The following is a 144,179-nucleotide window of genomic DNA, read 5'->3' as shown; positions in this document are numbered from 1 at the left end:
TTTTTTGAGTATGTTTTTCTTTTTTTAACAAATACAATGTAGTTTTTCTTCTTCGGTATAAAGTTGTGTTGTTGAATATTTTATAACTTTTTTTGTGTGTTTTGACTTTTTAACTTGCAGAAATTATTCATGAATAGACGATATTCATGAAGATTGAATTATGGAAAGGAAAAAAAAAGTATAGTTGAGATCCAAAGGGAACAAAAGACAAACGTGCTTCTTTATTCTTTTAATTGGAACTTTTTATTTGGCATGAAAGAGATAACTATGATAGTAGCTATACTACCATTTTAGTTGGAAGATAGATGTCAATTATAATTATAATAGGTGATGACATTATAAATTGAATCAATATTTTATATTTTTAGGAATTTGTCTTAAGGATGTATCTAGCAAGGGCAGGAACAAGACGATAGAAGACAATACTACTATTGTAATTGATCACACATTAATATGACAATTGATTTTGCACTTAAGTTCATCATCAAAATAAAACCTATTTACTACGTTAACTACCTTGCCTTAACTATATTAAAGTAAATAATTGTAATTACTGTTTATTAGGGTATTAAATTATTTTGATATTGATTGATTTACATTTATTAATGTATATCTTTTCATTAATGTGCACTATTTTTATTAGAGAAGGAAATTTGTATTAATGATGTAATTGTATTATTATCTTTTTTTTAAGCAAAGAAAAATATATTAAATAAAAGCAAGTATATAAAAGCTGAGAGTATATCAGCAACTAAATTAAATTGATTTTTTTCTAAAAAATTCTTGAAAAAAAAATCAAAATACATCATGTCTTTTAGTAGGATTTGGATTCTCTACATTGAAAATTCTCTCAAATCTTCTTCAGTGTAATCTCAACAATTAAACATGAGAGAGAAGTTGAGAATTAAATTATAAAAGAATGGTTTTCGTATTTTAATCGTGTAGATTGGAAAATGGATAAAAATTGAGAAAATTTTCAATGGAGATAATCCAATTCCCTTTTAGTAGCATAGTGCACATAAAAGTCTTTTATAATACAAAAAAATAATAATACATTTATGGTTAATTTTATAAAGAAAAATATAAATGGAATAACACCTTAATTATCATTGCACAGTAATGATTTTTGAGGTTTAACATTTAATGTCGTTATTTAAATAAAATCAAAAACCACAATGAATTTCTTTCTACCAAAACCATAAAAGACATAAGTTATATTGGTCACCTCACTTATATGTTGCCCAAAATATACTTTTGAATTTAATGTTGAACTTTAACTCATACTTGACACGTGAACATCCTTCCCTTCAGTGTGAGACTCTTTATGTCTGTGCTATAAAGATATAAACAAATAAGATCAGACAGAGACACAACATGCTAAAAAAGGTGGGTTAGCTGTGTTTTCATGCAAGAAGATTTTCATTCCTTTCTTTCATGAGAAGAGGGAAATAAACTTAGAAAATATAACAAAATGACAAATGAATTTACACCTAAGAAAAATGATAAAGGAAAAAAAAAGTGTGTGATATGTTCTTAAGAGTATAGGAAATAGCGTGAGTTGCTGGTAATTTTATGAGTTTGTCGAATAAGCTGGAGATTTATGAGTAATTATTTTAACAAAAAAATAAGACTCATTTAGAAAATGTGACATCATTTTGAAATATCTAATGGGCATGTATTTCGTCAAATCAACATCATATATATGCCTCTTTCCATTTTCACATTCACCAAAGACAAAATGTGAAAGAATTTGAACTAATGGAGGTTAAATAGAAAAAATAGCATAAAAATGAATGACACTGAAAGACTTGATTTTAAGATCAATGAATTAAACAAATGATATACAATCTCACTAAGAAGTCATAATGTTGGGGCTTCAGGGGGAGCCTCGATCATCATATTAGGCTAAGAGCAATCACACAAGTGAGATTAATACCACATTTCACCTAAAATGTCTTATAAACATGTATTTATGAATTCAGCACAACACAACTACATTTTGCCATTGTCAGATCCCACTACATATAGGTAATTATTTTATCAAAAAATTAGATCTAATTAAAAAAAACTCACATTATTTTTAATGTCTAATAAGCATATATTGTCAACTCAGCATAACATGTCTGCAATTTTCCACTCTCATTTGCCACCAAAGACAAAAATTGAATGAATTTGAAATAATAGAGGTTGAATAAAAAAATTCACATGAAAGAGGAAGACATCAAAAAACTAAATTTAAAAAAAAATAAACAAATGACATCCAAAAATAAAAAATAAAATACTGTTCATCGTAATGTTGAGACTTTCGAGGGATGCTACATTGAATTTGATCATTACATTAGACTAAGAAAACCCACTTAAGTGAGTTTGACACCATATCTTCATCCTAAACCTTAAGACATTAGGTATATAGATCACATCACTTATGTGTCGCTCAACATACACTCTTACCTCCAATATGAAACTTTAACTCAGACTTGACACATTAACTTCTATCCCTCAAGTATGAGACTATCCACTGCAGGGATCTACCACTAGGAACCTCTTCTGCTTCCTCACAGTCCAATCGGGATATGATGCCATCGTTGAACCTTGTGGGGTAGTCAACACTGGTGTGCATTTATCCATTGAACAAAGATCAACCACACAAATGAAAATGATACTAGACTATGCTTGGTGCAGGTGTTCATACTAAAGAATAAACATTTAACTTACAAAAAATTTAGGCTCGATTAAAAAAAAACATTTAAAAGTGTCTAATAAACACATATTTTGTTAACTCAACAAATCACATAAGAGTTTATCCATGATTAAATCCATCAAAAACCAAAAGTGAAGGGATTTAAATTACTAGAGATTAATTAAAAAATATGGCATGAAAGTGAACAACATCTTAAACGTTAACTTTAATATAAAACTTAAACATCTACTCTTATATTGGTCATTTTTTTTTTTTTTTAGCATAAAGAGGTAGCAGGATGACTGCTAACCTCTAAACTTCATTAAGAAAAGAGAAAAAAATACAAAGAGACTTGATGCATCGTCTATGAAACTTTTTTGATCATCTCACTTATATGTTTGTCAACATCTACTCTTGAATCAACTATGGAACTTTGAGTCAAAATTGACACATTAACATATTTCCCTTATGTGTGAGACTGGATGCATTTTTGATTTGGTGACATAGGCACAACATGGTAAAAAAGGTGGATTGATGGTGGTTTATGTTCCCATATTTAATGAAAAGAGAGAAAGGAAATCAGAAAAGGAAAGAATATGAAAAAGCAATTTGAACATGAGAGAAATGATAAGGAAAAAAAGTTTGTATTTTGTCTGTGGAGGTATTAGGAATAGAGTGAGTTATTGGTAATTTTATGGGTTAGTTGAAGAAATTGGAGATTTATGAGTAGTATTTTACCAAAAAAAATAGATTCAATTAAAAAAGTCCCACGTCATTTTAAAATGTCTCTTTGTAAACTCAACATAAAACATTTGTGTTTTTCATTGTCAGATTCCACCAAAGACTAAAAGTGAAGGTGCAATAACAACCAACAACAACCAAGTCTTATCCCCACCAAGTGGAGTTGGCTATAGAGATTCAATTTTTTAATTTTTTTTTTATGTTTGTTGTAGATGCTAACACAACCCTCTTTTTTTTTTTATTTGGGATTGGGACCAAGGCTACCATAAACAAGATTTAAGTTCAAAAGTGGATGTATTTGAAAGAACATAGGTTGAATAAAAGCAATTGCATGAAAGCGACCGTCATCCAAAAATTTTTCTTTAATATAAAAAATTAAGCAAAGAACATCCGAAAACTAAGATAACAATTTATCATAATGTATGGAGCTCCGAGGGAACCTATTAGACTTGGATCATCACATTTGGCTAAGAGAAACCCCATAAGTGATATTGACACCACATTTTCATCCAAAACCTTAAGACATTAGGTATATTTGTCATTTAACTTATTTGTTGCTCAATATATACTCTTGCATCAAATGTAGAAATTTTACTTGCAAATGACACATTACCATCCCTCCCTTAAGTGTGAGATTCTTTGTGTCTATGATATGGTGAGATAGCAAAATAAGATAAGAGGACCAACATGGTAAAAAAATGTGAGTTGGTGGCTATTTTATAGACGGGTGTCTTTGTTCCTTTCTTTAATGTGGAGATAGAAAGTAAATTAGAAAAAGAAAGAAGAAAAAGGAATTTGAACAAGAGAGGAATGATAAGAAGTAAAACTAAGGAGAGTGTGTTTTATCTATGACAATATAATTAATAGAATCAATTGTTGGTAATTTTATGAATTTATTTAAGGAATTGGAAATTACTGGGTAATTATGCTACCAAAATAATAGATTCATTAAAAATGTCGCATCAATTTAAAATGTCTATTAAATATGTATTTTGTCAACGTAGTATAACACGTCTACATTTTTCCATTGTCAAATCATACCAAAGACCAAAAGTGAAGGAATTTAAAATAATAGAGGTTGAATAAAAAATTGCTTGAAAGCGAATGACATCCTAAAACTAAAATTTAAATAAAAATTAAACAAATGACACCCAAAAACTAACAAAACAAATCATTATAATGTTGCGATTTCCATTGGAACCTACATTGGGTTGTATCATCATATTTGTCAAAGAGCAACAACACAAGTGGATCGACATCACTTCTTCACCCAAAGTCCTAAAGCATTAGGTATAGGGATAATCTCCCTCATATGTTTTTCAACATCTAATCTTGCATCCAATGTCAAATTTCATCTCATAATTGACAGATTAACATATCTCCATTAAGAGACTCTCCGTGTCTGTGACAGACCACCAAGAAGCACTCCATCCGCCATCTGCAATGTTGAACCGGGATATGATACCACCTCTGGGCTTTATAGGGGAGTCAACATTGATGTGATTCGACACATTACAGAAAGGGAAACCACACAAGTGAGAACGATACCACATCTTCATCGAACTTATTTGTTGTTCAACCTCCACTTTTTTATTCAATATTGAACTTTAATCGACACTTGATACATCAGAGCATTTTCTCCCTCAAATATGACGAAATTATATCCCGTGCTTGACACGGGTGTCCATTTGGAGTGTTTGACACTTGATAATGCATCGTTATTGTTTTGAGGCGTTTGACAAAACCATGCATGATATAATGTTTTATGATGGTGTCGATAATACAGACAAACCATTTGGGGGTCTTTCTGTGGTTTTGGGCGGTGATTTCAGTCAAATTTTTCCAGTGATAAGAAAAGGATGCAGAAAAGACATACTTGCTTCATCCATCAACTCATCAAAGTTGTGGAGTCACTGTAAGGTTCTCACACTTACAACAAATATGTGTTTACGTGCTTCAACCGTTCGTGTCGAGCAAGATGAGATAAGAAAGTTTGTCGATTGGATGCTTTCAATTGGAGATGGAATAGGATCCACCAACGAGAGTGGATAAATTAAGGTACCCATTCCTGATGAGTTGCTGATAAAAGATTCCTCTGATTTGTTGTGTTCTCTGGTTGATTTTGTATATCCGGATTTTTTCGCAAAACATGAAGATCTCGGATTTTTTTCCAAACGCGAGGGATACTTGCTCCCACACTGGACGCAGTTGATCACGTAAACAAATTCCTTCTATCATTGGTTCCAGGAGACAAAAAGGAATATACCAGTTCTGATTAGGTTTGCAAATCAGACGAGAATAGTGAGGTACAAAGCGAATGGATTTACCACCAAATTCTTAAACAATATCAAGTTTTCTGGTATTCCAAACCACAAGTTGAGATTTAAAGTTGAATGTCGAGTTATGTTGTTGAAGAACATTGACCAAGCAACTAAATTGTGCAATGTGACTAGGTTAATTGTAGACAATCTTGGGAAGAACTTTGTCGGTGTTACTGTTATTACCAAAAAAATGCTGGTGAAAAAGTAATTATTCCAATACTGAACTTAGTTCCGGGTGATCCAGAACTGCCTTTCAAATTTACTACGAGACAGTTCCCGCTGGCTGTGTGTTTTGCAATGACAATAAATAAAAGTCAGGGTTAGTCGTTGTCTCATGTTAAAATCTATCTTTCCAAACCGGTTTTTACTCATGGACATTTGTATGTCGCTGTGTCGAGGGTCACTTCCAAAAAGGGATTGAAAATGCTTATACTAGATGAAGAAAATCGCATGTGTATTGAGACCACTAATTTTGTGTACCGTGATGTTTTTTGGATTGTTTAACCGGTCGTTCCTGATGACGCAGGTGGGTATTTTTTTTTGTTTCTCTTTTAAACTTCGTTGTAATATATATTTTTTATTTGGATATGAATTGGTTGTTTCTACTTGCAACCATTCTAATAGTTGCGTAAAGAAAGAGTAATGGATTGGTCATCTAGATAAACTACAATTCTGGAACTAACAATTAAGATCACACTTCTTATTTCATTGTATAAAATCCAATGACATTTATTGTTGTGCAAAGAACAGGCCGAGTGATCAATTTTTATACAATTTGCTATATATCCGTCTTTTTTTTTCTTTGTTCTTTGGAGCGCCTATGTCTATGTGCATGCACAGGACAATTTTGTAGTCCTTTTTCAAGCCTTTTCTGTTGTGTTTTTATAATATGCTTAGTTAAAAAATGTGATAGATAGTTGGTGTCTTTGTCGTTGTTTGTTATACTTATTTGTTACACGATTGAATAATTACAAATTCGTGTTGGATGTTAACATGAATCAAGTGTATGCACGATATTAACTATGTATATATAACGGTATCCACTATAGAAATCATGGAATTTGAAAGAAACTATATATAAGGGCATCTGGTAGAGACGATTGGTTGGGTTGGGACAATTAATTGTATATGCAGCAGTAGGCCTCGAGACTCCAACACCCCCAGTTATATGCAGAACATAAAAAATAAAAAAAAAGACTCACGTCTCCGTAATAAATTTTAGCCATCTTAGCCATCCATGTAAAATATTCCGGCATTAAATACTAATGTTTCGACGTTACATCCGTTAAATCATTCCTGTTTAACGATACGAAAATCCAAATAACTATATACATGTTGATATTTGCATATATATGCAATCGAAAATCCGATAACAATGCGTTCTATTTATATATTGTGTATAAAATAATGAATTTGCTATTTAATTAGATTTTATAAAAAAAAAAAATAGTCGTAATTCTAGTCCGTGCTTGGCACGGGTTTCCAAGCTAGTATATATATATATGGAAATGTTAACAAATACCCTTAGGGCACTTGATAAGAAGTTAAAATTAGAAACTTTACTTTGAAATTTGTGTATTCAACACATTGAAACATCAAAAAGTAATTTTTTCTACATAAGAGTTATCAATTGTTTTGCCTTAAAATTTGTGTATTTAATACATTGAAACATAAAAAAATAACTTTTTCTACATAAAAGTTATCAATTGTTTCCATTTTTTGACAAGACCCATATATATATAAGGAAATGTTAACTGGTGCGCACTCGTTAAGAAATTATAAAAGGAAATGATTCCTTGAAAATTGTGTATTCCAGGTTTTAAAAGTTTAAAAATTGCACTTTCCAATACAAATTATATATTTCCTCCATCCCATAATACTTGACACAGTTGACCTTATTACGCATGTCAATGCATAACTTTGAGCTTAAATATCTTGAATAATATATTAGAAAAAATTATGAAAATTTGATATTTTGAAAATACTCATCGAGACGAATCTAACGACATCTTATATGATATTATTTATCTTTGTATATTAGTAGAAAAATACGGTCAAAGTAAATTAGGTCAAAATTGCACATTTTTAAATGAATCATCTATTGCAGGACGGATGGAATATTTTCTTTATACTTCTAGCTTCTTAACCAATGCCCTGGAGGCACCGGTTAACAAGACCCATATATATAGGTAGTCTACTGGCTATGCTCAAGGGAACATGTGAAATAATATTTTAACAATCAAGTTTTTTTTTTTTTGAAAGAAACAATCAAGTTTTTATGTTTTCTAACTTTTTCTCATTCGATGTTCATTTATAGTCTTTGTTTTAAAATAATTTCAACTCTAAAATTTGAATTAGAAAATTCTAAATTAAACAGAATAAACTAGTTGAAGTTTTAAGATCTACAACTACAACTTCTTGACAAAGATTAATGAAACTTGATGTTCACACATGTGTTTAAGTTGAAATACACCAATAAAAGACCAAAATATCTATCGACAGCTAATTGCTGTTGGTTTCATTATTCCTCGGCAGTTAACTGTCGCCGGATCCATCGGCAGTTAATTGCCAAGGAAATCAAATTATGCAAACAATGGCTTCTGCATAATGGATTCATGCCATTTTCGGCCTATTTTTACCTGTAATTCAACCAGAGCATTTCCAGAGGCAATCCAACTCATACACCATTTATAATGAGTCATAAACAAGAACAATACATGATCTTTTACAATTGTCCATAATTAAATCAATCCGACATTTCGTTAAAATTACACGAATATTTGAAATTCATCAAAACATTAAAGAGTGTTCATAATTAAACAACATGTTACATATCATTGCATAAAATATCTATCGACATTCTACGCATGTGCAGATGGAACGAACACATATATAATATATTATCTTCAACCATATTCCTAAACATAGATTGGACGTCGCTATCGTCGCGAATAAGCCAAGGCACATAGATCGTCGTATTGGACTATCCCTCATTCTGAGTTCTTACGCGTATGTTTGAAACCTATTGTGTTTGGTGGCTTGACTACTTTGACTCTCTGATTTTTACAGATTTACTGAGATCTGCATGTTTCAAGTCGTTTTGTACGCCTGCACTCTGGTACTTGGTGCTCGAAAGAGCTTTTATGCTTGCTGCTTGGTTCAGGGAGCTGTTGGCACTTGGATTTTGTTATTGTGCTGACGGGCGATCCATTCGCCGAAATTATACCATAATTGATCTTTACAGATGTTTACTTTTCATATTTTTTTTAATAATCTGGTTTCGTTCCCGTCTGCGGGTTCACTGGGTTGCGCCTGTGACAAGTGAATTTTTGTTAAGATAAATTAGGGATGATGTGTTACGTCTTTTTCATATCTTTGCATCCCCTTTTGGGTTTTACTTGGGTCAGGTCTAATGTCTCTCCAGTCTTTGTAGCTCTTTTGTTTTATTTTATATATTCATGCTTTTGCCTAAAAAAAAAAAAATTGGAGACAAAATTAATTCAACTTGAGAGCAATCATAAATTTCATGATCAATTTTACACCTATAGAATCAACTTTGGCCCTCTAACAGTGAAACCAAATATACACTTGGTTTTTTCTACCTGACATGGGAGATGTCATTCCGAAGGTGTAAAATTGATTTTGACATGTTCGATTTCTATCGCGTAGAATTGATTTTATCCTCCCAAATTGATTCTAACTTGAAGTTCAGGTTTATAGTTTTTGAATTTGTGTCCGACTCACTTTTATATATCTGTACACAATATAAACCACTTTAGATTCATCTAATCTTTAAGTAAAATCAATTTGACAAAATCAATTTATTCACAATCCGTTAATATCGTAGAATCAAACATTTAGTTTTACCGCTCATTAGTTATACCCATTTTTAGTTGTCCTTAGAATGTCGATAACTTTTGAACACTTATTGACATTATTAGACTACATAAAAATTTATCAAGAATTGAATTTGCCACTTTTTTTTAGAGAGAATTTGTCATATTTTGTTGAAGTTAAAATTTGACTTCAGTTTAATCCTTAATTAGTCCATTGATTTTATAAAAACTGGCAAATGCTTTTGGACAATCTTGACTAGATGGAGCCCACTCAACGGAATCAGACATTCACTTTTTTGATTATTAGATGGATGGATGGACTTAGATGACCTTATCATCATCATGATAATCATGCAAATTGTCTATGATCAATATTTTAAAACCCAGACCGGCGGGTTGGATCGATCAGACCGAGAACCAAAGGGATGAGCAGTTTAGACAGGCTACATGACCAAATATGTAATTAGCTTGTGTGACCTGCCTGGGTCAGTGTTCGAACCACTGAACTGGTTAAACCTAGTGCAACTTGCACTAGTTTTTTTAACCCCAAACAATCGTATACATCATTCAAACATTTTTCTAACTTATGTATTTAGCTAGATAACACACCTCTTTATAAATGAATGGAGATATTTTAAATTTTAGATTTTCTTTTTTTGAATTTCGGAATTGGTTATATCTCGTGATGTTCCTTCTGCGTAGAATTGCTATTATGCTCTCAAATTTATTCTAATTTGAAGTTAAGATTTGAAGTTTTCGAATTTTTATTCAACTCGATTTTGCATAACTGTTTACAACATAAATAACTTTAAATTCAACTCATTTTTAAGTAAAATCAATTTGACAAAAACAATTTATTCACTATAAATTAATATCGCAAAACCAAACATTTAATTTTAACGCTCATTACTTAAACCCATTTTTGAGTTGTCCTTAGAATCTCGAGTAACTTTTAAATACTTATTGACATTATTAAATTACTTAAAAATTGATCAAGAGTTAAACTTGCCATGTTTTTGAAGTTTGAATTTGGCTTCACTTTAATCCTTAATTAGTTCATTGATTTTATAAAAACAGACAAAAAAATAATTTGAACAATGGTCACTAGATGGAGCCCACTCATTAGAATCAGACAATCACTATTTTGATTAGATTTAGATGGATGGATAGACTTAGATGACCCCATAATCATCCTGATAATCATGTGACCTATCTATGATGACGAGGAAGGGAGAAGAAAACAATGGATCTCATGTCATTTTCTTTTTCTTATTATTGATGTTTTTGCAACTAATATACACATATTTAAAGACATCTCATATGGAGGACCATATCCCATTACATCTCATAATTTTTCCCAAGATAACCATAAAATATATTATATAATAATAAAATTTATAAGTTACTCCCCCTATAGTAGTTTAAAGTTCAGGTTTTTTTTTTTTTTTTAACTTTTTAAAAACTTGGATGTTCTCACTTCTTCTTCTTTTCTCTATCCAGCATCACCAATTTAGCATCTCATTTCTTCACATAACATTGCAGCTTGAAGTATTTTCTTCATCGAAATAGTTGGAGTATGGATCATGAGGATGTTGAGGTGGAGGAGGGTAGCTATAAGGTGGAGGATACATGTAATTAACACCCATTGGTGGTCTTGCATAAATCATTGGTTGAAATACATCATTTCCACCGGCTGGTATCGCCCTTTGTTGATTCATCATTGCAGCCATGTATTGTTGTTGTTGGTATGGATTTCCACCCATCATCATTTCAGGACCTACATATGCACCACCGATACCGCCTCCTCCTCCTCCTCCTCCTCCATTGTCCTTCATTGCAGCTTCTGGTATGCCTGAAACAGCTGGCATGTTACCTCCCATTTGGCCCATCATTGGCATGTTGTTTCCCATTGATCCTCCTCCCATTAGCATACCACCCATATTGTTACCATCGACGTGGCTTGCACCAGGATGACCAAAACCCATGTTTGGGAGACCATTGTTCATCACACCTTGAACACCACTTTCTCCCATTGCATTTACCTTTTTACCTATATTGTTATTTGGAATCCCACCAATACCACCACCTCCTCCACCACCAACATTCTTATTTCCATTTTTACCTTCTGGCATTCCACCTCCATATTTGTCACCATTGTTATTGTTACCTCCACCTTGATTCTGACTCTGATAATTTCCACCGCTGCCACCACCACCTTTCTTTCCTCCATTCCCATTTCCACCACCCAAGGAATGAACTTGTACAGGCACAAGTCCTCCACGACTTCCGCCACCACCATTTATTTCATTGCTTCCACCATTTCCAGCACCCTTTTGAGCATTCATCATCATGTGAGCAGGACCATTACCCCCCATAGATAGTTTCATTTTATTCAAAGGATCCTCTATTTCAAAATCAAACTCCTCATCAGAATACTCATCATCATCAGACTCATCCAACTCATCATCAGTAAAATCATCACCCTCTTCAGGCAAATTGAACTTAACACCTTTCATATTTGGATTTTGATTTGGTGGTGGCATCTTCATGTTCATGTCCTTGAATTGAGGCCCCTTAAGATCTTCAAATCCTTTCATTTGCTGCAGTTGTTGCAGCTGTTGCAACTGTTGTTGAAGCAGTTGTTGAGGATTCTGCCCTTGTTGGCCACCTATCGTTGGTTGGTTTAGGTTATTTCTAGGATCCTTTTGCCCATTGTTGTTATTGTTTTCTCCACCACCTTTTCCAGTTTCAAATTGAATGTTCTTCATCTGGTTTGCCATGATGTTATGGTTGTTATTGTTGCTGTTCTCCGTTGGAGTGCACCAAAGTTCTGCATGTTTCTTTGATTTTGCAAGCTTCTTGATGAGAACATTTGGGTCTATATTCCCAGCTACAGTCACCTTTCCTTGTTCAACATCTATGTCGACAGTAAAAACCCCTACAAAATGAAATTACATAATAAATATAATTAAATTATTACACAATAAATAAACGATACACTTCAGTTGATTCATTATATAATTAAAGTATTACACAATAAATAAACAATATACTTCAGTTGAAAATAAATCAATAAATAAAGCTTTTAAAGAGTAAGAAATAAAATATGAATCTAATGGTGGTATGAGTTTTGTGTTATTTTTCCCTTTCATATAATAAAAGAATTTTTAAAATAATATTGAGTATCAATGTGAATGAAATAGGGTAAATACATATTTCTAAGAGTGAGAGAGAAAAAAATCAAAGCTTTTCTTGAGTATTTTTTTTTCTTGGGTTATCAAAGTAATAAAACAAATGTATGTAAATCAATGGTGGTAATAATATTTTTATTTTTTTATTTTTCTCTTGATATAAAAGAGTTTTTTTTAGAGTATAAATGTGATGAAAAGGGAATTTTTTTTTTTGTTGGCCAATTCGGAAGAGTGAATAGAAGGATTTTCTTACCATCAATCTTCTTCAAGGTTTTCTTAACTTTTTGCTTGCAACCTTCACAGTGCATGTTCACTTTGAGAACACATTTCTGCATGCATGAGCAATCCCAACACCAAAAACAGAAGAAAAAAAAAGTGAAAATTTCATCATTGTAAAATAACAAGAATTAGTATTGCATAAAGGATAAAACAAAACACCTTACTTTATTGTAAATGACATATGCATATATACAAATACATAGAAACATACATGGCAAAATTAAAATTAAAACAGAAAAAGTTCAACAAGTTAAAAAGCATTAAGAATATTAGTTCAAAGTTGATGCTATGAAGAATTGTTTTGTACCTGTATCTTCAAAATCTCTTCTTTACTCATTTTTTATCAAAGGGTTGAAACAAAGAGGGAGAGATGTAGAAGAGGTGAGAATGTATCTAGGAAATTATGATGAGAGAATATTGTGTAGAATGTGTTTATGATATTTGGTTTTTATAGATGAAGGTTTAAGAAGCAATGGGAGAAAAGAAATGAAGGGTATGTGAATATAAACCTAGAAAGGGAGTGTGAAGAAGAAGGCTTGGAGTTGGAGAGAAATAGGGAGAGAAGGGAGGTTAAAAAATAATGGGTAGTCACTAAACGAGACCTGTATTTCAAGGTTAAAGGGAGAGAGAGAAATATGATAAATGTGACATGAGTGAGAATATTAACAAAAAATGAGACCGGAGGGAGTATTAATTTTACCATTGAAATCAACACAATTAATCATTTCCTTAATAATCGTGCACAAACCTTAAACGACTATAATTTAGAGACGGAGGGAGGATATCGGGGGGGTGGTATTTGGCAACCATGAGTGTCTTCAAAGACTTCTACATTTTCTAAGACCTTATTTTAACTATGCCATGTGGCATATGCTAACTTTTGGTTTGACTGAGATTCTATGAGAAGCTTCCTAACACACAATCTAACAAACTTTCGTGTTATTTAGACACACAAAATGCGGCACAATACTTGATATAATGCAAAATGCACTTGGGTTAGCGTGTGTTTATTTTGGCGTTTGAATCCCAAAACTCATGCACAGTTGTATTGTTGTCGTGTTAGAAGCTACAACACGAAAATTCTACTTGTAAATTTTGCTCTGCTGTGATATCAATTGAATTTGAGTGAATTAATTATGTTTAAAAGCGAGTTGAAGGTAAAATAATTTGTGTTTGAATACATTTATGCAAAAGTAAATTGAACCATAAATCTGAATCTAGCAACAAAAAAAAAAGTTTGAATGTAAAAATCAATTCTAGAATAAAAAACTATAAATCATAACTTCAAGTAGAATCCATTATACTCAAAAGAAATCAAACATGTCAAAATTAAATTTGCACTTCTATAATTAATTTTGCCACCTCCAAAAGTGGAACCAAACAAAAACTACTTAAAACGAGAAATACCTGACATGTTTTCGAGCTAACACAAAAACTAGCCGCAAAATCAAACATAACATTAGTGTATGTTTGGTTTTGCATTGATGAAAATGGATTTTGTGTGAATTGATTAATTTACATTCATTATGGCTAAAATTGACTTGGAGGTAAAGTGATTTATGTTTGGATACATTTATGTAAAAGTGGGTCGAACAAAATATTTGAGTGTTAGAATCAATTATAGAATAAAAAACTCACATATCTAACTTCAGGTAAAATCAATTTTGGAGGAAATATCAATTCAACTTGAGAGTAATAAAAAATGTCAAGATCAATTTTACAATTTAAGAATCAATTTTGGTTCCTCTAAAAGTGAAACCATACCCTTGGTTTTTCTCTTTCTATATGCCATGAGAGAAGATAATGATTAAAAAATACAAATTATACTCGATTCCGGGGAGTTGGATGTGAATTGTGTGTTAGCAAAATACTTCCTCCGGTCTCAAATGTAAAAAACTTTTCACTTTTCAAATTCATTCAATAGATGATGTATGTGATCTATAATATGAATCACATACATCATTTATTAAATGAATATAAAAAGTGAAAAGTTGCTTATTTTGAGACCGTATATACTTATTGTGTATAATTCAAGTCATTCTTTTAGTGGGTTTAATATGAGACTTAACATAAGATAGAAGATTTCACTTTAAGAAAAAGTGAAATCTCTTTAAGAAGTTGGAAGGCATGAGTTCAAATTCTAATTTAGAAGAAAAAATTAATCTAACAAATAATTTGTCATTCAAAAGATAAGAACCTCTCTTGGTCTGGTTACGTATGGTTGGTTTTCTGGAGGTAGTTTTTTTTTTTTTTTTTTTTGTGGGTCTTTTTGGTTACATCTAGTGTTCCTCAAACCATGTACATCCGTTGTCTTTATCTTATACTCCATTGTCCTTATCTTATAATATTAATATTATATCTATCTGGCATTTATAAAAACTACTACTTCCTCCGTCCCAAATTATAAGTAAAAAAAAAAAAATCACATTTATTAAGAAAACTAAAATATTGTAGTTTGTAGTATAATTTTTTCGTGTTATCCTTGGAATAAGTTTTATAGAAAGATGTAAAAACAATTTGTATTGGTTATTAGTAATAGATAAAATGAAAGAGAGAGTATAATGAATGCAAACTGCATTTAATTTCTCCTTGGAAAACAAGATTTTTTGAAAAAACATAATTAAATATGATAAAAGTTAAACTTTTTTGCTTATAATATGAGATAAGAAAAATGAGTATTTTTTGCTTATAATTTGGGACGGAGAGAGAGTATATTTTATTAACATCCTAGAATGACATAATAAGATGAATTTTTAACTAGACTAACATGTATTATGGGATGCATGAGTACTTGGAAGAGATACTCTCACACTTTTTCAATGTAGTCTTCATTGTTGAATGAGAGGAACTCATTAAATTGGGTTTCATATAAATTTAATGAAATCCTTAGAAAATTTACATCAATTAAGAGTCGTATTTAATAAGTTCCTCTGAAAAAATGTCACTAAATATTTTAAGCAGAAAGTCATATTTGCAATAAATACTTTCATGGGTCAAATATTTGTCAATATAAGCAAAACTGTAATGTATTTAATTCGAATTTAAAATCATTACTATTGGGAGATGATAAATCAATATTAGAAGCATTTTTTTTTGTCCTAGTGAGCTTAGCTCAACTGGTAAGAACAATCCATTATATATGCAAAGTCCGATGTTCAGATCCCGGCCACCACAAAAAAAGAAGCATTTTTTTTTTATACATTTATTAAAAGCATCTATGTGCAAATGATAATTTTGTTAAGCTTTAATGCTCTTCATCACGAGAAAGGTTATAGCGAATATATATATATATATATATATATATATATATATATATATATATATATATATATATATATGGGGGCTGTTAACTTGCACCCACCTAAAAACACTAAGGTGCAAGTTAACAAGCTGCACCTACTAGTTATTTACCAAAACACCCATGTTTTTCTATTATAAACAAATATTATTTATGATATTTACAAAAATGTTCTTTTAATTAAAATAAAGTTTAATAGAGACAAAAGGGTGTTTTAGTAAAGTACAAGTAGGTGCAGTTTGTTAACTTGCACCTTAGTGTTTTTAGGTGGGTGCAAGTTAACAGCCCCCTATATATATATATATATATATATATATATATATATATATATATATATATATATATATATACACACACACACACACACACACTCCATCAAAGTTTAAAAGTAAGCAAAAAATCAAATGAATTTAATGAAATTTAGATAAATTACATTTAATTTTTTTAGTTATACTTCAAATCGGTGTACATCAACTGAGGTACAGTGTGTGTGTATATATATATATGAAAAAATGTGAAATTAATTTACAAATAGGGTCAAAAGTATATATATTGCTTATAGTCTCTTTATTTCTTTTTAATTTTCATTATTTAGAAGATAAATTGTTTTATTTTTTTTGAAGGAGAAAAATTGTTTTATTTATTACTCCCTCTGTTCCTTTTTAAGTGTTTTTTTAGGGTGAATTTTTTGTTCCTATTTAACTGTTTTTTTGGTATTTTAAGGGTACGATTTGTCAATTATACCCTTTGTCAATTACTTTTATCTTTTTCAGTAAAACTAATTAATGTTATCTATTTGGAAAATTAAAGTTTGTTTTTTTAAACAAAATTTGTTTGTTTTTTTAAACAAAATTTGTTTCTTGTTATCTTCAAATTTAAACAAAATTTTGTTCCAAACAATGGTTTTAAGAAGAGTTAAAATTCTATAAATAAGAAGAGTAACAATTGTTAAAAATTTTAAGTGTGACTCTAGCATTAGTTGAAGCATTAACTTTGATTACAGGAGTTGGAAGAAAGTTAATTTTTTCTTAACTTTTGATAAATGTGAAGTTGAAATAATTTTTATATTGACTTACAATAATTAAAAAATGTGCACAATATTTAGAAAATAGACAATTGTTTGTTATGAGAGAGAGTGCGCAAAAAAATTGGAATTTTCAAAAAGATAATAATTGTTTGTTACGGGAGAAACATAACATATTAAATTTATTGGAAAGATAAAGTGGATGAAATATGAATTTATCGGTGGATGAAAATGAGGGTATAATAATAGGAAGAAAATGTGAAAAAATACACATTGCTATTTTGGTATTAATTTTTTAAAAAGACACATAAAAAGGAACGGGAGGAGTACTTAGTTTCAAATTGTAAGATTTTATTAACTCTTTCTTTTGTCAATTATACACTTATCTTCTTTTTTTTTTTTAGAGAAAGTTTATACTTTATTTACTAAATAAATTTTATACTTACACCGATATTACTGAACCACCAAGAGTAAACAACGTACCAATAAAAAGTACTAGTATTTCATTAATTTTTTTTTTAAGGATCGTTAATATTTTTTTGAATTATTTTACAGTAAAATAATTCAAAAATGATGATAAACATATAGTGAATGAGTGAGTATATCTTCATAAGACTTTTTTATTTTTATTTTTTTCCATCTTAACTCTCTTGCTGAATATATGTGACTTGGTGTGAGATTCCATCAGCATTCATCACTCACTCCGCGTCAACAGGTTCCTCAATGAAAAATGACAAACCAATTTATCGTCACTACTTCCTTTGAAGAAATATCTTTCTTATATTCAAAGGCATTAAAGAAAATAAATACATATATTGACATACATAAATGACTTTAATGTGCTTTCTATATGTGTGTGTGTGTGTGTATATATATATATATATATATATATATATATATATATATATATATATATATAATAAATAAATGAAATGAAGTGATAAAAAGATAAGCTCAGTGCCATTGGCAACTTTTGAGTTTTTTTTTTTTTTTTTGTCAAGTAGTCTAGTGGCTAGAATTCACCTTATAAAGTGAATAAGTGGGGTGTCCAGGGTTCGAACCCCGGCCCCTGCATATAACAATGCATTGTCCCTGCCAACTGAGCTATGCTCACGGGGACAATTTATATCTTAATATATGTAATGTTTTTTATACATTAATCTAATGACGTGTTGTCATATCATTTGATGCAAATTTAAAATAACTTTACATTGATAATGCATACTAATTAAATTATATGTCTTATAGCAAGTAGAGTCATAGTTATTCGATTTTTACCAAGTCGAGTCATAGTAAGAGCAAGTATAATGATGAGTATTTCACCTATTTAACACCAACTTAAAAAGGTACTCTCACTTCGGAATAAAAATTTCGGATGTGTGTGAAGAAGGATGACTATATAAGCATCTTATCTCTCTTCGCTTTTTGTAGAATCCACTTAATAAATCATATTCAAATAAATGATTTTTCCATGAAATTTATTGATATGGAGTAATTTGCAGAACTTATTTATAATTTTCTTAGGATTTGGATTGGAGATTTTTAAAACTTATAAAATAATGATATTAAAAAAATTATAGAATTAGTGATGTATACACGTGAGATATAGTTAAGCACGAAAAATCGAGAGCTCCAATGTGAATTAAAGTTAATGGCTAATCTTGCACCATAAGTGCCAAGTAAAGCCACTAAACAAACACTAATTTCACCTTATAATTTGTGAGACTCTTGCAAGGCAACAAAGAGGATTGGTCGCTCATTGATCAAAGTCATGACTAAAATATTTGATTTTCACTTTCTGTTTTTTTTTGTCGGAGTGGTATTCAGGGTTTGAACCCCGGTCTTGCATATATTATGTAATGTCTATGCCGACTGAGATAAGCTCACGGTCACATTTGATTTTCACCTTTTAACAACCCCCAAGATTGAATTTTGATGGGATCAATATGTTGCAAGGAAACTTTCTTTAAGGTAAAAAAAAAAAAGTCGATTTTACGCTCTCCAAATGCTTCAAATGCAGATCAACCAAATTACTTACTTTTCCATAACTACATTGTAGAAAAAGTATGCAAAATGTGAAACGTTCTTTGTCTATATTTTTGAACTAAAAATATTTTACTTTTGCTTATTTTGCTTAACTTATGCAAAACGTGAGATGTTCTTAGTCTATATTTTAGAAAAAAGTATGCAAATCGTGAAACTACTTACTTTTGCTTATTTTGCCAGGGAGGAAACATCTCTTTTCATTACTCCCTTTGTCAATTTTTATAAGCACAATTTGTAAAGTGTTTTTCTTTTGCATATATTAAGGATATATGACAAAAATTCGTATTAGTATCTGCCTCAGGGAGCATCATGTGAACTTTATCAAAGCCAAAAATGAAGTTATGCTCCCATGTTTTCAGTCAAAGTATGTGAAGTATACGTATTACTTCAATCAATCAAGTGAATGGCTGAATTGGGATTCAATGAATTTTACATATTTTGAATTCATATATATATATAACGTGTCTATTTTAACTGTAAGTATAGACATGCAAATTAAAGTAAACAAGATATGTTTTCTTTTGCAAGACACTATATGGTTAACATTAACTTTTCATAATCCAAAACACTTTCTGGTATTCATAAGGATTTCATCTGAAAAAATAACAACAACAAAAATAATAATAATAAATTTTATTTTTGACGTGAATAATAATAATAATAATAATAATAATAATAATAATAATAATAATAATAATAATAATAATAATAATAATAATAATAATAATAATAATAATAATAATAATAATGGAAATATATATAGTAATTTGAAAAATACCTTATATTAGAGACAATTTTTCTTCTCAAAATATGTTTAGAAAAAGGAATGAATGGTGTGCTATTTTCATAAGGTACGCCTATTTTTATTTAACAAACACATTACTACCTCATTGTCAAAAAAAAAAAAAACACATTACTACCTCCGTCCCTAATTATAAGACCCTTTTGAAAAAAATTGTCCCTTTTTATAAGACCCCTTTAGTATTTCCAAGTGCATTAATTATTTCTTTACCAACATACCCTTGTTTATTTTACATCTTTTTCTTCAATCTACAATAAATATTATGTTGAAAACATGAATTAACTCTCTCTCTTAAGGATAAAATTGTAAAAACAATAGTAATTATATACAAATTTAATACTACAACCAACTTTCTTAATCTCCGTAATTTTTGCAAAAGGCTCCTATAATTAGGGGCGGATGTAGTATTTCTTTGGCTTAATAGCAGTTTTAGCCCCCTATGTTTACAGAAGTTGCGATTTTGGCCCCCTAAACAGATGTGGGTTTTAGCTTTTCATAAAACAAATTTGGACTTCGAGACAATATCAAAGAAACTTTGATTATGATAGAAGTCAATTTTTTTGAATCAGCAAAATTTATTAAGGTTAGCATGTGTAAGACACACTCGGCCGCACAAATAAAAGAAAATACACGGTTAATGCATATAGACGAAACACTCAACCGCCAAAGAAAATAAAACACCTCATCTAACCACACAAACAAAACCCATATTGCACCCCAAACCAACCAAACACACGCCACCCCAAACCAACCAAACACACGCCAGCCATACCACATAAAACCAGAAGCAAATGAAAATAGAATTAAAACTATAACACTAGTAGGTCAAAACACAACCACAACAGGTTATGAAAACTACACCCAAACTCAACATTGCAACATATGAACTGTTTGCCACCCAAAAGGAAAACAGAGGCAAAACCATTCAAAAAAACTGCACCGACCACCAACAACTTACAAACTACAACCACTACAATCTGTATCAGATACAACCAGAACAGTAGCCGGAACTCCACAACCCACCAAAAACAGCCCCCGCCTCTATATAGTCATCGACAATCGAAACAGTTAACTAACGAGATAGTCTTTATAGACACGTCCAAATTTTTAACCTACTCAAACTCTATTTTCAAGATAACACTTTAATATCCTCCACAATAGTCTCCACATCCCTGATCTCATTCTTGAAAATTTTATGGTTCCTTGCTTTCCAAATTTCCCAAATAGTCGCATGCCAAATTAACCATAAACCCTTATGAATCCTCTTATTCCTACTTTCCTTACTCCAACACTCCCAATGAACAAACATGTTTAATGACGTTATGAATTAAAATTCTAGCCACCTCAGTATTTCTCCCCAAATGTTATTCACCACATCACAATGAAGTAAAAGATGATTTGAAGATTCCTCCATCCTATGGCATAAAACACGTACAACATAAACACCCGGCGGTAAAATATTCCTTCTTGCAAGGTTTCATCTTGATAGAATTCAGTCAAGAAGAAGTTTTCAAGAAAATACCACCACTTTTAACGATGTCAGGCTTCGCCAAATGCAATCAAACACTCTCTTCTCTTCACCACTCTTACCACCCTCCAAAACCATCATACTTTCAAACGTCTTGTAATTCGGCTTGACCGAGAAAACACCCCCTCGCCTGCTTTCCAAACCCATCCGTCCTCATAATTCTTCAATATACGCCCCTACAAATCCTCCATCTAATTAATAAGAAGCTCCTCCTCCGAAACTAATAAATTCCTCCTCCACAAGAACCTACACTCGCCATCTCCCTCCCTCCCCCCTCCCCCCAACCACTACACTCCTCTACAATTGATTCTTTTTGGTTTAAAATTTCAAAAAGTCTCGAATATTTTAAACAAAAAGAGATCTCCCCCTCCAAGGGTCCTTCCAAAAACTAGTTCTTCTGTCATTTCCCACTTTTATTACCACCTCCGAATTAAACCAATTCGAACCTACTGCCTCCTCTAGCTTGAGGATATCCTTCCACCAACTAAATTTATAGCGCACCCACACCCCATTCTCGTCCACCACCAAGTTACCAATGCCATGCCCATATTTTTCCCCAAGAGTGAAGTTTTCGGGTCATTTGCTCCAATAATGGCTCCCATGTTGATATCAACTTCAAATTCAAAACTAGCTAACCCTTTGGACTCTGATGAATCACGTTTCATGCTTCTTGTTTTTTTCCTTTTATTTATGCATCTATCCTTTCTCCTAGAAATTTGTATTTTGCCCTTTTCAAAGCTTACACCATGTCTACATTAAACATGTCGTGTTACTAGTCAAAGAGTTTTATATTTGTGGCAAAATAAGAAGCTATAACAACTTGATTTTTTCTTGCCCTTAGTCTGAAGAAAGAGACATTAGAGTTAATTTTATAAAGCATTGTTCATATGTTCTTTATGAGACCCAATTGTGTATAGTTCAAGAGGTTTTGGTACTTGAAAGTATAAGGCTATAATAATTGAAACTGGGGTAGTTGAAAATGAACCAAGTATGTCTATTATATGTCTACTTGTCCTGTGGTGCTTATAGCCTAATTTGTACAAATAATGCAATACCTTTTAGATTGGAATGGGTGATCGCATGCTAAGGAATAGGTATGCCCTTCAAACACCACCAAACCCACGAATGAAATATAATAATAATAACAACAATATACTTTGAGGAAATTCTGCTACGGACCATCATTTTAAGTGGTCCATGATGAATTATATTTTCATTGCTAGATTTTGTTGTCTTACCAAATCCTATTGTCTAGCTTGTTTTGTTACCAAATTATTTTTCCATTCTATTCTCCCCTTTCTGTATGCTGAGCCTCCTTGTTACCAAATGGTGTCGCTGCAGCCAGAGCTAGGCACTCGCACAGCGCGAATGGGTCACACTTCTCCTCGCTCGAGTTTCGCAACGAAGATGTGACTTTCCGCTCGACAATCGCTCATTCCTCTCATCATGTACTCTCCTCTATCTCCCTCCCCCACAAATGATCCAGAAAGAAAACCCTAATTCAAGAAATTAGTGTTTGTAATGTATGATAAGGTGGTCCGTAAACTTATTTGATCTAACGGCTCTGAAACATGGTGTTTTGTGGATAGTGGTCGTATCACTAGCCTAAACTTTGCTACACACATGATTGGCACAGCTATGATATAGCATAGATCTTATATAAGAAGTAACGGTGGCTAATTCTTACTGAGTTGAATAGGACATTCCATATTTGGGGAGATGATTTTACACATTTTGTCTTAAAGGTTCTATTGAGGAATGACTTGGGTAACCATGCAAAGCCATTGCTATTTACACTGAAGGCTTCAGAAGAGTACAACATATTGCCTTAACTTAGACAGTGATTGATGACCAAGAATAAGAATTTTGCACATATTAAGAGAAGGAGAAGGGAGTGTATTTATTGAGCCTCATCTAGAAGAGTACAGTTGTAGTTGCATCTAGCACATGGCCTGTTCTTTATGGCAAGGGAGTGTATTTATTGAGCCTCATCTAGAAGAGTACAGTTGTAGTTGCATCTAGCACATGGCCTGTTCTTTATGGCATCAGATTTTAGCATATGTTATATAAACTAGTATTTCCACCCGTGCAACGCACGGGCAAAAGTTTTATTGTGGTGTTGATAAAGTTTACTTTGAACATATCACAAAATAAAAAACATTATACAATTCATAGATAAATCAAATGTTATTGTCTTTATGAAAATAAATAAAAAAATAGAAAATAATTTAAATATAAATATTATGTTTGGAAATAACACGGACCTAGTGAAAGAATATAATACACAAAACCATAAAATAGATCATAAATAAGTTTCGAAGTATCAACCAAAAAGGCCAAGCCAAGTAACATTAGTCTAACATTGGTTGTCAACACAGTATATGCCACAAATTACTTAGATATATAACCAAATTTTTGAATATATTGAGACATATGTTGATGTCTTCATATTCCTTCTCATCATGAGAGACACTTTTTGACAATGAACCAACATCATCAAGTTTGGCTCCGTTTTCAATAGTAACATATCCGTCAATGGCCAATTCCTACATAGTATTTTGTCAAAACTGGTTAGTCATGTTGCAACAAACTCATCAATTTGAATAGATGTGTCACCAACAAAGAACCAAACAACAAACTATGAAATAGATTTGTCCAATTACAACCTGTTGGGTATTTCAACAGTGAATTTTGTAAATACATCAGTAGTCCAAACTACAATCTTGGGTTATTTCAAATATGCAACCTTAGTTGAATCTTAAGAGATCGAAGCAACAAAGTTTCTCAATATTAAGTCTTAGTTGAATCTTAATATGTCCAAAGAAAAGTCTAAATAAATTCAAAAAGTATGCCTCAGTTGAATGTTAATAGTTCCATAATACTCTAAAAAAATTGAAAAGAATAGTAAAAACACGTTACCAATCTAACAGATTTGAAGAGTTAAATATACATAAATCTGCATCTTAGTCAAAATGGCTAAAAGAATAAAGATACTAAATAACAAAAACATGTTTCTCAACAATGATAGAAAAAATAATCTTATAACTAATTTTTGCAAGAATCACTTCTAAGATCAACCTATCTTGCTATATGAATTGAAAAATTATAGTAATGTCTCTTTAAGTTGGACTTTTGTTATTTAAGAGAGCAGCGTGCACAATGTGCATGTGTGTTACAATGATGTTTATTTTCAGATGTGTGTACAATTAAATTCAATCAAAGACTACCCTTTTATAGCAAAATATTCAAACACAAAGATTATCAAAGAAAAAACCAAAAGAAATAGTCATATTTAGATCAAATTTTGAACTTCAACATTATGCAAATATTTAAATTTTTGGCTAAATCGCATCAAGAAAATGGTAAAAAAATTCTAAACTCAGTTGATCAACTTAATACAAATGACAAACATTCAAATTAAAACCTTTGAAATAAGGACATGGGATGTGAGATAGTTGACTTTGTTAGGCTTATAAATACTCATGAGTTTCATATGACAATTTCACATAACCAAATTCATATTTGATGGTCTTAATAAGTCAGTTACACATACATGTAAGGTCAAAAGATGGGGATGTAAATTGTTAATTTTTCTAGGCTTATACATACTCATCAGTTTCACGTGACAATTTCACATACTCATCAGTTTCAAATAGGTTTTAATAAGTCAGCTTCACAGTTGCTAGTAGTCCCAAGAATTTGATAAGTCATTTTCAAATTCATAAGAAATTAAACTTTGATAGATATAGGAAACATTAGACATGACATTGATAGATATAGGAAACATTAGACATGACAATCAACTTTAGTTAACAAATTTTTAATACAAATTATAATTCAAAAGTATATTTCAATTCCTTTTAGAAAAGATTCAGTTACTAATTAAACTTCATAATAACTTTCAAGGGTATATGACATAATCTTTAAGATAAGATTCTATGAATTATTTGCAAATCATATACAAAGGAAAAGTAATCACTATTGTTGATTACAAATTACGAATCTCATTGAATCAAAAAAGGTAAACAAATTACCTTGTGAAACTGATTGCATTGAGAACAGGACTATATGCCTATCCTGAAAGGTAAGACAAAATTGGTTTGTAGTCAATAAAAGTCTAGCCAACTTCAATGGTTAATGCAGCAAAAACAGCAACATCAATTTGCACTGTTTGATCCTTTATTTGTCAAGAAAAACTATCTCAGCAAATAGAGCTTTGCATTATTCATGCAGTGAGGTAAACATGTTTAGGTCAAATTTAAAAACAAAATACAAAATGGAGGTAACAATATCCATTATATACCTTTGAACATTTGCCGACTTATAATTTGATACTTAAGATTTTTTGATAAAATATCCAGAAAAATTGATGTAGTTAAGTACGGATCTTAAAAAATAGGTGTTAACAAAATTTTGAGTTGAAGGCAAGTAAAACAAATAATACCATTGAACTGCATATATTGGATAGAGGATATGTTTTGATAGTTTTGATTATAATTTTTTTTCTTCATATAATAAACACATGATTACCTTTCAAGTAAGTTGCACTTTAGTTTGTTCCTCAATTATTTGAAACCTTTCGTTGTGGCAGAGGTTTTGTGGAATACCTGATGATAACAAAGAAGCGAGTACATATCACTTGAAAATATATCTATTCAACCTCAAAATTTAAGAATCCCATGTAAACAAATATAATCAAAATATAGATAAGTTTAAAAAGATTATGCATGAGAGTGACATTTCCAATTTGACCCAAGAGATCATGGAAAGCCTGCATTCATTTATCTACAACATATCCATGTTAGATTAGAAACATTTTGTCATAAAAGACTTGTGTAACAACGATTGTGAATAGCCATATACATAATAAACTACACAATCTAGTAAATCAAATATTACTCAGTACTCAAAGGCATAATAATGTCTCGTAAAATTTAGTGGAAATGATAGTTCTAGAAGTTCAAATAAGTTGCAGCAATTAATAACCTTTTGAAATTACTGTCAGAACAAATTGCAATTAAATTAGATGTATTGAAGCAAAACATATACAACTTTAAAAAGAAAAAAAAAATTGCAATTAATAATCTTTTTTAATTACAATCAAAACAAATTGCTTCAAGGCCTTCAATGTTATCTTTTATGTTGTAGTATGAACCTTCATATGTGACTTTCCATTCTCACATATTATGGATTAGGCCTTGAAGCAAAACATATAATCCCTCATATTCATTATTACTTCTTAAAATCACAAAAAAAAAAAAAAAAAAAAAACCTTTATTTTCATTACACAGTTTTCTTTGTACATTAAGTTGTACATGTCATGCAACTTAGAATCTACTACTTTAGGAAGCTACAGAAGTGTGACTTTTTTGAAGCCACAAATCGATGAAGACATGGAGTATGTAGTAGGAAAATGTGTAAGTAATCTGAAAAAACAAAGGTACTATTATTATATTAATTAATAAGTTTGGAACAGGATGACCTTATAATATGGTTCACCACATGTTTTCATAAAGAGAAGGTAGTAGTCTAGTCAAACTTTTGAGGTAGATGAACAATAAAACTTGTATGCTATGCTAAAACTAATAGTACAATATGAGAGCAATCAATGTTTGATTTGCTCTTGTACAATTATATTCAATCAAAGACTAACCTTTTATCGCAAAAAATCCAGACACAAAGATTATCAAAGAAAAAACCAAAAGAAAGAGAAGTGTCATATTTAGATTCAAGTAAAAATTATATGCATAAGAAGTTGCACTTTGAAAGAAAAAATTAACAAAAAATAGTTGTTATTACCGTTTCAAAAGAGACAATATTACATCAAATTATATGCATAAGAAGTTGCACTTATACACAATATGACAGCAAAATATTTCATTAAGAGACATCAAGTAAAGTAGAATCAAATTAAGGTGGCAAACATGTGGACTGTTTTACACATTTAACTTTTTTTAGATTTTCCAAACATAATTTTATGACCCGTCTCTTTGATTTATCATTTTGTTGAGGTAAAAGTGATCTCCTATCTTACAACTCCATACATGTTCTTATATATGTTTTTTTTTTTTTTTTTGCTTATTTTTATGTCTTTCCACTTAGTCTACTGCCATATCATACTCTATTGTATAACAAATAGCTTCAAGAAATAAAAAATAAAAGAATCTGAACCAACCTTGTAAACCAGATATTACTCACTACCCAAAGGCATAACAATGTCTCATGAAATTTAGTGGAAAGGATAGTTTTAGAAGTTCAAATAAGTTGCGGCAATTAATAATCTTTTGAAATTAGTGTCAGAGAAAATTGCAATTAAATTAGATGTATTGAAGCAAAGCATATACAACTATAGAAAGAAAAAAAGATTGCAATTATAATCTTTTTTAATTACAGACAGTTTCTCTCCTTAAACCATCAAAGTAATAAATATGAAGTTACAAATAAACTGAAACAGAAAGTGATGAACCATTAGTGGGCGTTTGAAATTGAAACAATCTTTGGACAACTCAAGGTTCTTTTCTTATTTTTACTCACACTATATTCAACTAATTAAGTTTATTTTTAAAGGCAAGTGCACATGAGTAGAGGTAGACCACAAAAATGGTAGCAAAAGGAAGAAACACAACACTGTAAAGCATACCTTGTGATTCTTTGCTCCAACAATCAGTCAAGCAAATCAAAATCTCCACTATTTTCAATTATCTCATTCACTGAATGATAAAAACCAATCAAAAAAGCAAAATATAGGTTAGTGTGAGTATCAATTGTCAACCACAGGAGGATATAAAGTAAAAACCAATGAAATTGTTCACCTATGAATATATTGTTTCAGAAAGTCAAAACAATGAAAAATCAAATGGATTTAGAATACAATGGATTTAGAATTCTTACCTTCGCAGCCAGTCATTCTCTTTTTCATCAAATCGAATCTTCATAATCGCATTTGGCTTGTGATTGAACATTCAATTTAAATCAAATGGCTTCTTATAAGAGAAGGTAAAAACAACAAATTTAAGAGAAACAAAACCACATAAAAATAGATAAATAGCTACTTACTTTTAGTTTCAGATTATGTCATTTTGTTCTCCCAATCTGTTCCTCATCAATCCAATAGAACCATTTCTAATTTTGATCCACCTTTTTACCACCTCAACAAATAAAACACAAACAAAATCATCGGGACCATGTAAAACTAACAATATCATCCATTTTCTTATTGAAACATTTTCGCAAAGAACTGAATAAACAGTTATTTGTACCCAAAGAGTAGAAAATGTTATATTATTTAAATTTAAATTAAATAAACAGTTTTGCATAAATATTGAATGCCAAGCATTTCAAAACCCCATTGAGATTTGTTAAACATTTGGAAATTAGATAGCATGGCACATTCATAAAACTTAGTGTCAACTTAACACTACATGCAATCTGGCAAAATAATAAAGTAAAGCTTAAAAGCTCAATGATATTCCAACAAATTGATATATTAATGATAAGAACAAATTGATTAACTAAAAAATAAAAATAAAAGTTTGATACTTACAATTACAAACGACTGGAGACCAAACTATGATTCTAGGGGTTCCTCTGGAATCTGTATCAAAAACAGAGGAAAAAGAATTATAAAAACTCAATAAATCAAAACTCATAAAATCTAAGGCCAAGAATGAATGGATCAAAATAGGTAGAGATAACAAATGTCTTCCAGATGCATAACCCTAATACAGTTTAACCCTAAATCCTAATTTAAATAACTCATTCAACATTTTTAAATTAATTATAATTATATTACATAACAAATTTGAAATAAAGTAAAACTAAAAAATAAGATGGATCTTACTTACTGAAGAGGATATAGAACAGCCACTCTAGTGATCTTGTTAGATGATTGTGAGACTTAAACTAATTTACCTTGACACCCACAAATTATCCCTTTTTCACGTGCTTGCTGAATACCACAAATTTATCAAATTGTGAAACCCATAAACTGATTTTCGAAAAGGATTAAAGACGTGGGTGGCTGAGAGGAAGGAGGAATCGGTTGAGAGATGAAGAAAGAGGGAGGAGGAATCGGTTGAGAAATATGTTTGAAAATCGGTAGCTAATTTACTTGGATCTGTCGTAGAGAGAAGAAAGAGGGAGGAGGAATCGGTTGAGAGATGAAGAGATGAGAGAGGAAAAAAATAAAATGAGAGAATAAATGTTATTTTAGTGTTGAATAGGAATAAGAGAGAAAAAGTAGGAGGGAAAAAAGGGTTTGATCAATTTGAATTTTGAATTGAAAAGGAAAAATGAGAGAAAATAATATTTTAATGTTTGTTGAAAAGTGAGTTGAAACTTGAGAGTGATGTTTGTTGGGATAAGAGAAAAAGTAGGAGGGAAATAATGATTTGAAAAATAGGGAAATTTGAATTTTGAATTGGAGAGGGAAAATGTGTTATAATGATATTTTATTGTTTGTATTGTGTAAATGCTTAAAATGGCAAAAGTAAAATTATTTTTTAATGATGATGTGACATGTAGTGGCTTGAGGATGTGACACATTGGATTGGTGCAAAATTTGTTGCTATTTGTTGCTTCACATTTGTATATTATTAAGATATGGAAATTAATAATGGAGTGCAGGTGTGGGGAGCTTTTACCAGAAGGGAGAATTCATGATTCTTGTACTATTAATTTCCAATCGTTCTGTTATATACTTGTAAAGTACTAGTTGGAAGAGCTAAAGCAATGCCTTTAATTATTTACCATCATTCCAAACATAGTAAAGAAGCAAATGCTAAAGGCAGCCTGAAAATATCTAAAGACATTAATTTTCTAAGGTTCGTGCACTAAGTTAATTAATTTCTTCTTTATTTGCAAATGATTCCATAATATACCAAAATGTATCGAGTCCCTGTCTTAAAGATTGTAGGGAGTTTAAATGATCTTTGCGTGGTTTGGTACCTTGCCATTACTATTGCCCTTGTCACACATGTATATTTTTCGAAATATAAATGACTACATGATTAAATATAAGCAATAATTTACAAACACGAATTCAATACGGACCAAGCCAGGTGTCATTATATTTCGCCCTTGTTCGCTTCCCTTGCTCGGCGAACATTAGGGAAATGATCTCTCAAACATCACTATGAAAAATTACGACCTATACAGTATAGATGACACGGGCGTAACATTCAACCACTGCAAAAGTGTACATGGCCAAATCTTCCCTCAAACACGTACGCACCCAAATTATAGACAAATTATTGACTACAGTTAACGAAAAGGGAATCGCCATATATTACCTTACTGCAGACATGTAAAAGGGGGGGAAGTTTTCTTACAAACAAAGAATTTCTAAGTAATGTCATGCAATTCAACTTAACATGGGGAGAGAAAAAACTGTCATGGATCGCTACTCTTCACCCTGATCTCCATAAGTTCCTCAATTGGCTGACGGCATATAGGGCATTTATTGGATTGAAGCCGCAGAGCTTTTGCACACTCACTGCACAAACACTGTAAAGTACAAAGATGTAATATGAGAATAGTCACAATAGGAAATGAAATATGGAGAAATGATCATCAATCATCACATATCAACTATATGTAATGCAAGGATCTCTACTAAGCAATTAGTATTCGCCACTAGCCAGTGGAATATAGAGTGACACTTAACCACTTTTCCACGGTCTATAAGTTCTGACATGCAATTTTATGCAAGTTCTGACATGCAATTTTATGTCCCATGATTTTAAACAATACATGTATGATGACATGACATACAAAGAGTTCCCATCGCTGAAAATAAATTAAGATTATACCGCAGGAGATGAAGAAAACAAAAATTGAAGGTAATATAAAGATTAAGAAACAAAAACCATCCATTTTACACTTTTAGTAATATTAGCAATGACATTGGTTTTCTATAAGCTAACCCATCCATACAACTGATGCTACATCAGCGATTATATACGTGTATTAGTGTTGTCATTCGCATATGGCAGAAAATAGCACTTGCGCTCAAATTCTGCTAATGCAACAGTGCTACAGCGTTGTTTGACAATATTTTGCACTAAATAGCGTATCGCAGAACAATTGAGATTTCTCCAAATTCTGCTCTGCTATAACACTACGACGCTATTTAACAACTCTGATGTGTATAACTATGAGCCATAATGAATATTATTATATTTAAACATAATGTGCAGTAGAAGTGCCAAGACCGTAAAATGCATTTATTCCAGGTAATTGATTATCCACTCTATATATGTGTACGTAGCTTTGACATAAATCTTACCATATGTCGACAAGGTAAGACAGCTGTATCCTTTGGTTCAGTCATGCATATTACACACTCCTTCCCAGGATCACTGTCATCAAAGCCTGCAGCTTCTGAGCTTCCTATTCCATATAGTTCTCTTAACTCATAACGAACACCATCAATCCACAGAATCTGTCTAACTACTTTTATCTGGAAAGCACCACCACCATTACTTTTCTCCAAGACAGCTTGAGTAATTTGCATGTGAGGGGATGCATCTAGCACGGAATCATCAGGAGTTTTAGGAGTTTCGTTTTCCGAGGGAGTTTCCAAACATGTTTCAGCGCATATTACAAGAGGAAAGACATCTTCCCCAGGTGAAGGCTTTGAAAGATCATCTAACTCAAAGAAGCCTAGGTCAATCCCTGTTCCTGAAGGCTGAGCAAATTTCTGGCCAACTCCTTTCTTAAAGGGGACTTTGACTGGTACAAATGCATCAGGAAAGAGTGGAACAAACCTACATTTATCTTCTTCCTTCGCAAAGTAAAAGACAGTAATGCTGCAAATTACAAATACAATGAGTAAAGAAGTTAAGAGAAGCAAAAACATTCCATTATACAATTATACTTATCCATCTTCAAACGGTCTCATTTTAGTACAAATACAATCATTTCATACAATTAGCCAATCAAACTAATTGCAACTTCAATCCATAAACTGTGGTTCTATTTTGTTCTTCTGTTAGGAATGTAAGCTTACAAGTTACATGAAACTTCTCATAGCCAGAACACAGGTAAAACTAATTTGAGAGATCATGCGGTTGTTATACAGAATATTGCTGTGACGAGTCCTTTACAATGAATGATGCATACATTATTAAATTGCCAATATGGCTACATTTAGACGTATGGACGGATCAAGAAATTTTAAGTAGTGTAGGCCATACATATATAACATTTCATTTCTAAAAGCATGAATATACATTATAATCGTTTTCTACCGTTTTTTCATATTCTTGAAACATTGAATGATTTTGTCATTTGCAATGTCAATAAAAACATCAATCAGTATAAGTAATCAAACAATTTCCTCATTTTACCATTCACCTCTCTTGTGATTTCACATCTGATTCTTGATAATATTCATAACAGAAAAAAGTTTTTTAGTTGTTGCAGTTGTCACAGTTAACTCTAAAAGCAAATATATCAACGAAAAATAAGCACTACCAAAACTAATAATATAAATTCACTCAAATAATCAGAACTCATACTCAAATGAACACTACCAAAATAATTATAAATATATATATATATATATATATATATATATATATATATATATATATATATTGTGTTATTAATCATTAAAATAAATAGTATCTTACCCCTTTCTCTGCCGTGCATTTTGTATATATAATAATCTATACCCTTCTATTATCTATGAACTCGTTATTTTAAGGCTAAAAAGTTAGAGAGTCTGGAACTACACATACATGCAAAACGTAATAACAAAAAAAACTCTATCTTACCACCAACACAATGGGTACTAGTTTTCTATTTTATTTTCCAAATTTAGCGAGGGCCCAGGCCCACAGAAAGCTCTACCTGGGTCCGTGCCTGTTTAGACGTCAGCAACGTAAAGGTAATATTTACATGGACTAGTGTACAGCTAAAATATGTATGTTATACATTTCAAGTTCATTCAACCAATAATTCTAACAGCAGTGGATTTTTTTTTTTTTTTTCAACATTTAGTAGCCTAACAAGAAGATAATTTCGACTAAATTCACAAAAAAAAAAAGATTAATGAAGATAAACACCAACGAGTTATCTCAGAGTCCATCAAACATGTTTCTTGTAATTTTTAAAGGAAATGCCTCTCACAAGAATAAAACCATGTTTATAATGCATGTGATGGAAAAGCCGGAGAAGCTTCTAGGTGCAAGGAAAAGTGTCTATTAGACACAACTGTCTATCAGTTGGTTATTTTGTGACTTATGAGTCTACCAATATGGTTCAAAATCAAGAGTTTACTGAATCAAGAATAACAAGTGGAGTTCTTGCTTATGCAACCATATATTGAAACCATAGCAACCTTCATTCAAGTTAGAAGTTCTTCCAACATATACTTGGTATATTATACAATATCACGAAACTCCTACTAAGGAACTTTCAAACTCAGCTAAAATTAATGCTTACCACACTTTCACTAAAATCTAAAATAACGAGGAAGACATAAATCCTAATTCAAAAGTGACTGTAGAAAAATTCAAATTCAAACTATAAACAGCACCTCAGCCCCTTACGGATATGTTAGAGGGGTCTGGATCATCCTATTGTTAGAGGAGGGAAGTCCCTGCCATTAACTAACCACTTTAAGTCTCTTAAAAAAAACTAACCACTTTAATTCAAGTTGAGAGTCAAAGGTATGAGTTTCAGATTCAGAAAGAATCTAATCAATTCTTCATATTGCTAATTGATATAAAATAGTATCTTAGTAGGTTCAAAAATTGAAATATAATTGCATAAATTATTTGTAACCATGATTTTATCTTCTATCCTGCTACCTTTTTTTCTTAAAATATCAGCACGACAACTACTTTTATGTTCTAATTAAGAGACCGAGAGAGAATATCACATTTGCAGAAGCATAAGAGTAAATGTGGTCGGAAAGTCGATAACTTTAACGTGATCTTGAACTACAGCAATTTATCCAAAAGTATCAAAGAAGTACAAGTATCAATATTTGTATTAATGTTAGACACAGAAGACAAAATATGGAGATATTAGATTCTAATCTTATGAATGATGGTAACATATCCTATTATGCAAGTTGCTCTAGAGATCTCAGGTATTAAGTGGACTCTAAAACCCTCCATCATCAGCAGGGAACTTTTGAATTACATGGATGAAAGCAACGTTAAAACACAATTTCATTAATATACTATGGTCGGCAAAATAACTAATATCCAGCCAATCCCAGATCATGTGTTTCCCTGCTTATAATCCCCACTCTGAAAATCATTTTAACTACTCTCTATTTTAACACTGGAAAGGGGTGTCGGTTCATTATTAAGATCCTCACATTTCTTAACACACGAACAATGTTTTACCCAAACCTGACTCGTGGCTGTACATTTGGTACCTCGGAGAACGACTTTGGACATGGCTTTGATAGTCTCTTAAGGTTAGTGGCATCAAAACTGTCTCCTCTCATCAATTTTGAAGTGTTTGAAGATAAATACAGTTATACAAGTATATTTGCAGAGCCTTCCTGTTTGTTCTGCATAATGCATGACTGTATATAATAAATAAACACACACACACAAAAGAAAGGGGTAATGTTTGTTTATGAAAATGGAAGTTTTGTACTAATTATTATGATCATTATATAGCTGTAAGACCAACAATGTTGTATGAGACAAATTGTTGTGTGGTAAGATACCAATATGAGAGAAAATCAAGTGTAGCAGTGATGAAAATGCTACGCAGGATGTCTGAAAATACTAGGTTATAGGATTAAGAATGATAGTGTTAAGAGAGAGTTGGGGTAGCACATGTTGTACAAAAGATGAATGAGTATATTGTAGGAGACCCATGGATTCTATAGAAAGGAGAATACATCAGGTCGAGGATAGTCATTGCTATAGGCAAAGGAAAACCAAGAAACCTATTGGAGAAACTATCATGAAAGACCTAGAGGTCAATGGTTTGGATAAACATATATAAGTGATAATACAATATAACGTCGTTTGATCCATGTAGTTGACCGACCTAGTGGAATAAGGCTTGTCTATTTTTGAATTGTAATCATCACATAGATCGAAGTCATTCTGAATTTAGGATCAAGACAAAAATCCCTATAATGACAGAGATATTTGAAGACTTCAACAACCTAACATGTTAAAGAGGATGTAAAATTACAAAACAATTCACATGGTTACATAATATATGGGTACAAAACAATTCATATTATATACCCCACCCCTGTGCATTACAATACATTCCACACCAACTTTTGTATTGGTTCAGTGGTTCCAGATAAGAATTTTAAAAACTTAGTTATGGTATTAGTATGACCTACATAATATATGACTATATGTAATTTCTCAACTCTCAACTCAATTGATGAATTGACAAACAAATGCACGAAATTCCCTAATTCATAACATCTTATCCAGTATCCTATAACACTAAGCTACACACTCCCTTGCAGATTACCTAAACAATTTCCTAGAGTTTTGAATCAATTAGAATTAGTAGCTTGATACTACTTAGAAACAGTGGCGGATCTTCCTTGGGACCCATGGAAGCCATGTTACCCCCAAGGTTTCTATATATACTAGATTAGGCATGATAATAACATCATGTTTACGTTGGTGCAGTGGAAAGTTAGTACATTTTTCTTACGGAGGTCGCGTGTTCGACTCTTTCACCTTCTTCTTTTTTATGTTTTTGTTATCTTTTTACGTTTTTGTGCAAAAAAAGTTTCTCGCAGGGAATCGAACACGTACCCCCTACTATGCAATCAAGCAAAATCAACCACCAAATTAGTTAACAACTCTGATGATTGTTGCAGCTAAATATATAATTCATAAACTTTTGGCACCTCAAGAAATTAACTCAAGATCCGCCACTGCTTAGAAACATGTCAATTCTTCTCCATCACATCACAAGGGTTACAAAACTATCAGTGTGTGTTTGATTATGCGTTGACAAAAATTAATGTTAAATGAATAGATTTTGCAAAATTGATTTTAGTTAAAAGTGAGTTGAATTTATAGTGGTTTATGTTTGGATACATATTTGTAAATTTGAGTTTTGAACAATAAATTTGAGTGTAAAAATTGTCAAAAGCTACAAATCCTAGTTTCAAGTTAAAATTAATTCTGGACACATGGTGCATGTTTGGTTTCCCTTCTAGTGGTGCTAGCCGCCAGGTGTATAATTGATTACAACATGTTTGATTGCCTTCGAGTAGAACTGATCCTACTTGAAGCTAAAATTTGTAGCTTTTCAATTCTAGAATTGATTTTCACAGACAAATTCAAATTTTTAGTTCAACTAATGTATCCATACATAAATCCCTTTACCTTCAATTCACTTTTAATCAGAATAAATTCACTCAAAATCAATTATTGTCACCGCAGATCCAAACATACACTAATTCTACTAAAAAATATCGAAACATGTCAAAATCAATTCTACTTTTAACCAAACATACATAAACAAACAAGTGAACTCAGTCTAAAACGATGAAACAAATTGACTTACCTTCCATCAAAGACGGCATCGAAAACAAAAGAAACAAGGTAATGATCAGGGTTAAGCTGATCAATCTCAAGGCGAAGCGTATCCTTATGAACATTAACATTGTTTCTAATCTTTTTAGCAGTTTGATGATCAACATAAGGAGGTGGAGTGGAAGAAGCAGCAGCAGGAGCGTAAAAAGGGGGAGGAGGTGGAGGCCATGCATATTGCGGTTGTTGTTGTTGATTGAGATGATATGAAGGATGATATTGAATACGATTGGTAGTAGAATTGGGAGGATAGTTATTGTTAGGGTTGGAGAAGTAGAATGAATGGGGCTGTGGTTGAGGTTGTGGGGTGTAAGGAGTAGTTGAGGGGGGATAGTAGTAACTTTGTTGAGGTGGTGGTGGTGGTGGAGGGTGTGGTTCTGTTGAGTAATAGTAAGGTGGTGGTGGCGGTGGTGGTGGAAGGTGTGGTGGTTGTGGAGGTGGGTTTTGAATGAAATTGTTTCTTCTTCTGTTACTCCACGTAATACCCATTTGAGTGTGATAAGGTTGAAGAAGAAACGGTGCAAATAACAAGATGGGAGTGGTGGTGGTTGTGGTGGTGGGTGAGAAATCACGGCGGTGAAGTAGCTTAGACTATTCCCTTTTTTCTATGAGAAAGAAAACAGAAAAGAGTACGACTCGGTGGTTAAACAAAGCGCGTAACGTATTGTTGTCGTCGTTTGCCTTTATTGAATTTCCTTACGGTGTATTTTTTTAGGGTCTTGCTAACAAGTGCTCTAAGGGCATTGTTTAAGGAATCCAAAAAAAGAAACTATATCTTAAAAATATAAGTCAAACACTTTCTAAAGTTATAACCGTACAATTTTCAATGCAAAACTTGCTACTTTTAGATGCTTAAACAATGCCCTTAGGACACTTGTTAGCATTTTCATTTTTTTAATAGAAATATATCTACATAATAATTGATATAGCAGAATCAGATGTTTCTAATGTGGTTTTAGCATTGAATGTTCACCAACAATCTTCCAACTATGCTGACTCTATTATTCGTGATTGTATTAGTTTTAAGGGTCTTGCTAACCATTGCCCTCAGGGCAATGGTTAAGGTAACCAAAATTAGTAGTTTTACATTCGAAACAACAATTTGTAAACTTTTTACAAGTTGACTTGACCACTTTTTATCACTTTCCAACACAAAATTTCTATTTTTGTTCCTTTATCCAATGCTCCAAGGGCAATGGTTAGCATTTCCTTAGTTTTAAGGGTAGTTTTCGTAGTTTAAATTTTGTGCATGTTAGACGTGAAGCCAACCAAGCTGCTCATTATTTAGCAAAATATGCTCTTAAGAATTTAGATTGCATATGGATCGAAGAAATCCCGCCTTGTATTTCTGCAGTCTTGACATTTGATTTATTGCCAGACTTTTGTTAATGAAATTGTCTTTAACGTCAAAAAAAAAAAGGAAAACATTTTTCTTGGGTACTATTTTTTTTTATAATTACCTTCAACAATTTTCACCAATTCATTCTCTTATTTGTAAAAAGTTATTTTCTTCTATTGTTTTGAAAAAATAAGTTCAATGTATTTCATACACAATAACATCAACAATATAAGATTGATGTGTCTCAAAATCTTATAGTGTCATAGAAATTAATCACTTTGTTATAATAAGATAAGACTAAAGTGCAATATAACCTGAATTCTAGTTTCTAATAAAATAGATTGTAGATTCCGTAAAGAAAAATACATTATAGATTTTGAAATAAGAGGGGAACAAATTTCAATTTAAATTGTGGCAAGAAAAAGTGTAGAAATGTTTTTTTTAGTAACCAATTGATAATATAAATACTTTTCACAAATATGTTTATACATTACAATGTGATTTTGAATTCTAACAAAAAGAGAGTACAATTTTGTGACTCCATCCCGCAAAGCTATCTACACTATGAAGCCCGGATACTCCAAAATGGTGCCGTACCCGTGTCGGATACGTATCGGATACCGATACTCCGCGGATACGCCCGGATACGTATCCCAGAAGTATCCGAATGATTTAATTTAATTTTTATTTAAAAATATATTGGATACCTTAAGGATACGTTAAGGATACTCCCGGATACGTATCCCAGAAGTATCCGAATGATTTAATTTAATTTTTATTTAAAATTTTTCTTTGTATTTTGATCACAAATATTAATTTTTGTAAATTGGGATCATTATATTGGCCATTACTTGAAAAGGGTGACTATCTTCATACTACCTTGGTATCATCATAGTGCAGGTTGTTTATATGGTATGTTTTGGTTTAAAGGATATCTTAGTTGGTGAATGGTCCATTGTATTTTGACTTGGTGTAATTAGTTTTAAGATTTCACGCTATTTATTTTTTGTGCGTTTATGTCTAATATATATATATATATATATATATATATATATATATATATATATATATATATATATATATATATTAAAAAAAATTGTAAACGTATCCAAGCCGTATCGTATCCTAAATTTGAAATTTTTGACGTATTCGCGTACCCGTATCGTATCGTACCCGTATCCGTATCCGTATCGGGGCTTCATAGTATCTACATAACCTTAAATACGAGCATCACAATGATTAATTTATAAGCATATCTTTTGATCCAACGATCTGAGAGTCTTTTAAATACTTGATTATATATCATTAGTCAAAAAATCATTTATTATATGACATAATCATTTTATTTTTAGAACTTTGTAACATCAAATTAATCTAATAAAATTTTTAAAAAAAAAACATCAAATGAAAAGTCATAATCTTTGTTATAGTTCACATCAAATTAATGTGACAGAGATAATAGATACTCCCTCCGTCCCGGAATATCTGACCCATTTTCTAAAAAAAAGTGTCCCAAAATAACTGAGCCATTTCAATTTTCAATACAACTTTCATCATTCCCAATACAATATAACACTAAATAATACTACTTTTATCATTTCCAATACAATATATTCCACTTTCCCCTTTATTTATATATTTTTCTTAATATGTGTGAAATGAGCCAATGACTCAGATAAATTGGGACGGAGGGAGTATTAAGTTACTCTCTCCGTCTCGGAATAACTGACCCATTTTCTAAAAAAAAGTGTCCCAAAATAACTGACTCATTTCAATTTTCAATACAACTTTCATCATTTCCAATATAATATAACACTAAATAATACTACTTTTATCATTCCCAATACAATATATTCCACTTTCCCCTTTATTTATACACTTTTCTTAATCTGTGTGAAAAATCAAAGTAGGTCAATTAAATTGGGACGGAGGGAGTATTAACCATTTGTGTTAGAGGTCAATCTCGAGGAGTATGAGAAAACATTTACCGTAATATTAATTTTTTTTAATAACCGAAATATTAGTTACGTGTAAAGATTTTTTCTTAAATTAATTTGAAGCACCTAAAAATTAAAAAAAATTAAAAATATGTTTTAAAGCACGAATAAGGGCTTTTAGCCCTTTTGTAATAAAAAAAAAGTTTATAATTTTTTTTTTGAGGAATAAAAAAGTTCATACTTATTTTTCTTACGTTAATCGCTGCGAAAAATAGAGAGCTTCGAGAAACAAAATCGAACAACACCTCCGATCCGATTCTGCCGTAATCATCGGATCTTTCTTCAACCACCGTCTACCGCCATCATTGCCACCGTCGCCGCCGGTAACACAATTCTCTGATCTGTTTCAACTGAATCGATTCTATCGAATTTCCACTGTTTCCGATGGCACCGCTTTCTGATTCCTTTTTTTTCATTATTTTCACTGTTTTTCATATCTCTATTGGGAGTTTATGGAAATTCGATATTCGTATTTCAGTATTTGTATCATGCATGTAGGTATAGGTAGTTATGTGAATATTTGAATGAATTACACTAAGATCTAGCGTAGGGTAATTGATACACCGATGCATCTAGCTAATCAAAAATCTCTTGATTGAAAATTTAAGTGTTAGTTTGGTTCTCGACAAAAAATGATTTTGAGTGAATTGATTATGTAAAAGTGAGTTTAACAATGTATTTGAGTGGAAAAATCAATTCTAGAATCAAAAGCTACAATGTCTAGCTTCACATTAGAATCAATTATGGAGGCAACATCAATTCTACTCTAGAGACGAATCAAAATGTCAAAATCAATTTTACACCTCGAGAGTCAGTTTTGGATGCTCCAATCGTGGAACCAAACATAAGCGTATGTTTGTTCTTGATGTGAGAAAAAATGATTTTGAGTGAATTGATTCTGTAAAAGTGTGTTGAATGTAAAGTGATTTGATGTTGGATACATTTATGTAAAAGTGAATTGAACAATATATTTGAGTGTAAAATCAATTTTTGAATAAGAAGCTACAATTTCTAGAATCAATTTTGGAGGAAAAATGAATTCTACTCTAGAGGAAGTGAGGAACCATACATGACAAAATCAATTCTACACCTCTAGAATCAATTTTGGCTCCTCCAAATGTGGAACCAAACATACACTAAAATTGAGAGAAAAAAACTTGTTTTATGGTGATAATGTTTTTTGATCAAATTTGTGCATTGCTAAATTGAACCTATGTAACTCTTAAATTGAAATTGTTGTGTTTCTAATTAGAGGCATTCTTATTCAATGAAGGTTACTGATTTTATTTTTTTTTTCTGTAGGAGTTTTTTATGCTTATGAAATTGTGAACCGATGAATAGGGCTCTAGCTTTCAAGTAATTTGGCATGAACTCCATGTTCTTCTATCCTTGAAGGCTGATCTAACTTAAACAGGATAAGGATGTTTTCGTTATTTTATGGACTTTGGCAGTTCATGTTCAGCAAGTTAGAGCTTCGTGTACTCATTTTAGGGATTGACAAGGCTGGCAAAACGGTAATATATCTTTCAATCCCTTATTTTTTAAGAAACTACTGAACTTTGTCTTGTGGCTCTGAGTTGTTTTATAATTGCTATATAATGAATAATTGTGTAGACTTTGCTTGAGAAGATAAAGTCGGTGTACACAAACGTAGAAGGTCTTCCTCCTGATCGAATTGTTCCAACTGTGGGATTGAATATTGGTCGAATTGAAGTGGCAAATAGAAAACTTGTGTTCTGGGACCTGGGCGGCCAGGTATCATAAATAGATAGTCAATACTTATCTTTGTAAATTCTATAATTATGATATTTGGATGAATTGTTAATTTGACTTGGCAAAGTAATTTTGTTCATTGACTCTAGCTTTATGGGCTGCTTGTCAAAATCATTTCATTCTACTTCAATGGCTAATATAATAAACATCTACATTACATAGTTCCCGAGGTCTTATTTTTTATGTTTCTTTATAAAGTTAAAATGCAATTAATTAATGAAAGAACAAGAAACTGTTTTTCTCTCTGAACAATTCTTTGGGAAGGCTACTCCACTAACCTAATTGGCTTAGTGTGTGTTTTTTTATTTTAAATTATAGGTTTGTTATTTTATCTTCAATCCATAAGAACTGTTACTTTATATATGCATACGAACTATGTTATTTGGACCATCTATTTCACCCTTTTTATGGCTGAAGTTTGAATTTACAAGAGATTTTGCGTTTACAAAATTAGTCCAATATGCACGAACATTTGATTCAGTACTTCATTTTTAACTGAAATATAAGCCTGCACACTTGTAGTAGCAGGAATAGAATGTATCATTTTGTGTACCTCTGCACATCTTGCTATCACTATGTCCCTTTTCATATTATAAGATAAAATGTTAATTTAATTTCCCCGCTTATCAGCTTGGTCTTCGCTCAATCTGGGAGAAATATTATGAAGAGGCACATGCTGTTGTATTTGTTATAGACGCATCTTGTCCGTCACGATTTGAAGATGCAAAGTCTGCACTTGGTTAGTGAGACTTGATTTTAGTATTTGTAAATAACTAAATTTATACTAATTTAAGGAGCTGGCTTGCAGTTGCAAGTTTGCAATAGTACTATATATGTTGAAATTAAACAGCACGGTGATAATTTAATAAATGATCTGTTTACCAGAAAAGGTGCTTCGACATGAGGATCTCAAAGGAGCCCCTCTTTTGATATTAGCAAACAAGCAAGTGAGTGTGACTATTCACTCCCTGTCCTATAAAATGTTCGGTTTCCTCGTTAGTTGTGATCCTATTTTTTCGCCATCTTTGGTGTGTGTATCAACAGTGATGGCTGCATGCTGAACATTCTTCTTATTGCAGGATCTTCCTGAAGCAGTATCATCTGAAGAACTAGCTCGGTATCTAGATTTAAAGAAGCTGGACGAAAGAGTCTACATGTTTGAAGCCGTGTCCGCATATGATGGGTAAGTGAGAAGTTGTATAAAATTTTCAAATCTTAACCTGTGATGATCCATTACCATTTCATTTTCAATAAGGATCGAGATATCTGATGTAAGAAAAAAATAACCATTAAGGTACATAATGAAGTACTTACTGAATGAACTTTATTCTGATATGTATGTCACTTGAGGGAATTAGTTAGTTAGTCTGTTTGTTATTATTAATTAATGAGTGATAGGAAAAATAAGACATGTTGCCTATAAATAATAAGTGGGGTTGAAAGGACCGCTAAACATTTGAGTCAATTGGGGCCTTTGGGCATTGGTAGGGGGCACAGGACCCTTGAAGTTCTGTGTTATTCTCCTGTAGTCTAGGGGATTTTTTTTCCTAATTCTTTGTATTACATTTCTAGTTCACATCACTTTATCCTTTGAAATGTTGCAGGCTGGGGATCAGGGAAAGTGCAGAATGGCTTGTGGAAGTGATGGAGAGAAGCAAGAGGACTGAAATGTTGAGATTGCGGGCAGGTGCAATGGGTCCAGGTCCTGCCTAGAGGTCCTGACATCAAACTAAAAGGACTACTCCTTTCATTTATAGCTTTGTATATCCAAATTGGAAAGTACATGATTAGAAGTCATTGAGAAAAAGGAGACAAACAACTCGGTGCTACATTAAACTGAGCCTTGAAATTATGTCAGCCTTTGTAATTCAGCTGTTTCATACGAGGCTCAGTCTCCAGTATCACGTAAAGCAAGTTTTCTTCAGACATGCCCTTTATAATCGATCCATCAAGTGCTTGGACTGGAGGGTTTTCTGCTTCTGCCTCCTTCCATCCTTTTGTCAATTATAGATTTAAATTTCCTATTTGAATAAATTTAATTTACTTTCCTTTCTGTAGCATTATATGTACACTGCACTGCCATACAGATATCATATAGCGATGTGGTATTCTGTAATATACAAAGTTCTGAAGTAGTTAAACTTGGGGTGTAGCTGAACTTTTGAGAAAGGAGTCTGATTAGGTGAGCTACATATGTTTGATTATTATTTTTACAGTAAAGAAGATTGATTTCCATGTATGCTTGAGGGAAAAACAGTTAAGAAGATTGATTTCCAACATCAAGGAGTAACTATAGGACAGAATGTAAAAACAGTCTGAAACTTTATTTATTATCAGTTACAATTTTATCTTTATTTTGTTGTGTTTCCCTAAAACATAGATTCTATGGAAATATGGGGTGATTTATTCAGTCTTAAAAGTAAAAGAGAACTAAGTTCTCAAAAGCACAAGCTAGTTGCAGGGGGGGTGAGGGAGGGGGATACTTTCCCTCAACAAATGTAGGCATATTTAGACATCCCCCCACTACATGATACTCTCAATATTACAACTAACACATTATCCTCACCCCATGGACCACATTTACATGAACAAACTCCAAAACTGGCATTGAATAAGAGCATCCTCCCAATTCACTTCATCTATGGACTTTGTTTACCACTGCACTAACTAGTAACCATGGGTTTTCCTTTGAATATCTTGCTGCATGCGTACGATTGATTTAGCATGGACAACTTGAATATTTTCCATCTTTTTAATAAAATAAAAAAACTTGAATATTTTTCATCTCTCTCTCAGTTTTTCTAATTACCTTTACTCGGACTAGCGGAAAGACAAACACTAATGCGTCCGTATATCTGCCTTTTCTATTTTATTTCACAAGTATATTTATTTATTATTTTTAATTTTATTAGTTTGTTTTTATTTTATAGTATATTATCTAAATCTGAAGAGAAGTAAAGTTCAACACTAAAATAGGTGGTTAGTTTACAAATACTCTAATTATAAGAGTGCAATTATACATTGATGGGGAAGATCATGGCCTAAAATAAGATAGAAACTGAACTTTAGGGTTCATCATCGAACTTTATAATTCATTTGCAAAAATTATGATATGATAAGGTGGGTCAGAAGGTGATAACTTTTAATGACCTCTTGGATTTTATTACCTTCCTACCAAACCTTGCTAAAAATGATGGGTTAGAAATTATTTGTGGCATTTTCTTCAAAAAAAAAAAAATTTTTGTGGCAAAAGCCAAATAATCTAAATCACAATCTTATAAAAATTACATGTGTAGGGTGTTTGAGAAGTATGAAATGAGCGAGCATACTTTGATAACTTGTCAAGCACTACTATGATAGCCTTGAATATGTGCAATTTAGGAAGTGCAGTTATGAAAGTCATTGTCAAGTCTTCCAAAACAGCATCAATTATAGGATGGAATTGTATCTGTAGCAACCCAGCAGGTGACTTTGTTTTTGTTAAATAATACATGAGCAATGAAAACTATCAACTAGAATCATAGATCTCTCTAATCACATTGTTACAAATTGTAGCATGCTCATCATGTTATATCAATGTGATTAGATCAAGATTGTCTACATACAATCAAAATAAAATCTATTGCTTTTGAACAGGGAGGTTACTGCCACATAGATTTCAGAGAAAAATGAGAATAAAACCATTCTTTACCTTTTTTTGAAGGAAAAACCATTCTTTACCTGATGTGCATATATGTCAGTATGTAAACAACATATAATGTTCATCATCAATTGGTCAAAAGTTATACATAATTAATTAATGTTAATGCATGTAATTTTAATATTTAATATAATGTGGCCTTTATTATATTTCTCAGAAAATTCATATTGTAACACAATTAAGCATGACAATGGATAGGTATGTTCTGCAATTTAAAACACACCTACTAAAGGAAAATACACACAAGATAGACTAGAGTTACATTCAAATTCAGCTTAAATCAGGCCTAGTTCTCTTACAAACAGAAATGCAACCTCTGTGGTGATCCCTTAAGATCCTAATCTCAGATGACATCTTCAAATCTTCAAGGCTAATATACTGTTGCTTTACCATCCTTAAGGAATCACCCTCTATATCATGAATCCATATATAAGGGTGACAAGTCTCATCATAGTAATACAACAAACTCTTCATTCCCACATTATTGCTTCCACTTCTACTAGGCATATATGTCTTATATATGCGTTTACTTTTCACTCTCTTTGAAGACCCTGGCTTCAAAATATGAACCTTCTTCAGTATTGATCCCACCCTTATTTGTAGCTCCACTGGCCTATCACTGAGGTTCCAAATCCTTGTCCCTAATCCATAGGCTTGAGTTTGATCATAGCAGCTATCAAAGCAACCACCAAGAGATTGAAGGCTCAAACCTTTCATTTTCCCCATGAGGGACTCCAACTGATTTTTAGTCATCTTAAGCTTCCTACAAAAAGTTTGTGTTATAGAAGCTTTATTTATATCTATATATAAGCTTCATCAAATCATTCATGCCCTTGTAATAAAGATGATTTCTTTGACTTGTCAATATGTTTTAATATGATAAGAATTCAATAACTAAGCACCAATAATATGAAACTCTTTAAGCAAACGTCCAATCATATTGTTTTATTTTTGTTGATAATAACGTCCAATCATACCTTATCAATATTTATTTCAGATTTTTTAATGATATTTGACATACTAGTACGAAGAAATATGACTATAATTTAGATTATATATACATATATATATATATATATATATATATATATATATATATATATATATATTTAATTTCCACATGTTCTCTATCTATACAAGGTAATCTTGTTCAAGACATGAAATGTAAGAACCGCGCTTATGGATCCAATTTATGATGACATAGTCATATGATGAAATACATATTGTTATATTTTTTGTTTTATAATAAGTTTCTTCTATGAAAAGTAATCATGTTTGTGACACTATTGGACATGAAATGTGAACATATCTCGGTTAGAATTTGAACATTAGTATGTTACGTTGTAGTAGACTAGCTTTTTCCACTAAACCTAAACCCTAATCCCTAATTGATTACATAATCTTTTTATCAACTACTAGCGTAAAGACGGGTTTTGCTATTTTTATATTTTCAATGACAACAACACTATAGCATTATTATGTTTCTAGCTTAAATTTATTTAAAATGTATTTTTCACCAAAGAAAGAAGTCGCATAAAAAAGTAAAATCCCTTTATATACTATAGAAAAATACACAAAAAAGTTATTAAACTGGTATTTTGAAATTTTTTTAACTCTTTCTTGTGGCTCACCCTAGTGGTTGGTTAGTGTTTTCTACTGTTGTGATCATAAAAGAAAATAAAACAGATTATGTAGAGACGTGCACTTTAGAACCCTTTCCTTCACTATGATAGAATAATTCTTATCCCTTCCATTAAGGAAATGGTAGGACCCTATGAACCCCCAAATTTCAACACAAGAAAACAGTGGAAAAGTTAAGTTAACTTGCAATGACAAAAAAATTAAAAATTCCTAAGAAAATTGATTCTTCTTTGATTCTTTGGGGTATGAAAAGATGCCATTGGCACCCCATATAAGGGATTCACAGATTCATGATTACGCAGCATATGGTGTTGCCTCACCTTTTATCACAAGGGTCGTCTTTTATTCAATTCAAGTTTCAAAATAAATCACTTTCCCCTCCAATAAGAAATGCGTTTCATTTTCTAAGGTAAGCATTGAGCTCCAAATTTTTTTGGACTATACATTATAGTTAGTTTTAGTGAAAAATATTAAACAGGTGCCATGAAAGTTACAAATGTGAGAACTATTTGTAAGAACTTGTGAAAACAACTTATGACATTTTTATAAATTGTTTATTAGTAGCTTATTTCCATAAACTCTTAATAATAGTTTATGAAAACAATTTATTAACTTATACAAAAATAATTAGACTTTATTTTATCTTTAATTATAAAAATAGCTTATACATAAGTGTATAACATAACCTCTAGTTATTATACACTTAAGATCAATAAACGACTTGTTAGAAAAGAATTATTTGATTATGTAGATAAATAATAATATTTTAATATACGAGAACTAAAATAGATACAAGTGTCCCAAGTCATAACCAGAAAATATAGATTTTTTTTTGGGTAGATAGATGAGATGGCAAAACCATCATAAACTCACACATACAAAGTGGATGTACTGGGGTTCGAACCCCGGTCATGGCGTCCGACCTAACAATTTCGACATTTTGCCAGTTGAATTAGGACTTATTGGACCAGAAAATATAGATTTTAACCTTCACTATGTATAATGTATGAAATCAGATTATTATTGCTGATGTGATATATTTTTTTTCTTTCCTTTAACCATGTGAGCTACTACACATAGAATGTGAATTAATATACATAGAACATAGGAAAGTACAGACATGCATATTTATTCTGATTTGCAAATTATGCAAACACACATGCTATGATATGTATCTTGTGTCACATGAAATTTTACTATTCTATAAAAAACATAGTGAACTAAACTGTTCTCTATCAGGGCAGGACAAATCTTGTAGCCATCTAACGACAACCCAAGTTACCCAACCCTCAGGAATTGGCTTGGGGTGTAGAAACTTTGGAGAGTATTTCTTCAAGTCTTAGATTCAAATCCTTCTTATGTTAATAGTTTCTATGTTGAGTTAGTCCATATATAGTTTTTTTTTTTTTTTGGTGCAAGTCCATATATAGTTTTATTCTGACTTTAATTGAATTCCCTTCAGCGAACTGTGATATTAATCTCTTTGAAGTAGTTGGTCTTAAATGGGATATTGATTTTTTATTATTTTTTTTATAAAATCTAACGACAACCCAACTTTTTTGTTGTGACCTACTCCACATTTTAGACAATTACCTAGTGGCCAGTGGTCCAATTGCACAATATTTGCTACACATGTAACAATGGAAATGTTGTCTCACACTACCAACTACCCTTTTCTTAAAATTTTGCAGATTTTCAATATAATATTACATTTATCATTTGATTTTTTGTTTTCAGGATTTATCATGTGTTAAAATCATATATATTGTGGAAAAAAATTGAATAAAAACTTAACATTGATATTGTGTGAAATTAAAAGAATAATAAATAAATCACACCTTAATCCGGATACCAAGCCACTTTATTTTTTTACTGCTGTTTTTAAGCCACTTCAATGAGTTCAAATGAAAATATTACACACATTATTTATTGAATTATTTAATTTATTTTCATCCTTTAAATCCAACTCCAAGAATTACATATCATCCGGTGGGATTTTCATGTAAAAGTGCTGATCACAAATGAAATAATATTGGAAATGAGTAGTTACTTCGAAGAAAAACTTATATGGTCACAATCATTTAAAACTATTAAGCACTCACACATAAATAATATTGTGATCATGCCAGATATGCAAGATTTATCAGAGAAAAGGAATTTTTATGACACTATTTTTCTATGACAGTAGAACAACTAGCCAGGATAAAAGTCCCAAAATGGTGTAGGGTTGAAACTTAGGCACCTATATATGTAAACAAAAACTTCATTCTGCAAACTGGTTAGTTATTTCCTGTGATGTCATGGTTGGTGACAACACTATAAATAATGAAAGATCATGTGAATGAACAGTGCCACATGTATGTATGCAACTTGGTACAAGGCAAATTGACAAGTCACTTTCAAAGAGTACAATTATTGTATCATATACTTCTATAGTATGACAAGGCTTAATAGTAGTTTTGGTCCCCTATGTTTTAAGAAGTTGCGACTTTGGCTCCCTAACTAAAATAATTCGATTTTGGCCCCCTATGTTTTGCCCCCTTTGCACTTTTGGCCCTTTAGGCCAATTTTGACCAAGTCAATGCTGACGTGGCGCCACGTGTGTAATTTTTATATTTTTTTAATTAATTTTTTTTTTAAAAAGTATTTTTTTTATTTTTTAATTAAAAAAATAGTATTTTATTTATTTATTTTATTTTTTTAATAATTAAAAAAATAAAAAAATTGCACACATGGCACCACGTCAGCATTGACTTGGTCAAAATTGGCCTAGGGGGTCAAAAGTGCAAAGGGGGCAAAACATAGGGGACCAAAATCGAATTATTTTAGTTAGGGGGCCAAAATCGCAACTTCTTGAAACATAGGGGGCCAAAACTGCTATTAAGCCGTATGACAATTCATTCTTGCATAAATTTTGTTTAAAGGATATGTGGGAGAGAATGACTCATGAGATTAAGAAGGTGGCAAAAGAGACGTTGGAAGAATCTAGAGGTTTTGGACCTAGGGGTAAAGAATCTTGGTGGTGGAATGAGCGTTCAGAGTAAATTTCGGATCAAGAGAGATTGTTTTAAAGATTGGTCTAAGTGTAAAAATGCCGAAACTTGGGAGAAATATAAGATAGCTAGGAAAGAGGCTAAGAAGGCGGTGAGCGAAACGAGAACTCAAGCATTTGAAGGATTATACCAATCTTTAGGTACCAAGGAGGGGGAGAAATCTATATACAAGTTTGCGAAGGGACGAGAACGAAAGACAAAAGACCTGGACCAAGTGAAGTGTATTAAGGATGAAGAGGGTAGAGTTTTGGTTCAAGAAAGAGATATTAAGGATAGATGGAAGAAGTATTTCCACAACTTATTTAATGAAGGATATGAGATCTTACCAGACTCTAACAGATTACACATCAGAGAGGAGGACTGGAACTATAACTATTATCGTCGGATTCAGGAGCACGAGGTGAAAGAAGCGTTGAAAAGGATGAGTAATGGCAATGCAGTTGGGCCGGACAACATACCTATCGAAGTGTGGAAAAGTCTTGGCGATAGAGGAATTGTGTGGCTCACAAAACTTTTCAACGAGATTATGAGGACGAAGAAAATGTCAGACGAGTGGAGAAGAAGCACCTTAATTCCAATCTATAAGAACAAGGGGGATATACAACATTGCGCAAATTATAGGGGAATTAAGCTAATGAGTCATACCATTAAGTTATAGGAAAGGGTGATTGAGCGAAGACTAAGAAAAGAGACTCACGTTACGGATAACCAATTTGGTTTTATGCCTAGGAGGTTGACTATGGAAGCGATCTACTTACTTCGACGCGTGATGGAGCGATATCGGACGGATAAAAAAGACTTACACTTAGTTTTCATTGATTTGGAGAAGGCGTATGATAGAGTACCTAGAGAGATTTTGTGGAAAGCCCTGGAGAGGAAAGGGGTGAAGATTGCCTATATTAGAGCTATCCAGGATATCTATGAGGGAGCTTCGACTAGTGTGAGGACTCAGGACGCAAGATATGTATGAGGGAGCTTCGACTAGTGTCAACCCTAAGTCCTTATCTTTTTACTTTAGTTTTGGATGTACTGACGGAACACATCCAATAGTTAGCACCGAGATGTATGCTTTTTGCAGATGATGTAGTCTTGCTTGGTGAGTCGAGGGAGGAGTTAAATGGGAGGCTAGAGACCTGGAGGCAAGCCTTAGAAGCGTATGGCTTCCGCCTGAGTAGAAGCAAGACAGAGTATATGGAATGTAACTTCAGCAAAAGTAGAAGTCGGTCTACCTTGGAGGTGAAAGTTGGAGATCATATCATACCCCAAGTTACACGGTTTAAATATCTTGGGTCCATAGTACAAAATGACGGAGAAATAGAAGCTGATGTATATCATCGTATTCAAGCTGGGTGGTTGAAATGGAGAAGAGCCTCAGGTGTTTTGTGCGATAAGAAAGTACCACTTAAGCTGAAAGGAAAGTTATATCGGACAGCAGTTAGACCGACAATGTTGTATGGTACGGAGTGTTGGGCGGTTAAGAGCCAACACGAGAGTAAATTAAGTGTAGCGGAGATGAGGATGTTGGGATGGATGAGTGGTAAGACTAGACATGATAGGATTAGGAATGACACCATTAGAGAGGGAGTGGGGGTAGCACCTATAGTAAAAAAGTTGGTAGAAAATAGGCTTAGATGGTTTGGACATTTAGAGAGAAGACCCGTAGATGCCGTTGTAAGAAGAGTAGATCAAGTGGAGGAGAGTCAGGTTAAAAAAGGTAGATGAAGACCTAAGAAAACCATTCGAGAAACCATTAGAAAAGATTTAGAGGGTTGGATCCAAATATGGTTTTTGATAGAACACTATGACGTCATTTGATCCATGTAGCCGACCCCACTTAGTGGGATAAGGCTTGGTTGTTGTTGTTGCTGTAGTATCAGTTATCAAAACAAATAAATAAATAAGGTTAAAAGATCATTTAATTGGCCCTCTAAAGAAGCCATGTGATTCTTTATTTTATTTTCATTTTCACTTGACACACTACTTGGAGAACAATTCGGATCTTCTCATTCATTTTTCTGTCATTTTCTCTTCTAACTCTATATCTAACCCACGTGGGTTGGTCTGATGGTGTTGACTTGAGATCTTGGAGTATGCTCCTCCTCAAGGTCTCAAATTTGATTTTTCCCAATGTCAACTTAAGTGGACTATTTAGCTTCTTCAAAGAAAAACTCTCTCTCTCTTGATTATATTTTTACTTTTTAATTTAGAGAACGGGTAAGTTTAAGATAGATATAGACAATTAGGGGGAGAGAGAGAGAACAAGAGAACAGTGAATGAGATGATTTATATCCCTTACAGAATGAGTTTAAGAGTTATGGACAATTAGGAGAGAGAATTAGAGAAAAATGAAGGAGATGATTCATATCTATTACAGAACTTTGGTTGACAAAATGTGATATCTCTACTCTAGACTACATTAGTAGAAACAACCATATACTATCATACATTTAGACCTAATGATATTGCAACAATAATAGCTGAGATTCTCCTAATTGCATAATTAGTATATTCTAAGCCTAAATGGCCAAATAGATGGAATTCCTACATTTCAGAGTTGCTGAGAAACCCTCATATTCAAATGAAAAACTATGTTGAACAGTGCAGCACAAATTAACAGTTCGGATATGGCTGCACGACAGAGAGATGCTTATAAAAAGGAACGGAAACACCAGTGTGGAAAGTACAAAATGATTTAAGAGAATCAGGAATCGTTCATAATATCATGAACTCCTTCGACATAGTCAATAATGTAATCTTGGTTGTAGGATTAAAAACTCCTGTCACAAACTATATTTCTAATGTAGGAACTGTACAAATCACAAATAAATAGGTGGAGCTGGTAACTATCTCGAGCATCAATGAAAGAAAAAACATCAACTATGAGGAGAGGAAGAAAGAATTTACACAAAAATGAATTTACTTTTCATGATTGTCTTCAGTAGAATCTATCTTAATTATGAGTGGTTGGTTCAGATCTGATGGTGGTTCGGCAACAATTGGTAACTCCGGTGAGGATGTAACCCCATCAATATCTTCGTTTTCGGCCAAGGCTTTATCCAAAGCAGACTTGGCAACTTTAGTAACACATATCATAAGAACCACTGCACATAACCCAAAATAACCGAGAACTTAAATTAATGCTTAATTATACTTGTAGCTAATGAAACACAGTATATTAAAACATAAATTCAAAATGACAAATATGAAAAACAATGTAAATTACCTGATACTATGAGACCAATAATGATAAATGCCTGCATCAGCAAGAGAAAGAAATGTGTATCATGATTCATATCTACTGAAGATAAACAAGCACCTAATTGATCTGATTAAGAAAATTGAAAGAATGTTTCTAAAACATCTTAGATGTTCATCAGTAAGTATAAGGTAAAATATAGTACTTGAAAGACATAAATATAAGAAATTCAACAATAGTATCTCATACCCAACGCGACTTCGAGAATTCGTTCCAACCATGTGTTACGTCAGAAAGATCCTTAAGAGTTGTTCCAACATATACAAGTGCCAGCGTTATTGGCTGCAATAATAACAGTATCAGGTATTAACATATTGCTGTAATTGGTATGCTAGTGAGCTGTAAAAACATATGGACGGTGGTTTACAGTGCAAACTAGATGATTTCTAGAGTCAAACCCAAATATGCAACAAGAATAATGACAGATAGGCACACTAAGAAATAAGAATTTTATGGTTGTATTTCTACTCTTCATATAGATTTATTCACACAGAGAAGTTAAAGCGCTTCTTCAAACCCAACTTAAATTCAACCGACACACAATCATATATACCAACAATAAATGCACTTCCTTGCAAAAGCTAATTGAATGTTATGTACCATCTATCTGCCTAAAAAATATGCCACAGTCATATCAATAACGGATTGGCAATAGGTGGAATTCATCTATATTTTATGGCTCCCATCGTAAAGCAAAATCCAAAACATTTCACAATATGCATTTGTAATTTATAGTTCAAATTGCATGATTTGACAATTCAAATCACAATTATATTGATTAGATATTAGAAAGTTGTAATATGTTTGTTCACAATTCAAGTCATTTGACTATATAACTCAAACCATAATTTGCGTTAATAGTTCGGAGTTTGAACTCTGGGTTACATGATGATAAATTTAGAATGAAATTCAATTTATTGTTATGCAGAAGAAGCATCTATGCTATTTTTGACATTTGAGTAATTAATCTTAAAATTCATGATTAATCTTAAAATTCAAGATTTCACAACCATGACATGCACATCCATGAAATATGTGTAATGTGTTTTTTATGCGACACTGGCTCTTTTTTATTTAGGTACAAAATGAAAGGAACAACTCCGATAGATATAAGAGATTTCAAGATAGCTTTCAAAGGTTTCAAGATCATAACTAATCCTATGCATCTTTTAGTAAACAGCTAGCACGATTGATTGCTAAAAGAAATCCAATCAGGTATAAATGACCTAGAAATCATAAAGCACAATAGAAGTTTATCATTTGGAGAATTCTCGGATATATAATTGTTCAAGGGAGAAGAGTATACCATCATTCCTAACCAGGAAGCCAGCATGTATTCCACAAGTGAAACAGGAGTCACCGACAAGAGATAATTTAACATGTTAAATGGTAGCAGCGGAACAAGCCGAAGCAGTAATACAATCTGTAAGGACAAATAAGGAAATTTTGAAAGAAAAAATATCATATGATAAAAAATAACTGATAGGAATATTATTATACCAAGTCATGTACAAACAAAATGAAGAAAAGAAATATCACAATAATAGACTTAAGCAACGTCAATAAAATGTCACAAAATAAGCCATTGGCAGTGTAATAGGGATAAATAGTTTTATAAAACCTAGGGAAAAGACACAATCTCTTATTTAACATCTATACATTCTAATCCCCAAACCATATAGCTGGATAAGATAAAGGTTGGATTATGTTGCCTCAAATCAGATGCATGTTATAATTACTCCCCCAAAGGATCCTTATGACTAATAGATATATAGTTCCACTAAACAATAAATAAATATTAACAATTAAGATCTATAACTTGAGTAATAATTATGACCAAATAAAATATAGTATAATTTTGTGCAGTGGTCTACAGCACACCAGAATGAGGGCATGCACGATCAAACAAATTATACACTGCATGGTGCTGCCACCAAAGAAGGGACACCACAGATAATTTCTGGTTTAGGTGAACCTCAGTAACATTAACCAACATACCTACATGCCCTTTAATAGAAAGTATTCTTGCTAATTTAACATCCGATCACGGTTTTTTGTTAGTTTAATTGCCAATCAATGGTCCATTTAGATCCCGTTAGTTGTGGATTATAAAAAAATTGATTTTGATACTCAATAATTTAGAGATTTTTTTATTAAAAAAAAAGGTTGTTTCGTGTTTGATTACCAAAATGAAAAACTATTTTTTATAAAAAATCAGTTATCAAAAATGATTTTCTGGAGAAGCTACTAGACACAGTTTCTCATTTGAAGCAGTTTTTAATTTGTTTTTATTTTTGAAAATTCGTAACGGATGAAAACTTCTAAAAGTGAATATTTTGTTTCAAGAAGTGATTTTTTAACGATTTTTTTTTTTGTCACAAGCGGGTTCTTAGGTGACACCACCAAGCGGCTTATGCTTAGTTTTTATTTTAACAGGCCATTAAACAATACTACTTTAATTATAGGGTTAAATATGTCTATAGTCCCTACAAAATCATGAGCTTTCAAGTTTAGTCCCAAAAAAAAATTATTCACATTTAGTCCCTATTTGCATTTTATAAGGACTATTTTGAGGACTAAAAGTATCCAGTTTTGCAAAAAGTTTTCAAAATAGGTACCATTCTTACAAACTGCAATATTATGGAGGACTAAACTTACCATTAAAATTTAACAGGGGCTAAAACTTGAAAGCTTGCGATTTTGTAGGGACTAAAAACATATTTAACCCTTAATTATACACCAAATTCACAAAAACGGTTTAGAGTTCTGAGTTTGGAAACAAGGATCCTATGTACAAGGTAAAATCAAGACTAAATTTGAAATGGAACACCAAAAGACTTGAGAAAATTAACCAATAAGAAGTCTACAAACCTTAAAGCCAGATCTCCGTATTGCAATTGCCACTGATTTAAATTTTGGATAATCCTTCAACCTAGAAACAACAAACGGTCTTCCAATCTGTAGAATTTGACAACAATTTAAATAAGTAACCTCACAGGACACAAATAACAATACCGTTATATAATGAAGACCACCCTGTTTTAATCAAGAAAAACCTATCATTTAGCTATTCAGCAGCAAGTAGTGGGACAAAACTTTGTATTATTTTGACAAAAATCGTAAATGTTATGCCTGAAAACTTACTGTTCTACCGAGAAGAAATGCAGCTCCTGCACCAACAGTTGCACCTATAGAGTCGGCAACAAAGCCAACTGGAAGCCCAAAAAGATAACCACCACCAAGCTGAAAAGAGAGTACAGTGAAACTAGTAAAGAGACTTGAATTTACTTTGCTTTTAAAAGCTTTCTTATTCAAAATGCATTGTAATAGAGATGGAAAATAGAAGTGTGAAACGAATAGAAGGGTGAAAACCGAAAATAACGATATCAAAAAGTCGTAACATGAAGAAAATCACAAAATCTATATAGAATGACAAAATGCAAGTCCTTGCATAAGGAAATCATCTCTCTGATTACTTATTTTGCTAGCATCATTGATGCATGCTTCCTTTATCCTGAGTTACAAACTGAATACAAATATCAAAGTTCAACCATTGAAGAAAATGATTGACTTTTTAGAACTTATAGTTAAAGTTAATACAAGGGATGGTAGCTCTGCATTGTTCATTCATGTTGTCCAGCGACCATCTGCTTCAGCAGAAGTAATGATAGCAGAAATAATGTAGAACTACACATTCATTCCCTCTCTGTTCTCATTATTTAAACGACAGCATGCTTTGATGGAATAGATAAAGCACATGTAGCATTTAAATCCGAATGACATTGAGTTCCATGTGATAAGAACCAGACATTATTGGAACAACAAGTACTTTTTGTATCTATTGATAGTTTAGAAATGTCAGTGGTAGATTTCAGGACCGATAAGTGTTATTGTCTGTCATAGTTTCAGTTATAGTTGTTAATGTTATTTATTTTTCATACTTCTTTTGACAATTTCAGGGGCCCAGAGAAATCTGTGAAAAGCCAGAAAACAGGGACAGGGATAAATTGTAAGTCCATAATACCCTATGACGAGGATTAGGGACAGGTAAGAATGGTGGCAGAGAGCAGGTTAGTACTCCGAACCCTCACCTTGGAAGGGTGCCATATCTCAGCAACGTGATGTTAGACCACATATTAGTAAACATTACGAGAGGCAGCCTAGAGGTTCCAAGTGAATGGTCTGAACCAATCAGACAGTATAATGTTATTAGGCGGCAGTAATTTTATCAAATGGTAATTGAATAAATAGGGAATTGTTTATTTGGGATCGGATATTTATTGAGTGGTTATGAGAGGGAGTGACCAAGATCTCTAATTCTTGGAAGGAAGCGACCAAGACTCTAGAATTTCTTGGATAGGAATAGCCTTGTAACAGTAGACTATCTCTTTCCTTATCTTATGTTTTATTTCCTAATTTGTTATATTGTAAAATAACTCATTCTCTGTTCTGAGATAACGGTATAGAGATTGTTATAAATAAATAGTTGTGTCTACTAATTTTATCACTATAGATACCCGTTTCTATATGATAACCCATGATGAATTCAGTTTTGAACTTAAAAAAACCTAAAGAAGATACAATACAATTATCTAACAATCCAAAGCAACATTGTAGGCAGCGGATATAAACAATTTATGCTGGTACTTGAGAATATTTTTCACAAAAAATAAACAACTTTTGCAAGAAACGCCAAAGTAACAATAGTTCTTAGTTCTTACAGTAAGAACTGAAGCTGGAACTGCCAAGACAGTCAAAGGAATGTAAGCAACAGCCCTGAAAACCACCAAAAAATATTGAGTTATGAATTGTGCCAACTGGTCACATAACCCAAAGAACCACAATTAAGATCAATATGTTACACTCCTCCTACTTTTTTCCAAAAAAGAAAACCTACAAAAGCCTTTCCAAATTTGGAACAATACAATCAAGTATCAACACACATGACAAGGACCTTACAATCTAAAGAACGCTCAACTCAACATTCATACAAACCAATAACTCTACTTCAAGTATACAGCAGAAAAGAATATCTCCCTAACAAATTGAAGATTGAATCATCACACTTATCAATAGAAAAGAAACAAGATATAACAAACAAAAAATAAAAATGTCATCCTTCACCTAGCCAGCTTAACCACGTCAAAAATCGCATTGTTTTTCAGCACTACCATAAAACCTAAATGATGTTAGAACTACAACATCCTTATGTTAGCTACGGAACAGTATCAGAGCTCTAGCAACACATATTTCAACCAAGCTAGTAAGTTACGCCGCCACACAATATTTCCTCTTCACAAAAAACTCCATCAATTGCAATTATACTAAACTTCACAAATTGAAACAAGGTCTCACAACTATATACAACAACAACAACAACAACAATCAGGCCTTATCCCACTAAGTGGGGTCGGATACACGGATCAAACAACGCCATAATGTTTTATCATATACCATTTTCTATCCAATTCATTCATCTCTAGATCTTTCTTAATAGTTTTCCTATGTCTTCCTTTGCCTCTCTAGTGATCTAATTATCCTCCATCTGATATACGCTCCTTACTAAAGCATCTACAGGTCTTCTCTCTACATGCCTAAACAACCTAAGCCTAGTTTGGACCACCTTTTCTACTCTAGATGTTACCCCAACTCTCTAATGTAGTAATTTCTAATCCTATCCCATCTAGTCTTCGCAAATAATTCTACCAATTACAATTATTTATAACTACACAGATTGAAACAAGGTCTCACAACTATGAAACACCAAAATCTCCGACAATATGTCAATTTTAGAGCTAAAAAACTGAAAACTGACTTACAAAACAAGTGGCCCCCATGCCCCAAGATCACGATCAACCCATAGTAGAAAGTCCTTCATAATCTACACACCGAAAAAACATGAAAAACATCAAAGTATCAATAAGGGCTATAAAATAATCAATAAATTTGATCTAAAAATCTCAACGACCCAGAATCAAAATCGAATAGAAAATCCAAAAGGGGTAAGAGAAAAAGCAAACCTTTTCAATAGGAAGAGTGAAACAAGCGACAATAACAGCAAGAAGAAGGAGAAGAAGAAGAGTGATCCTGAAGGCAGAAGCCCAGGAAAAAGCCATGGTGAATCTTCGACGCCAAGGACGACACTCTTCGTCTTCGTCGGTTAAATCAAGGGAAGGTTGCTTCAATGAAGAACGAGCCCTTAATCCTCCAAGATTTGCCAGGTTTGAAATTTTCTCTTTCTATCTTCAACTGAAAAAAAAATGCAGTTTTTATTTAAGGTTTATGTTTTAGGATACGACATTGATTAAGGTTGTTTTATGATATGAAAATGTTTGTTTGTTGAGAACAGAGATTCGGAGAAGAAGAAGATGAAGAAGATCGGAAAGGGTAGGAGTGTAATTTCATTTGGTTATACGCGTTGGTTTCACTCGAACATAACATGTGCCCTGAACCGACGTACTTGGAATGGATATTGGATTTGGATACTTACTCTCAAAAAAATGCAAACTTAGCTTCTTTTTTTTTTTTTGACAAAAAAATGCAAACTTAGCTATTAATCAATTAATCACAAAGTTAAAGAAAACTTAGGTATTTTATTTACACCCAACTTTTTTTACTTTGGATTTTTTTTTTTATAAGACCTACCTATTATTTAATCTGTTTTAGTGTAGATTACAACACTAGACCATTGACCCGTGTTAACGCACGGGTCATACGGATGAACAAATAAAGCGCTAATATGTATGTAAATAGTTTAGTTGAATAGAAATAATAGTATAATTCAATTCATAATATTAATTGCCACAAACGTTTGTACTGTACAATATTAAAATATTTCCATGACATCGACCCTGGTGCCGTAACATAACATATAAATTTAATGACATTGTTTATTGAAGAAAAGAAAATTCAATGTCTGTCGACATATAAATAGTACCAATATGCAATAAAAACAATACTACAAAATAAAGTCCTACACATTACGGAAAACTTCTCTGTAGACCACATTTGATGTCACATGAGTATCTTCGTCGTCCTCGTCATTGATCAATATCTTTAAACCATCCCTTGAAGTAACCCTTGATATTGCGACGTACAATTGTTCATGTGAAAAAACAGGAGATGGTAGATAGACACCAACATGTCTCAACGACTGACCCTGACTCTTGTTAATAGTCATTGCAAATGAGACAGATAACAGAAGTTGTCTTCGTTTAAATTTGAAAGGAATTATATTTTCAGACGGTGTTAGCGATAACCTTGGAATAAACACATTTTCACCTATATTAGATCCAGATATTACCTCTGTCTCGAGCGCAAATTTACCCATCTTTGTAATAATCAATCTTGTACCGTTACATAAGCCCAAATTTTGATCTATGTTCCTCAGTAACATCACAGGTACTCCTACTTTTAATCGCAACCTATGATTTGGAAATCCGGACGCAACAATGGTGTTGAGAAATTCAGGCATGTGGATGTCGTCTACTGCGTCACCGTCTAGGTTTTCATGATAAGATGTATCATAACTCAAATAAATTTTTTCTTCACCAAGAATCAAGTCTAACACATAATCATTAACCTGATCAACAATTGTATTCTTTGGTGCTAATATTGCTCTACTTTGAAAATAATCTGTTTTACCAATGTTTCCTAACAAATTTGGGTAAGTGCTTTCAACAATTGATGCAATAGGATTACATGAACTTGGAATAAGCAAGTCGGACGGGATATCAACGAATATGTCGACATCATTGATTTCCCCAGTTGTTTGTGGAAAAATATCACAAATGTATGCTAAAGAATATTCTGAAGAATTGAGAGTTGAAGGTTGGATTAAACCACTTCATGCTTGAACCAAAATTTTATTTAGGTGTATTGTAAAAAGTTTCCAGAGCTAAGCAAGTACAGCCAACACAGCAATACGATGAAAATTAAAGACCAAATTCTAAAAAAAAGAAAGGAAAAATACGGAATCTTAAATGTCTGATTCTTGCAGATTGAGGAAAGTAGATAACACAACAGATAGTTCCAGCATTCAAGCAAGTTAAACAGCTTTAGTGTCTTTAGGCTCAATCTTGACACGAACAGCACTATTAGGTTTTGTTACCGATGCCTGACCAGCTTGACCATGTTCAACAGCCACAGAGTCAATGCTATCAGAGGACCTCTTAGCACCTGTTTTGCTGTTTGGTGTGTCAATCACCCAGGTATTGCTGCATGAGTCCTCAGCCTCCGATACATCCTATAGACATTTGCGTAAAAAAAATTGTTTAAATTTGTTACAGATTAAATTTTCATGCATTTCATCAGTAGTCGTAGATTATATATAACTAATCAATTAAGTACCATCTGGACATTATAATTGTTTGCTGCAACTCCATCCACACTAAGCTCGTCGACAGATCCATCGTTGGGTTTCTATCACACATACATCAACAAAAGAACCAATTAGTCATATGATGATTTCCTTATGTGCATTAATCCAAAAAAATTATAAGATTGTAATATTAGATATGAACTACCTCCAAAGACATGAATTGTTCGATGACACCAACATCATCATATGCCTTCTTAACTGCATAATTCCTATACTTCTTTACGACATTTCCTTCACCAACCTCAACTTTTAAAAGAACTTGCTTGTCAATAAGCACATTAAAATCAGTAGGATAATCACTGGCTCCAACTCCCTGTTGAAAAAGTGCAAGATGTTAGTAGAAAATTCTTTGCATAAATAAGCGTCATATATAGACCATGCATTTATCCATATAAGAATAAATTCATAAGTCACTAAGTTGTAGAAAAATAAAAGTACTAACACATAAGTTTCAAGAGAAAGGATTTGTGGTTTATTATAATGAATGAATTGGTCATGAAAACTATACAGGCGTGGAGTATATGTTCAACGATTGATTGATAATATTATAAAGATATTTTCTTAAAAGCATGTCAATAAGTAATTAAATCTTTATTGCACATCAAAGAGAATATTCAAATAAAATGTTAACGTCTTTATTTAAAAAAAAATTACAAAAACGTGAAGTATTAAAAGTATACTATTTGATCCATTGGTTACAGTTTTATACTGCAACTAAATTAAACCGAACATATATTACTATTAGATTATATATTTTTTTCTCTTAGTTGAATGGAAGTTGACTATAAGCAGGCATTGTTTATACAAACAACGAACTATAATTAAGCAGGCATTCACTATAAGCAGGCATTGACTATTTCACATATCTCTTTCTATCTGTATTCACTATTATATGTCTTTATTCCAAAGCATACAAGAACGGAAATGCTTACCCTGTCATGTAAGCAGCAACATCAAGTAAATCTCCATTAAGTATCAGCTTAGTCCCAAAAAACGCATTAGCAATTCCCATTGCACCTAGTTTTAACAAAGTGAACATCAAGTGAACAATATTTTCCTATTTCATGGGTGGATATTAGTAGAAAGTAGAAACTAAAAACCATGAAATACCTAAATATTTGTGTGTCTTGAGAAACTGCAATATCAATACAACATGCAAAGAGTTGTCGTGGTTACCAAAAGAGCTCACAATTTTGTCAGCATGTTCACCCCAAAGAGAGCAATGCAAACGGTTGTTTCTACAATCAAATATTAGGTAATAAGAAATTCATCCACATAAGGTTTATCAAAATTATATTACATGAATGAGCCACAAATGAAAAGACAAATCTTACTCGAGATGTTGTAAAGTGAGATCAATCACTTTGCTCTTCCTGCCCTCCTTTTCAGTTTCCCTTACGTGACCTACTTTCAATTACATAACCAATAACATCTGATATTACACATTCAGAAATTAAAAACAATAGTAAGAATTTTCTCAAGGAGTGTAGAGAGTTATAACTAATGTACATCACCCATTCATAATTGAAGTCTTACCAGCAGATGTGTCCTCGACATTTGAAGAGAGAATTTCATTGAATGACATGAACTCAAAAACATTGATAGGGAGATTAGGCGAGTCCTTCTTGGTAAAACTTTAGTTGTGCATCATATTAAGTTTGTATTTGTGCGAAGTTAGCTTATATGGACCTTCATTAAAACCGACGATTGCATTGTCAAGTTGATATGTACCCCCTTCTTCAACCATTGACCTAACTGGTAAAAATTTGAATATAAGCCACACGTTGTATATAATTAAATTAGCCTAATCAATAATGCAATAGAATATTCACACAATCGATTCTTATAAAACAACATATACAGATGAACATAAATTAAAACACGTATCTTACTTTCAAAATATTGGAACTAAGCTTTCAACATAATCTATGGCATCGTCCCAATATTCATCTGTCATATTCATCATATTCAACATTGCTATAATTTATTTTAAAAGATAACCTAATAGCCCCTAAAAAAAAAGATAACCCAATCTATTTATGGAAACAAATAAAAAGCAACCCATCTCTGTGGCTTTATACTACTGTGATTTGTTTGTTTTCAGAAAGATAACCTAATCTAACTAACTTATGTCATATTCAATTCAATTATTCATTCAATCATGCATAAGCAATAAAAAGTGAATGGCAACAATATAATCAGTGATGTCTTTCTGGTGTTATGAAATATATGCTTGTAACAGGTTAATTTAAAAAATAACATTGAAAAATTGCACAAACCTTTGCATCCACCATCAACATGTTCATGAAAATGATGTTAGTTAGAACTTACTTATACAGAATTAACCAAATGTGAGAACACGCACACACATCTACAGGTTCTTCCTTCCTCCAGAAATAGCTAACATATATGCTAGACATTTTTGTTTGGTGTTTTTCAAAAAAAGAAAATAAAAAGGAAGATGCTTATTTAAAAGGGACAAAAACCTCTGAGTAGGGTTTGATGGAAAGGAAACGATATGTTTTATGCTTTCCATAAAAAATAGGAAATTTTATTAAGTAGGAGAGGATTGCATCAGAAGGAAATAATCAGTTTTTTCCTTTCCATAATGAATATGACAAATGATTTGGTTTACAATAAAAGGCAATGGAGGTAGGAAAGTACTGTTTTGATAAGCATGAGTGATTACGTTTGAGAGTAAGAGAAAGGAAACGATGGAAACGATTTTGTTTTGTTTTCAATAAAAATAGGATTATTAGTTTGGAAACGATTTTGTTTTGTTTTCAATAAAAATAGGATAATTAGTTTGGAAACGATTTTGTTTTGTTTTCCATAAAAATAGAATAATTAGTTTAGGTTGGAGGGAAATTATTTTTCAATAAAAATAGGATAATTAGTTTGGAAATGATTTTGTTTTGTTTTTTAATAAAAGGAAATAATAGGAGTGATCTGCTGTCTTTTTTTTTTTTGTTATGGATAAGAATAGGAGGATTTGTTTATTTGTTTAGTAAAATTAAGGAGAAAAATTAGGGTTAATATAGTAAAATTAGGAGATAATGATGACATATGACTTGATGCATGTCTATTTATTTTACACAAGCAAGTCTTCTATATAAATTAAATCCTTGCACAATATTTTGTCAAACACTAACACACTTTTTTAATGATAAATATTATTATGCTAGTATATTAATTGTTATGTTTTTTGAACAAGCAAAAATGGATTATACTAGTATGGACACCCGTGCCAAGCACGGGCTAGAATTTCGTCTTCCTCAATATAGAGAATATTGTGATGCATCAAGTGTCAGTTGAATCTCAACATTGTATAAAATATTGGAGGTTGAAGAACATATAAGTGAAAAATAAATCATATACTTAAGTCTTAAAATTTTGGATGAAGATGTAACATCATTTTCACTTGTGTGATTGCTTTTTCTACATTGTGTTGATTCACACAAGTGTTGGCTCGCCATAAGTCCCAATGGTGATATCATATTCGTTTCAACATTTTTGGGGAGCGAAAGTGGTTCGTGGTGGTGGATCGCAGACACAGAGAGTCTCATACTTAATGGAGAGATGCTAATGTGTCATGTGTGAGTTAAAATAACACATTGAATGCAATAGTAGATGTTGAGAAACATATAAGTGAGATGACTCGTATATCTAATGTCTTAAGATTTTGGGTGAAGTTGCGATGTCAATCTTACTTGTGTGCTTGCTTTTAACCTAATGTTATGATACAACCGAATAAAGGTTCCCACGAAAGTCTCAACATTATGATGATTTGTTTTGTTAGCTTTTGGTGTCATTTGTTTAATTTTTTTTTATCTTAAATTTTGGTTTTGGGATGTCATTCACTTTCAAGCAATTTTTTATTCAACCACTATTGTATTAAATTCCTTCACTTCTGGTTTTTGGTGCGATTTGACAATGAAAAAATGTAGACGTGTTCTGCTATGTTAATAAAATACATGCTTATTATGGTAGCATAATTACCCAATAATTTCCAACTCCTTCAACAAATTCATAAAATTACCAACAAATCATTTATCTCGTGCACAAATTCTTTTTACATCTTATTTCTTTTTCTAATTTACTTTCTCTTTTCTATTAAAAAAAAGGAAAAAAGACACCCCTCTATTAAACCACCACCAACCATATTTTTTTTTACCTTGTTGTGCCTTTATGCTTATTTGATTATCTCATCATATCATAAATACAAATAGTCTCACACTTGAGGGAAAGACGTTAATGTGTCATGTTTGATTTAAACTTCTCCATTATATGAAAGAGTAGATATTGAGCAACATATAAGTGAGAACACTAATATACGCAAAATCTTAAGGTTTTGAGTTTAGATGTGGTGTGAATTTCACGTGTGGGGTGTCTCTTGGTCAAATGTGATCATTAAACTCATTGTAGGCACTCTAAGAACTCTGGACATCGTGATGAATTTTTGTTAGTTTTTGGATTTCGTTTGCTTAATTTTTTTTATATTAAATATACGTTATTGGAAGTCATTCAATATTATTTAAAATACATTCACTTTCGCTTTTTGTGAGATCTAACAATGAAAAAAATGCATGTGTTTTGCTGAGCTGATAAAGTGATATTTTAAAATTATGTGACATTTTCTTATTGAGTTTATTTATTTTTGGGTAGAATAATCACTCGTAAATCTCAAACTCCTGCAACTAAACCATAAAATTACCAATAACTCGATCTATTTTCAATACTTCCACGGATGAAACACTCACTATTTTTTTCCTATCATTTCTCTGATTTTCAACTTACTTTTTCATATTCTTTCTTTTTCTAATTTCATTTATCTCTTTTCGTGAAAGTTAGAATTATAAACCCCTCTCCATGAAATCACCATCAATCCACCTGTTTAACCATGTTACGCCTCCTTCTGACCTTATTTGGTTATGTTATCAGATCAGAGACGCAGACAGTCTCACACTTAAGGAAGATATGTTAAAATGTCAATTGTGATTTAAAGTTCCACATTAGATACAATAGTAGATGTTGAGACACATAAATGAGATGACCAATGTAAGAGTATATGTTTAATTTTATATTAAATTTAAATTTTTTTGTTTTTCATTTTTATGCAATTTTTTTTATTAATCCCTATTATTTCGAATTTCTTCACTTTGTGTCTTTGGTGAGATTTAACCATAGAAAAACTCAAATGTATTATGCTGAATTAACAGAATATGTGCCTAATTATTAGAATTTCTTAAATGTTATTGTGTTTTTTTTATTAAGTCTAATTTTTGGGAAGTGAATTACTCAAAATTCTCCAACTCATTTGACTCACTTTATTCTTTATAACCTCAGGGACAAAACACACATTTTTTTTTACCGGTGTCATTTATCTCAATCTCAAATTTCTTTTGCATCATCTTTCATTTTCTAATTTTCTTTCTCTTTTCTCATGAAAGAAAGGAACATAAATATCTCATCATTAAATCACCACCAACCCACTTTTTTATCTGTTGTGCCTCCGTTTGACCTTATTTGACTATGTCATATAATTACGGACATAGAGAGCCGCACACTTGGGGGATAGGTGTTAATATGTCAAGTATGAGTTAATGTTCTAGAATTGATGGAATAGTAGATGTTGAATAACATATATGTGAGATGACTCATATATATGTGCCTAGATATTTTGAAAGAAGATGTAATATTAATTTCACTTGTGTGGTTTCACATATAGTCTAATACGATGATACAACCCAATGTAAGCTCCATGAGAATTGCCAACATTATAATGATTTATTTTGTTATTTTTTGGATAATATTCGTTTAACTTTTTTTTATCTTAAATTTTATATTTTTGATTTCATTCACTTTCGTGCAATTTTTTTTATCAAGACAATATTTTTTTTAACATCTATTATTTCAAATTTCTTCGCCTTTTTTAGAGTATGGGCAAAGAAGAAAGTTAGTTATCAAGTTCCAATCTAGTTGAGACGTCATGCCTTTCTCTTTTATGCTTTACATTCTATTCATTTATTAAAAAAATCTTCACCCTTGGTCTTTTGCAAGATCTCACAAAAGGAAAACGTAGATGTGTTATACTAAGTTAACAAAATACATTTGCTAAAAAAAAAAAAGTTAACAAAATACATGTTTATTATACATTTAAAATTGATATGGAATTTTTTTAATAAGTGTAATATTTTGGTAGTATAGTTACCGACTAATCTTCAACTCCTTCAACAAACCCATAACACTAACATCAAGTTATTATTTTCCCATATTATTTCTCTATGTTCAAATTCCTTTTTCATCTTATTTCTTTTTCTAATTTACTTTCTCTCTTCTCATAAAAAAATAAAAAAACATCCCTCTTTGAAACCACTACCAACCCACCAAGATTCACACCTTTCATTTTATCTTGATTTAATGAATTAAATTATATCATTAACAACTCTTATATTTGAACACCAATTATTTTCAAATACTCATTCAACACCACATTTAATTTTCTATCTCTATTTATCTCTTCCTCCCAATATTTTTCGTACTATTTATTATATTCTTCTTCCCAATGTTTTTCGTACTATTTCGTATTATGTGCTTGTTTGACACTTCAATAACTGAAAATGAAGAGAAACATGTGTACTAACGAATACACAGTGACAATAGATGTCTAGTAAAAATAGATGCTTAGAGCATCGCCAACGATGAGGTCCTCACCATTTAAGATCTGGTAACTAATAGGTATCCCATGGGGAAATTTTTTTGAGGGTCTTCTAATACCGAGAGTCTCACTTAAGACCCCCAATTCTTAATTGGACCCGACAATACTTTTTATTAAAATAATATGTTAGTGTTGAAATGTAAATGATGAAGAGTTATTGCTGGAAACCATTTAGACTTTTTGTCATAGGATCCCCATTGGAGTACTTATTGTGTACTTTTATTAAAAAATTATAAATGAATGATATGTACATGGGAGACTCGTTTAAAACCTCAAAATTGGGGGTCTCCATTAGGGATGCTCTTACAGTTTGATACATCAAAAACAAACAAAAGACGAACAACGAAACTCTAAGATTAATGGTTTTGGGCCCACTGAAAAAATGAGAGTAGTAAGTTTTTTTTTTTTTTACAAATAGTGAGTATTGTTGAAAACTCATAAATACAATAAAATGGAAAATAATTTTGAATTCTTTGGTTCAATATCAGAATTGTGTGAAGAATGGTGAAATTAGAATCAACATCTATAGAAAAAATTCAAGAAAATCACTACATTAACGTATGGATCCAAAATTTGCTGCAAAATTAATTAATAATATATTTTATAAAAAAAATTACATCATGTGAAAATGAAAAAAAAGTATTAAGTTGTTTTTAAAAAACATATGAGTAGATAAAAAAAGTATGAGTAATTTATTTTTTTCTCATCACAAATGTTTTTATTTTTTTTCAATAAATAATATGAACTTAAATAATGTTTTTATGTAACATTAATTCAATCATTCCTTATATATAAATAAAAAAAAAACTTTTTTCTTTGACCCTTCTTATCACCCTTGTTTTTTATTTTCTTGCTTCTACAAATAATATGAACTTTTTTATGGAAAGAAATAATATGAACTTAATCAATGCTTTTTATACACCACCAAACTATTCCTTATAGAGAAAAACAAAAAAGCCTTGCTTTGAATGATGTTTCTTATGTGGAACATAGACATCGATTCTATTAATTTTTGCTCCCTTATTAAATTATAGCTGCTATGTTGGTACATGTTATCCTTAAAAAAAAATGTTGGTACATTTAATATATTTGTTTTTTTATCTCTTATTTGCATATCTTGTGCTTAGTTTTGATGCTATCAATATTTTTTAATTTTTTTAATTTTATAGAGAGAAAAAACTTTAATTTTCGCACATAAATTTTTCAAATCACATGAAAAAATACCGCCCAAATTTTATATCAATTCTCATGATGCAAAACAAAAAATATGTAAGCTATAATTAGTTATGATATTAAATGTCATAATATCTTTAAATGAAATTTAAGGTGACAGTAAAGATAATTGGGACAAAGACAATCACTGAAATTAATGGAAAAAATTATGTTGTCTCTTTCTTTGAATTCGGTTTATGTCCATAATTGTTTATTTGGCTAGGTTTATGTCCATTAGTTTTTTATTTGTCATTTTTTTCTTAATAAATTTTAGCCTAAAAAGCTTGTTAAAAAATATGCTTAAAATATCTATAATTTGCTATTTTAAATACGAAAAACTATCTTGAATATTATTTACAAATGAAAGATATAATATTTTATTCATTATCATAGTTGAAAAGTGATATCTTTAATATATTGAATTGATAAAATAAGAACATCATTAAATGTAATATCATTAAAAAATAAATTAATGATTTTGTAATGATAAATGTTAGTAATTAGTTGCAAAAGGAAGCCATTAATTACATTAACTGGAATATTCATTTAGAGTTAGATGTCGTGATTATGCGTCACGAGAAATGAGTCATGATTCAATTTGATTGGATGATAAAAAAACATTAAATGAGATGAAGAATGTGAAGATGTCACATGTACTCTTGATTTAAAGGAAGGCAAATGTTTATAATAAAGATTGGTTTATATTCGAACAATCATAACTCGTCAATATTACTGCTAGCATTTTTACAATCTCAATGCAGATAAAACTACTTAAAATTCATATAACATCAGACACTTTAATCAAATTTTTAATATATACAACTCTAAAAATATAAAGCTTGATTAAAATATACAACTCAATGTAATTTTTTTTTTTACAACTTTTATTAGTTTTGTAAAATATTCAACTCTACAGATCCTTTCTATTGTTGAGAGGAACTCTACAAATCCATGTAGTCAAACTTCAGTTATTGCAGCCTTGCACTTCATCTTTGATTGAATCCACATAACTGGAAAAATAAGAAATTAATAAAATCTAGTCAAAACCAAAGAACAATTGGTCGAAGAGCAACCCATATATTTCAACTGTTGCTAAAGAAGAAAAGTTGATCAATTTTTTTTGGCAAAAAGACTATAAAAATATAGAGATAGAAAGAGGATTAAAAAAATAAAATAATGGGTTTAAATAAATTGCAATCTGAGAGTAGTCAAGAACCAGAAACAAATATGTGATATTTAGAGAATAAGGATGAGACACTATTTATAAGCACTATGAAGAAAAATAATACAAATATTTTTTATAAAAAAATGGATACAAATTATAAATGAACAAACATGATTGTTTTGAAATAATTTTGTATTCTTTAACTGAATATTGAAATGATGTGAGGAATGGTTATGGTTGATGTAATATTTATAGGAAATTATAAACAAATCTCTATTAAATAGTGGTTAAAACTTTCTGTACACAAATACTAATGCAAGAACGATCAACACGCATCAATGAACATTTACACAAACACGGGCTTCAAACCAATACTAACACGTTGACACCGTCAATAATCTAAGAAAATAAAATATTTGAATCCACTTACCTTGTTACACTTGAGACTATGATTTTCATCTAATTGATTTTTACTATATCATATTTTTGTGATTGAAAATATGATCGTGATTTAAAATATGCTCCCTAACAACCTGAAGAGAAAAAAAGAATGGTGTTAAAGCTTGGAAGGAACATATGGAAATGAAGAAGATAAAAAATATGTTCATTTTTTCATGTTTAACTATGAAACAAATTAAAAAATGCAATGAAAGTTAATTAATAGCATTTACACGCCATTAAACCATTCATTTTTCAGTCACCATTTACGTTTTTAATCACAAAAAAATAAGAAGAAATATTCTTTGATGAGAGATATTCTGTCTTGTGTACATGAGAAAAACATTAAATGAGTCTCTCACTAATAGGTTGCCACGTGTACTTTAAAAAAAATAGCGCAAATATATATAATAGAGATATTATTAACAAAGCAATCTCCTTAGCACAAAGTGTACCAAAGAGACTATCAAAATTCAAAAGTACAATCAATCCGTCACAATAATATCAACAGTGCTAGTCGATGCACAAACATCTTAGGAGGCTCGACCACCACAACTGAGTGTCATAAACAAAAGTAACATTTTTATCTTTCAACCACCACATTTTTAGCAAAAATATTAATTGTTATGTTAATATTTTTTCTCTTATTAGGATTAATTTAAACTCTGAATCATATTTTTATCCCTTAGCCCTTGGAGCTGTCAAAACGGACCGATCCGTTTAGCCCGATTAATTATAGGGCTTGGGCTTTAAATATTGAGCCCGAATTTTAATAGGGTTTTTTAGCCCGGCCCTAAAAAGCCCGGTACCTGTTACGGCTAGGCATTATTTAAAAATATTATTTAAAAAAATGTAATTTTTAATACAGGCCTGCTCGTTTAGCCCGCGACTTGTGTAGGGCCGGGCTCGGGTAATATATTTCAAGCCCGTTTTTCAACTGACCTTTTCGGCCCTGGCCCGATAAAAGCCCGAAGCTCGTTAGGGCCGAGCCGCCCGTTTTGACAATTCTACTTAGCCCAATCTTGAGTCACAAATTCAACCTCATCCTCCATCACAACTCCGATCTTTGCCAATTTGATGTGTTCCCTAACCTAACAAGTGCAATAGCACTCTCACTAGTTTGCTTTCTTTGCTTTCTTTTTATTTTGGTTCCTTTTTGCTCTTATGGAGAGTATTGGTTTTGTCCCCCCTCTTTTTTGTACTTTTTCCTTTCGTTTAATATATTTAAGGTACTGCAGTAGGAGACCCCTCTGCATCCCATATTTTGCTTAAAAAAAAGAAAGTGCAATAGGACTCATACCCTCACTCTTATTTAATGACATTCTTTGAAATGGTCTAAGCATTATAACAATGCAAATAAACCAAGTAAGTGTAATAAATACATATATAATCTAGACCACTCCAACAAAACACTAGCATTGTTCTCCTTTGTTGTAAAAAAACGTTTCCATTATTTTGTTTCCAAAAAAATATGTAACAGTAAATATAGACAAGGAAATGATGAAGATGTCGCGAATAGGAATGTGGTTCTGAAATCAAGGAGAATATTTTTGGCGATGCGTGTGAAGGAGTACGTGAGCGGAGCATATGATTATGAGAATAACCTAAATTGATAAAATATCAAACGATCAATCATTTGATTGCACTATAAAATATATAATATCAGATGTGTTTAACCATGTTGATCATGAACCCAACATAAGAGTAACAATGTTCTCTTAAAAAGAAATAAGAGTAAGGGAACCCAGCCAGGGGCGTAGCCCTTCATATGGGAGGGGTAGCCTTGGCTACCCCAAAAAAAATATTATTCTTGAATTAGTCGGTATGTATTTATATCCGACTACCCCAAATAATAAATATTGAGCTACCCCAAACAAGTTTAGTTGCAAAAGTTAGCATAAATAATAAAGTAAAAAAACTACTACAAAATTGATAGATTTACTCCCTCCGTCCGTTAATGTAACCCTCCTTTGTTTTTTTCACATTTCTTAAGAAAAGTTGTCAGTGTGATTAATGTGTCTGTTTTGTGTATTAATATTACCAATTTGACCTTTGTTTGTATGTGTATTAAATTTGACTATTCATATATCAAGACAAGTTAGTGGTATTAATTAGGGGTATGTTTAGGAAAAAAGTAATAAATGCATCTAGTAATTTGAAAAGGAGTTTACATTCAGGGACAAAAATAAAATCAAATGGGTGCTTAGATATAGGGACGAAGAGAGTATTTGTATTGGTTTGATACTTTCGGTCTCAATAACAACAATAGAGAAACCTTTTTCAACAATAAAAATTATCAAGACAATAGTCATAGACAAATTAAATGGACAATGAGTTTCTTGCAAATAACTTATTTATTTATATTTGAAAAGACATTATTAATCTATTATTAAACAGACAGTTGATGAAATTGGGTTCTTCAAATGCATTTTGCCCAACGTTTTAAAATAGTGATTTTTATGTTAAGTATCTAAGATTTGTTAATTTTAGTCCTTAATTTTTTGTTAGAGATTAAATTCAAGACTAAAAACACTTTTTTTGTAAAATTTTAAAAAACTGAGAAAAAATTGAATAATTTTTTTAAGGACTAAACCTAAAAAATTATAATTTATGGGACTAAAAATATATTTTATCCTTAAATTTAATACGTCTGTTTTCAAAAAAATTCTTCTTTATAGTTAGCCCCTGCATAAATTTTTCGCGAGCTTCGCCGCTGAACCCAGCATAAGGTTTTCTTAAACAACACTAACATCCCCTCTAGTTTTCAACTAAACACAAACCTCCCTTAAATTTTATTAAAAGTGACATATATCTCCCTTATAATTAACACCGTTAGAACACCGTTAATTATATGTTACTAAACACCTTCCCCTTTCTCTCATCTTCACACAACCATTGTCTCTCTCCAACGAACTCTTTCATTCTTTCCACCGTTTGCAATTGTAAAATATTTAATTCTTCTATTTCATTCTCATGTCCCTTATCAAATTCTTGGGCAGATTTTTTATTAACAACTTGAAAGTTTGAACCTTTATTGTCAATAAACTTTATCCTCATATGTCAAATCCAATATGTGAATCAAGTGAGTCTCATTGTGTCTTTTCTTAATTGTTGTATCTTCAATTGGAGCTTCAGGTTATTGGCTTAACAGTGAGCATGTGTAGATAAGGTGCACAATTTTTGTTCCACTTTTTAGGGACTACTGATCTTTTGCTATTCTTGGATCAATTAATAAAGATTCATATAAGGTAACAAGGTGATTCCGATCAGGAGGTAACAAAGTGTTGTTGAGCTAAATTCTAGTGTTGCTCCTCTTTCCAAATAATTTAATGTGTATAAGTTCAATATTTCACAAATCATAAACGGTGGAAGAGAATCATTGGAGAGAGACAATGGTTGTGTGAAGGTGAATAAAGTGGAAGCTGTGTTCAGTAAAATATAACTAATGGTGATATAACAGTGTTAATTATAAGGGAGATATATGTCACTTTAAATAAAATTTAAGGGAGGTTTGTGTTTAGTTGAAAACTAGAAAGGGTGTTAGTGTTGTTTAAGAAAACCTCGGGGGAGGTGAGTGTAATTTCCCCTAAGAGTAACAATGTTGAAGCAGTTTACAAACAAAGTTCGTCTTAAACATTGGCACAATTTCTGCTTAATTTTAAAAATGCCGCCACATCTAATGTTAAGTAAAAAATTTGAAGACTGTTACATACAAATCCTTCTTAAACAATAACACCATTTCCTCTTTTTTTTTTTTTTTTTGAAAACTCGGTATCCGATCCAAGGATCGACTAATCCGAGGGGACCAATCCCACCGCCCACTTGCGGGGGCCCCGTTTAAAGCCAGAGCAAGCTCTGTATGGACTTAGCCCACCGAAATTGGCACCAGAGGGAATCGAACCTGAGACCTCTGGAGGAGCAAACTCCAAGATCCCAAGTCAACCACTAGGCCAACCCCAAATAGGTTAACACCATTTCCTCTTAATTTTAAAAATCTCACCGTGTCCCCGTCTGTATAATCTTGGTTATATAGAATAACCATCTTCCCACGATTCACAACTTCAACATGATTGTAAAAATGCTATTGAGTCACAATTTTGAAATGACTTTCACTACACCCAATTATGAAACTTGCTCAACAAAACACCCCACTTGTTCCTTCAAAAAAAAACACCCCACTTGTTTTTACTGTCTTGGATAGTTGATTTTGAATGATTAAAATTGAAAATTGCAAAAGGGGAAAATATAGGGGGCTGGAATGTGTTTTTTTTTAGGCTAAAGTGCAACTTTGGCCCCCTATCTTTCAAAAAGTTGCAATTTTGGCCCCCTAAGTATGAAAACTACAATTTTGGCCCCCTATCTTTTAGCCCCTTTGCATATTTGGTCATTTTGGTCAATTTTGACCAAGTCAACGCTTATTTGGCAGCCATGTGTATAATTAACAATTTAAAAAAAATAAAAATGCAACATTTTAAATTGTTGAATTAAAAAAATGAAAAAATAAAATAAAAAGGAAATGAAGAAGGAAAGGCACGTGAGAGGTTCCTCAACCTCCTTCTTCATCAACCTCCTCCTTATCTTCATAAACAAACACAACTACATCACAAATTAAACAGAGAAAATAACTAAACAATTGCATTCATCACTTGGCAACCATTCTTGCGATGAATCTTCATAACGGATCTTCCCATCAGACCCAACATCAACTTCTTTAATACGTTCATCAAACTCAGCAGGCTCAAGCTTCTCACCAATACTCGTCAAAATATGACGAAGCTCATTCACAGAGACAAATCCAGTAGCATCTTTATCGAGAACTTTGAGAGAAATCGAAAGGAGAACATTCGGCGACGATGGATTTGAGTTGGGCTTGGGTCGGGTTACCGCCGAGAGAAAGCAACAGGATTCCAAGCTTCGATGGTGCGATCTTTCCGTCGTCGTCGGTGTCGAAGAGTGTGAATATGCTACTTTCATTGATGAGATTTGAAACTTGGGAGGTAAATCATACATGAAAATTTTCAAAACACCTTTCGTTTTATTGCTCTTGTGTCGTTGTTTTATACGATGGTTGTTTCGGTTGTTTCGGTGTTTACGAGGATTGCTTTATCTGAAGAAGGATTCAAAGTTTTGTGATTGAGATGTTACGGAATCTGAACCTTCGTTGGAGGTGGTGGAAAGAAGCTGTGAGATGGTTGCTGGTGTTGAATCTGAGCGTGTGGAAAGGAGAACAAAGAGACATGACATGATGAAAAATAGCGTTGTTGTTGTGAAAAAGATCCATAAAGATTTTCTTGAAACAACTTTAATGGCAGAAGCATTTCTCTCTGCCGTGCTTGTGTTGAAGAAGATGAAATGAAATTGAAAATGTTGTCCAGATCTTTCTTTTTCACTCTCTCTTCTCAAAATCTCGATTGTTATTGTTGTTGATGAGATTGTTGTTGTTGTTGAAAAGATTCATGTTGTATTTTCTGGATTTTCTGGTGTTGGTTGAGAAAAAGATGAAGTTGTATTTTATGGATTTTCTGGTGTTGGTTAAGAAAATGAAAGAGAAGATGAAGGAGATTAAAGGTGTTGCTGGGATTGATGAACCTCTCACGTGCCTCTCCTTCTTCATTTCCTTTTTTTTTTTTTTTTTTTAATTCAACAATTTAAAATGTTGCATTTTTATTTTTTTTAAATTGTTAATTACACATGTGGCTGCCAAATAAGCGTTGACTTGGTCAAAATTGACGAAAAGGACCAAATATGCAAATGGACTAAAATATAGGGGGCCAAAATTGTAGTTTTCATACTTAGGGGGCCAAAATCGCAACTTTTTGAAAGATAGGGGGCCAAAGTTGCACTTTAGCCTTTTTTTTAATAGGGAGTCAAAGTCACAACTAATGCAAAGTTATGGGACCAAAAGTGTGTTTAAGCCTTTTATCAATTGAGCTAACAAGTTTCTTTTTCTACTTCCCTAAGAAAAAGTTTCTTTTTCAATTAGTACTTTTTTTTGGAGGGGTATACGTGCTAGTAATATTTTTGTATAGAATCACTTACTCTTAAAGCTTATTAGGTCTTGCCATCACTTAACCTAATTTTTCCCTCTAATTCTATTGCATTAATTGCTAATCCTCTAAACCCTAAAAAATTTCCCACCATCTATATGTTCAATTTGAAATTCAAAATTTGTCTCCCTATTTTTACGTTCCATCCACTTCCTATGCATTTATCAAGGCATGGTTTTAGCACCACATTAGTTAGCTCTTCCATGATATTTGCACTTTGAAATTCAAAACATAATCTGCTTTTAAAACAGTCGGTTAGCTATTTCCAAAGCAGCTAATTCCAAAGAAAAATTATACGTAGCTCTTCATCCTTATTCTAACCATGAACTTGACGTTTTTATTTAATCTATCACTGAACTCCTTCAATCTTCTTCTTTGAAATGATATTTTTCTGCTTCATTTTGTTCATATTTTTTTCTGAAAGGATTTTAAGTTATCTCTTTTGCTTTGTAACAGAGAAAATGGGTTTTCGAATCTGAATTTTTCACTTTTCAGCAAAAATCATATTCAATCTTTACCCTCTCAATTGCTTCTTCAAATCCGACATCAAATCGTTTATGAGAGGAAAACAATGATAAAATCGAAGCTTCCTTCTTGCCATGATTATTTTCGGCACCTATGACGTGTACAACATCAGCATAGTCAAGGTTCTCCTGTCATTCGCTTTGTAAATCCCTTATGATCTCTCACACATTTCCCTTATGTTGTTTTTTTTTCCTTCATGTTTTTTAAATTTCTAATTAGGGCTTTTCTACATGCAGATAAAATTGAACTTTGATTGTATTACATGAGATTCAGATGTGGTGGCTGTATTTATCTCTATGATTGTATTGAATGAAATGTGTATTGGCAGCATAGTGGTTCATCTCAATATATTTGTTCATACAAGAGATTCAGCTGTTTAATTGTAAAAGCCTTTGCACCATATAATTACTTTGATTTTAATGTTGGATTTTGTATTATGGGCAAATCTTTCTCTCTCTGTGGTTGTATTCTAGCTAAAAATTGAGCTATCAATAAACATCGTTCTTATTGTGAGGATTTTCATCTATTTGTGTCATTGAGACCGATGTTTGTAGTTTCTCAGTCTCCTATTGGTTTGCTTGGGATTCATGCTTAAACTACTGTGAAAATTTGAAAGAAAAAATATGTTTAGTTAAATGTGAAATGAATTTTATAATGAAAAGTTGGTGGAGAAAGCAGAGTCAAATAGAGCAAAGTAGAGAGAGTTGGAAAAGTTGGTTGTATCACTCTTTCAAAATTTCATAAAGGGTTTAACTTTTCTGTTTGATTTATATATTGTGTGCTTGAAATGCAAAGATTGGCCGCCAAACTACTAATATATAGCTTGAATATATTTTATTTCAATGGTTACATATATATCTATTGAGATTATTTTACAGTTTTGTTTAATGAATTTGTTTCTTGAAATCTTTATAACAACATTTACTTAAAAGTTTTTCTGCACTATTTTGTTTACTGTTATTGTTGTGTCCTCTGATAATTGGAAATAATAGTCACAAATTCAATAGTTTTCTAATTATCAGTTTTTAATGGTTTAAATTACATCTTAATTTGGAATTCACAATTACAAGTGAAGATAGAATGAGTTTCAAATAATTTCATGCTACTTATACATTGAGGGAATATATTACGGATCTGCTACTCGAAATTATTATGTGTGGTACTGTCTTATATTCTCATAACGGAGTTTTTTTTCTTACATTCTAAACTGCGGCATTTTTTTGATTTGGCATCTGTTAATGGCAAGTCGCTAAATTCAGCATGGTTAATTATCAGACTTTATTGTTATTAGTCTCTCTGTCAATTTTGTCAACTATGAACGTGGAGACAATTTTCCCTTTAAAAACTGATGAAACAATTCAACCGTAATCTGATTGCTGCTTACTTTGTCTGTGTCTTGATGCTAAATTGTTTTAGATGAATGAATTGAGGTTTTTAAGGTTTAAGCTTTAGATCTAAGGAAGAATTACACTTAAAAATTTATGATCATCATAATTTAGAGAATGTGAAGATAATTGATGCAGTATGATATTGCTGGAACTATGCAGTGGTTTCAAGAAGGATATGGCACCGCACCTCAAGCAATATATAATGTATATTTCATAAGCTGATATTAGATAATTAGGTCATTGTCGAATTCTACTGCTAACTATATGTTTCGTTACGGTTACAACTTCGAATATTCGAATGAGAGTCATCAATGGTTGTCATATATAAGGATGTTTTTCAATGCAGTTAATGACAAAGTCACTAAAGCAATTTGCTATTTATACGCTTCATACTATGTTTCTCAATGAAGACAATTTCAGTTTAATTAAGTATCAAATTTTTTCCATTCTAAACTGCGGCGTTTTTTTATTTGGCATATGTTAATGGCAAAGTCACTAAAGCAATTGCACCTTCAACTTTAGATGTAGCCTTGATTGTACTGATCTTTAATCTGCAAATAAATGGATTGGTTTGATATTAGTGTAATCCTTTTGCAAATAGCTAATTTCAAATAACATGAAATGCAGTATCGTTCTTATAGTTTAATCAGTTATAGCAATGGTTCGGATGGCAAATTGTAGCTCCTGAGTAGCAATAAAAAAATTACTTTTTTAAGGGAAATAATAAAAAAATTACTTATTAGCATTAATAACAAATTAATGCAAAGATCTTATAAACTGTTGCATTTTATTGTTATACAAAGATTTTCAGCTCGTAAGACCCGTGCGGCGCACGGGTCATCAATCTAGTTTTAAATAAACATTTTATGCACAATCCAACACCCTTGACCGGGGCTGGGTTTAGGTCAAATTGGAGTTTATAAATTAGTGAAAGCCCTAAACCAATATTCACCGAATTCCACTGTAACCCAAATCCTTCCGGCTTTCATCACTCTCTAACCCATGGCTGATCTTTTCTCGGATTTGTTCACCGAAATCCTCTCTCGCGCTTACCGGTACAAACCCTCCTTCGATTCCGATCAATTTCTAAATGGCTTAAATCCTTAATTGATTCCCACAACTTCACCAACCTTCATCTCAAAAACTCTTTAAATTTCAACCTCGTCTTATGCCGCAACTCCGAATTCTACCAAATTGATTTCCCTAACGCGTTTCAAATCCCACATCGCTATTCACGGTTCATGTAATGGTATCCTCTGCATCTCCATCCGCTCCTACGAGATCGCTTTATGGAACCCTAACATCCGTAAACATCGGGCCATCCCTAATCTCCCTATTTCTCACCGTTCTGAATCTGGCACCATCCACGTTTGTGTTCACTGTCTAGCTTTCGATCTATTCACTGATAATTACAAACTCATTAGAATAGATTGTACTTTCCGTCTAAGACAACTCACTTTCCGTCTAAGACAACTCACTTTCCATTCACAAGTGAGACTCTTCAACTTGAAAACGAACTCGTGGAAAGTACTTCCCAATATGCCTTACGCTATTTTATCTCATCAAACCAAGGGGGTTTTCGTTGAGAATTGTCTTCGTTGGGCAGTGATTCCAAAGCTCGATAAGCATTTACCTTCTTTAATTGTCGCTTTTAACCTTACACAAGAGATTTTCAATGAGGTTCCTCTTCCTGAAATACCAGTCACCACTAATGAGAGATATAGCATTGATGTTTCACTTTTGGGAGAGTGTCTTTGTATGATTGTGAGTTATCAAACTTTGAATTATGAAACTACTAAGGTTGATGTGTGGGTGATGAAAGAATATGGATTAAAAGATAGTTGGTGTAAATTGTTTACTTTGGAGCAGTGGCGCTTTAGTACACTTTTGATATCTTTGAAGCCTTTAGGTTATTCTAGTAACAGAAGTAAAGTTCTGTTGGAAATAGATCATAACCTGTTTTGGTATGATCTCAATAGTGAAAACCTTACGTGTGTTGTTGAAATTCCTACATTCCATGAATCTGTGATTTGTTTTGGAAGCCTTCTATCACCTTCCTTACCTTTTATAGAAGAGAACCAACACTAGTAGAAAGCGAAAGTAGAAGCAAGAGAAGGTATTTTTTATGGTTTATTTGAACTCTTTGCTCTATAAAAAGTTATATCACAGATAGTATTTGTATTATGATGTTGAAATAACACAACTGTTTTTTGTTATAGGTTTAACTGAATCGCCTTTTCTGTCCCAAAATTGACATTGAAAGAGAGTTAAGGAAGAACTAGTGATTTGCAGATGAAACTGGATGCTGAAGTTGTCTCTCGTGATTGAAACTATGATTTCTCAAGAACTAGTTATGATAGTAGAACTTTGACAGTGAGAAATTTCCTTTAGTGATCACATACAGGATTTGGTTCTTGTTTTCTTTAATGGATTTTGGTTTTATTTTTTTAATTTCTTTTTATCAATTATGAATTTTGGTTTGGATCCTCTTGCTAATTCTTATGGATTCCTATACATCACGATCTTTAGTAGAACTGATTAAAGCTATTTTGGCTGCAAAAATTTGGAATAGGCATGTGGATCATGAGCATCATATCACCATCAATTAAATGTCAATGTAGAAAATTTGTGTTTGTAAACTCTATTCAAGCTATTTTGCTGCAAACTCTATTAAAGCTATTTTGCTGCAATTTTTTTTTTTTTTTTAATAGGCATGAGGATCATGAGCATCATATCACCCTCAATTAAATGTCGATTTAGAAGATTTGTGTTTGTAAAATCTAAAATTAGGCAAGCATGCAAATTGGTGGAATGTTGTCTTGGATGTTTGGTAGGACTAGATGTGATAGGATTAGAAATGAAAATATTAGACAAGGAGAGAGGGAGAAAGAGTTGAGATAGCACCTATAGTAAAAAAAATAAAATTAAGTAGAGAGAAGATCTGTATATTCTGTATTAAGGAGAGTAGATCAATGAAAGATAATTAGACCACCAAGGCAGAGGAAGATCTAGAAAAACTTGAAGAGAAACTATTACCAATGACTCTGAGATTAATGAGTTTGACCATAATATGGTTTATGATAGGGAAGTTATATCCCACACCCATACATTTATACCTTCACCCCAACATTTAACACAAAGTTCCAATTTTACCCTTTATATAAAATAAAACACAATAACTCTTTCACTTGTTCACCCCACCCTTTTTCTGGAAAACTCACAACAAACTTTCACCCCCACCTTCTTCTGGAAAACCTTCACCCAAAATTGCAAACCGGAATTCTTGGGAAAAGATTTGCGAACTTTAGAATTGAAGAGTCCTTTAATTTGAACAATTGCAACCCAGAATCAATAACTAACAAACCGGCATACCGTTGGAAAGGTTTCGGGAAATTTAAACCATGGTTAAAGTGCATTTTCTACCTTTCTTTTCGTTCATCACTCTTCTTCTCTTCTATGGATTTGAATTTTCATAACAATAATAAGTGAGAGAGCTTCCAATATAGTCAGTTTCTTTACCAAAGGATATATTGATTTTTGTTTTGTTCGAGATATTGCAAATTATACAGTGTTTTATTTAATTAGTAATCATTGTAATGAAAAGTAAAGGGGCAAAATTCAAGTCTGGTGCTACAACCAAAAACAATCAATCTATAAAATAAAAAAGTAGATATACATTCCAACACATCCCAATCTTCTAAAAATTAGATCCATTATAGAAGTGACTTTTAAAGAAAGCAGCATTGTTAAATTTTTGAACGAAGCCACAAATAGTTTATCCCTATTTTGATATGAATAAATCCAATCAGATTGAAAGATGAGCACGAAAAGAGGGTTACATGATAAATTTAACATTGTTAAATTTCGGAAACCCTTCCAACCCGGATTGCAAGTCCTTTTGGTTATGGGTTGCGATAGTTCAAATTAGAGTAATCTTCAATTTAGCCAAAGTAAAAAATCAGGAATCATTCCCAAAGAGTTATGGTTTGCAATTTTGGGTGAAGGTTTTCCAGAAGAAGGTGGGGGTGAAAGTTTGTTGTGAGTTTTCCAGAAAAATGGCGGGGTGAACAAGTGAAAGAGTTATTGTGTTTTATTTTATATAAAGGGTAAAATTGGAACTTTGTGTTAAATGTTGGGGTGAAGGTATAAATGTAGGGGTGTGGGGTAAAATTAGAACATTATGCCGTTACTGACGTAGTTTGATCTATCTAGCTGGCCCTACTTAGTAAGATAATGTTGTTGTTGTTTGTATTTCATTTTTAGCATTTGGATGCAATTAATATTGCATGTTTAAAGGATTGACTGTTGTAGGTTTTAATTCTATCTTAAGTCAATGATCATTCATTTCACTAATTGCTTGTTCGAAAAATTATCCCCCTACTATCATTAGGAGTTTTAAGTTTTAACGTGAACATTAATGACAATTTTGATTTGTTGGATTTGGTCTAGCTATGTGTAATGTTTTAATCATAGAGGAAATTTTCTTGTGTGTAAATTTAGGCATCTTGGTTGTATCACATATTCTATGTCCGGTTATCTTTGGAATGAAGAAATTGCCATGAAGGTGTGTTCAATGATGGTAGAGTATTATAGAGACTATGTCTGGAGTCATTTCAGTGTCTGGTTTTATCTTGATATTGGTAGCTCAGGAGAATTATGTTTGTTTTTGTTTTCTTGTGTAGTGTGGCTTTTGTTTTAGGTGGAGTTGTTTTTATCTCTATCATTGTACTCTTGTATATGCCATCCCTATGCCTTTTTAATGCTATGTTTTTCTATTTGGCTTCTTAAAAAAGTTTGTTAGTAACTCTTGCTTATAACCATGGACGAAGGGATTCATGACAATGGGGTAACATTAGCAACGTTAGATACCGGTCTGCCACAAAAGAAAAACAAATCATGAATAAGTAGCTATCCATTAATATAGATTTGGATATTTCAAACAATTTTGTTTGTTCAAAAAGATATAATATAAAGAAAATATTGATAATTTATTTAGATAAATTTGATTTCTTAAAATGTCGTCCAACACAACTTTTATAAATACTATTGTTAGTTTTTTTTGTTAAGTCGGCCAGAGAAATTCACTTTAAAGGTAAATAAGTGGGTGTCCGGGGTTCGAACTCCGGCCCGTGCGTATAATATGCATTATCCTTTTTTAATTTCAAAAGTATGTTACCAATCAATATTTATTAGTATATTACATTGCACATTTATTTATGGTAAATATTATTTATACTGGTTCAATTTTTTCGTTTACACTATTTTTTGTTATCACAAACTTTGAAGAAATTATGGATTTAAAGAAGTAATCGAAAATTTAGTTAAGAACCATATAAAAAAGCAATAAGAAATGCAAATATGTCTTTTCCATATAGTAAAAGGTCAACAAAAAAAATTAGGGGAACAAACTTAATGCATTTTATTAGAAAATCAAGTGGGAGTCAACATAAAATTGGGCTATCTTCGCTGAATCCTATGGCCCTAGTGGCTTGTCTCCGACTAAACTCGACGTGAGAGTTTTAAAAGCTAGATTGAAAAAACGGTTTACAAGCATTCATAATACAATCAAATTTAGTGATGTCATCGTTGCCCGTACAAAAATAGCCACTAACCTTTGGGGGAACCTTGACTTTCAAGATAAGTTCCCATTTACCTGGATCCTCTCAAATAAGAATTATTATCTACTATGATGTCTAGACAAAGTCAATAAGCACCAATCACTGTATGCATGCCATTCTTTTCAGCTTTCCAAACCAAGCTATTTTCCATAACTAAGTGACGGAGAGGATTGTTGAGAATCAATTGCACTACATGTGATCAAACAATTGATTTATCAAAGGCGTCTTCCATACCTTTGATGTTTGATCAATTTGCATTTTGTAAATAACTAGACCATCGACCCGTGCTCCGCACGGGTCTTATCCACTTTAATAGAAATCAATAAGTTATATTTTATATTTTCATTGATATTAAATAAGTCAGGAAAAAGCGTATTACCATTGAAATGAGTTGCAGACAATATTAATTATCATAAATTATAAAATATTTCTGTAGACTTTCATTTGATGGCTCTCCAATCTATTTACGCATATAAGTGTTTTATTAGTACACACATCACTGATTTGGAAATATTATTAAAAACATTTTATAAGAACGATTGAGTACTATGATCTATATGTGGCAGTAAGCAAAGATACAAAGTAAAAGGATTATCCAACAGTTGCTATTAGTTGGATGATCAAAGCATACAAAGTAGGCATGTAGTGAGGATTAAAAGCTAGCATGAATTTCTTTCTTTTTATTCGAAGAGAAAAATATCTTTCGTGAAGACTTTCAATAGATATCTTTCAGTTTTGAGGAAAATAGATATGAAGCTAGCATGATAATCTATTTATTTTTTATTTTTTTAAAAAGAAGATATATCGACATTAATTCCTGTAAGTGTTGGTCCTTAAGCCAGATCATCGGCTATTCAAGTGAGGAAAACATCAAAGCAATGTTATCGGTTATCGAGGTCCTTATTTGTATATATAAGTTCATTTATATACTACCTTTTCGCATGTAGAGTTTCTTACACAATGAGTAGTGATTAATAATACAATTTTGCTTAGAGAAGATATATAACCTGATACAAACTTGGTTCTATGAATTTTATCTCCTTTGATGCCTAAACAATTTCTTTACACGATACTTGGCTGATCCACGTTTGGTCATTCGGTCCCTTGAGTCAAGTGGTAAATATTATGTAGCAACTTACACAAATTGCAGACGTGGTCTGCAATTAACTCAACTCTAGATTAAACATATTGCTTATGTCATGCTAAAGAGAAGCAATAATTGAAAAAGTATGACAACTTATTCCATTAGCAAATAGGGACTCCTCAACAACATTGTTGAATTTTAGTTTCCTTCAAAACCATCCATGATAAAGCATTTGTCTGTCATGGCACAACAACTACCATCAGATGATACAAAATGCAGAATAAGCAAGTCATTAGGGGCAAAAATATGGGGAGGCACACACATTTAGTATCATGAAAGATAAATCAACTTTCCCATTCAAATTTCAAAGCATCACACACATTTCTTATTGTCATTGCTAGCATTACAAAGAATATTTGTATTCTAAATTGGTAGCAGAATAAAGCAAGAGTGAGGGAAATGGATACAACCACCAAGACCATATAACAAAACCAAATACCAAAACAATTCCTTCCCTATTTGTTGTATGAATCATTGTATATACCGCAAATGATGTAAGTATGAAATGCAAGAATTCTATTATAACAATTATAGCCCTCTTATATTTGTTTCATGTTGTACACCATACATATTGAGTTTGATTTTCTCCTTTCATTTGGAATGGACATTAGCCTTGCCAATATTTCTTTCATCCCTTAATTACAGTAGTTATTATATTTTAAATTTGACAAACTCCAACTATGAAACCTCTTCTCTAAACATATACTGATCATATATTGATATACTGCTAACATCATGAGAAAACATACAAAAAAACATCATCTCATATTAGAAATTCTATACAACAGAAACTCACAACCCAAAACAAAATTGAGTAAAGCTTTAGGTGTGACTGCCAAACTGCCTTGCGCTGAGCATTGTCATCAGTGGGCCGTGATAGGAAAAAACTCAAGTTCAAATTTGAATTATTGAGTTGCTCCTTGCTGAGCAATTGCCGAAGCAGATGAGAGAGGTAGAGGGGATCAGTAAGAAAGAGAAAGGGACATGAATCATCTAATTGGAAACAAAGCAGAAATATAAGCCAACAGATAAACTGAGAAATCAGAATGGCACAATAAGTAATAAAACACCTTCTGTTTTATCTTCTGTGCAGCTGCAGGATCCTTCTCATGAATCATCTAATTGGAAACAAAAATTATATCCCTTAAATGACAACGACTTTCTTTGACCTTGCTAGCAAGGAACATGCACGCTGTTGCAATGATCTGTAAAAATGTTCAACAATTGGATTATTAATTCAAATAAACCAATCTTTGAGTTTATGTTGCTTTTATATCTATCATTTTCCTGATATAAAGCTCGAACGAAACTACAATCTCTCGACATTAAAATCTCAAATAATAAAGCACTAATATGTTGACGATTCTGACACTTGATTAACAGAAAACTTCAAGAAGAAAAATGCTTAATTTTCTATGATTTTTGTCCTATACTCATTTTTGTATGTTGAAAATGTATCAATGATTTCAATCAAATTTTCATAATATACGATATGCTAATCAAAATATGCTAATCTTCACAAAAAGGTAACGAAAATGAACACAGTAAAGAGCCCATTACATATACCATGTATCTGCAAAAGAAAATCAAAGAAATTAATGTGCACGCCTAAATCTTGATAATTAACAATAAAAATATGATACAGAGACAAACAAAATTGAAAATGTGAACAGAAATCAGAAATAATATCCTTCAAAATCATGCTGAAACTAACTACACATACCTTGATAGGTTTAAGATTCCCTCTATGAGTAGACTGTAGAACCCCAATTACTATCAAAACACAAAAGCCTTAAACTACTATCCCTTCTGATTGAGTCTGTAGCGACCACATAACACAACATCCAGAAGGATAGAACAATGTAGGGGAAGTTTTGTTGAATGAATGAGAAAAAAAACGAAAAGAAAATGTGAGGGAGCCATAAAATTGATTGGAGTGGTGAAGAGAGGAAAAAATTGAGGGATGTGGGAAGAAAAAATCAACGAAAAAAGGTTGTGATTAGAAGAGAAAAAGTGCATCAGTGAGAAAGAGAAGAATAAGAGAGAAGGCTGGTTGGGAAGAATAAGATGAAGGGGAAAATATATAGAGTAATTAATTGGTGGAAAAGAGGGGCCCAACATTAAATGACAGATACAAATGGAGAGAATTTGCAATTTGAAATCAGCATTTATGACTGTTAGTTGGCAATTCAAATTTTGCACATGAAAAGTCACAATAAATTGGAGGAACCCGCCATCTCAGACTCTGCATTTAAGGGAGCCGCATAGCTTGTTGTGAAAGCTTGGTAAGGCACCTAAGGAGGGAAAACACCAAAGCTATTATGATTTGAAATTCAAATTTCAAATCATGAAACAGCATTTAATGAGTAACCATCAGCTTGTCAGCTTGCAAAGCACGATTTCATTAAGTATTTGGGAGGGAAATTAGCATAGAATTAGGGCTAAGCCAATTGCTTGACCTAATTGGCTTTTAGAGTAAGTATGATATTAACTGATAAGCAAATTCCCGTGATAAGCGAATGCCGTCTCATAACCATTATTCACAAAAAAATTCCACCAAAAAGGTCATTTGTGGTCGTATTAATTTTTATTTTTGGAGAAAAAACTAATTTGATAAAAACAGGATGAAACACTACAAAATTAGGTTTTTCCCATCTTGGGAAATTTTATGCCCTAAACCTGTTATTCCAATCTACAATGAGTAACAACATACTCTAACGTAGCCCTAACCTAATACAAACCTCACAATACCATTTGCCATAGAAAACCCTAAATCAGATTCGATTTGATTCCATGGCTGATCTTCCACCGGAATTGTTCACCGAAATCCTCTCTCAGCTCACCAGTACAATCCCTCCTCTGATTCCGATCAACTTCAAAATCACTTAAATCCATAATCGATTCCCACAACTTAACTAACCTTCACCTTAAAAACTCCCTCAATTTCAACATCATCCTCCGCCACAACACCAATCTCTACCTACTCGATTTCCCTGATTTAACTGTTCGCGTTAAACTCAGCCTTCCTTTCACGTGTTCTACCAACGGCATTTTTATTCATATTCACGGTTCATGTAACGGCCTCCTCTGCATCTCCAACGGCATGGACGAAATCGCCTTCTGGAACCCTAACATCTGTAAACATCACTTTATCCCTTGTCTCACCATTCCTCCTCGTCTTGAAACTCAGCGCAGCATTAACTTTGTCTGGCGCATAAACTTTGTCTGTCGCGTATACGGTTTTGGTTTCGATCTATTCGCGGCCGATTACAAACTGGTCATACTCTACTGTGTCAACAATACATTCGACTCACAGGTGAGACTATTCAGCTCCAAAACGAACTCGTGGAAAGTACTTCCCAATATTCCGTACGCTTTTTACTCATCTGAAACTATGGGGGCTTTTGTTGAGAATTCTCTTCACTGGGTTGTTGAGAATTCTAAAGCTCCTTTAATCGTTGCGTTTAACCTAGCACAAGAGGTTTTCAAGGAAGTTCCTCTTCCCGTGGCAGATAAGAGATACCACATTGATGTTTCACTCTTGGGAGGGTGTCTTTGTATTACTGTGAATGATGAGAATCTAATTCAAACTGATAAGGTTGATGTTTGGGTGATGAAAGAATATGGAGTTGGAGATAGTTGGTGTAAATTGTTTTCGTGCTCCAATAAAGCTTTGTTATGTTCGAAGCCTTTATGTTATTCTAGTGATAAAAATAAAGTGCTGTTGGAAACACATTTTAAGAAGCTGTTTTGGTATGATCTCAAGAGTGAAAAATTTACTCGTGTTTTAGGAACTCCTAAATTCAATGAAGCTATGATTTTTGTTGGAAGCCTTCTGCCACCTCCCTTGCCTATTGATCAGTAAAATGATGAAATGCTTCGAAAGTATAAGCAGGAGAAGGTACTTTTTATAGTTTATCTGATTTTTTTTTATCTTAATAAGTTATAATCATTTAGTTCAATGGTCACATCATATGAATTTTGGATATCAAATATAGTAAGTTCATTTGGTTTTTGTGTTTTTTAAATGTGTTAGTTTTAGAAGATAAAAAGTGAAAGAGAAAGAGAAAAACATATATTGTATAACATATGTTGCCGTATTTTGATGTCGAACCACCCTCCTCACCCTCCATATTTTATGTCTTTGATTTGATAATTTGTGCATTATGGATTTCAAAAGAAATTCAAAAGAGATTGTATGTGGCAAATTAAGTTAGACAATGATTAATTTTCTTATAAATTAGGTTAAAGAAACAATATCGATATGAATTAATTTTTCTTCTTCTAACGAATCTCAATATGAATTGATTGTTTTCTTTCTCATTATTTGATATCCTCACCCCTAAATCATTATTTTTACAAGCTTATTCTAGAATGTTGAAGATAAGAACGTGAAAATATTATTTTTGCGGACTTTGCTATAGTTGTAGAACGACAGTGAGAAATTTTCTTGAGTGATCACCTCTAGGCATAATATTTAAAATCCCGATTTGAATTGTAAAATCTTATGATTTTGAGATTATACTTTCCCTCAACGATTATTATACGCAGAATCTTATTTTGGTGGAATCTTGTGGAATTGCCCTTATAAATCGTGGAATCGGGCATGATCTACGATCTTTGAAATGATTGTACAATTATGCTCGTAGTGGTGGAACTATAAAAAGAAGCTTTAGTTGTTTTGTTTGAGACTTATGAGTATGATTCAATGTTTTAATTACTTAAGTATTTCAAGTGTTATGATGATGTTATTTGAGCTATGTTGTTTTGTGATGTGAGTGTTAGCTTTTTAATTACACAAGTATTTCAAGTTTACGTAAGTGTTATGCAATTATGTTGTTATGTGAGCTCTGCTTATGAATTGAAATTTACAAAAGTATTTTAACTACATTGCCTCTAGAATTTTGTTCTTGTTTTCTTTTATGTATTTTTGTTTGGATGTTCTTGATAATTCTTACGAGGGTTCTTATGTATCACTATCTTTAGTACATTTTTCCAATCTAGGGTGGAGCTTGGCCCTCTGTTATATATATCTTATATTCTTACACTATTCTTTATAATTAGAACATGTCATAGATGCATGATAGAACCGATAAAAGCTATTTTTGGTTGCAAAATTTTTGGGATGGGCATGTGAATCATAAGCATCATATCATGGTTAGATTCAATATTAAAAAAATGGTTGGTTTAGGACTTTTTTTTTTTTTTGCAAACTCTAAAATGATGCAAACATGTAGACTTAGTAAATGATTTTGGTGTCCAGATGCAACAACCAACCTCTTTTTGCTTTGCTATTTTCTTTTTTATTATTTGGATGCATTTCACATGTCTAAAGGCATGAAGCATGATTGTTTTAAGTTTTAATCCTTTCTTCTTCTCATATCTTGACTTGTTGTTTTAGATCATTATTGGCTTTCCTTATAATCAATGGTGAGTAATGTGAAATTTGTTTCCTTTATTATCTCTGCAGGGAAGCAAGAAATATCAGACAGTGCTTCTATCCTTTATGATCATCCATAAATTTCGAACAAATTTCTGAAAGACAATTTTGGCAACTGATAGAACTAGTTCGATGCTGAATTTAGGCAAACTATTATAACTATTGGAATTGGAAATGTGCATTGTTGCATGATTTTGGAACATACTTTAATTTATTTCATCTTATGGTTTTTATTTAGAATAGGAAGATGAAGGACAAAAACTAATACTGTGATAATGATTATTACTTTTGTTTGAGTTGAATTGCAACTGTGATGGGTAATGATTCGTTGTAAGCAAGTATGACTCCCTTCATTCCATATTTATAACCGACTTATGGTATTTGTGTTTTCTTCTGCATTTTCTGTTGGCTCTATAGCTTTTTTCTGTTCCCTTTTATTAATCACTGTAACTTAAATTTTGTGAAAAAGAACTATAGTTTTGGCTATGGTTGTTGTATCATTTGGCGTAGCACTTGCAAGTGTTAATAACTTTCAAGTTCGATTTATTCCGTTTCATAGAAGGATCCTTTAATAATGCTCATTGACATGTCCAAAGTGAAAGGGGAACGTATGTGGCTTTGCAAGATGTTGTTAAGGTACAGACAGAAGTCTAACATGTTATGAATGAATGTTTAAAAATGTCTCAAAACTTTGATGATATTTAAGATTCTATATACTGACGATGGTTCAACAAACATAAGAGTAAAAGAAAAAAAATAAATAAGTTGAGTTTTAAAGTATTGCTATTTATTTTTGTTTTTGTTTAACCAACACCAATTGTCAATGTCTCAAATGTGATTTTGAGTAATATCATGAACTTTTACGTGTGAGAGTTCTAAAGATTTTCCGGTATCCTTATATCATGTAGAGAAGTTTGTCATGAGTATGGAATAGTAAAGACAAAACAAGAGGTGCTTAATGAATTAGAGTTGGTTGGCACTTGGCATAAGGAAAAGGAACTTCAAATTTAACCAAAGCATTGTGGCCTCCAAAATTTAGCATTGTTCGACTAATTACGCGAGTAGTGCATGACTCTCTCTGTTGCCGGGAGTATGTGATGCCCCATGTTTGACTTGATCTTTCTTATTTTGTGACATTACCTATTTTCTCCATCCACACATGTTTTCTCTTCTCATAATGTGCTGCTATGTCAATAGTTTCTTCTGGCAGTGGTGTAACGCCCCATTTTTATTTAATTATTTTTAGTAGATGTGTGAATATTTTTATATGACTTTATTTGATATATATATGTGTGTGTGTGTGTGTGTGTGTGTGTGTGTGTGTGTGTGTGTGTGTGTGTGTGTGTGTGTGTGTGTGTGATTTCATGTGAAATATATGTTTTGTGTGATTTTATGTGATATATGGTGTAATTCTATTTTATTATATGATTTATGGAGTTGTGTTTTATTGGAATGAATATTGTTTTATTATTTGAGGAAATAATATGAGAAATAGAAATAATATAGAATTATTATTTATTTTAATTAAAGGGAATTAAATAGAAATTAAGGGAGTTAAGTGAGAAAAGAAAAGAGTTATATTTTTGGGAGTAAAGGAAAGAAAAGGAGACAGAAACATTTTCACGTAAAAACTTTAGAAACTGGTTTTGAGAGAAGGAAGAGGAAGCTAGGAGAAGAGCTAGGAAGAGAGAATCCAACCATTTTTGTTGTAGAATTTGCTAAGATAAGGTAAGGGTGGGATTCCTTTCACTAATAATATGTATAATTCTGAAATTTGATGAATTGTTGTGTTCTTGATTTTAGGGTTAGAAAGTTATGCTAGGTTGCTATAATGAAATGAATTATGTTGAGAATACATGTTTTCTATGTTGTTTTGACTGCTATGTTTCCCATAGAACCTACAAACATTGTTGCAAATCATTTGGGGGTTTGGGTGATCAGAAATTGGGTTGATGAAAATTGAGATTTTGAGAAATAAGTGATTCCGGGATAAGCTGTTTTGGAGATTTGAAAATATGATTTTTTTTCAGTAAAATATAATAGGATTTGTCGAATCGAACGCGTAGGTGAAAACGGAATCGGATTCGGAGTAACGGTTAGGTTTTTACGAACGAAACGGTGAAACCGAAAAAAATGGGACTGCACAGTGTTATACCCTAATTTTGGACCTAAAAATACTAACTCAATTCTTCTTTTCTTGCATTTCAAGTCATTTGATATGTCTCTGATCAATTGCATCTTTCTCTGCTTCCTATTTCAATATTACTTGCAAAATTCATATGAAAGGGTATTTTAGTCATTTCCTATGTTAAAATTTCTTTCAGTCTTTTAAAAATTGTTTGAGTCTTTTCAACTAGTTTGAATAAGTCCTCATTTCAATTCTATGTCAAAATCCCTTTTAAAGATTGTATTTGAAGTCATTTTGAGTCAGTTTAGCCCCTAGGGGTATTTTTGTCTTTTCATGTGTCAAAACTCTGTTCAAATTTTAAAAATTGTCTATGAGTCTTTCAAATTGGTTTAAATAAACTCTTGCTTCAATTCTCTGTGAAAAAATCATTTTAAAATTGCATCTGGGTCATTTTTAATCGTTTTAGTCCCCAGGGGTATTTTGGTCATTTCATACGAAATTTTGGCAGAGAGAGGTTACTTTGAAGTACCTCATTTAAGTAGTTGGTTCATTTTAGTCCATTTTGTGTCTTTTATTGGTTTCACTTTACGTTTTTTCCAATTTACCAAATTTTATTCCAAATTTTATTATTATTTTCATTTTAGTCCTAAAAACCCTAAAAAAAATTGCACTTTAGTCCTTCAATTTCTAACATTTGCATTTTAGTCCCTCTTATTATTTTTTGTTTTTTCTTAGTCCTTTATTTTTTTAATAATTACAGAACGGTCCTCATTAGTGCCAGGTTTTGTTTTTAGTTTTTTTTATTATTGCAGAATGGTCCTTTTATGTCTCAAAATTGCAAAAAGGTCCCAAGGTCCAAAAATCAGTCAAGGCCGAGTTTGTTAGAGCTCCAAGCACAGGTGGCGTTATCTCATTGGCTTACAGGTCCAAGTGTCAGCCTATAAAAGGCCATATCATCAATTTTCAGGGCCAACACATCCATTCTCTAACCGCCAACTCAACAAACACCTTTCCATTTCTCTCTCCAAAATTAACAGATCAAAACCCAGAAAAATCAAGAACGCGATGAAGGTTTGAAGAATCTTCAAACCCTAACCGTTTCCAGATTCATCCAAACAAGCATAGGTTCACAAATTCATTGCCAAATACACAAAGATCAACACAAGTTTCCAAGAATCGAAATCAAATACTTGCAATTCAACAAAAATATTTTCGGATTCAACAAGTTCTCAGTGATTACTTGCGTAATCATCATCACTGAACTTGTTCCTTGCAATTCAAGCGCGAATCTGTCAATAATTAAGACGAATTCGACGCGATCACAAGGAATTTCGAGATAAGAGAAGAAGATAGATCAAACAGCAAAGTTCACCAAGAACTCGAAACCCTAACTTTTCCAGATTCTCAAATTCACAGCAGATCATCATTGAATCACTCAATCCTCATCAATTTTCATCGTAAACAACAGCGAATTCACAGAAATTCCACGAAAGTTGCGAAGAAGAAGAAGAGTGAAAAGATCGATTTATTTTCGATCTTTGAAGCTACGAACTCACCAGAAGCAAGGAACGAAGTTCTATTCCAAGCTCCTCTGTCCGAAACTACAAGGTGACGAAAAGGTAACACTTCAATCTCTTCTTCTCCTTTCGAAATGCAAACGTGTTTGTCTCTGCAAAACGACGTAGATCCAGGCCATTAAAAGGTTTCAGTTCGAATTTTTGTTCGAAAAAGTTTTGAAAGAGTGAAAACCGAGGAGATCGAAGTTAGATCTACGTCGTTTTGTTAAATTCTTGTGGATTTTGTTCGTGGATCTGTGTTTAGAGTGAAGAAACGAGTGATATAAGCCTTAGATCATAGGGTTTGGTGAAGTTAGGGTTCCGACATCACCGGCGGTGGTCAATTCCGCCGGGGAAGATGATCGGAAGTTCTAGAGAGAACGAAAGAATTAGAGAGAGAAGGAGAAGCTTAGAGAGAGAAAGGAGGGGAACAAATGAGGCCGAACCGGTCTCTTTTGGTTATATAAGGGAGCGAACCAGACCGGTTCACCTGAACCAGTCTGGTTCGTCCCTGAACCCTGAGTCTCCACCGTCTGATCTAGGTTCGTAGGATCTGGATCAATCCAACGTCCCTGATACGTTTGGATGATCCAGAATCCATATCCCCCTTGGGCCTGGGTTTTGGGTTATGTTTCCTGCGCCCTTGCTTTGTTTTTCTTGCTATTTCCACAGTGTGTTTTGATAATTGCACCCCTGTCTCATTAAAAACCTTGTTAAAAATTCCTAAAAAAATTTCTTATGTGTTTTAGTATATTTTTTGGTGTTTTTTTTGAATGTTTTGCACAATAAAAATTGATAAAAAATATGCATCATATTACTTGTGATTGGTTTGTTTTTCTTGAGAATTTTTGCTAGGTTTTGATGTGATATTTTGTTAAAATGATACATGTACTTGTTGTGTAATTTTGTGATGTGTTTGCCTCTGATTTGTATCTCTTTTCTACTGTTTGTGAATGTGATTTGTCAATTTCTTGTGTTGCAAGTTATGGGAAAAATAAAGTGTCAAATATGTCTAAGATACATCATAATTCTTGACTTGAATGTGTCCTCATAATTCTCACTTTATTGATTACAATAAAACCTTTAGAAAATTGTCATGATGTGAGGATTATAAGTCATATACTTGTCTTGATATTATGGTAAATGTTAGGTGATTTTGGTTACTTTTAGGTTAAAAAGTTCATTAACTTTTGCCAAGTTTTTTAGCATTTCTTTTGCTTATAATTTTCAATTCCTATTATTCCTTATGCTACTAACTATCTCATTTCATGTTTCATTCGTTCATAAGCATGCCATACTTCATCTCCTCCTCCATCTTATTTCTTGCACTTTAAGTTTCACCAATACTTAGAATGTAAAACTTAGGAATTTTGTAATATTTCTCCTATGCTTTTAATTTCTTGCAAGACCATAGAATGTATCTAGGCCAATGATGTAAAGGACAATGGACTCTAATGATGTACACCGACACAAGCACCGACACATGCACACACATCACTTTAGGTATATGGCTAGGATATGCATGTTTAGATGTATGTTTAGGATTGTATGTTTAGATGAATGCTTAGGCTTTACACTTAGAAAAATCTCTTTTCAAAAAATATGAACAACATCACTCAAATTCTTTTTTCATAATAAACCTTGGGGTCCAAAACCCCATTGATTTTCCCTTTTGTTTTCTTAATCAAAATTTCAAATGAATCTTAATCATACTTGACTTCTTTCCAAAATCACTAATCAAACCTCACCTTTTTCTTAAAATCTCATGCCTTTAAGGCCTCTCAATCTCATTCTTCAAACTCCCATTTTTCAAACTTAAAATCAACCAACAAAAACAAAAACATTTTTTGGAAGAGAACTACGGTGGATTTGATCCCTTAAACGGGTACGTAGGCAAGGAAACACATTCCTTCAATTCAAATAAAACAAAAATTCAAACACATTCTTCTCCCTCCAATTCTTCACTTAGAAACTCTTAGGTTTAAATAAACGCTTTCAAATAGCATTTAAAAACAAAGCGCGCGCGTAGAAATTAAAGACGGTTCCTATAGGATACTATAGTCGTTATGGGTGCCTAACACCTTCCCGTAGCGAAAACAACTCCCGGACCTCGATTCTCAAGGGTTTTGCTTACTTTTTCCCTTCCCAAGAAAAAATGAGATATCACCGGTTAAAAAGGTTCAAACGTAATCAATGTTTGACACCCGAAAACCAAGATAAAACACATAGAGCTGCAGCGCAGGTGGCTACTGCCTTCCCACGCCTGGGCGCAGTTTTCCACGCCTGAGCGCAGCAAGGCAGCCCCTCATGGGTGACTGCTTGTTGTGCTTTCGTTGGGTGCTGTCAGAACTTCGATTTTTGCGTTCTTGTGTCTTTTTCACTTGTTTTCGTGTTGAATTAGCTTTCGGTGTAAACATGAAATTTGTAGATAATTAAGTTAGCTTTATAATGGCCTTGGTTTGGAATGGAAAAGATGTGTAGATTTTGAGTTATGGTAAAAATAGTCCAGGTGGGTCTTCAGAAAACTTTAAGAAAACTTAGCATAACTAATCCCAAGTTAGTCCAAAAACTTATGGTTGGTTTCCCAACTTCAAACTTAAGTGTTAGGGATTTAGTTGAGGTGTTTTATGGGTATTTGGCTCATGTCCTATTGATCAAAACTTAATTTCTTTTGAAGGATGTTTTGGACTTTGAGATGAATGTAATTGATTTATATATGTGCTATGTTGTTGATTTCCGTTGTTGACGTCGTTGTATCGTCTAATGTCGAAGTTGGGGAGTGTGTCATAATTGTTGTAGGCACATATGTTATTGTTGTAGTCGTTGTTGGAGTTGTATGTTGATATACACAAGTCGAGTCCATATGGATACTCATGTTCTGTTGGGGGCTTATGCCCTGGAATGTTCATCATTCAAACCGTTGGGGGCTTATGCCCTGGAATGTTTATCGTTCACCTGTTGGGGGCTTATGCCCTGGAATGCTTAGCATTCAACGCGCGTAGTTGGTACCACATGCATAATACATTAGTTGTTGTCGGAGTTGTATTGTCATAGTTGTCGTTGTCGGTCGAATAGTTGGCGTTCATTGTTGATAATGACGTTTGTGTTGTTGGGGATGTTGTTTAAATGTTGTTGAAAACGAATATGATGCTGAGTTATATGTATATATGAACTTGATAATGCTTGTTGTTGAACTGTTGTTATTTTCATTAATTTGATGAATTATATATTATTATTATTGGATAAGTTTCTCACCCCTTCTGCGTATATGTTGCCTCGACCGTGGGTAATGTGCAGGTAATGATGGCTTGTAGGTTGATTGGCTCAAGTGTCTAGGGCTCTAATACATATTAGGATGGGGATCGTCGCGAATGTCTTCTTCATTTCTTTTATGTATCATATTTGGAAAAGACCTCGTTGTTGAAATTATATTTTTAAAGAACTATTCCGCTGCAGTTTATTAAGATATTCTAAATGTTGGTATTTAAATAATTAGATATTTTCTATTTATGAAATTTTGAAAAGTAGTGTGACACTCCGTTGTGTGATTACTCTGATTTTATTTATTAATATTACGTTGTTTGAGAACGGGGTGTTACAATTGGTATCAGAGCAAGTCGGTCCGTCCGGCCAATTAGTAGAGTTGTGTCGAGCCTAGTAGTGTTGTGTGACAATTTTGTATTGTCCTTGTTGTCCTGTTTGTTGTCTGTTGTGTAACCCTTAGTATGAACTGGTTGGAGTACAACCATGTGCATATTAATTGTTTTAGAAAGACGGTGTATTTTTCTTCTGATGAAGAAGAGAGTGGAGCATAATTTTTATCTACCAAGCAGCTGAAGCAGTTAGAACATGATGGAAACTTGATGTTTTCTTTAATGGCGTATTTGTCTGTGGAAAATCAGTCGGTAATTGATAGATTGCCCGTGGTGAATGAATTTCCTGAAGTTTTTCCTGATGAGATTCCAGATGTGCCACCAGAGAGGGAGGTTGAATTTTCAATTGATCTTCTGCCGGGTACGAAGCCTGTGTCGATGGCTCCTTACCGTATGTCAGCTTCGGAGTTGGCAGAGTTGAAGAAGCAGTTAGAAGACTTGCTTGATAAGAAGTTTGTAAGACCGAGTGTTTCACCTTGGGGAGCGCCGATGTTGTTGGTAAAGAAGAAGGATGGTAGCATGAGATTATGTATAGATTATCGTCAGTTGAATAAAGTGACGATAAAGAATAGGTATCCACTTTCGAGAATTGACGATTTGATGGATCAGCTAGTGGGTGCACGTGTGTTTAGTAAAATTGATTTGAGGTCAGGTTACCATCAGATTAAGGTGAAGGAAGAAGATATGCAAAAGACGGCCTTTAGGACACGGTATGGACACTATGAATATAAAGTGATGCCTTTCGGTGTTACTAATGCACCTGGTGTGTTCATGGAATATATGAACAGAATTTTTCATGCTTTTCTGGATAAGTTTGTTGTTCTGTTTATTGATGATATCTTGATTTATTCTAAGACTGAAGAAGAGCATACAGAACATTTGAAGATTGTGCTACAGGTGTTGAAAGAAAAGAAGTTGTATGCTAAGTTATCCAAATGCGAATTTTGGTTAAGTGAAGTAAGTTTTCTTGGCCATATTATTTCTGGTAGTGGAATTGTTGTAGATCCGTCGAAGGTTGATGCGGTATCGCAATGGGAGACTCCTAAGTCGGTTACCGAGATTAGAAGTTTCTTGGGTTTGGCTGGTTATTATCGTAGATTTATTGAAGGGTTTTCGAAGTTGGCACTTCCATTGACTCAGTTGACCTGTAAAGGTAAAGCTTTTGTGTGGGATGCTCAGTGTGAGAATAACTTCAATGAGTTGAAGCGAAGATTGACGACGGCTCCAATTTTGATTTTGCCAGAGCCAGATAAACCTTTTGTGGTATATTGTGATGCGTCTAAGTTGGGCTTAGGCGGTGTGCGTATGCAAGATGGCAAGGTAGTAGCTTATGCTTCGAGACAGTTAAGAATACATGAGAGGAACTATCCTACACATGATTTAGAGTTGGCTGCTGTGGTTTTTGTGTTGAAAATTTGGAGGCACTATTTGTACGGTTCCAGATTTGAAGTGTTTAGTGATCATAAGAGTCTGAAATATTTATTTGATCAAAAGGAGTTGAATATGAGGCAGAGAAGGTGGCTAGAGTTGTTGAAGGATTATGATTTTGGTTTGAATTATCATCCGGGTAAAGCCAATGTGGTTGCAGATGCCTTGAGTAGGAAAACATTGCACATGTCGGCTATGATGGTGAAAGAATTTGAATTGCTAGAGCAGTTTAGAGACTTGAGTCTTGTTTGTGAATTGGCACCTCAGAGTGTGCAGTTGGGTATGTTGAAGATTAATAATGATTTCTTGAAGAGTATCAAGGAAGCACAGGAAGTTGATGTGAAATTTGTAGACTTGATGGTTGCTAGTAATCAGACTGCAGATGGTGATTTCCAGGTTGATGATCAAGGAGTGTTGAGATTCCGAGGCAGGATTTGTATCCCTGATAATAATGAATTGAAAAAGTTTATTTCAGAAGAAAGTCACAGAAGTAGCTTGAGTATCCATCCGGGAGCTACAAAGATGTATCATGACTTGAAGAAACTGTTTTGGTGGTCTGGATTGAAGCGTGATGTCGCGCAATTTGTTTATGCTTGTTTAACTTGTCAGAAATCGAAAGTTGAACATCAGAAGCCTGCTGGTTTGTTGACACCATTAGATATGCCGGAATGGAAATGAGATAGCATCTCCATGGACTTTGTGACGAGTTTACCAAACACTCAAAGCGGGCATGCTGCCATTTGGGTTGTTGTCGATAGATTGACGAAGTCGGCACACTTTATTCCGATTAATATCACCTATTCAGTAGCTCAGTTGCCAGAGATTTATATTCATAATATTGTGAAGTTGCATGGTGTCCCGTCGAGTATTGTGTCGGATAGAGATCCGAGGTTCACTTCGAGATTTTGGAAAAGCTTGTAAGAAGCTTTGGGCTATCAATTGAAGTTGAGTTCAGCGTATCATCCGCAAACGGATGGTCAGTCAGAAAGAACGATTCGATCATTAGAAGACTTGTTGAGGGTGTGTGTACTTGAGCAAGGTGGAGCTTGGGACAGTCACCTACCATTGATAGAGTTCACGTACAACAATAGCTACCATTCAAGTATTGGTATGACACCTTTCGAAGATTTATATGGTCGAAGGTGTAGGACTCCTTTGTGTTGGTTTGAGTCGGGTGAAAGTATCGTGTTGGGACCTGAAATAGTTCAGCAGACTACGGAGAAGGTCAAGATGATAAGAGAGCATATGAAAGCATCGCAGAGTCGACAGAAGAGCTATCATGACAAGCGTAGGAAGGACCTTGAGTTTCAAGAGGGTGACCATGTGTTCTTGAGAGTCACTCCTATGACCGGTGTGGGTCGTGCATTAAAGTCCAAGAAGTTGACTCCGAAGTTTATTGGTCCTTATCAAATATCTGAGAGAATTGGCACAGTGGCTTATAGAGTTGGTTTGCCACCACATCTTTCGAACTTGCATGATGTGTTTCATGTGTCGCAACTTCGGAAGTATGTAGCGGATTCTTCACATGTCATTCCTAGAGATGATGTGCAAGTTAGAGACAACCTTACGGTAGAAACTTTACCTTTGAGGATTGATGATCGCAAGGTGAAGACGTTGAGAGGCAAGGAGATACCTCTAGTGAGAGTTGTTTAGGGAGGAGCAACTGGTGAAAGTCTTACTTGGGAGTTGGAGAGTAAGATGCAGGAGTCATATCCTGAGTTGTTTGCTTGAGGTAATATTTCGAGGACGAAATTCTATAAGTTGGGGAGAGTTGTAACGCCCCATTTTTATTTAATTATTTTTAGTAGATGTGTGAATATTTTTATATGACTTTATTTGATATATATATATATATATATATATATATATATATATATATCTGTGTGTGTGTGTGTGTGTGTGTGTGTGTGTGTGTGTGATTTCATGTGAAATATATGTTTTGTGTGATTTTATGTGATATATGGTGTAATTCTATTTTATTATATGATTTATGGAGTTGTGTTTTATTGGAATGAATATTGTTTTATTATTTGAGGAAATAATATGAGAAATAGAAATAATATAGAATTATTATTTATTTTAATTAAAGGGAATTAAATAGAAATTAAGGGAGTTACGTGAGAAAAGAAAAGAGTTATATTTTTGGGAGTAAAGGAAAGAAAAGGAGACAGAAACATTTTAACGTAAAAACTTTAGAAACTGGTTTTGAGAGAAGGAAGAGGAAGCTAGGAGAAGAGCTAGGAAGAGAGAATCCAACCATTTTTGCTGTAGAATTTGCTGAGATAAGGTAAGGGTGGGATTCCTTTCACTAATAATATGTATAATTCTGAAATTTGATGAATTGTTGTGTTCTTGATTTTAGGGTTAGAAAGTTATGCTAGGTTGCTATAATGAAATGAATTATGTTGAGAATGCATGTTTTCTATGTTGTTTTGACTGCTATGTTTCCCATAGAACCTACAAACATTGTTGCAAATCATTTGGGGGTTTGGGTGATCAGAAATTGGGTTGATGAAAATTGAGATTTTGAGAAATAAGTGATTCCGGGATAAGCTGTTTTGGAGATTTGAAAATATGATTTTTTTTTCAGTAAAATATAATAGGATTTGTCGAATAGAACGCGTAGGCGAAAACGGAATCGGATTCGGAGTAACGGTTAGGTTTTTACGAACGAAACGGTGAAACCGAAAAAAATGGGACTGCACAGAGCTGCAGCGCAGGTGGCTACTGCCTTCCCATGCCTGGGCGCAGTTTTCCACGCCTGAGCGCAGCAAGGCAGCCCCTCATGGGTGACTGCTTGTTGTGCTTTCGTTGGGTGCTGTCAGAACTTCGATTTTTGCGTTCTTGTGTCTTTTTCACCTGTTTCCGTGTTGAATTAGCTTTCGGTGTAAACATGAAATTTGTAGATAATTAAGTTAGATTTATAATGGCCTTGGTTTGGAATGGAAAAGATGTGTAGATTTTGAGTTATGGTAAAAATAGTCCAGGTGGGTCTTCAGAAAACTTTAAGAAAACTTAGCATAACTAATCCCAAGTTAGTCCAAAAACTTATGGTTGGTTTCCCAACTTCAAACTTAAGTGTTAGGGATTTAGTTGAGGTGTTTTATGGGTATTTGGCTCATGTCCTATTGATCAAAACTTAATTTCTTTTGAAGGATGTTTTGGACTTTGAGATGAATGTAATTGATTTATATATGTGCTATGTTGTTGATTTCCGTTGTTGACGTCGTTGTATCGTCTAATGTCGAAGTTGGGGAGTGTGTCATAATTGTTGTAGGCACATATGTTATTGTTGTAGTCGTTGTTGGAGTTGTATGTTGATATACACAAGTCGAGTCCATATGGATACTCATGTTCTGTTGGGGGCTTATGCCCTGGAATGTTCATCATTCAAACCGTTGGGGGCTTATGCCCTGGAATGTTTATCGTTCACCTGTTGGGGGCTTATGCCCTGAGATGCTTTAACCATCCAAACTGTTGGGGGCTTATGCCCTGGAATGCTTAGCATTCAACGCGCGTAGTTGGTACCACATGCATAATACATTAGTTGTTGTCGGAGTTGTATTGTCATAGTTGTCGTTGTCGGTCGAATAGTTGGCGTTCATTGTTGATAATGACGTTTGTGTTGTTGGGGATGTTGTTTAAATGTTGTTGAAAACGAATATGATGCTGAGTTATATGTATATATGAACTTGATAATGCTTGTTGTTGAACTGTTGTTATTTTCATTAATTTGATGAATTATATATTATTATTATTGGATAAGTTTCTCACCCCTTCTGCGTATATGTTGCCTCGACCGTGGGTAATGTGCAGGTAATGATGGCTTGTAGGTTGATTGGCTCAAGTGTCTAGGGCTCTGATACATATTAGGATGGGGATCGTCGCGAATGTCTTCATTTCTTTTATGTATCATATTTGGAAAAGACCTCGTTGTTGGATTTATTATTGTTGAGGATAATGTCTATTACGTTGAGGCCTTTGTGCCAATAATTTCGTTGACGTAGGGTTTGGTTGAAATTATATTTTTAAAGAACTATTCCGCTGCATTTTATTAAGATATTCTAAATGTTGGTATTTAAATAATTAGATATTTTCTATTTATGAAATTTTGAAAAGTAGTGTGACACTCCGTTGTGTGATTACTCTGATTTTATTTATTAATATTACGTTGTTTGAGAACGGGGTGTTACAAGTGGCATTATAAACATGGAACGGGATAAAATGCTCATTTGTCAAGTTCTAATGAGATTTCACTGATTCTAACACCTCTGTGACCTTCGTGAACTTTAGTATACTTTAAAAATATTTGATTAACTTGTATGATGAATGCTAACAACACACTTTCCAACACACTTTATTTGATTGGTTAAAATTCACATGGATCCCACCAAATCATGTGTGTCCCATATAAATTTGGTAGGTTCCATGCGAATTTTAACCTATATATCAAAGAGAGGGTGTTGAAAAATATATTTTAAAATGTGTGTTGCCAGCATTTATCAACTTGTATTAAGATGTTTTAGCATTCGTCTAACCTTCACTTTATTGAGAGGAACTCGGTTGACTTTAAATTTGACTGTTTTCTGTTCTCGACTAACATATTTTATTTATTTTTAACTTAGTTGCAGATTTTTTTAAGCATTGTAACTACAGATTTTTTTATTTTATTTTTTAAAATGTTTTCTTTAATTTATATTTATTTTTCAACTTTTTTGTTTTCTCTTGGTTGAACTGTGTTGTCAACTAAATAAAATATGGTCATGGTTATGAATTCAAATCCATATAAATAGTGTTTATATAGAAAATAAAATATGGTCATGGTTATGAATTCAAATCCATATAAATAGTGTTTATATAGAAAATAAAATATGGTCATGGTTATGAATTCAAATCCATATAAATAGTGTTTATATAGATATAGTTTGATCGGTCAAAATATCCAACCATGCACACCACTAGCTGTGTCCCCTCTTCACTGTGTGTAAATCTTTGTTCGCCCCATCTCTCATGCACGTGTCTGCCATTGTGTGTTAAATAAAGTATAATCATTCCTTAATCATTTTTCTGTGCAAATTGGGTTCTTTTTCGTTGCGAATTGAATTATTTTATATCCAAATTGAATTGATTTGTTGTCATTGGCTACTTTGTTGTTGGGTACTTTAATGCTACTTTATGAAAAGTATTGAGTATTTTCTGGTTCTGCTGTATGAAATTTAATCGTTATGCTACAAATGCAATCTTTATTGTTCTACTGCGATGTTGCCTATGAAATTTGGAATAGGCATGTGAATCATGAACATCATATCACCATCAATTAAATGTCAATTTAGAAGATTTGGTATGTAAACTCTAAAATTTTGCAAACATGCAAATTGGTGATGATTTTGTTGTAATTTTTTTTTTCAACACGATAATAAAAGAAGTGTACCGGAGATGACGATGTTGCGTTGGATGTTTGGTAAAAATAGACGTGATAGGATTATAAATGAAAATATTAGAGAGAGAGAGAGAGAGAGAGAGAGAGAGAGAGAGAGTTGGTGTATCATCTATAGTAGAAAAAATGGTGGAAAATAGACTTATGCTGTTTGAGCAAGTAGAGAGCATATCTGTATATTATGTACTATGAAGAGTAGATCAATGAAAGATAGTTGGACCATTAGATGCAGAGGAAGATCTAGAAAAACTGTAAGAGAAACTATTAGGAGAGACTTAGAGATTAATGAGTTGGACCAAAATATGGTTTACGATAGAGCATTGTGGCCTTAATGCCTTAGTTTGATTGATGTAGCCGGTCCTACTTAGTGGGATAAGACTTGAAAAAGAAACCCAAAAGAGAGTTTATGATGTGTATGTCGTCGCAAATTCAGATAGACAATGATTAATTTTCTTATAAATTAGGTTAAAGATAGAATATCGAGATGAATTAATTTTTCTTCTTCTAACGAATCTCAATATGGATTGATTGTTTTCTTTCTAATTATTTGATATCCTCACCCCTAGAATAATCCTGATTTTAACTACCTTGCCTCTAGAATTTTGTTCTTGTTTTCTTTTATGTATTTTGGTTTGGATGTTCTTGATAATTCTTAGGGTGGTTCTTATATATCACTATCTTTAGTACATTTTTCCAATCTAGGGTGGAGCTTGGCCCTCTGTTATATGTATCTTATATTCTTACACTATTCTTTATAATTAGAACATGTCATAGATGCATGATAGAACTGATAAAAGCTATTTTTGGTTGCTAAATTTTTTGGATGGGCATGTGAAGCATGAGCATCATATCATGGTTAGATGTCAATATTGAAAAATGGTTTCTTTAGAACTTTTTTTTTTTGCGAACTCTCAAATGATGCAAACATGTAGACTTAGTAAATGATTTTGATGTTCAGATGCAACAATCTCTTTTTGGTTTGCTATTTTCCTTTTTAGTATTTGGATGCATTTCACATGTTTAAATGCATGATTGTTGTAGGTTTTAATCCTTTCTTCTTCTTCTTCTTCTCCTATCATTTGGAGTTTTAAGTTTTTACATAAACGTTAAGGACAATTTTGACTTGTTGTTTTAGATCATTATTGACTTTGCTTATAATCAATAGTGAGTAATGTGAAATTTGCTTCCTTTATTATATCTGCAGGGAAGCAAGAAATATCAAACAGAGCTTCTATCCTTTATTATCCATAATTTTCGAACAAATTTCTCAAAGACAATTTTGGCAACTGATAGAACTAGTTCAATGCTGAATTAATCAGGAATTCAATATTGAAATTTCATATCCGTACTTTTTTTTATATTTGAGATAGTTAATCCTATTGTTTTGAAAGGATAGCAATTATTTTGTGCTTTTTTGAAACCCTTTTAGCCAAATGGTAAAACGAAACTGTTATAACTATTGGAATTGGAAGTGTGTGTTGTTGCATGATTTTGGAACATATTTTAGTTTATTTCATTTTATAGTTTTTATTTAGAATAGGAAGATCAAGTACAAAAGTAAAAGTACTGTGATAATGATTATTACTTTTGTTTGAGTTGAATTGCAACTATGATGGGTAATGATTCGTTGTAAGCAAGTATGACTCCCTTCATCCCATATTTATAACCGACTTATGGGACTTTTGTGTTTTCTTCTGCATTTTCTGTTGGCTTTATGGGATTTTTGTGTTTTCTTCTGCATTTTCTGTTGGCTTTATAGCTTTTCTGGGTTCTCTTTTATTAATCACTTTAAACTTTAATTTTGTCAAAAAGAACTATAGTTTTGGCTACGGATGTTGTAGCACTTGCAAGTGTTAATAACTTTCAAGTTCGATTTATTTTGATGATAAGTTTAAGGTTCTCTACACTGACGATGGTTCAACAAACATACGAGAAAAAGAAGAAAAAAAAGTATGTTGAGTTTTAAAACATTACTATTTGTTAAGGTTACAGGACCAAGGCTTTTAAATTAAGAGATATTCTAGTATTAAGCATTTAAGATTAGAGTTATTTTGTGATCAAGAAATGATATCACACTGTAATTGATTAGAGAAAGTCAAACCATAGCTGTAGGAAGCAATTATTAGGACAGCAAATATGTTTCTATATATTGTACCAATATACCTTGTGAATAACATAGCAAAAACCATTCTTCCTTATATGGTATCAGAGCTTCCTCTCAGACTCCAAAGAGTGCAGATCCACCATGTCTACAGCTTCCTCAAACACAAATTCCACCGCATCTAACAACTCCTCAAACACAAACACAAACCCTGTCAAACTTTCACCTCTCAAACATGGTGCCCAAATATCCATTAAGCTTTCGACGACCAACTTTTTCGCTTGGCGCCGCCAAATCAATTCCTTACTTGCTGGCATGAAATGCATAGGCTATATCAATGGAAAAGTAGAACCACAACCTGAGTTTATCACCACCAATGGCATCTCAACCAACAATCCGGCCTATGAAGACTAGTTTGCCGATGATCAGCTTATTGTTAGCTTTTTACTCGCCTCCATGAATGAGCGCGATAGCGTTGCCTTCTCCTCGTGCGACACTGCTCGTCAACTATGGCTAGCCATTGAAGCCAAGTATGCAAATCCATCACGAGCTCATGTGATATCTCTCAAAAATCAACTTCAGAGAAGTCGTAAAGGCTCTCAAACTGTCACTGAATTTTTATTTCAGGTGAAAAGAATCGCTGATGAACTAGCAGTCTTGGATGCTGCAATCTCAGACGACGACATCACTCTCTATGTACTCAACGGTCTTGGATCTGAATATCGCGATATCGCAGCCTCCATCCGTACCAGAGAACGCTCCTTCGCCTTTGAGGAGTTACATAGCCATCTAATTGCACATGAAGAATTCCTGCAGAAAGAAGATGCACCTGCAGATGTTGCTGTCCCAACAGCAAATTTCCATCAGCAAAATGGATCTCGAAATTCCCGTGGGCGAGGTTCTTTTCGTCGAGGCGGTCGTCATGGATCAAACCAAAATATGAATCCTTTACCAGCAGATTCATTCCACTCGATGCAGTCAGCCCCACGACACCAAAATGTCTCAAATAATCATAGCACTAATCGGCCTTTCTATCAAGGACCATCGAGGAACCAAGGCCATTTCAATCCTCGAGGGAATCGTCCCCCTCCACGCTGCCAAATTTGTGACTTTCCTGGCCATATAGCCAAGTATTGCCCACAACTTATGCAATCCAACCCCAACGCTAATTTTGCTGCTGCAAATGCAAATTGGATCCTTGACAGTGGAGCCAATCATCACATCACAGCAGACTTGAACAACTTAAGTCTTCACTCAAACTATGAAGGTCTTGACTCAGTTACGATCGGAGACGGTTCAAGTTTAGCCATTACACACATGGGTTCAGCTCATTTCTCTACTCCTTCTACTGTTTTTAATCTTAAAAATGTTTTGTGTGTTCCAAAAGCAAGTCACAATTTAATTTCTGTTGCCAAATTTTGTCAACAAAACAATGTGTATATTGAATTTCACCCTTTCTCTTTTTCTGTGAAGGATCTCAAGACGGGGGCAACGTTGATGTGCGGTCCAACTAATGGTGATCTCTACACCCTTCAACCCTCACTCCATACTCCACCAATCAATCTTCATGCATCTAGGTCCACCAACACCCTTTGGCAGGCCCGACTAGGCCACCCCTCACCCAAGACACTCCACCAAGCTCTCAAGACATTTTTACCTTCAAGTTCTCATATTTTCAGTACTACATGTAACTCGTGTTTCTTGAATAAGAGTCATAAATTACCATTTCATGAATCATCAATAAAAACTTCTACTCCATTTGAATTAATTTTTTCTGATGTTTGGGGACCCTCTCCAATAACCTCTGTCAATGGTTATCGTTATTATCTTATTTTTGTTGATCACTTCACTCGTTATTCATGGCTATATCCCTTCAAACAAAAAACAGAAGTTGTCACAATCTTTCCTCAATTCCAAAAAACTGTTGAAAACTATTTTTTCCTTTAAAATTAAATCTATTTACACTGATGGAGGGACATAATATATAAAATTAAAATCCTATTTTTCCACACATGGAATATCCCATTTCATCTCTCCACCATACACCCCAGAGCACATCGGACCAGCCGAGCGTAAACACTGACACATTGTTGAAACAGCTCTCACACTATCAAGTCATGCTTCCATTCCCTCAAAATATTGGTGTTATGCATTTCAAGCATCTATATATCTTACTAATAGAATGCCAACTCCTTTACTCAGTCACAAATCACCTTTTGAATGTCTTCACAACAAACCTCCATCCTATAAAAATTTCAAAGATTTTGGGTGTCTCTGCTATCCTTGGCTATGTCCATATGCTCCAAACAAATTATCCCCACGTAGTACGCCATGTGTTTTCCTTGGTTATTCTACACAATATCACTCTTACACTTGTCTAGATCGAGCCACTCGAAGAGTGCATTTATCTCGTCATGTTGTTTTTGTTGAAGACCAGTTTCCTTTCTCCCATCAGAACCCCCAAACCTCACCTCCATTACTGCCCACTCCCCAACATCCGTGGCTCCCACTCCCTAATATCTTGGCCCACCCACATCAGCCTAGAACCTCAGAAACCATAATCCATAATTCAACCACACCTCCATCAACCGAACCCACTCCTTCAAACATAAATAGCATTCAACCATCACCTTCACCCACGCTTACATCCTCACCACAAACCACACCACCATTGGAGCGCATATCAACGTCATCCTCTGAATTTTTGAGACCCATCACATGATCCATGCATAACATACACAAGCCAAACAAAAAGTATATGTTGGTCACAAAACATCCTTTACCATCATCGGTTGAACCTACATGTGTATCACAAGCAATGGCTTCTTCTGAATGGCGTTCCGCCATGGCATCAGAATTTAATGCATTGATGCAACAGGGGACTTGGGATCTAGTTCCAAAAAAACACAGCATCTAATCTCATTGGATGTAAGTGGGTGTTTCGGGTGAAACGTCGGCCAGACGGCTCCATTGACAGATACAAGGCACGTCTAGTCGCGAAAGGATTTCATCAACGTCTTGGACTAGATTATGATCAAACATTCAGTCCTGTGATTAAGCCTTCAACAGTTCGATTGGTTCTTACATTGGCCATTCAACAACGCTGGCACATTCACCAGTTGGATGTAAACAATGCATTCTTGCATGGTAAGCTTTCAGAAATTGTATACATGCAACAACCACCAGGATTTCATCATCCAGATTACCCTAATCATGTTTGTCGGCTAAAGAAATCTTTGTATGGCCTAAAACAGGCTCCTCGGGCATGGTTCAACACCTTACATTCTTTCTTACTCTCTTATGGGTTTTCCAATTCCAAATTTGATCCATCATTATTCATCTATCTCAAAGGTGATGTCAAACTCTACACTTTGGTATATGTTGATGATATTTTAATTATAGGCAACAACAATCATGCAATTGCTAAGTGCATTTCAACACTAGCCATTCCTACTACTCAAGGATTATTTTTGAGTCATTCACTTCTTTCTTGGTGTTGAAGTCATTCCTACTACTCAAGGATTATTTTTGAGTCAACATAAATATATTCATGATCTACTTGACCGCACAAAGATGAAAGATGCAAAGATTGTCCATTCACCGATGTCTACATCCTCTCCTCTTACTAAATATGACGGCGCAAGTGCAGGAGATAGTACGGAATACAGAAGCGTCATAGGGGCTCTACAATATTTGTCCATGACAAGGCCTGACATAGCCTACACTGTAAATAAGCTTGCACAGTTCATGCAACATCCATCATCTACACACTTTACAGCCTTGAAAAGACTTCTTCGATATCTCAAAGCCACCATGTTTCATGCATGGACTTCACTTGAAGCGCACTTCTTCTCAAAATCTTTATGCATTCAGTGATGCCGATTGGGCTGGAAATCGAGATGATTATACATCCACCTCTGCACATGTTACATTTTATGGTGGTAACCCAATTTCTTGGAAGTCTTTTAAACAAAAAGTTGTTGCAAGATCATCCACTGAAGCTGAATACAGAGCTATAGCATCCGCATCCGCAGAAGTTCTCTGGTTGTCATCACTTCTCTCTGAACTTCATGTCAGTTTACCCACTATTCCTACCATCTACTGTGACAATCTCGGTGCCACTTATCTCACTGTCAATCCCGTCTTCCATAGTCGCATGAAGCACATTGCCATAGATATTCATTTTGTCAGAGATCATGTCAGAAATAAAAAGATTTGGGTTCAACATGTTTCCACTAAAGATCAGCTAGCAGATTGCCTCACCAAACCTCTGTCTAGGCAACGTCATCAAGATCTTCGTTTCAAGATAGGCGTATCTGACGGTACCCCTATCTTGCGGGGGTGTGTTAAGGTTACAGGACCAAGGCTTTTAAATTAAGAGATATTCTAGTATTAAGCATTTAAGATGAGAGTTATTCTGTGATCAAGAAATGATATCACACTGTAATTGATTAGAGAAAGTCAAACCATAGCTGTAGGAAGCAATTATTAGGACAGCAAATATGTTTCTATATATTGTACCAATATACCTTGTGAATAACATAGCAAAAACCATTCTTCCTTATACTATTTTATTTTGTTTTTGTCTACCAACACCAATTGTCATTGTCTCAAATGTGATATTGAGTAATATCATCAACTTTTACGTGTTAGAGTTCTAAAGATTTTCCTGTATCACTACAAGAATTCCCCAAATTACTAACCAATTCAAAATTGCATTAGTGAGGGATTTAGACCCCCAGTAATTACTGACGGTCTAAACCCTCGGTAATATAAAAAAAACCCTCAATAACATTACTGGCGGAATAATCCTTCAATAATTCAAAAAATTCCGTTACTGACGGAATAAATCCGTCAGTATTGTTAATGACCAATCTGCCTTAGATTAGTGGCGGATTTTTCTGCCAATAATGATGATGCAATGACATTGAATTACCGACGGACTTTAATCGGCCAGTAATGTTCTGATAGATTAAAAAATCTGTCAATACCACTTTATTTCCGTCAGTACCCCCTGTAATTAAAAAAAACAAATTAGAAATTTAAAACAAACATAAACTTCCGCCAGCACCACTCATAGAGGACAACACACAGACTTGGCTTTCTACAGAAAAGTCACAGATCAAGTTTTCCCTTCATTTGATTTCAGAAGGGGTTTTCGCTTCGTCTCAATCGTTTTCCCTTAATCTTGTTTGCTGTTCGATTGTTCCTCTCTCGTTTGCTCAGTCATTCTCGTTTTCCCTTCATCTAGGTTTGGTCATTTGTTCATCTCACTAATAGTCGGTTGTCTATTACCCGAGGAAGAAGGAGTTAAGGAAAGAAGAATGAAGGTTTGGAACTTGGTGAACCCACGCACTTCATCAAAATCTTGAGGGATTTCTACTAATTGAGGTGAGTTTCTAAAATTAGGTTCTAATTATAATAAAAGGGAACTGGAATTAGCAATTAGAAATTGACATGCAATAGAATGAGAATTGAAACCCTAATTGATTTTCCCTTTTAGTTGTTGTGTTGCTACATGTGTGGATTTTCCCTTTTTGTTGTTATGTTCTTACATGTGTGAATTTGATAAATTAGGCTTAAAATCTTTATGTGAGATTAATGGGTATTGTAAGTGGTATGAGAAAATTAGGTTTTAATGAAATTATCATGCTAAATTAGCTTAATTCATAAATTAGCTTATTGTGAGTAGTATGAGTAGTGTGAGATTGTTGTGTGTTGCTACTTTACTTCTAATTGACATGTATTTATTAGTTTGAACAAGGTGTGCTTATATAGACCCACTTGAGTTGGAGATAGAACTAAACACAACATATAATTTTCTTGGTTCTCTCATAATTCATGTTATGAGAGTGACATTTGTATTGATTTTGGCACTGGTATATTTCAGAAAGGTTTTTGTGATCAGTTTATGATGCTTCAAACGCAGCCTGAGCATATTGTTCAAATTGATAAGTTTTTATTGTTGATTTAATGTTCTTCCCACCGTTTTGTCTAAAAAGGTAACCGTGTCTTCAATAATGTTTCTGGTAAGATGGTGTGGCTTCATGATCAGGTTTCTGGAAAGGTGACTTATAATGGTCATGAGATGAGTGAGTTTGTCCCCCAAAGAACTGCCGCTTATGTAGATCAAAATGATCTTCACATTGCAGAAATGACTGTTAGAGAAACCTTGGCCTTCTCAGCTAGAGTCCAAGGAGTTGGGCTGCGTTATGGTTAGTTTACAAGATTGCTTTTTGCTTATATTCATTATTGAAAACACAAGCTGAAGTGTTAAAGACTTGTTTAGATAGATAGCTTAATTAAGCGCAGCAGCTTATTACATAAGTGTTTATGTATAAGAAATAAGTTGTTTCCATAAGTTACCCAGGAGAGCTTATGAAAATAAGTTTGTTAAAACTGATGGACATGTCATGAGTTGTTTCCATATGCTCTCTAAAACTGTCTCGCAAGTGCTTAAGCTAGTAGATAAACTCAAATAAGTCAACCCAAAGATATCCTTTATTTTAAAGTTGCTCATGTGTAAATTGTTGTCATTCTGCAGACTTGCTAGCAGAGCTGTCCAGACGAGAAAAACATGCAAATATCATGCCCGATCCAGACATTGATGTGTACATGAAGGTAATATAGAGTTATTTTATACTTAGTGGGTCATCTATTTATTTTCTAATACAAATAGAAATGACAGATAATAAAGTAGTTACCCTTTTGATTCATGATGTTCAGGCTGTAGCAACTGAAGGCCAGAAAGCAAATTTGATAACATATTATGTCCTAAGGGTAAAGTAATATATACTTTCACATCTAATGTCATCATAACTACATTTTAGTATTATGTTTTCAAATTCCTTTGTTTCTTTGTTATACATTTTCAGATTTTGGGACTAGAGACATGTGCTGATACTGTTGTAGGGAATGCAATGTTAAGAGGTATCTCTGGTGGACAAAAGAAACGTGTTAAAAGGTGGTATCTAACACGTGTTTTGTCGTGGAGGTGGTATCTAACACGTGTTAAAAGTAATGCTTGTCTTTTTTACGAATGGTGTTGGGATCCCATGGCATGCCTTGTGCGCTAGTTTATGGTGTTTTGGGTCCTTTGTGCGCTGCTGTGGTCATCTGTTGTGCTGATAGTGGGGGCTGCTATGGTGCAGTTTTGTTGGCCTGTGGTGCTATCAGAGGTGGTTGCTGTTTTGCAGGTGCCTGTTTGTTGTTTTCAGCTGGTTCAAGTTCGTGTTCGAGTGCTGCAGAAGCTTGCTGTTTCGGCCTTTCTGTGTTGCACCAGCAACATCCTTGTTTTTGGTACCTTGTTTTTTGGCTTCTGGTCGTTTGTTTTAGATTTTTTTCCATGTTGTTAGGTGTGGCTTTTAAGCATGATTTGTATTGTCTTCCTGCTGCTGTCTTATATCAGGAAGTAGGAGGTTTTTTAGTGAGCTTGATTGGTGTTTGGGTGCTTTTTCATTAGCCCTATCTTGTACTCTTTTCCCTCCTCGGCAGGTTTAGTGCATGTTGTGCGAACCTAGCCTAATAAAATTTGCTGATTCAAAAAAAAAAACTATGATAATTAGCTTATTCTGTTAGTTTTTTAGATTGTCCGAATATTATTGAAATAATTATGATTTTGTATGAAAATTATTTATTTATTTTATGTATATATCATTTAATTAATTTGCGTCTTATTAAATTATAATTTTATTTCTTTATTTTATTTGTGTTTAATTAATTTTATCTCTTTAATTTAAATTAAAAAGTGGGAAGGGATCACAAAAAAAAAGTTTGAAATACATTACTGACAGAAATTTCCATCAGTAATACAAATCTACATAAACATTACTGGCGGAATTTTCCCTCAGTAATGGAAATGTAGTTTTGACAAAGCATTACTGAGGGATTATTCCCTCAGTAATTACTGGCAGAAACAGTCCGTCAGTAATTACTGAGGGAATAATCCCTCAGTAATGCTTTGTCAAAACTACCTTTCCATTACTGAGGGAAAATTCCGCCAGTAACATTACTGACGCCAGTATTACTGAGGGATTGATTTTGTCACCAATTCCGTCAGTAATGTGTAATACTGAGGGATTTTCTCCATTACTGAGGGTTTAATTCCGCCAGTAAAACACAAAATTCTTGTAGTGTATCCTTAGATCATGTAGAGAAGTTTGTCATGAGTATATATGGAATAGGAAAGACAAAACAAGAGGTGCTTAATGAACTAGAGTTGACCGGCATAAGGAAAAGCACCTTCAAATTTACCCGAAGCATCATGGCCTACAAAATTTAGCATTGTTCAACTAATTACGCGAGTAGTGCATGACTCTTTCTGTTGCCGGGAGTATGTGACATTCCCTTTTTTTTTCATCCACACATATTTTCTCTTCTCATAATGTGCTTCTACGTCAATAGTGAACGGGATGAAATGCTCAATTGTCAAGTTCTAATGAGTTTTCACTAATTCTAACACCTTTGCGACCTTTGTGAACCTTAGTAGACTTCGTGAACCTTAGTAGACTTTAGAAATATTTGATTAACTTGTATTCAGATGTTTTAGCACTCGTCTAACCTTCACTTTACTGAGGGAATCTCGGCTCAACTGACTTTAAATTTTACTGTTTCCTGTTCTCGACTAACATATTTTATTTATTTGTAGGTGTATATAGATATAGAAGTGTGTGGTCCCCATGTGCTTAGTTCATTTGGTAAGGGATAATGCACAATATGTGTAGGGGACGGGGTTCGAACCTCAGACACCCATTTTTCATCTTTAAGGTGAATTTCTCTGGCCACTAGGCTACTTGACAAAAAAAAAGATATAGAAGTATGTGTTGTTTTATTTAATTGAATTTATTTATTTTTGCACTGGTATTCGTGCTTTTAATTATGTATTCATTTTTTTATTTTTACAAAATATTCATTTAGTTGCAGATTTTTTTAAAATCATATCAACAATTTGATAAGGAGTTAGTGTTGCACTCTATAACAATAGTAATATGTGGCTTGTGCATTCAAATGTCTAAGTTTAACCACTTGAGCTACATCTTGGAGACTAGCATAATATACTAACAACTAACATTTATCTATAAAAACCACAATCACACGATACATGCAATTTTAGTATCACACCACAATCGCATATGCGGCCGCAACTTCAAACCATCAAGCTAACCATATCCATTCAAGCGTTAAAACTTAGCTAGCGTCATGAAGTCGACAAAAACTTTCCTTTCATGTGCAAAATGAGCTTGAACTTCTCCTAAACCTCAACCGGCAAAAATTAGGTTATAGATCCAACCTCAAAGTGGTGGACAACTTTAACCTAGGTGTGTAACAAGAAAGCCCAAACGTTGTTTCCATCTCTGCCATGGAAGAGACAAATGAATCTTATTTCCATACCCTGTGAATTTCCATACCCTATGAATTTGTGGTCATTTTGGTCGTCTGGTTTTCAGATCAAGGTGTGCTAGCTTTGGTTATCTTTTTGTATTCTCGTATTTGTCATCCCTGTGCCTTTTTAATACAATGTTTTTCTGTTTGGCCTCTTATAACCATGGACGAGGATTTCATGACAACGGGGTAGCGGTACTTGTCACAAAAGAAAAACAAATCTTGAATAATATATGCATTAATATATATTTGGATACTTCAAACAATTTTGTTTGATCAAGAGATATTATTAACTGTTATTCTATTTAGTATAACGTCGATTATAGATAAATTTGACTTTCTAAAACTTCGTCAGACACAACTTTTATAAATAGTCATTGTTAATTTTTATTTTTAATGTTGATGTTTCATTTTATATAAGTAAAAATTATTGTCATGTTACCTTACCTTGCTTATTGAATATGTTTAAGTGAAATGTTAACCAACGGAGGCACTGGCTAATGAAACAAATAGTTACCTTACCTTGCTTAATGCTTATTGAATATGTTTAAGTGAAATGTTAACCAACGGAGGCACTGGTTAATGAAACAAATATATTAGTATTGCATTTGAAATTATGTAATCAATTCCTCGTAAGTGTAAAAAGGGTCATTTTCTACTTAAAACTTGTTCTTTTTTTTACTAACTTAACCAGCGTCCTGGAGGCATAAATTTTCAGAATGATAGTTTTTGACAAATACTCTTTCAAAAATAGTGTTGAGTTCAATGTTCGTCATCTGTGAGTTCAAAGCAGAACCAGTAAATGTAAAAGTTAAATTATTCATTCAATAATATTAACTATAAGAGAGTGAATTATATAACATGAGACGAAATTTTTTGCCCATGTTTGACACGAGTGTCCATACTAATTGTCTTTTAAGGATTGTGAGCGGTTCTCAAGAAAATAACTAATTAAATTGTTTTAATGGTAAAATTAATATTATTTACTAAAACATTTATATTAATTGTAGTAAGTGGAGTAGTTAAGTAAAATTTAAAACAATGATATATTAATGAAAAAATAATATCAAATACTCCTTATTCCAAAATATATGTCTAAGTCAGCCACCGCACACATGACAATACACAATTTTTACCATTAATATCTTTAATTATATATAATAAAAAATTATAAAATTTTGATATTTTGAAAATATTCACCAAGACAATTTGAAAATATTCACCGAGACAAATCAAACAACATCTTATATGCTAACATTTATATTTATATATTAGTTAAAAAATATAATAAAGTAAGCTACATGATTATTCAAATGAGATGAAGGGGGTGCTAATTAAAAATTTGCCGGGAGAAAAATCTAATTTGATTAAAAAAAAAAAAAAAAAGGATGAAACACTAACATATATATCCCCTCTCCCTAAACAAATCCAAACCTCACAATACCAAAAACAGAAAACCCTAAATCAGTTTCGATTCGATTCCATGGCTGATATTCCGTCGGAATTGTTCCCCGAAATCCTCTCCCGCTCACCAGTACAATCACTCCTCCGATTCCGATCAATTTCAAAATCACTTAAATCCATAATCGATTCCCACAACTTCACTAACCTTCACCTCAAAAACTCCCTCAATTTCAACCTCATCCTCCGTCACAACAACACCGAACTCTACCAATTTGATTTCCCTGATTTAACCTCCCGCGTTAAACTCCGATTTCCTTTCATGTGTTCCGGTGGCAACCGCACTTATCTTCTCGGTTCATGCAACGGCCTCCTCTGCGTCTCCAACGGCATCAACAAAACCGCCTTCTGGAACCCTAACATCTGTAAACATCGTTTTATCCCTTATCTCACCGTTCCTCGTTATGAAACTGACTCTGACTTCACGCGCTTCGCCGTATGCTTACACGGCTTTGGTTTCGATCCGTTCGCCGGCGATTACAAACTCGTCATACTCTACGGTTTCATCGATCTTTTACATCACACATTCGACTCACATGTGAGACTATTCAGCTCTAAAACAAACTCGTGGAAAGTACTTCCCAATTTGCCGTATGCTCTTTGCTTATCTCAAACTACAGGGGTTTTTGTTGAGAATTCTCTCCACTGGGTTGTGATTCGAAAACTCGATAGGTCTCAACCTCGCTTAATCATCGCGTTTAACCTAACACAAGAGGATTTCATCAAAGTTCCTCTTCCTGTGGCAGTTTACGGATACAACATTAATGTTTCACTTTTGGGAGGGTGTCTTTGTATGACTGTGAATCATGTGAATGTGAATCGTCAAATTGATGTTTGGGTGATGAAAGAATATGGATTTAGAGATAGCTGGTGTAAATTGTTTACTTTTGAGGATTCGTGCTTCAATAAACCTTTGATATCTTTCAAGCCTTTAGGTTATTCGAGTGATAGAAGTAAAGTACTCTTGGAAATAGATCGTAAGAAGCTGTTTTGGTATGATCTCAAGAGTGAAAAAGTTAACTGTGTTTTGGGAATTCCTAATTTCAATGAAGTTATGATTTTTGTTGGAAGCTTTCTGCCACCTCCCTTGCCTATTGATCACTAAAAGTATAGAAAGGAGAACTAGCAAATGTTGAAATGCTGCAAAATTATAAGCAACAGAAAGTACTTTTTATAGTTTAATGAATTTTTTTATCTTTATAAGTTACATTCGTTTAGTTCAATTTTCCCATCATATGATATCCTCGCTTCAACTTTTCATTGAGAAATGAATTTTCGACATCAAAATTTTGATATCAACAGTAAGTTCATTTGGATTTTGTGTTTTTGAAATGTGTGTAACTTTCAGAAGATAAAAAGTGAAAGATAAAGAGGTAAACATATATTGTATCACATATGTTGTTCGTATTTTGATGTTGAACCACCCTCCTTGTATAGTTTGTTTATATACATATTTTATGTATTTGATAATGTGTGTGTTATGGATTTCAAAAGAAACCCAAAAGAGAGTGTATGTGGCAAATTAAGTTAGACAATGATTAATTTTATTATAAATTAGGTTAAGGAAAGAATATTGACATGAATTAATTTTTCTTCTTCTAACGAATCTTAATATGAATTGATTGTTTTCTTTCTCATTATTTGATATCCTCACTCCTAAATCATTATTTTTACAAGCTTATTCTAGAATGTTGAAGATAAGAACGTGAAAATATTATTTTTGCGGACTTTGCTATGGCTGTAGAACTTTGACAGTGAGAAATTTTCTTGAGTGATCACCTCTAGGCATAACAGTTAAAATCCCGATTTGAATTGTAAAATCTTATGATCTTGCGATTATACTTTCCCTCGGCGATTATTATTATACGCAAAATCTTATTTTGGTGGAATCTTGTGGAATTGCCCTTCTAAATCGTGGAATCAGGTATAATCTACGATCTTTGAAATGATTCTACAATTATGGTCGTAGTGGTGGAACTATAAAAGGAAGCTTTTGTTGTTTTGTTTGGGACTTGTGAGTTTGATTCAATGTTTTAGTGACATAAGTATTTCAAGTGTTATGATGATGTTATTTGAGCTATGTTGTTATGTGAGTGTTAGCGATTTAATTACATAAGTATTTCAAGTTTACGTAAGTGTTATGCAATTATGTTATGTGAGCTCTGCTTATGAATTGAAATTTACAAAAATATTTCAAGCCTGATTTAAGGTCTTTCTTTATCTTACATGTGCTAATTTATTATTTATATGCATATATATAAATTTATAAGCATATATTTGAGATTTATTAATTTTGTAAAAACTTACGATTAGTGTTGCGATTGCACAATTTATAATATCAATTCCCCTTTCTGATTTTGCGTAAAATCCTGATTATAACTACCTTGCCTCTACAATTTTGTTCTTGTTTTCTTTCATGTATTTTGGTTTGGATGTTCTTGATAATTCTTATGGGGGTTCTTATAGATCACTATCTTTAGTACATTTTTCCAATCTACGGTGGAGCCTGGCCCTCTGTTATATATCTTATATTCCTAAACTATTCTTTATAATTAGAACATGTCATAGATGCATGATTGAACTTATAAAAGCTAGTTTTGGTTGCAAAATTTTTTGGATGGACATGTGAAGCATGAGCATCATATCATGGTTAGATGTCAATATTGAAAATGGTTGATTTAGAACTTTTTTTTTTGCGAACTCTAAAATAATGCAAACATGTAGACTTGGTAAATGATTTTGGTGTCCAAATGCAACAATCTCTTTTTGGTTTGCTATTTTCCTTTTTAGTTTTTGGATCCATTTCACATGTTTAAAGGCATTTTTAGGTTTTAATCCTTTCTTCTTCTTCTCCTATCATTAGGAGTTTTAAGTTTTTACATTAGGAGTTTTAAGTTTTTACATAAACGTGAAGGACAATTTTGACTTGTTGTTTTAGATCATTATTGACTTTGCTTATAATCAATCAATAGTGAGTAATGTGAATTTTGTTTCCTTTATTATCTTTGCAGGGAAGAAAGAAATATCAAACAGAGCTTCTATCCTTTATTATCATCCATAAGTTTCGAACAAATATCTGAAAGACAATTTTGGCAACTGATAGAACTAGTTTGATGCTGAATTAATCAGGAATTCAATATCGAAATTTCATATTCCATACTATTTTAGCTGAGATAGTTAATCCTGGCACAATTATTTTGTGCTTTTTTGAAACCCTTTTAGCCAGATGTAAGAATGAAACTGTTATAACTATTGTAATTGGAAATGTGTGTCGTTGCATGATTTTGGAACATATTTTAGTTTATTTCATGTTATAGTTGGTACGCATATGTTACTATATATGTACCGTTGTTATAGTCGATTGAATGAAACTGTCGATTGCCGTTAGAAAGTTGAAGATTAGGATTGGTGATTGTACTTTGGTATAGACTATGGTGGTTGCCAATTGTCTATGTTTTACATTTTTTACACTGCTGGTGGTAGACTGCATCATATTCAACTTAGGAAGAGATATTAGGGAGGTTAAGCTCTAGTACTTGAATATAGACTGGTGGTTGTCAATGTTTTTCTTTTCTATATTGATGGTGGTAGGCTGCATTATATTCAACTTAGGGAGAGAAATAATGAGTTGATGGTATCACAAGAAATGGTAGTTCCTTAATTGTGGGAAGCTTGCTAAATCGGTTGCAAAATAAAAAAAACAAGGAGGGTGCACTTATATTACAATGTTTAATGTGTATGTGTTAATGTTGTTATGGCGAAGTGTTGTTTTTGGTGAGGATTTTTAACTGTAAAAATTGACAGTGTTAAACATCAGAGGATTTAATTAAGTTTTTGTTTTTTGTCAGGGAACAATATAGCACCTCTAGGAATTGAAATGAATGTTTGCCCAAAGGGATTCCTTTAAAATTAAGGATAAGATTGATGTGAATGAAGTAGAAATGGTTGGGTTATGTATTTTCCCTTTTCTTAGGCGTGAATGAAGTTGACAATAAAAAACTTCCACATAATTCTCCCTCTGATAGACTAAGAGGAATTGAAAATGTGGTTAGCTTCTTTTATATTATCGCTATTTCTGATAAGTTTTTTTTAGTTATAATTCTTTTCTAAAAACAATTTCATCGATCAAGCATATCGTCGCCAACAAGAATAAATTCATTGGTTACTGTCAACGATTTTCCTTACCAAACACATCAATGTATAACAAGAACAATATCACACATAAGCGTTATCAAAAACAAATTCATCGATCCAAGTCACACATGGATGAGGATATGGAGTTCTCAAAACCTTATCAACATGGAATTTTAAGGTGATTTATTCTTCTTTTTTCCATCTTATACGTTGCTTATACTTGCTATTCCTCTTCATGACTGCAACCCTGCAGATTGGAATGTTATTTGGAAGCAACGGGTCCCGCCCAAAGTTCATTCCTTTATGTGGCGTGTGGCTCACGGTTGTCTCCCCAGGCGTACTCGTTTGGCTCAAAAAGGGATCCCTTGTGAACATACTAAAAGAGAGATTTAGTAATTTATTAATATAAATTAGTTAGATAATTTGGTTCACCAGAAGATTGAAAATTGAGAAAGTGAACGAACGAAAATTGAAAATCAAATCGAACTGAATTGTGAAGAAAAGTGAACAATTGAGGAAGCGTTGAAAAGATGGTGGTTGGTTCGCCGGAAGAGATGGTGGAGGGTGAGTAAGCGTTGAAGCAGAACACGTGAAAGGTAATAAAATGAGACTACTAAGCACACACGTGAAATGAAAGGGAGTAAGAGAGATGTCACATGATTGGCACATGGTTAACTTAAGTTGTGTTTTAATCTCATCCTTTATTTTTAATCTAATGTCTGCAATTTATTCTCACCATTCTCACGTACAAATGTCATTCTTATGTGATATGTCCACATACATTCTCTTAGATTTCAATACCATTTGTAACACAAGCAAGTAGGGATATTGATCCTAGCCAAATTTCAACACCAAGCCAACACATTTATTTCGTCCACTATCTCATCCACCTCCTTCACCTCATTTCGGAAAATTCGATGGTTTCTGGTCCAAATGACCTAAATCGGCCGCATGCCAAATGAGCCTAAAACCATTCTTTAGCCTCTTCTTACCCATCTCCCCACTCCAACACTCCTAATAAATGAACAAATATGGTGGCATAATGAAACTTATTCACAAACATCTCATCAATTTAAACAAATGTGCGTCATTTCTCGATGATGTAAGAAAAGGTGACTAGCCATTTCTTCCACAACCTCAAAAGAAACGCTCAAAGTTGATCCATCCGGGGGAAGAATATTCCTACTACGTAGGTAAGTTCTAGTTGATATGTGATCCAAGAGAACTTTCCAACTCAAAGGGATTCGGGTTCTTGCAAATGTTTTCGAAAAATAATACTCTTAAAAAATTATTATATTTTGATATTATATATATGCCGAATATTTCCCCCACACATTAAAATTCCCAGCTACGCCATTGTTTTGTTTTACCTTTATTTAGAAACGTAGTAATAAAATAGCTTAAATATCATAAATACAGGTTGGTTCAATTGGTAAAGAGTTGGATTTATTTTCCTCAAGAACGTGAGTTCAACTCTTAATACTACATGACCACATTTTTTGTGGGTGATCTATAAGTATCTCTGTAAACATTATTTAAATCATGAGACCCGCCATGACTTTGAGGAACTCTCAGGACTCAACAATGAAGGTTGACATAGTTAATAAGGAGTTGACTCACCCTTAAACATACTCCAATATTCATGGAGGTTGCCCTGATCCTAAATGAGCTTCCGAAACCCGACTCACCTAAACCTTTTTCATAAACAAAAAACACACTCCAATACAAAGGAACATTGTTGTAGCTCACTTCTTGGCTTCTAATACACAGCGAAGTTCCCTTCCCTTGATTTTGAATCAGTAACAACTAGTTGAACTGTTGAAGGGATAAAGATTGTGATATAAATTTATCCAATACCTAGTTTATTTGTGGAAAAATCAATCAGGCCTAGAAAATCTAATCTCTTTATTTTTCAATATTGAGGAGACAGTTAGAAAAAATTGAGTTTTCTTATTTTATTTTATTTTTGCCCCTAAATAAAACATGTTAATCTGAGTCACAATATGAAAACCAGAAGTCGTTTTCCTCCTAGACGGTTGAGTTTAATGGCAATGGAACATACATAATAGATAGAGTGATAGACGTTTTGTATTGTCAAAGTGGCCTTTTCACCATATGATTAAAATATGTGAAGATTAGAGTGTTGCAAATTTTGAGACATAAATGAAGTAGCATATAATATTATGCCGAATTCCATTGACATTTTGTGAAAAATGAATATTTTTTTATGTTCATATAGTTTTGTTATCCTTTGATACATTGGATAGAATTTCATAAATTTAAACCTAGCCATTTTATGTGCTCCATACTTGTTCAAACTTTCATAGGCTTATGCTGTCTTATGTTAGTGTTCCATGGATTTATAGTTTTTCATTTTGTTGACGAATCCATTGTAGTTGATTTGCAAATCCATGATTCAAAAATATTATATAACTTGCTGTTCGAAAAAAATGTAATTCCAGTTTCAATAGTATATATTTAAATTGTTGCAGATAAAAAACTTTAATTTGCTGTTAAATTTTAGGTTGGGTCGTTTGATGTTGAGTTTGTTATACGAGACACGACGTGATGTTATTTAAGTTTGAATTTTTGTATTAACTTTAAGGGTTGTTCCAACCGTAAAAAGATAAGTCTTAAATTCAAATATTTTGAGTTCAAGTCTCGAAGTTTCACTAAAAAAGGTAAATATAAATCTTTTATGAGTGTTCTTCATGTCTTGAAAACACTATCTTTTCATCCTTAATAATTTTTTTTAATGATAAAAGGGCCTGCTAGTTGTTGGGGATATAAGTAGGTGAATGTTTGAAACAAACCCAACACAACAAATGACACAAATCGGAGTGTTATTGCAGGCCAAAAAAAATATGAAAGGTCGAGTATTTGACTTCCCAAACTGGCCTTTTATTTTCCTCCCTACCCAATACTAGCTAAGTCACTTGAAATGAGTGAAGGTCTAACATCCCAAACCCACGTTATGATCATTCTTGTGTTTTGAAACAAAACAAAAAGGAAAAGAAATCAGCATTGATATTGTTTTTAACTAAAGAAATGGTTCAAGTGGTAAGAGATTTGGAATCTTTAGAGAAATGGTTAGGGTTCGATTTCATACTCTTGCATGTGAAAAAAATTCGGTTAGGAGAGGAGAGCTCCCCTTATGTGCTCCACAAATTCCCCAACCAATATTAGTCTTTGTTAAACGGTGGTGGAAACTTTTGAATATGAAGAAATCTTTAAATTCAACTAGAAACTTTCACAATATGTGAACTAGACAATTCCTCCATATTATATTATATATTTATTATTTAAGCTATGCAAATGAACAAAAAAGTATAATGTACGAAGATAGATTTTTTGAGAGGAATGTACTAAGATAGATGAACTTGCCAGTGCAGAAATTGTAAAAACGAATTGGAGTTATAATTAAACATATATTAAATATACAAAATCAAGATACGGTATATTTTGACAAAAATGAAAAAGATATTCATTATAAATTAAGAATGAGTTTGCATCAAGATAGCAAGTTATCACATACTATGTTATCGAGATTCCCTCGACCACATTCAAATAAGTCTAAAGAGCAATCACGATCGTGTGATGAAAATCATATCATAATTTGTCAACAAATATCTCTGATGACAACTATCTAATTAGGGTTTCTATTTGAAACGAGAAATACTTAGCGAGAAACTAAATCAAAACAAAGGGTGTGACACAAACATTAAAAGTTTAATGAACTACTCCATAACCCATTGCGCCTGAATTCCGCAAGATAGGAATTAACGTGTTTTTTTTAATTAAAATTAGTGTCATGCTAATTTGCATTTCTCATTTGAAAACATTGGTTTCTTTCCTTTAAAAGCTAACTCATGATTTAGGTCAAGAGCATTTCTCGAAACCCTAAAACCTAAAGGTACACCATTCTCTATATGGAGCAGTCGTTGTCCTCAGCCACTCATTCGTCTCTTAAACGGTTGATCAACGTTACTCGATCAATTTTATTTTTTTCAAAAATAAAATAAAAAATATTACCATTTTTCTTTTTGATCTCGTCAATTGGCGCTGCATATTATGCGCATAAACACCGAGCCGCAATTCTCTTTGGGATGCTGATGCACCCACGATACCTTGTGAAATATAAATTGTGACTGATTACAAATTACAAATAAAAGTAGCCCTTTCTTTGGCTGCATAAAGCTATAAACTATACAATACATGAAGTCGGTACATTTTTATAGTCCAAATGTAAAGCAGATTTTATTCTTTTTATTGAATTTAAAAATAAGAACTCTAAGTCTAAGCCGTTCGATCATAATCCGACGATCAAAACGCAGCAAATATAACTGCCTAAAGTTTCAACTTGCATGCAAACCAGATACCTTATTCATATGTATACTAACTATGACCCTTTACACATGACCATGGTGTTGACAAATATAATAGAAAAAAATTGTTCACATCAAACATCAAGAAGATTCTATTAAATTATAAGTCCTTGTGTCTGCCATAATTTCCTTTTATTCTCCATGCTTTTCTGTTGCGAATTCGATGAGTAATGGAGAATAAAGAAATTAAGACTTTCATACATTGGTTAGGAAATGGCTAATAAAGAGAATATAAGAGATAAAACTCATTTTAATTATGGAAATTATCCAGTTGTGTTGCTTCACTACTAGAAAAATCAATTTTAGAGAGGGTAGCAATCCGTCACTAAACTACCATAATTCCCTCACTAACGAATTTAGTGAGGGATTTAGTGACGACCGGTAATCCCTTAAGAATATTGGCCTTGCTAAATTTTTGTGAGGGATTTTGGTTTCCGTCCCTAATTGACACGGATACAATCCGTCCCTAATCATATAAATCCGTCACTAAATATGAACCAGAAATATGTTAAACCATGGACAAATCCGTCAGTAATTAGTGAGGGATTCTTGTTCCCTCTCTAATTGTGAGGGACTATTCCATCAATTTTTACCAATATTTCCGTCAGTAATTAATGACGGATTGGTTTTCCCTCTCAAATTGTGAAGGCATATATCACTAATTGTGATGAACCTGAATTCCCTCACTAATTGAAACAGAAATTTGCATCACTGATGTAATGTTCAATTTCCTACCAGATTTCATTAATTAATTATATTCATATTTTAACTGCATTTACTATATTAAACCATATTGAACATGTTGGTAATTATAAATATACAATAAAAAACACTTGATAAATTGTCTTCATACCCATCAGAGACATTCATCATCATAGAAGTCATAAGGAAAATGTCAATAAGTTTACAACCATTGTTCCATCTCTCAAAATACATGAAGAGTCACAAGGAAACTCTCAAAATAAGTTTCATAAGAAACGCTTAAAACATTTTTAATGGTACTAGAAGTAGCACATTAGCTAAGTTTGCAACCAAGCTATCAAAATAACCATATATTATACATATTATATATCGATATATCAAGTAGATGGAGGTGGAGGTGGATGTAAATGACCTTGAGAAACCATTTCCATCAATTTAGTCATTTGCTCCCTAAGAAAACGTGAATCTTCCTGCGATGCACGAATCAACTCCTCATGAGCCTTCAATTTCTCTTTAAGTGATGCATTTTCAGCCCTCATTTGTTCAAATTCAGATTGTAAGATGCCGTCAGATCTGGAAGATCTAGACGACTTATATTTCCCTGCTTCCGGGCCCAAACCATATATACGACCCTTCTTATTTACTCCTCCAACAACATCTAAGAAGATAATGTTGTCACTTTCATGTGTAGAAACATCATCCCCTAGTGCCTCCTCATGTGAATCCCTCTCAATAATCCTTTTTTCAAACTCATCCTGCAAAATAATAATATCAAAATAATATTTTATTAACAAGTAATAATTTCATACTTCATTCAGTCAACATAAACAAATTTTTTTTAAAAAAATATATTGAATACATGAATAATTCCAAGTAAGTAGAAGGCACGTGGGATTTGATTTGGAAACTCAAGGTTCCACCTAGAGTCAAAAATCTGTTATGGCGTATTTGTAGGAATTGCCTTCCGACACGTAAAAGGTTGCGGGATAAGGGAGTTGACTGCACTATTGTTTGTGCATTATATAACATGCAGGAAGAGGACAGCATGCTAAAAACTTATACTGTGTTCACTGCTTGCCTATATCAGTTTCCAGAAGCATCAAACAAACTAACATTATGATATATCTTTTTGTCAAGACAATTAATTATTTTTCTCAATCTGCTTCTAAAACATACACTTACAGACTGCTACATATGTGCTTAACAATTAGCATCAGTGTAGAACCTCCATAAAAATAGCATCAGTGTATAACTAGTTCCCAACAACTAGCATCAGTGAACAATTATTTCAGTGCAGAACTATTAAAACAATTAAAAATAGCATACACTTACAGCAATATCCTTTGCTTTTGCGGAAACCCACTTGCTTGGATCACCTTTCAATTTGTGTGTGTATTCAAATATTTCCCAAGATGTTGGAGTAACTTCTGGAGATGTTTTCTAAACACAAAACGGATCAATCAATGTTAATTGAAATTAAAATGCTTAACCTAACAAATACAATTAAACTCAAATTCAATTACTTACTATTCTCTTAGAAATCTCAAATGTTGGAATCGATCCTCCAGTGTGAAGTGGAGCATCAGAAGATTTTCTGTTTTTGCTATTAGTTTGTGCCTTGCTTTTCCATTCATCCTCACTCCATTTTGCATCCAATTTCTTACGCATTTCAACTGGAATCCAATCACCATCATCCTCCCCTTTTCTGACCCTATACATTGCACTTGAGTATAACTGAGAGGCTTTATGGTCAAATGACTTCTTAATCTCTCCATCAAGTTCAGGTAGCCACTTAAACTTCCTCTACAATATAAAAAATATAGGTTAATAATAGAATAAAGCAATATATTGAGAATAATCTACATGAAAAAAAATAAATATAACTAGTAAGATACGTAAATATTCATGAATACTTTCATACATTAAACTCTCTAAACCACATTGCAATCACACTATGTCTCCCGTTTTTTTTTTCTTCAGCCTTTAGTTCTCCATACGTTGTCCAACATCCATCAAACTTTTGCTTCATAATTTTTGTTATCGCACGTGTAGGCGCAATAGGAGGGTCAAACCTATTAAAACAATATTGAAGAAATTGTAAGATACGAGTATGATATATTTAAAATTAAAGGACAAAAAGTAATAAAAGCATACGTGCTCTCAGGTCCTGGACGAATCCAAATACGCTCATCAAGAGGGTCCTCACTCATGTTTGGAGATGAATCCATATCATTTGATGATACATGTGGATCAGCAGCAGATGCATTAGATGATGAAATTTGTGGCAAGCTTGTTGATTGAGAAATGGGAGGGCTAGGAGTAGAGTGGGGAACTTGTGTATTTGTTGTTGTATGAGATGTGGAAGGATTTGTTGCTTGCCCAACAATAGAGTGTGATGGAGTAGTGGCAGCCATACCTCTCCCAAATGAAAGTGTGGTACCCCTAACCCCTCTACCTCTACTGATACCTCTACCAGTACCTCTTCCTCCACCCGCCACAGTATCATTTCCTGCCATCTATATATACATATAAAAAACATATATTTGATTAACACATAAAAATCTGGACACATCTAAAAAACATATAACGCAGATGGCAGATCAAAATAATAGAAGCACAAATCAACATTTACCGGTGTGTTTAACTCTTGAATTAACTCTTAAAATTGCAACGTATGATTGATCGTAGAGAAACACAGACTTTGGAAGATATATTTCAACATGTTAAGATAATATTAATTGTATGTCAAAATGAATCAAACATATAGGTGTGTTTAAATTAAAAGGTTTGTCTAGGATAGACTTTCTAAACAATGGTCTAAATGTAAATTTTTATTCACTTTGAGTAAAAATAAAATAAAATTAATAATAATAAAAAGGAAGAAAAGATCGCACACTAACATTTGCTTGAAAGTTGGACTAAGAAAAAACATAAAATGTCTTTAGTGAATAACAACTCAAATGGAGCTTTACCAATTGGCCAAAACACACCAGCCTGAGATTTCTCACTCATAATACAACACCACCACACACTTGACACAATAAAAAACAATTAACTTTAATCTTTCAAGGAGGAGCCATCACACATTTTCCATGACAATAAGCCGAACACAACAAATCCAGATTAGTGAATCATCAAGATGTGTTATACCAATCTGGAAAAACAAATTAAACATGACAATAACAATGTTGCATTTCAATGTTGGATTGCACAGATATGCAGCAGCACCCCCATTATATTCACACCACGATACAAAATCACAACAGCAAGATGCTCCAGGGTATAATTAGAAAAAGCTCATGCATAACTTTATCACTGCGTGTAGCTAGCTCGTGCAAATAGAAGGAGACAAATTAAGAATTGTGCAGCACATGAAATTATAAAGGCAACATATGCTCTACCATGATGCTAAAAATACTCTCTTTTTTCTTATACTTTGTGACAACAGCCTATCATCACATGAACTATGAAAGTAACCATTGTGTTATCGTTTGTAAAAGACATTCTATCTAATTATGAGTGAAAAATGAGACACATTTATAAGGCATCATGACTATATATGCAACAAAGTCCCATAATTCTCAAGGACAAAATCCACTTATTTCTAAAACTCTGCAGAATAATAGAAGAATAAAGTTTCAAACTTTGCAAACCCCTTTCATGAGACAAAAGTTTCTTATTCAATAGTGGACAAAACAGATCAAAAAAAGGAATGGAAAATAAGTTTCTTATTCAATAGTGGACAAAACAGATCAAAACAGATCCATAATGTGGATTTAACTCCACAAGTTTTCTTATAAAATTGAAAAATAAGTTAATGTACCCTCACAGTCAATAAGTTGGGAAACTGGACTGCTATAGCAACCTTCTAAAGCTATAGACAGAGTTGAATTTAACTTTATCTTTTGTAAAGCATTAAAAATAAAAATTTATGAACCTGGTAGTGTCTTGTACAACCAATATTGAACAAAATCAAAAGATAAATAATCTCAGTCTTCAACAACAATCATTCAAAATACAAAATTAAAAATTAAAAATTAATAACAAACAAAATAAGGAAGGGCTTCGATTTACCTTACCTGTTTCAGAGCAACTTCACTTTTGGATTCAGAAATGTGAGTGAGTTCACTGTAAAACCCCACAAAACCCAAATCAGATTATGATAAAATATAAAATAAATAAATAAATAAATAAATAAACTCTGATATTTACAAAGAGATTACCGTGAGTTTTGAGAGAAGGTCAGATTTGAGGGAACGATTTTGGAAGAAGGTAGGAGATTTGATTTTCAGAGTAAGGTTCGATTTTGGGACTGAGAATCGATTTGAGGTTTGATTTTGGGACCAAAATTCGATTTGAGGTTCGATTTGGTGAAGTATCAGTGTAGATTTAGGTTTGATTTGAGGATTTGAGGAAGAATCAGTGTAGAGGAAGGAATTGAGGATTTGAGGATTTGAGAATCGATTGGAAGCTGTTTGGAGTGCATTTTGGAGTTCATAAGCTCTTTGAGGAAGGAGTTATGAGTTTAGAGGAAAAATTTGGGGGAAAATTTGGTTTTAGGGTTTGTGAAAAAAAAAAAGGGGGAATGTTTTAGTATAGAGGAGGGAAAGCCAAAACGTGAAATAATTAGGGGGGATGATTCAGTTCTGGCGCTAATATCAATAAATTATTTGTGAGGGATTAATTTCCTCACCAACCATATAATTGATATTAGTGATGGTTTTAGTGAGGGAATCATTAGAGAAGGATTATTTCCATGTCAAAATCCGTGACTAACGTTTAACTCATCAATTTTGTGAGGGATTTAGTGACGGATATTTTGTCAGGGATTTTTTGTAAGGGATGTTTAAACCATTCCCTCACTAATAATTGGCAATTCAACTTTTTGTGTTTAATACCGAAATCCGTCCCTAAATCCGTCACAATTAGTTACGGAAATTTGTCCCTCTCTAAAATCCCTCTCTAATTTGCGTTTTTCTAGTAGTGCTTGGCCTAAATATTTTGCTAAGCTGCTGTGGTCGTAATAATCATCTTAAATAGAGGCCAAAAATTAACCAGAGTTATAGGTTAGACTCAGGCCGGAATATGCACGTATGGAAGTCATAATGAATTTTGCTATAATAGTTAAAAGCTAATGAAATTATATAGATAATAATAATTACTTGTGGACAAAAAAAAATACCTTGTGGAATCCATTTTGAATTGTTATTGATTGTCTATCATTAAGCGAAAAAATATGTGAATTTCATAAAAGTGGTGTGCGATATATGGTGGAGTCAACTTTTATTTTAGGTGACAAAAACAAAATGATGTTGATTCATTTAAAATGATAGTACATTAAATACCATCACATATATAGCATCTCTAAAAATATAAATGATGAGTTCGTGAACAAACTTACAACACCCAAGTTAATAGTATACAATAATAAAATGCATACGAATAATATGATGAAATCAAAGTGATTAGAATAATCATGCATCCTATCTACAATGTTAACACTTAAGTCATTGATTGAATATGTACTTGATTGAAGTTTATTTTACAATAAGAATCAAACAAACACCAAAACAAAACGAGAAATCAAACAACATTGTAGAAAACGACGAACAACACAACGTCACACTCAGACGACGAAAACACGAATAAACACAAAAACATAAACTTAATTTTTGTGGAAAACCCTTATTTAATTAGATTAAAAAAATAGAGAAAAGATGCACATAGGTAATGTTAGGCCAAAAAATTACTCAAAACCACCTACTATATATGGGTGAGTTGAGTTGAGGAGAAAGAAAATTTAAAGAGAATGTAAAGTTTATATATCTCTAAAGAAAACTAGGACCGGCTGCTAAGTATTTCATTTGACATTCATAAGTGGAGTCAACTTAAATAACTCAAAGTGGATGAACCATTGAGGAGTTCTAAGCTCTCTACATGAGTTAATTAATTAATGGTTAAACCAGTTTCTACATATTTAATTCACACAACTAGGCAATAGAGACTCAGGAATATGCACTTAAATTGACATGTCCCTTAATCATAATTATAAATATCATGTTCGCATATTGGATTCTAGATTAGTTATTTTAAGGTTAATCTAGGTTCTAGATTAGTTATTCAAGTTGTATATGAGTATTTTAAATATACTAATTAACATTACCAGTAATTAAACGCATATATGGCCGATGCAAAAATAGAACAACGCACTACACTTGTGGCCTGTGGGGTCGTTAGGAATCAAAGAAAGTGACTCAAAAATTCAAGAAACGACCCTTCAATAAAGTATAGTACTGCATATGAATATGCCTTACTTGTTGTTTATGGCATTCATAATGGAGAGCCTCAACTTTGAGGTCTTAAATGGATCCCACATTGACACATCACCTTTTTATTATTTTTAATAATACTTAATAGGTACTCAATCACTTCAATAGAGACCCTCTAATAAAAGTATAAATGAGTCCCACCAATAACTATTTATTTAAGACACTGTCATAGTGGTTCCACCAAAAACTCCAATAACAACTCAAATAATTATTATTTTATTTAAAAGTGGTGTGGGGTCCACTTAAAAATGGGGGTCTTAAGAGACCCTCAAATTTTTTTCCCACATTGGGAGTACTTGGGAGTACCTATTAAGTACTGGATCTTAAATGATAAAGACCCTACCAACGTGGACGGTCTTATTCATTATTATTAAATCATACTCCCTCCGTCCCGGAATAACTGACCCATTTTCTAAAAAAAAGTGTCCCAAAATAACTGATCTATTTCAATTTTCAATACAACTTTCATCATTCCCAATACAATATATCACTAAATAATACTACTTTTATCATTCCCAATACAATATATTCCACTTTTCTCTTTATTTATACACTTTTCTTAATCTCTGTGAAAAACCAAAGTAGGTCAATTAAATTGGGACGGAGGGAGTACTAGTATGGAATAGAAATTTTGCACGGGTAGAGCCTTTTGGGGCTATCATCATTAATCATTAATCATGAATTGCAGTTTAAAGATGGGTATTGACTCAATAATTGCTCATATAGGAGTATGAGTCTATGATATGACTGCCTTTCAATTCAGCCGCATTGTTATTTTTTTATGATATGGTCATGATATCTATAAATACATTGCATATTATTGTAATAATTAAGGCTAATGTTAACTTGTGCCCTCAAGGCACAAGTTAAGAAGTAAAAGTATAAATGTTTTATTGTAATTAATGTATTTGAATTTAACTTTTTGACTTTTAACTAATTGAATGCACAAAATTTAAGAAATAATTTCTACATTTGGATTGCTTAACATGTGCCCCAAGGACACAAGTTAACATGAACCAATAATTAAAGACAAATGTTAACTTGTGCCCTCAAGGCACAAGTTAATGATTCAAATATAGAAAAAAACTTATTGGAATGTGGGCATTGCATTTAATATTTAACTTTTTAATCATTTAAATGCACAAAATTTTAGAGAAAGTTTCTTCTTTTAGGTTTCTTAACATGTGCCCTAAAGGCACAAGTTAACACTACCCATAATTAAACTATAGGAGTAGTAAACATCAAAAGTTAGTCGAACCATAATGCTTTTTGATTTGGTGGATGTGAACTAGTGAAAAGACCGGCTAGAAATAATTGGAATAATATGCTGATCACACGGTAAATTATTGCGAACATAATTGTTGACAAACTAGTAATAACGCCCGTGCAACGCACGGGATACTTCAAGTTATAAGTTATATATGTATATAAGATTTGCAACTATTTTCAACTTGTTAAGGTCTCATCATGCATGTTATTCTTGTAGTTACTAATTAAATCTTAACAAAACTTATCGTTGAGATTCAACTCTTAAATATTGCTATATAAAGTACATCCTAACTAATGTATTTAGCAAATCCTATTATAAAGTGATGTTATTTAAAAAGTATTTAGAACTAATAAAAAAAGTGTTAAAAACCTTTTTTTTTTTTTAAAGAAAAGTGTTAGAAAATGCAAAACTGAACAAAACACAATAACAATGAGGATTAATTCTAAAAACCCAACTGCAGCTTTGAAATTTGATTGTCTACAAAGTTAACATTACAACAATAACATAGACGCCCAAAACAAACTTATGGGACTTAGATGGATCAATCATACCACAAACAAAATGCCCAATATAACTGGGTCTTACAAAGATTCGAAATACTTAATAATAATAAACTAAAAGTCATCCATGTTTCCCTATGTGGTGGGATGCCACACTCGACTCTAACAAAAGATCCTCCATATGTGGGAGTGGTACGGATTAAGAAAACAATACTTGAAATAAAGACTGATACGATAAAAGGAAAAACATAATGATTGAGCTGCAAGCCATTATCATCACAAACTTAGAAGACATCAACTTCCTAGCTAGATCTTCTCAATTTTGATACTCCGCTTCAACAGTTTGATAGGAAGGTTCAGATCTTCATCTGCTTCAGCAGTGGGTGAAACCCTTTTACCTCCGTTGTTTTCAATCACCACATCAGAAGTACCACCAATGCCCAATGGGGTAACAGCCTCATCTAGTTCAACAACAGCAGATGAAAACTTGGGCAGCAGATCCTGTAAACATACATTGTGTTTGTTAAAGTCCAGCCATTAATTAATTTTGAATGTTATGTTTGTTTGACAGAATGAGAGATAAGAAAGGTACATCTGATAGTGTTTATAAGTACCTGGCTCACAGCAAGGCTAGCAGAATCGATCACAAGTTCCTTCCCTTTGGAAGAAGATGCAGTCAAAGTCTCAAGTCCCTTAAATTAATGTGTGATTCATTAGACATTAAGTTACAGGTTGGATTTTGTTGTTAAATTACATTATAGTTGAATTATAGAGTAAACAATTAACTTATACCTCAGACAGCACAAGAGCTGAAGCACCAGCCTGCGAATCACCACTATCTCCTGCCAATCCACTCAAAGAACCAGCCTGAGACAGCACAAGAGCTGAAGCACCAGCCTGAGAATCATCACTATCTCCTGCCAATCCACTCAAAGAACCCCACTCCTATCAAATTGAAATTGTAAAACTAACATTAATTAAATACCATTTCATACATTAATTAAAAAAATAAGTTGAAATGAATACTTATGATTATAGAAAAGCAAAAGAAATATTTACATCCTATAGAAGATTGCCTCCTCCTTCGCCCACTTGGTCTTAAATTGATTTATGATAACTCCATCGGTGCATATCTTACGCACGCGAAAGGACTGTTCAAACCTAGGACTTGTATCCGCTTTGCATTCGACCTTAAACAGGTAAGTGGAATTGACCAAAGCAGAAATCTCGGCTGGAAGAACTCCATGAGCAGCATTCTGTGTTAAGAATGAAGAATTTGAACATATTATGCACATAAGTCTAAAGCATTCTTAAATTCTCAACAGTTAACATGCAAAAATTACAGATTTTGAGCAAAGAGTGTAACAGACCACATCATGTGCCTCCAAGACCTCAGCACATGTCTTGTTAAACAGCATAGTGGCATCACAATCAAATATAACAAAGGTAGCACTGTCGGTATCATCCATGACACGAACTTTTATCGAGAACCTATCAAAACAATTTGTTTTTTTTATTAGCTTAAATGAATTCAAGAATTTGATTGAATTATGAGGTTGGTGATAGTTATTTATACCTTTGGGTAACATTTTTAACGTGCCTATTGCACTTCTCACAAAACCAAAGGCCTGAATCAGCATAAACCATGTCAACAACTTCAGTCCACGATTTGTTGAAGTAAAAAAAAAAAAATATTAAACAACTGTCATTTTAAGAACCTTGAAAAAACATAAAAATTTAATGTTTTGAAGTATACCGTGGAAAGTTTTGATCTTTCCAAATTGGATTGCAACAACAGCGTTCTGGGTTTCTCTGGGTTTCTCCAGATGCTAAGAAAGTGTTCAATTCATCAACATACGAACCAAAAAGGATACATTGGATCTTATGGCTGCATCAAAGTTTAAGTTTTAAATATATTAGAATGGTCATACATTAAGTGTTAAATATGATTAATAGGGAATCTTGAATATATTTTGAAATGTAAACATAGACTATTAAATAAGGAAGTACCCATCTGCTTCGAGAGCAATCACATTAAGCTTTGTAGTCTTTCCATGACGATCGTATTCACGTTCAGAGCCAACTCCAGTAAGCATTCCAACCACATCTAATGAAATTTATAAATATTAAGCAAGCATTCAAGAAGGAAAAAAATGATATAAAGTTAAGAAGTGGCTCATGAAAGACTAACCAACTAAGACTTCATCATCACAAGTGCCTCCACATATTTCAGATATGGGAACAAACTTAAAGGGAGAGCCAGTTACAATGGCAAAAGACAGAGGCATAACTTTAGAAGAAATCTGGAAGTTAAGCTTCAATGGATGTGTTGTGGTTTTGTAGCTACCATTATTAGTGGCAACAGTCAAGTTCTCAAAAGCATACACTCTGCCTTCAGCAATTTGGCTCTGGAACTTGTAAAGTAGAGTCCTCTTAATGGAGGCGTGAATCCGACCTCCCTGAAAATAGGACATCAAAATCAGTGCTTAAAAGTTGAAAGCTTTAAACTTATGTTAATATAAGTTGTATCATTAGACAATCAGCACAAAATTTAAAACAGAGTTTAAGTACTGATTTTTTAATGTAAAATCAAAGTTATAAAATCAGTACAGACTTAAAATCAAAGTTAAAAACTAAAAAACTGTTTTTGACAATAACTGTTAGCCAGTAAATATACAATAAAACCACATAAAAGGTAAAAGCTTTAAACTTATTACTTAAAACTACAATATCAATACAAAATCAGTACTTAATTAAATACACAGTTGTAAAAAATTGTTGTGATGATAACTATTAAGCACTAAAACTTCTTACAGAAAATAAGTAACATTATTAGCTAAATAAGAACAATAAAACAAAAAAAGATTGAAAGTAATTTTAACCTCAGCATCCATAAGAACCAATTCAACAGAGAAAGGCAATGCATTTTTGTTTAAATCGTTGACCAACCACAGCCTAAGGATTATGGCCTTAAGATTCCAACATGTTTCAAAAGTGTTAATTTCAGAAATTGAGTGAAAACTCGCAGCCATTTCAACTTTGAAAACAAAAGCTTTTGAAAGAAAAAAGAGGGAGAGTTTCTGAATACAATGTTGGGATTGTGGTGTGAGTAAACTTTCAATACTTCCCCCAATTTATAGAACCCCGAGTCTACCACATCATCTATTAAAAACCATAAAAAAAATTACACACAAAATAAAAATTTAAACTTACATTGTTATCAAGGCAGAAGGAATCTCTCCACAGCTGCCCTAATTTTCTGATAATGGGTAGATTTTAGAGTCAACTTTGTGGAAAAATATTGAATTAGTGGAATCTGATTGAGAAAGGAAATGGGTTGGTTTTTGTGAATTGGGGATATGTGTATTTAGGTTTAAAATATGAGGAAATTAGGGTTAGATAATGACATAAGGTATAAAGTTTTACTGTGAAACCTTGTTTAGATAAGATTCCTGTGCTACTATTAGCCTGCATCATTGAGAGGGAAATAGACTTTTGAAAAACTTGCATGAAATAAGGGTTGTGGGAAGAAGATGAAAACCTGGTATCGGGGAATCGCTTCCCTGTTGGGTAATCAGTGTTGCGGTTGACCAATTTTGTTTGTCATTTTGTTTTTGTTTGTGAGTTAAAAGGCCGACGAAATCAAATGGGCCTTATTTGAAGCCCAGCCCAATTAAAATGAATCTGAAGGCAATGAAACTATTTGAAGCCAGTGACGTCCATTTTTTGTGTCTTAGAGCTAATTTGAAATTTGAAATCGAAAGCTAAATTAGGATAAAACTTGTACTCTGTAATACTTCTGATTAATAGGTGGCATTGCTTAGAAACCAACACCTGTAATTTGTTACTATAAAGGTGTGAAGTAAAGGTCTAATATTAAGATGACAACTGTGCATTTGGCACGAGTACTCAATATCATTTTGTTTTTTATTCAAAAGAAATGTTAATAAATACTCCCTAAGTCATTATATCTAAACCCCTATTTAACTTTATCTTTGTCCCTAAATTTAAATTATTTTTCAAATTACTAAATGCATTTATTAATTTTTTTCTTAAACATACCCCTAATTAATACTACTAACTTGTCTTGAAATATGAATAGTCAAATTTAATACACATACAAACAAAGGACAATTTGGTAATATTAACACACAAAACAGACACATTAATTACACTGACAACTTTTCTTAAGAAATGTGAAAAAAGCAAAGGAGACTTACATTCAGGGACGAATGGAGTATATCAGTAATCAAGGTTGTCAGACTTGTGAGTCTACACTGACTCATAAAGAGTCTGTAGACTCGATTTGTATACTTGACTCGTAAACTCGTACGAGTTAATGAAAAATTAAAAATGACGTTAAGGAACTTGTAAGTAACACATAAATGACAAATATATGTAACAAAATATCGGTTACATAAAAATTCAAACTTCATAACCAACTTGTTAACAAAAAAATCTCCATAAAAATGCTAGTAAAATAGCAAAAAATTTCCATAAAAAACCTAGTAAATTAGCAAAAGTAAGTAATAAGATTCTAGTTCCTTCCCAATTGAAAAAAAAAAACATAAAACATATATGATAATGTTTTCAAACATCTAATGCTCCAATAAAATTTTGTTCATCATCAAAATCACCACCACTATTGTCATCATCAAGTCACCATCATCATGACCATCATCGTCAAGAAAATAATAAGAAAATAGTAACATGGGAAAAACAAGTAGACTCGCTTTAATAATAAAAATTTGTGTATTTAATGTATTGTAATTTACAATATTTGACGACTTAAAAAATAATTTTTAAATTGAAGATACTTAAAGAGTGTCTCAGAGACACTCGTTAACAAGACCATTTCTGAATTTATATCTTTCTGAAGTGATTATGGCAAATTTTTTCCAATCTTCATCTTACCATACTTCATCTATCTTCACTCCTTCACCCTCAGAGTCTCAACAGGCTACAAGAGGTCATCTAAAAAGAGCTCAACAATTTAATACAACGCTAGTTGAATTGATTTTAGATGGTTAGGAGTTAGTTATAGTTGGAAACTTGCTACGCAAGTTACTCAATTTACACTCACTTGTATATATAGCAATGTTACGACTACTTTACATTTTAGATCATTCAATCAATCTATGAATTTTTATCTCTCTTATTTATATCATAATAGGATCCTTGGAAAAGAATAAATAATTGTATATCGAAAAAGCACCGACTATGTGCAAATTATGTAATGAGTAGTGTTATTTGAACAAATATTTCAAACAACTTCTTTTCTCTCTTTTTATGGGTCAAAAATAATAAAGAGAGAAAAAGGAAGAGAGATAATAAAAACATAATGTAAGTATAACAGAAAAAGTTGTCAAAAAGTGGTTGTACAAATATCATTTCTCTTATGTAAGTGGTTCAATTACTCCCTCAGTCCCGGAATATTTGACCCATTTACTAAAAAAAAGTGTCCCAAAATAACTGAGTCATTTCAATTTTCAATACAACTTTCATCATTCCCAATACAATATAACTCTAATTAATACTACTTTCATCATTCCCAATTCAATATATTCCACTTTCCCCTTTATTTATACATTTTTCTTAATCTGTGTGAAAAACCAAACTGACTCAGATATTCTAGGACGGAGGGAGTACTATTTTATTGTTTTGGAAAGGACTGCATATAAGTCTCTGCACACGTGTAGTTATGATGCAAAGGGGAAGACCCATAAAAATAAAGAAATCAAGCGGGGTGGGGGGCATTGAATTGATGATAGGGTTAAATATGTTTTTGGTCCCTATAAAATTGCGACCTTCTAAGTTTAGTCCTTACTTAATTTTAATAGCTTTTTTAATCCCTACAAAAAAAAATTACTTATAATTTTAGTCCCTGCTAAAATAAATTTTGTTTAATTATCCTTAAACTCTTAAATTTTTTAACGATTCTTTTTATACAAGTTTAGAACACTATGAAAGGTTCATTTACTAAAATCTATAATTTTTTAACATGAAATAAATTAAATATGAATTTTTTAAAATGACAAAAGTTTAAGATATAAGTAACAAAAATATGGACGCAGAAATCAAATTTTTGCGATATTTTTTCGGAGGACCTTTTAATAACGTTCTTAACACGCCTGTAAAAAATTGTTGAAAAACTTAAGAGTTTAAGCATAAATTAAACAAATTTGGATTGAGTAAGGACTAATATTGAGTGCAAATTTTTTTTGTAGGGACTAAAAATGCTATTAAAATTAAGTAATGACTAAACTTACAAGGTCGCAATTTTGTAGGGACCAAAAACATAATTAACCCTAAAATGATTAATGATTACTGTTATTTATGTGTTAGAATGTTCATTACAATATGAACGACTTAGGTTTTTTTTTTTGTGGTGGTCGGGTTCGAACCCTAAACCTTATATATTTTAGGTTAAAGTGCAACTTTGGCTCCCTATCTTTCAAAAAGTTGCGATTTTGGCCCCCTAAGTATGAAAACTACAATTTTGGTCCCCCATGTTTAGGGAAATATGCTCTTTTAACCCCCTAACTTAAGGGAAATATGTCTATTGACCCCTTATCTTTTCAAAATGTTGCGATTATGGCCCCTTATCTTTTCAAAATGGCCCCTTTTTTGGACACGTGTCGCCTTCTCAGCAGTTTTCAAAGTTCGGGGGCCAAAATTGTAGTTTTCAAAGTTAGGGGGCCAAAATCGCAACTTTTTGAAAGATAAGGGGCCAAAGTTGCACTTTAGCCTATATTTTATGCATTGTCCATATCAACTGAGTTAAGTTCATGAGGACATGAACAAGTTAGTTTAGTGGAGACACATTTTAAATAGAATAATTACCCATTTCTTCTAGTGGAGAAAATATGTGAAAAAACAAAAATATATTCACAACAACTTGAGTAAGAATTAAATATAGAGTGAATAGCCAAATGCCCCCTACGCTGAAATACACATGAACCTTGAAATTTAAAAACCTAAAATGGATGAAAACCCCCTAAAAATACATAAGGGGAAATGAAATTGAGGGAAAAGATAAAATTAAAATTATAGTTCAATTGCCTTTGGAAATGGGCTTTAGAAGAAGACTTCTTTGTCAAAATTAGTATCAATTTTAGTAAAACTTAAATCACTACAATCGTTTTACAATGACGTTTCAAAATGTTATGGTTCATACAGTCACCCATAGAGGAAGAATATTTTGTTTATTTCAATTTCATGCGAGTTGAAGAACCAATTCCACCGGCCATCATTTTCATGCAATCAATTATTAATATGGAAGAAAATGTCCGTTGAGGAAGAAGATGAAGTAAGGTTATAAGAAAATGAATAAACGTCTGCTCTTATTTTTTTTCCTTTTCTTTCTGTCACATAATTAACATCTATTCTATTTAATTGTCCAAAAAAACTATTATTTTCACTACCATCTCTTGATATATATTACTTCTATATGTGTATGTATGTATATGATGATACTCTAATCAACTAAACTCTCGCATTGATTTCACATTTAATAAACTTGACAAATATTTAACACAAAGTTCGATTTATTTACAACAAGTTGGTGCTACAGATAATGTAAATTA

At 32.8% G+C, this 144,179-nt stretch overlaps 10 protein-coding genes, 5 long non-coding RNA genes and 4 pseudogenes across 23 annotated transcripts; 9 read left to right on the top strand and 10 right to left on the bottom strand.

Annotated features, from left to right (window-relative positions):
• Window positions 1-10,810: 10,810 nt before the first annotated feature.
• LOC146944517 (uncharacterized) lies at window positions 10,811-13,634 on the bottom strand. The gene is made up of 3 exons (XM_085742885.1): window positions 13,356-13,634; window positions 13,023-13,098; window positions 10,811-12,516 (listed from the first exon to the last, which is right to left on the bottom strand). The coding sequence occupies exons 1-3, from the start codon at window positions 13,383-13,385 to the stop codon at window positions 11,105-11,107; spliced, it is 1,518 nt and encodes a 505-aa protein (XP_085599011.1). The 5' UTR covers window positions 13,386-13,634; the 3' UTR covers window positions 10,811-11,104.
• A 10,435-nt stretch (window positions 13,635-24,069) lies between these two features.
• Window positions 24,070-29,999, bottom strand: LOC146944516 (uncharacterized). Of its 2 annotated transcripts, none has more exons than XR_015025954.1 (8): window positions 29,591-29,999; window positions 29,290-29,340; window positions 28,803-28,883; window positions 28,638-28,693; window positions 28,387-28,456; window positions 26,277-26,353; window positions 25,781-25,823; window positions 24,070-24,292 (listed from the first exon to the last, which is right to left on the bottom strand). It is a non-coding gene; the product is annotated as an uncharacterized LOC146944516 (long non-coding RNA). The 2 variants fall into 2 exon arrangements; XR_015025953.1 differs by having other exon boundaries at window positions 28,803-28,894; window positions 29,591-29,997.
• Window positions 30,000-30,727: 728 nt separating this feature from the next.
• On the bottom strand, window positions 30,728-37,952 carry LUL4 (RING/U-box superfamily protein). The gene is made up of 3 exons (XM_085742887.1): window positions 37,269-37,952; window positions 32,032-32,554; window positions 30,728-31,250 (listed from the first exon to the last, which is right to left on the bottom strand). Exons 1-3 carry the CDS (start codon window positions 37,781-37,783, stop codon window positions 31,137-31,139), a joined length of 1,152 nt encoding a protein of 383 aa, XP_085599013.1. The 5' UTR covers window positions 37,784-37,952; the 3' UTR covers window positions 30,728-31,136.
• Window positions 37,953-40,793: 2,841 nt separating this feature from the next.
• Window positions 40,794-44,757, top strand: GB1 (GTP-binding protein 1). Its single transcript, XM_085742888.1, has 7 exons — window positions 40,794-40,953; window positions 41,933-42,144; window positions 42,245-42,385; window positions 43,034-43,142; window positions 43,289-43,350; window positions 43,483-43,586; window positions 44,008-44,757. Exons 2-7 carry the CDS (start codon window positions 42,052-42,054, stop codon window positions 44,114-44,116), a joined length of 618 nt encoding a protein of 205 aa, XP_085599014.1. The 5' UTR covers window positions 40,794-40,953; window positions 41,933-42,051; the 3' UTR covers window positions 44,117-44,757.
• A 1,469-nt stretch (window positions 44,758-46,226) lies between these two features.
• Window positions 46,227-46,881, bottom strand: LOC146944513 (RING zinc finger protein). Its single transcript, XM_085742889.1, has one exon. It carries the CDS (start codon window positions 46,854-46,856, stop codon window positions 46,374-46,376), a length of 483 nt encoding a protein of 160 aa, XP_085599015.1. The 5' UTR covers window positions 46,857-46,881; the 3' UTR covers window positions 46,227-46,373.
• A 3,809-nt stretch (window positions 46,882-50,690) lies between these two features.
• On the top strand, window positions 50,691-51,455 carry LOC146944512 (uncharacterized). The gene has a single exon (XM_085747964.1). It carries the CDS (start codon window positions 50,691-50,693, stop codon window positions 51,453-51,455), a length of 765 nt encoding a protein of 254 aa, XP_085604090.1.
• Window positions 51,456-53,488: 2,033 nt separating this feature from the next.
• Window positions 53,489-60,394, bottom strand: LOC146944511 (uncharacterized). The gene is made up of 9 exons (XM_085742884.1): window positions 60,074-60,394; window positions 59,873-59,934; window positions 58,775-58,829; window positions 57,198-57,296; window positions 56,925-57,011; window positions 55,360-55,476; window positions 54,243-54,335; window positions 54,021-54,051; window positions 53,489-53,898 (listed from the first exon to the last, which is right to left on the bottom strand). The coding sequence occupies exons 1-9, from the start codon at window positions 60,167-60,169 to the stop codon at window positions 53,714-53,716; spliced, it is 825 nt and encodes a 274-aa protein (XP_085599010.1). The 5' UTR covers window positions 60,170-60,394; the 3' UTR covers window positions 53,489-53,713.
• Window positions 60,395-61,026: 632 nt separating this feature from the next.
• On the bottom strand, window positions 61,027-67,335 carry LOC146944510 (uncharacterized; annotated as a pseudogene).
• A 3,751-nt stretch (window positions 67,336-71,086) lies between these two features.
• Window positions 71,087-72,352, bottom strand: LOC146944509 (uncharacterized). Its single transcript, XR_015028142.1, has 2 exons — window positions 71,959-72,352; window positions 71,087-71,373 (listed from the first exon to the last, which is right to left on the bottom strand). It is a non-coding gene; the product is annotated as an uncharacterized LOC146944509 (long non-coding RNA).
• Window positions 72,353-78,230: 5,878 nt separating this feature from the next.
• Window positions 78,231-79,060, top strand: LOC146944508 (uncharacterized). Its single transcript, XR_015028141.1, has 2 exons — window positions 78,231-78,680; window positions 78,775-79,060. It is a non-coding gene; the product is annotated as an uncharacterized LOC146944508 (long non-coding RNA).
• A 1,868-nt stretch (window positions 79,061-80,928) lies between these two features.
• Window positions 80,929-82,014, top strand: LOC146944507 (F-box protein CPR1-like; annotated as a pseudogene).
• A 4,411-nt stretch (window positions 82,015-86,425) lies between these two features.
• On the bottom strand, window positions 86,426-88,706 carry LOC146944506 (uncharacterized). Of its 2 annotated transcripts, none has more exons than XR_015025952.1 (2): window positions 88,412-88,706; window positions 86,426-88,261 (listed from the first exon to the last, which is right to left on the bottom strand). It is a non-coding gene; the product is annotated as an uncharacterized LOC146944506 (long non-coding RNA). The 2 variants fall into 2 exon arrangements; XR_015025951.1 differs by having other exon boundaries at window positions 86,426-87,893.
• Window positions 88,707-89,315: 609 nt separating this feature from the next.
• On the top strand, window positions 89,316-92,519 carry LOC146944505 (F-box protein CPR1-like; annotated as a pseudogene). The gene is made up of 2 exons (XR_015025950.1): window positions 89,316-90,589; window positions 92,159-92,519. The product of XR_015025950.1 is annotated as an F-box protein CPR1-like (transcript).
• Window positions 92,520-103,074: 10,555 nt separating this feature from the next.
• LOC146944504 (uncharacterized) lies at window positions 103,075-104,895 on the top strand. The gene is made up of 2 exons (XR_015025949.1): window positions 103,075-103,180; window positions 104,710-104,895. It is a non-coding gene; the product is annotated as an uncharacterized LOC146944504 (long non-coding RNA).
• Window positions 104,896-108,887: 3,992 nt separating this feature from the next.
• Window positions 108,888-112,809, top strand: LOC146944503 (uncharacterized). The gene is made up of 4 exons (XM_085747963.1): window positions 108,888-110,118; window positions 111,393-111,782; window positions 111,934-112,157; window positions 112,273-112,809. The coding sequence occupies exons 1-4, from the start codon at window positions 108,888-108,890 to the stop codon at window positions 112,807-112,809; spliced, it is 2,382 nt and encodes a 793-aa protein (XP_085604089.1).
• Window positions 112,810-113,516: 707 nt separating this feature from the next.
• LOC146944502 (pleiotropic drug resistance protein 1-like) lies at window positions 113,517-115,983 on the top strand. 4 transcript variants are annotated; one of them, XM_085742883.1, is made up of 5 exons: window positions 113,517-113,822; window positions 114,487-114,646; window positions 114,976-115,052; window positions 115,158-115,211; window positions 115,307-115,983. In XM_085742883.1, exons 2-5 carry the CDS (start codon window positions 114,520-114,522, stop codon window positions 115,505-115,507), a joined length of 459 nt encoding a protein of 152 aa, XP_085599009.1. In that variant the 5' UTR covers window positions 113,517-113,822; window positions 114,487-114,519; the 3' UTR covers window positions 115,508-115,983. The 4 variants fall into 4 exon arrangements, with proteins under 4 accessions (XP_085599009.1, XP_085599008.1, XP_085599006.1 ...); XM_085742882.1 differs by having other exon boundaries at window positions 114,466-114,646; XM_085742880.1 differs by having other exon boundaries at window positions 114,434-114,646.
• Window positions 115,984-119,174: 3,191 nt separating this feature from the next.
• LOC146944501 (F-box protein CPR1-like) lies at window positions 119,175-122,565 on the top strand. The gene is made up of 2 exons (XM_085742879.1): window positions 119,175-120,437; window positions 122,285-122,565. The coding sequence occupies exon 1, from the start codon at window positions 119,296-119,298 to the stop codon at window positions 120,376-120,378; it is 1,083 nt and encodes a 360-aa protein (XP_085599005.1). The 5' UTR covers window positions 119,175-119,295; the 3' UTR covers window positions 120,379-120,437; window positions 122,285-122,565.
• A 6,060-nt stretch (window positions 122,566-128,625) lies between these two features.
• On the bottom strand, window positions 128,626-133,175 carry LOC146944500 (uncharacterized). 2 transcript variants are annotated; one of them, XM_085742878.1, is made up of 7 exons: window positions 132,718-133,175; window positions 132,569-132,622; window positions 130,649-131,010; window positions 130,416-130,566; window positions 130,022-130,297; window positions 129,827-129,934; window positions 128,626-129,249 (listed from the first exon to the last, which is right to left on the bottom strand). In XM_085742878.1, exons 3-7 carry the CDS (start codon window positions 131,008-131,010, stop codon window positions 128,872-128,874), a joined length of 1,275 nt encoding a protein of 424 aa, XP_085599004.1. In that variant the 5' UTR covers window positions 132,569-132,622; window positions 132,718-133,175; the 3' UTR covers window positions 128,626-128,871. The 2 variants fall into 2 exon arrangements, with proteins under 2 accessions (XP_085599004.1, XP_085599003.1); XM_085742877.1 differs by having other exon boundaries at window positions 132,574-132,622.
• A 3,354-nt stretch (window positions 133,176-136,529) lies between these two features.
• LOC146944499 (replication protein A 70 kDa DNA-binding subunit C-like) lies at window positions 136,530-139,724 on the bottom strand (annotated as a pseudogene). The gene is made up of 10 exons (XR_015025948.1): window positions 139,476-139,724; window positions 138,785-139,052; window positions 138,604-138,700; window positions 138,350-138,481; window positions 138,170-138,248; window positions 137,964-138,084; window positions 137,653-137,849; window positions 137,386-137,538; window positions 137,208-137,285; window positions 136,530-137,094 (listed from the first exon to the last, which is right to left on the bottom strand). The product of XR_015025948.1 is annotated as a replication protein A 70 kDa DNA-binding subunit C-like (transcript).
• Between the last annotated feature and the right edge of the window lie 4,455 nt (window positions 139,725-144,179).

This window comes from Medicago sativa, chromosome 2 (assembly GCF_051527215.1).
Source record: "Medicago sativa cultivar Bolivia chromosome 2, Bolivia_mono, whole genome shotgun sequence".
NCBI lineage: Eukaryota > Viridiplantae > Streptophyta > Magnoliopsida > Fabales > Fabaceae > Medicago > Medicago sativa.
This window is presented reverse-complemented; position numbering and strand designations above follow the sequence as displayed.

Bases quoted from the DNA above. Each gene is read 5' to 3' on its own strand.
- LOC146944517 (XM_085742885.1), bottom strand. From the start codon at position 13,385: ATGAGTAAAGAAGAGATTTTGAAGATACAG. The intron at 13,099-13,355 runs GTACAAAACAAT...TCATGCATGCAG, and splicing joins AAGAGATTTTGAAGATACAG to AAATGTGTTCTCAAAGTGAA. The intron at 12,517-13,022 runs GTAAGAAAATCC...TTCATTTTGTAG, and splicing joins AACCTTGAAGAAGATTGATG to GGGTTTTTACTGTCGACATA.
- LUL4 (XM_085742887.1), bottom strand. From the start codon at position 37,783: ATGGGTATTACGTGGAGTAACAGAAGAAGAAACAATTTCATTCAAAAC. The intron at 32,555-37,268 runs GTAAGTCAATTT...TGTAATTTGCAG, and splicing joins GATGCCGTCTTTGATGGAAG to CATTACTGTCTTTTACTTTG. The intron at 31,251-32,031 runs GTAAGATTTATG...TGTACTTTACAG, and splicing joins TCTTACCTTGTCGACATATG to TGTTTGTGCAGTGAGTGTGC.
- GB1 (XM_085742888.1), top strand. From the start codon at position 42,052: ATGTTTTCGTTATTTTATGGACTTTGGCAGTTCATGTTCAGCAAGTTA. The intron at 42,386-43,033 runs GTATCATAAATA...CCCGCTTATCAG, and splicing joins TCTGGGACCTGGGCGGCCAG to CTTGGTCTTCGCTCAATCTG. The intron at 43,143-43,288 runs GTTAGTGAGACT...TCTGTTTACCAG, and splicing joins AGATGCAAAGTCTGCACTTG to AAAAGGTGCTTCGACATGAG.
- LOC146944513 (XM_085742889.1), bottom strand. From the start codon at position 46,856: ATGACTAAAAATCAGTTGGAGTCCCTCATGGGGAAAATGAAAGGTTTG.
- LOC146944512 (XM_085747964.1), top strand. From the start codon at position 50,691: ATGAGATTAAGAAGGTGGCAAAAGAGACGTTGGAAGAATCTAGAGGTT.
- LOC146944511 (XM_085742884.1), bottom strand. From the start codon at position 60,169: ATGGCTTTTTCCTGGGCTTCTGCCTTCAGGATCACTCTTCTTCTTCTC. The intron at 57,297-58,774 runs GTAAGAACTAAG...CTCTCTTTTCAG, and splicing joins TTCCAGCTTCAGTTCTTACT to CTTGGTGGTGGTTATCTTTT. The intron at 57,012-57,197 runs GTAAGTTTTCAG...CAAATTCTACAG, and splicing joins CATTTCTTCTCGGTAGAACA to ATTGGAAGACCGTTTGTTGT.
- LOC146944503 (XM_085747963.1), top strand. From the start codon at position 108,888: ATGAATGAGCGCGATAGCGTTGCCTTCTCCTCGTGCGACACTGCTCGT. The intron at 111,783-111,933 runs GTGATGTCAAAC...TTGGTGTTGAAG, and splicing joins ATTATTCATCTATCTCAAAG to TCATTCCTACTACTCAAGGA. The intron at 112,158-112,272 runs GTAAATAAGCTT...CTTCACTTGAAG, and splicing joins GGCCTGACATAGCCTACACT to CGCACTTCTTCTCAAAATCT.
- LOC146944502 (XM_085742882.1), top strand. From the start codon at position 114,466: ATGGTGTGGCTTCATGATCAGGTTTCTGGAAAGGTGACTTATAATGGT. The intron at 114,647-114,975 runs GTTAGTTTACAA...GTCATTCTGCAG, and splicing joins AGGAGTTGGGCTGCGTTATG to ACTTGCTAGCAGAGCTGTCC. The intron at 115,053-115,157 runs GTAATATAGAGT...CATGATGTTCAG, and splicing joins ACATTGATGTGTACATGAAG to GCTGTAGCAACTGAAGGCCA.
- LOC146944501 (XM_085742879.1), top strand. From the start codon at position 119,296: ATGGCTGATATTCCGTCGGAATTGTTCCCCGAAATCCTCTCCCGCTCA.
- LOC146944500 (XM_085742878.1), bottom strand. From the start codon at position 131,010: ATGGCAGGAAATGATACTGTGGCGGGTGGAGGAAGAGGTACTGGTAGA. The intron at 130,567-130,648 runs GTATGCTTTTAT...TTGTTTTAATAG, and splicing joins CGTCCAGGACCTGAGAGCAC to GTTTGACCCTCCTATTGCGC. The intron at 129,935-130,021 runs GTAAGTAATTGA...TTTTGTGTTTAG, and splicing joins TTGAGATTTCTAAGAGAATA to AAAACATCTCCAGAAGTTAC.